The sequence below is a fragment of the Ptychodera flava genome, chromosome 20 (assembly GCF_041260155.1).
Source record: "Ptychodera flava strain L36383 chromosome 20, AS_Pfla_20210202, whole genome shotgun sequence".
Taxonomy (NCBI): Eukaryota; Metazoa; Hemichordata; class Enteropneusta; family Ptychoderidae; genus Ptychodera; species Ptychodera flava.
In genome coordinates, this window is record NC_091947.1 from 3,760,017 (window position 1) to 3,904,195 (window position 144,179).

Consider the following 144,179-nt stretch of genomic DNA (forward strand, 5'->3'; position numbering starts at 1 on the left):
CGACATACAGTTGAAAACGAGGTTGAATGTACATTTTTTCAACTGTAAGCGTATGTCTCGAAAATATTTACATTCAACCTCGTTTTCACTTTGCATACATACAGCTGTAAATTTTATATACACGTAATACCACTGCAAAACTTTATATACAGTCTCGTTAACGTTTTCACATAGATGGGACTCGGAATTTATTTTCACATAGATGGGACTCGGAAATTTACACGCTGGGAAGTTTTATACACAGACTCGGTGGAAAATTTTTACATACAGCTAGCTGGGAAGTTTTATACACAGACTCGGTGCGAAAATTTTACATACAGCTAGCTGGGAAGTTTTATACACAGACTCGGTGGGAAAATTTTACATACAGCCAGCTGGGAAGTTTTATACACAGACTCGGTGCGAAAATTTTACATACAGCTAGCTGGGAAGTTTTATACACAGACTCGGTTGGAAAATTTTACATACAGCCAGCTAGGAAGTTTTATACACAGACTCGGCGGGAAAATTTTACATACAGCTAGCTGGGAAGTTTTATACACAGACTCCGTGGGAAACTTTTACATACAGACTCGTCTTGGATTGAGTGTAATACCTGGTGATCATAAAGCGTGATTGAACTCTGCCCGGTATCGTACGCGGCTAGACCCTGGCAAGACGAAAGCCAATACACGCATAGTGCTGACGCTTGTGCTATTCACGTGCATTTGAACTTTCCGGTTTATTTTGATCTAGTAAGGTAGCCACAACAATGATCGTGGTATTGCTATCAGGTGAGATCACCACTGATCTGGGCTGCTCGCAGCCTAGCCCTGTGTACATGTCTGTGAGTTCCCGGCGTTATACGGCCGGGAACACACAGAGACCTGTACGCAGGGCTACTCGTCAACCATACAACGGCGTCAACCATACAAAGATCGTTCACTGAGACCGCTGAAGTCCGTCAGCTGTGCAACGAACTTTCGCGGTCTACACTAACACAGTTACGAGAATAAAATTCAAAAATTTAACACTGAAATCTTGGTGCAATAAACCCATGCACAATGATGGATGAAGATAATTTGAGTAAAAGACAGCAATGCTTGGTCTTGGACTTTCTTCGGGCTCGGGGCATTTGACACTGACAGAAGGAGCATGGGGCATGGAGCTAAGGGACTAGTCAGTTGCTTCAGCCAGAGGGGCGGTGGATTCATTGGGTCACCCTGTTTTGACTTTGGTGATGGGGGGCACCATGTTTTTGAAATGCCCAATAGGGGGGTCAGTGTGTTTTTCAAGTTCAACGAGGGCTCATAATTGCATAAAATGCATTGTGCCAGCCTCAAATTTCAGCATTGAGTTGCATTTTAGGGCGCCCTTCGGGCACGTTACTTTAACAATAATAAGACATATTTTTAGACCCCTGTCCTAGTGCAAAACTTTATTTGACATATATATATTTGAGATATCTGTATGTTTAAAATTTTTCGGCGCGCTCTTGGGCGCATTTCTGTAAAATATCAAACATATTTTTCAGCATGCCCTTCATATGAAAAGCATGGCAAGTTCCTGATACTTTCTGTTTTCTCTATAAGAAGCAAGATGCACTATTATTTCAATCACATTTTCCTTACAATAGTTTCTGGACATCTGCTTATGCATAAAGAGAGTTGGAATACATACAGCGCATTCAAAATACTGTACTCAAACTTTAGAATTGACACTTTTAAGTTCATATCTTACAACTGACATGACACCAATTTCATTAAAACACAGAATGACTGATTGTTGAAAATATACTCCCAAAATTACATATATATATATATATATATATATATATATATATATATATATATATATATATATATATATATATATATATATATATATATATACTGAATTATTCAATTTATATTCCACCTTTTGTTAACCTTTGTTTCACACAGGGGGTCACCCTGTTTTCGAAAGTTGGAATGGGGGGTTCAGCCACTTTTTGACGTTGGCAAAAAATAATCCACCGCCCCCTAGGCCAAAGACACTGACCAGTCCCTAATACATGGTTGTGTTAACGAGAATTAGCAATGATCAGACACTCAAAACACCAGTAAATCAGCGACGCTCAACCGACAGAGTATATGAGATTCATTGAAGACGGCATGGAGGTCGCAAGAGATCTCTTTCTACCTCCATGCCATGTTCAATGAATCTCATATACTCTATCGGCTGAGAGTCGCTGATTGACTGGTGAATTGGAATGTCTGATCATTTCTAATTCTTGTAAACACAACCAAGCACCATGCTCTGTGTACTGCCATTCTCCTTGCGTCGAATGCCCCGAGGAAAGTCCAAGAATTGCTGTCTTGTTGCACAAATTTGCCTTCATCCGTCATAGTGCATGGTTTATTGCACCAAAATTTCCGAATTAAATTTTTGTCTTTATTCTCTTAACTCTGTAGACCGCGAAAGTAGGTTGCACAGCCGACTGCAGTGACCTGCAGTGAACGAGCACTGTGTGGTCGACGTCTAGCGTATGTCCTTTCTTCTACCACGGTCCCGTGGAGGGACTGTGCTTCTACGAACAGCCAAGATCAGTGGTGATCTCTCGTGATAGCAAAACCACGGTCATTGTTGTCGCTAGCACAAAATAAACCGGAAAGTTCAAATGCACTTGAATAGCATAAGCGCTAGCACTATGCTAGCTCTTCATGGCAGGGCTGTGTGTTACCGCGTTATATACGGCCTCCCATGGTGGCTCTTGTGGTGGGAGGCCGTATAACGCCGGTAACACACAGCCCTGCCATGCAGAGCTAGCACTATGTATGTATCAGCTTTAGTCTTGCCAGGATCTAGCCGCAAAAAGGCAGCCCACAGCCGGCCGGGCTGTGCGCGGTCTTTTCCTAACGTGTTGCTGTGAAGCAGCAGCCGCTACAGACCAGCGCTGCAAAGGAAACAGGTCAGAAAAGCCAGCCCACGCGCACGGCATATGGGCTACAATAATTGCACCTAGCCTGGATCATAGCTCCATGGCCCTGCGTACGATACTGTGTTTTCCCAGTGCGAGAGGCCTACCGCCTCCCGTCCAGCACCTTCAACGCCGGGAACGCACAGCATCGTTTTGCGGTTGTATTAGTCAGCCAGAACAAGTTCATATATATAATTTTGCGGCTGTATCAGTAAGTTAGAGCGAGGTCCTATGTGTATAAAATTTTGCAGCTCTATCAGTAAGTCAGGACGAGGTTCTATGTATATAAAATTTTGCAGCTCTATCAGTAAGTCAGGACGAGGTTCTATGTATATAAAATTTTGCAGCTCTATCAGTAAGTCAGGACGAGGTTCTACGTATATAAAATTTTGCAGCTCTATCAGTAAGTCAGGACGAGGTTCTATGTATATAAAATTTTGCAGCTCTATCAGTAAGTCAGGACGAGGTCCTATGTGTATAAAATTTTGCAGCTCTATCAGTAAGTCAGGACGAGGTTCTATGTATATAAAATTTTGCAGCTCTATCAGTAAGTCAGGACGAGGTTCTATGTATATAAAATTTGCAGCTCTATCAGTAAGTCAGGACGAGGTTCTATGTATATAAAATTTTGCAGCTCTATCAGTAAGTCAGAACGAGGTTCTACGTATATAAAATTTTGCAGCTTTATCAGTAAGTCAGAACGAGGTTCTATGTATATAAAATTTTGCAGCTCTATAAGTAAGTCAGAACGAGGTTCTATGTATGTAAAATTTTGCAGCTGTATCAGTAAGTCAGAACGAGGTCCAGCTGTATCAGTAAGTCAGAACGAGGTTCTATGTATATAAATGTTTTCGCGTCGAGGCTCGACCCCTGTCCAGGCTCTATAGTCTGTGTATGTATGTATGTATGTATGTATGTATGTATGTATGTATGTATGTATGTATGTATGTATGTATGTATTCTACATGTATGAATGAATACGCTATATGCGTGCGCGTATTTTTTACTATGTATATGTATGCATACGCAAACGTGTGGGGCAATGTATCTGTATGTACGTATGTGTATACACACGCACACATATATATATATGTATATACATATATATATATATATATATATATATATAATATATATATATATATATATATATATATATATATATATTCCTCTCTATATATACATTTTCCATCTTTTCTATCTCTAAAAAAAGCTTGATTGTGTAAATTAATTTTTTTACATTTGGCGCCTGGTACCCCCCCCCCCCTTCGCAGTTTTCATATTTGATGTGCCCCCCCCCCCTGGATTTTGCTGGCCCACCCCCGGCCATAATAACTGAACGCTCCCTAAGACAGTGCATTGTTATTTCATACTTTCCTGAAACTAGGTTTCCTTTCCAAAACACAGAATACACACTGTGGGCAAAATGGCCTCTATATTGTTCACTCAAAGTGTGACAATTTTTTGCCGCACATACGCTGAAGGAGCGTAAAGAGAGCCAAATCAAGCTTCCGCGTAATGTTGAAAACTTCGCCGAATTTCCCAGCCGCACAGCTAAATATTCAGGAAAGAGATGCAGATTCCATTTCCTCATATGTTCCTCTGTCCATTATGATATTTCGGCAGTAATTTCATGAAGGAATTCTTAAAATACCGTAGCGAAAATACTCTATGCAAAAATAGGCGAAAACACGGCCAACAGCACAAACGATCGTAAACTCGTCATTTCATAAAAACAAGAGGGAAATTTAAAAAACTAAAACCATAGAGTTTTAGTTAACCTTCATGAGATGCTTAATCTCAAATATTGTGAGAAATAACAGCGAAATGAAAAATTTGGTCCGGCGGGTTTTTTCAGATGTCTTTTTCATTTTACGATGTGCCGAATAATTTCGATTCCCATAGAAAACAATGGCGTTTATGCGCGTCCGATCGACCGAACACATTGCAAACTTCTCGCCGGTTCAATTTTTTCAATTCTGAACTAATGATAATGAAAATTGGCACGGTGATCCTTTGACTTATAAGCAAAAATCGTATCGTTTTAGATTTTTGAATTTCTTCGTAAAATTTGTTTTATTGCCATTCTATTCATTCTGATCACTAAAATATACTGTTGCCGTCAACAATATGGCGATCTGACGGCGTTTACATGTGCAGAACAAGGGTCTGAAATTGACGCAAATCAATCAGCAAGTGTCTCCTAAATTGTACAGATCAAATACCTGTCAGGTTGTTGTCTTTTATACAAAATTTGGGTGAATATGAACCATGAACATCACATTAAATTGGTAAAATAACGCGAAACGGAAGCGAGCTGGTGTAGAGTCTCCACTGTGAACGTGTAGTGAACGTTATCGATCGATATTCTTTTGTTGCGAATTGATACAATGTTGTGTTGCATACCCGCGGATCGCATGGCGCCAAACTTGTCCAAAGAGCGCCAAAATATGCTGAGACATAAAAGTATCACCAAAACTACACAAATTGTCTTCGATTCAATTTGAGTTGAAGAAAACAACAGATACGTTGATTTTGTGGTACATAAGTCAATATATACGGGCTGCCATGGAAAAATTCATGACGTAACCTGAAAATACGAGCGACAGGCGAGCAGATTTCGATCGATATTTTATTGAAATGAAATTGATACAATGTTCGCTGTCGTCACTAGCAACCAGCCAAAAGCGTTGTCCGGCGGGGGCGCTGTACTGAACAATTTAGGGCCCTTTTTGCCCATAGTGACAATAGATTGAAAACACCATATGAAAACGGCGAGGTACCGAAAACGTTAGAGAAAGGAAGTGGAACAGACGCTAATAATTGCAAATAAGGAAGCGTCAAAATAGCTTGTCAACCAGTGATGCTACACAGAGTTTACAACCGACGACTTAGAACAAACAACAGAGAAACATTCAACCTTAAACGTACGATACAAAATATGTTGACGAGGACATATATCTATATTTCATTCTCGTAAATACAATACGAACACTACCTTGAACATAGTTGAACAAAATTAGACATCCTAGCATCCTAGTGAAGGAAAAAAGTGGGACAACATAGGAATACAGACAATTTGTCCATTTTTCCACACAATTTATCCACTGTAGATGAATTTGAGGCGATTAATCAAAAAAGTATGGCAAATTTTCGAAAAACAGCGTTAAAGACAGTCCTCCACTCTGGAGCAGAGACTGCACTGACACGCAGATTCCAGTAGTGTCTCGCCATGCCCAATCAGTTCTATACAAGAAACAGTAAAAATACACTTTCAAAATACACAAAACACACTAAATGCAAACAACTAAGATATGAACAATGTGTGGAGTTGCTTTCCTTTATTACATGGAAAAATATTTAAGGGCTAATTCTCAAATTACAATGACAAAATAGATTTATACATTCATGGTTGACAAATATTACATTTATGTTAATAACATTTATAGTTACCATTTATTACAATCATGGTTGGTGTTTTTATTACATTTACGGTAGATTTTTGTTACATTTATGGGTAATATTACATTTGTGGGTGCATTTTATTACAATTATAGTTGATGTTACATTTAAGGAGATTATAACATTTATGGGGGCTTCAGAAGTCCGTAAGGAAAGTGGTACCTGGGTTTGAGTTTTCTGACAGGCAAACATTCTTGTTTATCTGGATATTAAGGTGTGAAAGATACGTTATAAAATAGTTTTATGCTCCCACGGACGTTTACATTGCAGTAAAGAGTAAGCGTCAAAATGTGTTGTCCCTCTCCAGGAAGCAGTGTTGAGCACTTTGCCGCGTGCTGGCGCTCTTACCCTCCCCCCCCCCCCAAAAAAAAAATACCGCCGGAGCGCATAAATTTCCCAAAGTGGCCGAATTTTTTCGTGTTTTCTCTTGAAATTCAAATAAATAAATTTCTTTGCTGATTTAGCGTATATTTAGGCATATTAATATTATTTACCTTTTCTCAACATGTAGCCGCCTAACAGGTCAACTTTGGATGAAAGCATCCACTCGTAGGCAAAACTTACCCATAACGTATTCGACGTACGCCAGCGTATTCTCCAAGTTTTCCACACTTTGCATACGCTGGCTAAATCGTCAAGGTGTGACACGGCTATAAATATAGCCCTATCAGTTTTTATGGGATTGAAGTCTACCAACGTGTGGAGGTTTTTCATCGGAAGGTTGATGTATCGTCAGAAAAGGTCAATAATATGACTATGGGTAAGCTAAGTCTGCAAAATAAGTTCATTTATTTGAATTTTCCAAAAAAAGACTGAAAGATTCGACAGTAGGGTCGCTCTTGCTCTCCGGCGGCAGTTTGAGGTAAAGCGCCCTCACGGCCGGTTTCTTGAGTCAATGCCAAGGGAAATGGCAACTTCGTCGACACTTACTCGTCACCTCGTTCTACGCTTTCATCGGGGCATAAAACTGTTTTCTCACCTTTTCCTTCACATCTTAAGCTCAAGCTAAAAAAGCATGGCTGCAGGACGGAAAACTTCATTGGGGTGAACTATCGTAAAATATTCGGGGGGGGGGGGGCGCTTGGAAGATTCTAGAGCATTTTGCTTTGTTTCACCTGGAGATTATTTGCTTTCAACTTTGTTAATTTTGGCATTCCTTTTGTTCACTTCCCCTCTCAGAGAAATCTTTTTATCGCGTGGATATACTGGCGCGGAAATGCTAATATTTACTGTTCTTTTTTGAAGATGCTGTTCTGCGCATGATATGACAAAACTGAATAAGGAAAGAAATGTAATCATAAGTCATCGAGGTCTCAATCTGTACAAATGCATCACCCTCACTATTAGTGATTAAGTTTGTTCTGGGTAGTAGGTTAAAACCATGTGGCGCAAACAGACTAAGTATTTGTAAGACAGCAAATGCATAGAGTTAGTGGAATACTGGAATGATACGAATAATCCAATTACTTACGGTGATTAGGAGGGGCTGTGCCCCTCCCGATACAGACAATTTTGAATTTATATATCAAAATGATGTTATTTGACAGTCATTTAGAGTGTTTTAACAGAGTTTTCATGAAGACACAAAATACATTAGACACGAAATGATTTCCCATTATTACCTGTCAACAGAGACAAGTGAATATCCCAATAGGAAAATTTCTATTTTTCACAACGAAAGAAATACAGAGAAATGCAAAGAAATAAAAATGCAGCCCCTGCATATGTATAGCCTACAGAAGTGCTTGGAATTTCTACTGTTTCAAAAGTTAATGTGATACACTGGTTCAAATTCAGGTTATGGCTTTCATTTTGGAATTCAGCTTCCGTTTTGATATTAACAGGTGCATCCTATAACGTACTTTAAAGTAAAAGATAAATCATAAAGTTAGCATACTAAGACGTTTGAGTAATTATATTTTACGGCTTATTCTTGCACCCTTGTCTTATCCTTGTCATATTGCACTGGAAATGTTGGGCTTAAAGCTGTTTGGACACTGAAAGGGGGAGTTTTGGAAAGTTTCAACATTGGATTGGGCGCGAGTGGGAGAACCACTTTATACAGTACAACAATGCAGTCATGATAACCCTTGCACATCGTTTGTAAAGAACGACAATAGACACATGATTCCAGCGCAGCCTATGTGAACAAAGCTGAATTGAGTATTCAAGATTTTTTCGGTTGTAGAGTTAGAAACCGTAGCAGAAGCACGACAAATGAATAATGATACTTAATGTTTAAAATTGAAACATTTGGTAGGTATAAAACAACAGCAAAAGTGTGAGTTAAAATATTAATCAAATCAGGACAGTGGTGAAATGAAATGTAATTAATTCAGATGTTATGAAAATGTCATGAGTAGAGAGTGCGCCGAAAATAAAACATTCAATGAAAAAGGGCGCCGAAGAGGCCAACATTGATACATTGTGAAAATAATGTGTACGAAAGGCACGCAAAAATTAAAAGATGTTATAAAATGGGATGCCCGAGGGAGGCGCCGACAATGTAAAGTAAAGACTTGAAGTAACTGTCTGTGCACTATTTTTTACTTCATATCAGCTTGCAATCTTTTCTTATTTTGTCTGCCATCCTTGGCTTAATTTTTGTTTTTTCAAAAGCAACCGCTTGGAATTTTTTCTCAAGTCTTCCGAGCCGCCCTTACCCCGGATATCAAATGGTCCACCCCTTACGTGAACTATCTCCGTGGGTAACCAAATGACTGTGAACAAATCTAAAGAAATGTTCCACTGGCACCGGAAAAGTACGAAAAGGCAAAAAAAGAGAAGATAGCCCGGAATAAAAGTAGTACCTGATTTCGAATTAATATGATCACCTTTAGCCATGCTTGTTTAGCTTAAGATATGAAAGACGTTCGTAAGAAAACAGTTTTATTCTACGATGGAGGTGTTAGAGTAAGGTGACGAGTTAGCGTAAAAAATGTTGCCCCTTTCCCTGGTGTAGGACCCAGCCCTGTGAGGGCGTTCTTCGGCCAGTAGTTGTATGTAACTTTTAGTATTGTTTTCACAGTTTTGGTTTTTAATATCAATTTTAATTTTTGACCCTATTTCCTTAAGTGTATTCAAACACGTATTACGCTTAGCAACACATCGTCTACACATGTAAATTGCACTGTTTTACACATTTGAATTCTAGTCCGGACCAGATTCACACCTCAAAAATATCAACGCAGTCTACACATGCATAGGCTGAGTCGACTGAGTTAATGCTTTGTTAAGAAACTTGGAAAGTAGAACAAGAAACTTTAGTTTACAATGAACACAAAAGCAATGAACAAATCATCAAAGTCACAGCTAGTGACCCTTTAAGTAAGTAAAAAATTAATATTTGTAACTCCGTTACAACTTTGAACCAAAATACGTGTATCAAAATGTCCCATTTGCAGTAAAGAAAACCTTCGTTCGTCCATATTTCAATATTTTCAAAATTACACCTTATGAGGGCGCTGTAATAAAGAAACAGAATATTGCATCTCTTCCGAGTTCCTACCTTCAATGCTCCATGATAGCATCATCAACGGCAAAAATAACAAGTTTGCAACTTTGCAAGTCCCCCACACACGTTGAGATTTGTTTCTTTGGACATTTTTTTTAATGCAAGCATTCTTGTTTCCTCAGTTAACGGATTGGTGTAAATTTTGGGGGTTCTTTTTACGGAGGACTGACAATTGTACAAGATGCAAGACCTGAAGCTCCTTGCACAGATCACGTCAAGGGTCGTGTCAAAGGTCATTAAGAGGAAGTGGTTTACATCGACATCAATGAGATTCCGAGCAGATCAGTCTGACACCTGCCTCTTTTGCAGGTAAGGTGTTGACCACGTTATTGAAATTATATGCGTACTTTCTTTCAGCATCATGAACTCTGTTAATTTATTCGCATGGGTCTTGAAGAATGATGTACAATATTATGCCAGTTGTATGGGGGGCTGACCCGATGTTCCGCGGTTACAAGACAAATACAGACTCATGTATTGGATATATATGCCTGTTTTGGGATGTGTATAAGATGATAATTCTTCATTTTAGACTGGGCTTTGTTCTTATATTCTAGCTGTTCTTCTTTTCCACTTTGAATGCCCGAGGTCAAAATTTGGTAATCTAGTACCTGTTACTGTTTTGATGTTATAGCGCTGATCGCAAATGACGTCACTGTTCTCTCTCATTAATATGCATAAATAAACATTTGTCCGTATTTTCTGCATAAACGACGAAAATAAAACCTGCGAGTGTTAGAATGGATATTTAGCGTCACACATATTCGTATGAATTGATGACTGAGACTACAAGCTGCAACAACAGCCGCGCATACAACGATAAAATTTGTCCGAATTTCAGCATATTTGTCCGAAAGTCGCGCGCGTGCAGCTATATTTAGAAACAAACCCGAAATCGCGATCAACGCTATTATGGGATGTTGTTTATTCCTCTGTGGGTTTTGCAATTGATCTGATTAGTTTTTTTTCTCAATCTTCTCTCTAAAACTATGGAGGTAGCACTTAATATTTCTGTGCTGTTTTTAGTTCTCATCTCAGTCAGTTTTGTTTCTGTTTTAAGTTTACAGTACGTGCCTTTGAAAACGCCATATCAGTAATGTTGGACTTCATGAACTGTGCTGATAAATGCATTTCAGAAATCTAAAAACAGATCCACCCATTTTGATTAGCAGTCAGACCAAGGCATATGTATGCGTATACAACTTCTGACCATACGTATGTGGGCATTGGGGAATTCACACACTGACTTCTGTTTTTCTGCGCCATAGCATCTCTCAGTACTGATATTACCAATGATGGTTTGATGTTTAACATGCAATAGTTTAAATTTAATAATGGCAATTTCTTTACAAACACAACTCAAATATTCAAGGGGAAGCAGAGTAGCTGTACAAATGAGTTCCGCAATCCACAGCGTGAGCAGCAAAATATCTAAAATTAGGGTAACTGGCAACAAATGATATAGTCAGAAATCTGTGTTTTGATGTGATTATATTATCAGTACCACACACAGTGCCACACATACACAGTGCCTGTCATTGGTATTATCAACTAACCATCAGTCAGTGCTCAGTGTTTACCCATTGACCAATACAAAGCAGATATTTTCAGATTCAGTGACAGATTAACATATATGAACTACATCATTCCTACGGTGGCCATCTAAATCTTGCTATTTTACTTGGTAATGTCACTGACCCTCATTCATTTCTGCCATACTGTATGCCATAGGCATAATCCTTTACTGGAGCAGTGTTTGGTAGCATTGCCAGCAAAACTATTAATCCAAATGAGGGAATATGGGATACTTCTGCTAACCCTAAATGCCTGGAGTTTTGCACACTTCATGTATACAGAGGCCTTGTAGAAAGCTACAAAAGCACTTAAAGGTATACTGTCACCTGTGCCAATTTTGCCACAGTTACCATGGAAAGAGAAAATTTAACCAATCACAGTTTTTAAGCAGGTGGCCGCTTTTTAAAAACAGCGCCCTCACATGGGCATTTTGAATACCAAAGAACGCCCCTTTGACCATATATGGGCACATTTAGATTACAGGTGACTGTATACCTTTAAGCATGCAGTTGCCACTGTGGTTTAAGCAGAAATACATAACACTGCACATGAACTCCACAAACCTGTGTGGCAAACCATACAACTCACATAAACCATATTAAAACCGATAAAATTAACAGGATGACATGTTACTGTAAAATATTTGCCAATTTTTATTGCGGCGTTTCAAAAAAACTCTTTTGGACATTGATTATGTGTAAGAAGATATACATGATAACAGCGGCAACATAGTGACAGAGACTACTAGGTAGCCATGGAAACAAGTTGATGCAACAATATTATACAGCTGGAGAACACCATTCAAAATATAATCAGTCATTATTGGAGACATTATCATTGTGTTATCAATGACAACCCATACATGATTGGAGACAATATCATTGTGTTAATCAATGACAACCCATACATGATTGGCAGTGTACAGTTACTGGCTACATCATTATCTTGTGATTTGTTACATCTTAAGTACAAAGTAGCAATTTCTTTTTCTAAAGGTGAAAGTTCATTGGTCAATGAGATTTGGCAATATAAGTGCACATAGATTTAAGAAAGCATTGTTTGTAAACTGGATTCTTTTCAAGATCAGTTTTGGAGTTTTCATGGTTGTTTCTTCAGAACAGCACGGTTGTGCTCTTAAGGCACTTATATCTCAGAGGAGTTGCTGTTAAGATTTCAACAAAACGGAAAATAATTTGGACAACGAAAAAGGAAAATAAAAGGAGAATGCCCGATTTAAAGTCCCTTTAAGGTGCAACTAAAAATCAATATTGGAGAGAAACAATGAAAATAGTCAATTAGCAGTATAAAAAGGTAATGCTACAAAAACTGCTACAAATTGACCAATTATTGATTGAGGAAGCCATGTTGCATTCTATACAAATACCCTGTGCTCTATTGTTTCAGATCTGCGCTAGAAAGAAATATCACACAAAAAAGCAGAAAGATACTTCATATATTACATTTGACATATATCATTTAGGTATGCATATCTTCTGATTGTCTTCATAACAATAAATATTTATGCATGAGTTTGAAAAAAACAAGTGCAGCCACGTTCATGGGTAGTCATTGTATCGCTACAAGTATCAAGTTAAACGTCATTGCCCAATGGCCAATTTTATCTTCGATTATCAAACATAGAAAATCTTTTTTCCGATTTTTCTCAAAATTATTGATAAAAATGCTACATAATTTCTCTATAATATTGTATAATATTTAAAAAACTTTTCTATATATATACATGGATTTGTTGATAACTTGAAATGTCCTCAAGGGGAATCCCTTAGCAGTCTCAGGTGTTCACAGCAATATTTTACAACGTGGAGCTGAATCCGTATCTGTACAAGACAGTTTTTAAAGTTGGCACGTATGTATGAAGTCAATCTCTTGCGTTGTCTGTCTGTCTGTCCTCAGAAAAGGTGTGCAAACACATACAGTATCCAATAACAGTATGCAGCAGTGACTCAGACAACAGTGTTTTTGTCATTTGAGGTAGGGGAAGGGTTGACGTTGCTAGCAGTGGTGAACATGTAAATGCTGATGGTGTTGTACTTTGCTTGAACTACTGCAATTGCTGTTCAGTGTGTCTGACGCATACGACTGAGCCTGATACATTTTTTCTCTACTAGTCTGCATGACAACAGCGTTCACTTGCTGTTGCTGGTGCAACGCTAGAAACTGTTCCCTTTCTTGTTGAGACAGCATCCTCTGCTGTTGCTGCTGCTGTATGTAAATTGCCGCTGGTGCGTTTGAGAACGCCCTGCGTCGCTGTTGACAGCACCACACCATAACAACACACACTAATAGACTTATGCCAGCGGGTACTCCAACGATAACAGGTATTGGTATATTCGGCGATGACACTGAAACATTTTGTAAACTATTGGTTCCGTTGTATCCCGGTCTGTCTCTCTTTCTTGTGGGATCTGTAAAGAAATGAATGGAGAATGAATTGCCTTGTTTTCTCTTGTGTAAGTACTGGCTGCCCCCTAGAGAAAATTCAATTTTATCATGTACTTATAAATGCAATGAATAAGACAACTGATCAATGGTTTGGGCACACACTCTGGGCAGTGGCAACACTCTTAGAAGACTTAAATTACTGTTTAAGTTGAATATTTCCACTTAATACCAAGGTTGGATACTTTTGTATATAAATTTTGGACAAACTGTTTTGACGGATCATGATATATATTACACCAAGCTAAAGGATATTTGTTGCATCCTTTGATTCAGGTGCAAACATAGTCATCACAAACATACATGCAATTATCATGTGCTTTCAGTCTTGGGTTTGGTTTGTTTTTTTTACAAATATGTGGTCAGTCACACTTTGGCAATATTGGCAACGGTATAAGCTGCCACAGAGCACCATGCTACTGCCTGGAGTGTAGCGTGGACATAAACATATACACAGATGAAGGTTCACTACGATGAAAGAAACCCTGGTTGATATGTTCAAACAGAGTTCAGAATTACACATAATGCACTCTTTTAGTCCAAAACCAGCAGTTTTTTCACTTTGAAACACCAAATGAAAATATCGGTGGTCCTTTGGAGCACCACTGTTTACTGTGAAGGATTTGAAGGCCAAATGTAAGTATTGAGCCAAGTTCTTACATCACTGTAGCTGAACTGAAGAAAATTTTATAATGAGATTTTAGACAGCAATTTCACCAGTCAATGGTCTGTTCAAGCTTAACATTCACCTCACAGTGAACGCTAAATGCTAACCAGGACAAAGGCACACTGTTTTGAATAACAATACATCCACTACAATAATGTCATAAATCAGTATCATTGCAAAGTTATGACCACCATATTTTCCGATAGAGCACCACACTGAATTTTTAATTTATTGTGGTGTTCTAAACAAACCCAAATTTGTTAAAGTCTTCTGTATGTCTTGAAGTAACCTGACGTTTAAGGTTGCCTTGAAATGGAAAGTTTTAAGATTATGCAGAAATTGCCATTTTGGAAAATTTTAAACCATTGTATTGCATAATCAAGAATTAAAACTAGTGGTCACCATGCAAATTTTGAAATCAGAAAAACAAATTAACTTTGAAACTCAACACAGCCACCAGTCCCCACATTAACTTCATGACAAAAATTGACATTTTGAGTTTTTCTCACGAAGAAGACTGTGACACAGCAAGCTTTCAAGTAAGTCTACATGAGTTGCAGAACAACCAAGTAATGCAAAAATTTGAGTGTCTAAAAAAACTACCCCTAAGACAAATACTACCTTAACCCGATAGGCTATAAATCAACAAAATTCTCCAATGTTCTTGTTACTACCTTGTGTATAGTGTATGTGTTCAGGGGCTGGGATCTGGAGATTACAAAACACTGGAAGAGGTGTGAAAATGACCCTACGACAACTCAATGCGTCAAAGCGTTACACACTTGAATCCCTGGAAATGAAATCAAAAACTCACCTGAGAGAACATCAAGAAATGCTGTTCGGTAATTATACCCCATCGTATTTGCTCCCAGACATATGTACATTCCAGCGTCCTCCTCAGTGGCCCTCTGAATGACTAGCTTATTCAAATAAGCTCCATCGGGTCGGAACATGATCTCTCCTGCTGGCAGCACGATAAGTTTAGAACCATTGAAATCAATGGTTGTATTCAAGTCCTTCAGCTTCATATGCGGTTCAACTCGTTTTAACCACTGTATGTGAGGTTTGACATCACTTCTGACTTTGCACTGAAATGACGCAGTTTCCCCGTACTGGACAGTCGTGTTCAGCGGATGCTCACCGATGAGATCTGGTGATTTGGGTCCAAATCTCTCTGAAAGTACCACATTATAAGTTGTATTTTTAGCAATTACCAGTACAAGACAGCAATGGTTCTCTTTATCATACAATATTTTCCTCTCTGAAAGCTAAATCTCATTATTTAACCCTTTACACCTTTGGTGAAATCAATTTTTTGACTGCCTGTTTTTCAAAGCAATATAGTGAATTTATAAGCAGTACATACCAATTAAGTGACAAATGTCTCTCTGACCCTAATCCCTAAATACAAACCCCTCACATATCAACATTGAAATATGTGTCAATAGCTATATTGTACTTTCAACTTGCAAAACCATTCTTCAAATCAATTTTGTTTTCAACAAAATTTTTGTCCCTGTATATTGACAGTCAGATGAATGAATGGTTGAGATTGAAGATAGAAGATTTGATGAAAATTACAGATTGGCAGAGATTACAATACTCTACTGTCAACATTTCATTGCCATGACTCATGTGTACTGAAGAAAAAAGTTCCAAAACCTGATTTTTCAAAGGTCCTTTCTGAAGTTTGAACTTCTGTTAATATTACAAGACAGCAATATTTCAAGTTTTAAATTTCAAATAGCTTTCATATTTGTCACACAGAGAGTTTGTGATTTCTCTGATATATCATCTCATGCAGGGAAATGGAACTTCAAGGAGTCGAACTTGCCATTCACAAAGAAATTTGTCTTTAACTTGAAGGCCATAAAAGAGACAACAAACACAGTTGTATGTAGGATTACTGTTGTACACAGCAGATATTTGAAAGACAATCCTTATGTTGGAAATGGTAAAAAACTGTTTGTTTTTTTTCAAAAGTATCTTTCACATGACAGTTTTTTGAACAAGTTGGAAAAATAATGTGTATTAATGCATGCATACCAGGAACACAGGCCTTCTAAACCTGTACAAAATGCAGATGTTACTTTAATTCTGAACACAGAATTCTTTCTGATAGAAATGTTTTTCTTAGCCATAATCCTCTGTCAATCTTGTACTCATTGGAAGGCAGCCAGCCAATCAAACACAAGATACTCACCTATAACATCCAATGTATACGTTGCATTAATACTTCCAACAGTATTAAACACTATACAGGTGTATTTTCCACTGTCACTTGATCGCAAATTCCGTAATTTTAAAGTCCATTTGGCACGCCGACCTTCCCCCAACTGGGAATCTGTAAGTCTTTCTCCGTCTTTCTTCCATATAATGGTTGGTCTCGGATGACCTGTTGCCAACACATTTGAGACGCACAGAGCTGCCGACGGGCCTTGGGATTTCTCTGCGTGCCATTTTGCCTGGCTGTGAAAACCTCGGTTTAGCTGAAATGGAGAAATTCAGACAGTTGTTTAAACAGGGAGTACAAAAACACACTAAATTCAGATACTTTGTGTAATTTACGTGTGAAGTCTTATATACAGTTTACCCGGTATCAGGACAAATTCTTGCTCACACACAGATATCACAACAATGATGTTTAATTTCTTGTCATCAGCTCGTTTCTTGTTTCCGCGTATTTGATACCATCCAACATGTACATGTGTAACTCAATCTGGATAATGTCACAGAGTCTATGTGACATGACCCCACAAATTGGCCTGCATTTGATGTAATACTATCGGAAATACCCTCCCCACTTTTTTTCTGACTTTTATCAAATTGCTTCCCAATGCAGATCAAAATGGTAAACTCAATCTGGCTAAAAATACCTTTCTTGTAGTGGAGAGAGAATGAAGTTACAAAACAACATCGGCTCGATAAATTGCATCTATATTATGAAAAATCAATACACAGCCAGCAAACACACCATTGCTGGGAACATGGCTTGGAAAACTAGATCAGATCCTCACGATGTCTCCTTCATGTTATTTTGTAGATTCATATTCATTTCATCAAAAACATTTGGGTAGAGTTGACTTTTCAGATCCTCAGATTCAGATCCTCAGATCCTCAGATCTCAGACCTCAGATCCTATAACTTCAGACGCAGATTCGGAATTAAAATTTCACAATTTTCAAAGTTTGATGTAATATACTGATAAATAAAATATAATTTAGATTTGAAAAGGCTTTAGAAATTATTTTATTTCTATCTTGAATCTTGAACTTAAAAACTTCGATCTCAGAATCAGAACGTCATCAGTCAAAGACATGGTGCGCAATGATTCCACTTGTTATGTCATCACGTGAACGTTCCCTCATAGAGATAAACACATCCGCGATTGAACGATCAAGACCGCGACGATCATGTAAATGCTGGCTATCGACAGTGCGTATTTTACCATCGTTCGTAATATTGATGGCGAGGGAATATAACTAATCCATGTTGGAGGCCAGTTACCCCGGGCTAAATCAGAATTCAGGGGTCGGAAGAAGCAAATTAGCTAATCTGTAATTGTAGACCCATGTTCGTTGAAACTTGTTGAGCGAAAACGTTTACGTAGACTTGTTTTTTTTCATAACTGCCTTGTACATGTCATATTCAAATTATTAAATTTAATATTGCAATCATACTGTTAATACGGGTATTGTAAAAGGCTTGTAAATTCGAATCTGCATCTGAAGTTAAAGGATCTGAAATCTGAGATCTGAGGATCTGAATCTGAGGATCTGAGGATCTGAATCTGAGGATCTGAAAAGTCAACTCTACCAAAACATTTGCATTCAGCCCATTTTGTCTTCAGGGTCAGATAATTTCACAGTTACAGTTACACATTCTTGTCATTTCATTGTCAGATTCAAACTAATTTCACGATGACAGCTACACATTTCACCCGCATCATTTTTGAATACATGTTTATTTCACAGTGACATTTTCACAATCACGTCTCAACGACACAAGGCATATTGCAAGTCCTTGTTCAACAATGGCTTAGGTTTCACAAACACACTCATCCCAGACTTCCATGATGAATGAGCAGATAAAGCCATAAGAGACCCTGTACTGTGCCCCCGTTTTCTTTTTGGCTCTCACCGATCCTTAATAATCATGCCACAGATATAATTTCACTGGGGACTTTGTTTTCTATGAATTTTAATAGTTTCCACAGATTACCAATGATCCTTCTGTTGATTTGCATGCCTTAAATTTGATGGCGGAGCAATTGCTACCCAGCCATCAATGTGACATGCCAACCATATGACAAAGGCTACATACATACACACATAGGAATCATCCACGGTGTAAAATGAAAAATCTGTGCAATTTCATGATATATCCCACTTACAGCCCCAGGTTGTAACTGGGGTTAATAGCTTTTCATTCATGTGAAATATTAACTGCTGCAGTTTCTGGAATTGGCGGGTGAGTATGGATGGCAGTATTTACCTTTGTACTTGCTTTAATTACAACGCCTGTCACATATTGCCAGATTGCACCTAAACACAGCTATGGAAACATCAAACACTGCAACAAATTTCAGTCGTACTTGGATTTCTTTGTTATTAAGTATCTCTATAAAATTTTTGTATCATAGCAAATCCTTCTTAGTTCTCATTTTGCCGCCAATTTCATCATAAGACAAATATCAACATTTAGAGGAATACTAATATTTGAATAAAAACACAAGAAATATTCAATGATAATGTCAGTGCCATCTCACAAAGCCAAACATGATATTAATTTCAGTGAGATCTTGTTATGATTTAAAAACTCAATATAGATGGCTGTTTTCCAAAAGCTGATACCAGAAACACAAACAGGACAAGAATTATTTGTATCTACTCACTTCCTGGAGATTTGCCGCTGATGGTTTCGTATTCCTTGATAGGCGGCATCACTGGTTCCCGATAGTTTGGGTCTGGAGTTGGTCTGGGAGGTTTGGGTTTGGTAGCTATAATTCAAACACACCAGAGAACATGCATTAATTCAATGTCACTTCACACAGACACAAGTTCAAGTTTGTTGATGTTATCTTATAAACTTATTAGACCTGCATGTGATCTCCCAGGCACTGACTGATAGATAGATTGTTCTAAAGTAAACAATGTTTAACTTTATTTAGCAAATTAGTCCGCCCCACCTCCTTCACCATTGACAAATTCTATAGTGTGTAATTCATACATGAATGTTATTGCCAAAGTTAACAAATTACAAGCAGCGCAAGGAAGGATAGATGATATTTTTGTGTGATCCTGGTGCGTCACCAGGTTCTCATTATGCATTCCATGCAGTTTTATTTCTCTTTGATAGTTTTTGCTCTACAGATAAATTCTATTGATATAAAATGCACCCCCGACAATGATACATTTCCTATCACAAAGAATGAATGCTTTACTTCCCACCATGCAATGCTGTTTGAACCCACCGTGAGATGCCATTTATTTGCTGTATTTCCCACAATACTATGCTGTATACACACTGTATTTCCACAATGCATTGCAGAGTTCACACAGCTGTACTTGAAGGCAATCAATGCAGTTTCAATGCCATAGTGTACTAGGAGTGTCGTGTTAACCTGGCTGTCAACTACACTCCTTTAGTACATGATAGTCTGAGTAAAAACTCTGCCTGCAGTACCAGTAGTACAGAAAGAACAGCTAATGCAAAACAAGAACCTTGATTGGTTAAACTTCATGATATAAAAAAAGACAATAAATTAAGGATTTCCAAAGATAATCGCAGTTTTTCAATGCTACAGTTTGGTTCTAGCATTTAAAGCTCAATGTTGTCCCTGACAGACTGGTTAGATCCGTGTCCAGAACCAAGTTGAAAGGTTAAACATCAAACACGGTACACGTCTTTTTCAAGAAGTGAGACGAGAGAGCTTCACAGAGCACAAGTACAGGTCCTGTGCTGAGCATTGATGGCCTGTGAAGATCTGACCTCATGTCGCTATGCCATATCAATGCTACAATTCATGTGATAACCACTGCCAGTGGCTGTGGGAACTGGACACAGATTTAATCAGCTTGTTTGAGTTGTTTAATGGAATTCAGATTACTGAACCATTAGTAATGTCTCTACAGTACCTTAATCAAACCATATTTACCCTCATCAAAAAACCCGTGTTTGTTTTTACTTTTCTCATCACAAACTGTGCATCTCACAGACACTTGCTGTTCATTTAATAAGCAGAGAACAAATTCCTCGGCTTTCCAATCTGTTCTTGTAATTTGAGTCTTGAGAGACAACAAAAAGACAGAGAGAATTGTGGGAAGCCATAGAGAACAGAGTGCTTGTAAAAAATGCTCTCTACCAAAACACAACCATTACTATCCCTAAGATCTTGTATTGTTATCAGGCAGTAGACATTGAAACAATTAGATTCCATGGAAATCCTTTCATATTAAACTTGGGACAGTTGGTTTGGTGACCTTATCAAATCTGTAAATGTAGGAACAGTTGGGTTAACGTCCTGTGAACACATCCAATGACAGACTGGGGAAATGTATAAAACATGTACACAGGCCGAGCGGCGACCAAAAGCTTTGTGAACTGTCAGCACACACAAACCATGGCTTTCAACAAGTTCAAAATAAAGAGAGGGAGTGCAACTTGAAAACTGTGGGTGCGTTTTGTTCATCCCATTGGTGAAAGTCTGTTTTTGTTTGTGGAGACAGCGGCAAAAAGACACCGGCTTTTTATTCCTTAATGGAATGCACTGCTAAATGCACAAAATTCACTGTGCACATTACACGCACTTGAGTTGACGGCAGTAATTTGTACAAATACAGTCTGACATTCCCTTAGTTCATTTCTTCTAATCAAGCAGTGTTTTGCCTCAGGGTTAGACTTTCCAATGGCTCCACTAGGTTTTAATGGTATTCTCCTCTATGACATCTAAGCCATACTTCAGCACCATTGATCTCATTTCAGCCTCAGCATTCCTTAGCCAGTACATCAGCCTACATTGTATCTCTCTCTTTCTCAGCAATTCTTCCTGACTCAAAACTCAACCCTGTATGTACTGTAGCAATGAAAATGCTCCCAATTTGCAGAGTTCTAATCTTGAATCAAAAACATTTAGTTTGTGGGGTTTTTTTTAATTCACCGAAGGTGTTTTTCTCATTTGCCGAAATCACTGGTACTCTGGTGAATTTGGTCACATGAGCCCAAGATTCTAAGATAACATATTTTACTGAAAAAAAGCTACAGAAAAAGACCTGGTGAATTTAGATGTTTTCTAACACTGAGTAACACAATGGATGTAGCTAGACAAAAGATTGGTAAATAGTTTGAAGTACATGTATGCCTACTGCAACCATTGAAACAAGCTTAAAAGTGAATACAGGCTTAGCGGCGACCTTTGACCCCACAGAACCCTTCACGAGAGACAAAGTGACCAGTTGGTCTGTGTTTCTGGATGAGAACCTCTGAACTGAAGTCTGTGAATGGACTAAAAGCTTGAAATAACCAACAGTGGAGTGCAACCCGCCAATGTCGGGTACATAGTTGTGTACTGTACTGGTTTCCAAAACAACCAACTCCCCTCTTTGCCTGTTTACCTATAGAGCTTACATAACTTGCTTATTAGCAGCAGATAAATACTGCACTCACTTAATGACCTTGCTGTGAATTTCCAGAGAGATTACACGCTTAGCCAGTCAACAGATGCACAGTATCAGGACAGCCACGGCTCAATCAACAGCAGTCTTGTACAAATACACAGGCAATTTCCAGTATAGGTCAAAATATACCAAGACCCAATAAAACTCTAATTACACATTAAACACAAACTCGTAAAACTAACAGTTAGAGTAAAGAGTATACACACTCCAAGGTGGAGGCTGTACTCTATGGAAGTGTGCAGTGAAAGAATTGAAAACTGAAAGACTTGATTTGTATATTGCCTGGGGAGAGAGAGAGAGAGAGAGAGAGAGAGAGAGAGAGAGAGAGAGATTTTACCGTAGCATAGTAGCATTTTTTTACATGTATGAAATATCCATTCAATAGTGCATTGCAGTGCGTGGTTAGGTGAACACACATTTTTCATTCATTGCAAAATTTATCAGATGGTGAGTGCTGCAAGCAGCGGTATCGTTAAAACATTAATGATACAGTACATAACTACACTATAAACCAAAAGTCAAAAGTCGTTACACAATATGAAGTGTGGAATATGCAGATTTTTTTTCAGCAAATGTGAAGTTTGTCCTCACAGGCAGCTACAGGAAAGATCCAAAACGTACAGCATTTGTGTTGATTCTCATGTCCAGGTTGAAATGTAAACAAAATGAAATCTTCCTCTAGTTTTGCATTTGAATTTGACCAAGTCTGATGTTTTAAGATGTAAAGTATGACAATATTTGGGGAATCTTTTGCCTGTCCCTCAGGTATAGTTGGATACAACACCCTGTACTTTGCAGAAAACTGACAATTTTTAAGCCAACAGACCTATGCAATAAAAAGACATGGTACATGTAAAAGGGACAAGCCGACTACAAGTCACCAGACTAGGATGTGATCAGTCAGGCTTTGAAAATGAGAGCGAGTTGTGATTAAGCGATATTAGTAAAGGGGGCAAATGTTGTACCTTTTGATACTGGTAGTACTGGATTATTTTCCTCCAAGAGAACACACACATTCTCTGACCTTCTACTCCCTAAACGATGTTGAAATACGCAGTACTTGTCTTGCCAACACGATGCAGTAAGTACAATATGCAAACTTACAGTTGACAAATGGATAACGTGGAATAAGATTAAGTTGTCAACAAAAAAACCTGTATTTTAAAGACAGGACAAATACTAGAAAACACATCAAATGTTGGAGGTTAAAATTAAATGCAGAATGAAGCCTGTATTTTATGCTTGTCAAGATTCCGACCCTTTATGACTTCAACACACCACAGCATCAAGTATATCGTTACAACTAGTGTAAGCATCTCCTTAAATCGTCATAAAACCTCATTTTGAAGAATGAACATTCCTGCACATCGCAGATTTATAAACCAATCAATTAAAGATAATGATTCTACCCCTTTCTCTATTATGGACATTCAGAGTCCTTACGGGTTCAGGAACGACTTCAAGACCCAGGTGAAATATTTATTGTGTTTAGGTTTTACGATATGTAAATAATGATTTCTTATGGGCTGTTAAAAGTATTTCCCTGTGGATCAAAGAGTTTTATTTCAGCAGTCAGGGGTATAAGGAAAGATTATACTACAGAATTAGTTCCTTTTATGAAAACGAGAAACTGTTTAGTGGACAGTAGATGTAACTCATGACAATATTTTAATTATTTCTGTTTTAGAATATGTAGGTTTTATCCATCTTCCCAAATTACATATAAATACTAAGTATTAGTTTCGCATAAATAATGCACTGCACATGCATGCAAATCTATTACTTAAATGTAATTATTTTAAAAATAAATTTTACTCTGGTGAAAAATTCATTTATCAACAGTAACATTGAAACTTACACAAACATACATGTAGGCTGCACTGACAAGTTTAACACTGGTGCTTTAAAAAGGTTGGGAGAGTATAACGCAAGTCTTGTACAAAACTTTTTTTATCAGACTTTGACAACCATAAAGTGTGCTGTATACGACTCCATAATTCACATTGCATCATCCATGCATTCTTTTTCCCTGAAGCTGCTGGGGGAATTCCATTCCATACAGCTGGATATGACTGCCAGCTTAACAGGACAGCAAATCATACTAGCACCATGACAGATAACACGTGTTGTGTCCACTTTACATTTCATGTACACTGTACAAACATTTGTTATAAAATTCACCTCCACCACTTATTTCTTATTATTGTAAGTATATCAGAGTCTCTCGGTATATATGCCCACCAATTTCCATGGTTACCATACTGATAATCAGAGGTCATGGGTCACAGTTCAGACAAAACAAAAGCAACCAATTAACCTTTACACAAGTCCTTGAAAATAATTAAACTAGCAATTTTATTTAAAACCGAAAACTAATGTTCGCTATTAATTACAAGTGTTTGTTAAATCTAACTATAGCAGAGTAAAATAAACACACATAATTTTCATCACTGCATGTCTACATTCAGCGTAAATATACACTGTAATAAAAACTACACTGCAATCAAGAATTCTTTATTGACATAATAAAAATGAATTTCTGAATAAGCCATTGCAACAGGAAATGAATCCCTAGTTTGTGATTTGGATTAAATCATTCAGGCCAACTTTTCAATGCAGAGCTATTTTCCTTTATTAAAATAAATTGCTACTGCTTCCCTGCTAGTTAACACTGAATGCTCCTCAATAACTGGGCTATTTACTTTACGAGCTGAGCCATCATGACAAGCTGTTCAGCAGTCTTCCAACTCTTTGTTGGCATGTCCAACCTTCAATACAAAGCATTCAGCCACACGTACTCTCAGCTAGCACGCCAATTAAACAGATAGCTCCTTTCAGAATAATTTCCACAATCACCAATAAAATGTTGCTGTTATAATCACTGGCTGATGACAATGGATCTTTATACTTGTTTATCACATTCACCGGTGTTTTTCATTTTAAGCATTCCGCAGTGATGGCCAGACTTGTATGAGTGGGCAACCAGGTATGAAGATATCAACTACACCGTGAAAAAAATGGAAACACAGGTCTGTAATGGTCAACAGGTGAACAGAGAAATAAGGAGCATAAATACAGACACGCATCTGTGCAGATACAAGTCAATATATAACCACAACCTCTCACAGCCACATGAACCAGTTTGCTTGCTTGTAACAGCATTTGGCGCCTTAGAGAAAACATCTCTGTCCTTTTCAGATCTTGTATGATTGAGTAGAGTTCAAGCCATCGGGAAAAGATAATGTTCACACACACAAGGGCATGAAAACATGTGACCTATTTTCTTCCATGACATGTTAATAAACAACTTGTACGTGGTGATTTAGAGATGATGGCGACCACGGTGTCCGCATTTGTGTTGGCAATGTGTCAGTTCAAAATCATTGGCATCATGGGTGCAGAAATTTACAGCCAGCCAAGTCACATGCGGTGAAGTTACCACCCTAACTATGCCAGCAAAGATTAACTTTGGACATTCAGAGGAAATTTCAGGGCAGAGTGCTAGGTTTCACACTCTCCTATTGGATCCACTCATGTATTAAAATCAAACTTTTCCACTTGTATCCCTCCAAAACCTGACTGTCATTCCTTGCTATCACAGTCGCCTCTGTACACCAGTGTTTATTGAGAAGACTAAATAATGGAAATCAAAAACTAACTTAGATGTAAGACTGTACACTGTGAAATTCTGCACAAACTCACATCAATGTACAATGTACTTTGGTAGAATTATGATAATGTTAAATCTAATCCTACATGTACTGTGTATCCCTTGACAATAAGCATACTTTCCCCCATGACATTTTAACCATGTTCATGAATTCCAATACTGGTGACTTCAAAAACCACCGAAGCAGACTGAAATTAACCTGTCAAAGTAATCTATTCACACAACAATTGACAAAAGTTCAAATCTCAAGGCACTGTACCGGTCTCTCAGCAGGTTATGCAAATTTTTACCTTGTGTTCCAATAGGTAACTTTTACTCTGGATGAAAATGAATGAATGAAATGTACAAATTATAAATAATGGTTCCCTTCTTTTTGATTTTTAAAGATGAAAAAGTTGTACTGTTCCATATAGCACACCTCTTAATGCTAATACTTGCATAATTAGCATACAAGAGTGATGTCATTTATAAGATTCCTTAGACTGCAATACCACCGTAATGCCGCAATTTCAAACTATAAACTCCCAACAAAATTGGCAAAAGTTCTCAGAACAGATTGCAATCTGTGTCAAATCAAGCATTCCTTGCCAATAACTTCCCCTCCACTACCGAGATGATTGTCACAGGACTACATACGAAACTGATTTGAGTATGTGCTGGGATACTTTGTACAGTCATATTTCACCACAAAAACGTCAGAGATTGTGATAAGTAACAGATTACACTGGACTCACTATCTCAAAGCATATTGTAAAATATCACCACAGTGGACTTAATAATAACTACTTGTGCATTTGATGCCAGACACAGGACTCTGCCATGAAAGTCTCTCAGCTCTGCTACAAACTGGACAACTGGATATTTCTGGTAATTACCCTTCCACAATTAAAGCATGCACTACAGATAATTAGAAATAATAGTGGAAGAAAATTAGGATCATAAATGTTAATTGCTGGCTCAGTGCCAAGTCAGAGGGCTGTATTCCTGCCAATCACTAGACTGATAATTTTACCTTTTACCTACATGCTCCACATGAATACCCAACAGCAAACAAGAACAGCTCAGTCTCCCTTAATTAACTGCCCTAGAGAACATTCTTTGCATGCGACAAGCCTTTTCTAATTCAAGGTTTCTAGGCAAGCTATTAGCTCTGTAAAAATACTGTGCTTGCAATTCACCTCAAATTACTCTTAAATTGTTTTTCATCATATTTGTGATAGATAGCTGTCCCCTACAATCAGCATAGAAATTGAGTAGTACCATTCTGTGCTTGCAGTGTTTCCAATCACTCATACATGTAGATGATGTACTAGTTGATATGAATAAATATGTAGGTTTTCCCATAAAAATACTGCTGGCATCGATTGACGTTTTACCAAGTCATGAAAGTACCTACAAGGTCTACACCATATGTACACAGCGATATAGAACTTGAACACTGCCATTCTCAGTGTAGTATTCAAGGCCATTTTGAAATACCGGGGAAGGACGACAGCCTAAACTTTAAACCCTAATGCTTGTTGCAGTTGACCTGCTCTGCTAAACACTGCTACCACTGAGACCTGGACTTCAAAGCCGGGGATAAAACATGATAAACATTCTGCACCACTTCAAATTCCAATAACAAATCAATAGCAATGAATGATGATTTATTTTCTCTGAGATTATTTTTTTAAAAATGGTGAATAACTGGTATTTGCCTGGTCCACACTGTACAGCTCAGAATGAAAAAAATCCTTTTCAGTAATACTGCGCAGGTGACCCCTCAAAAATCGTAATTTATTACACTCAGAACTATACATTATAAATATGTTAACATACACACATGCAGCTTGGTTTTATAGGAATGATTTGTGAGAATTGGTTTCCATGTGCCCACTGTGTCAATACATGTACAGCCTGACTGACACAGTTTGTCTTCCATAATTACTGTACATATCACAGTACAAAGGCAAAAACACCACACCTATTTTTGGTTTACGTGCGACAAAGTTTGATCACGAAAATAAAACTCACAGATCCTCTATTTAGATTAAAATTCAGGACTACATTGTAGATTTTTTTTTAGCTAGATGTCAATAATGTTTCTCTAGTCTAGTGCATAGAAGGACCTACTAAGATTGCAGGTCATGATGGGGTCATCGGAAACCATGTTTGCACCAACTTATTCAGATTGATTCTTATCAGATACACAAGTAGAAAAATAAGCCATTCTTCAATTTTGAAGATATGAAGTATGTGAAATATTCTGCAGTTCAACACCTGTTTTATGTTAGAAGTCATATGGGTCTTTGTTAGTTGGCTTTACGACTGGAACTGAGAGAAGACAGCCATGTAGATTTTAACTTAAGCCTGTAATTGTACTTTGACCTAGCCCAAGCAAACTGATATCAAGTGAACTAATTCATCTTAGCCACTGCATTACAAATGTGTCTTTGCTTGCCCCCTCTCCTGTTGCCATGGAGATCTCACATAATAATTGTCATGGGGCAACATCGGGCAAAATAACGAATAGCTAGACCCGCTCTTTGCGAAATGTCAGGCCATTTTGCCCGGTGTTACTTAGGTACACTCAACACAAAGTGCTTACGGCGGTACATTGCCTGCAGTTTGAAATGTTCACTTTGTAAACGTTGTTGGTGTGTGAACATTTCTAGCGCACAGAAAATGTTCTTCCCACTACATTTACTTTGGACAGCAAAATTAAACAGAAATACATTTAATCAGAATAAGTGTTGGAGCGGTAGTCATCTAAACTGACAGTATTGAACACATCGATGTGTTGTCAAGCCGGTTTTCTAAAGCTGTTGAATGGAGACTGCATTCACAACTAGGTGAACTGCTGCTTTTCAAGTATTATTGTAATACCTTATAATGTGCTTGTAGCTGAGTCATTTCTAATGCAGTCTGATTCTCACGGATTTATCTGCAATCCCAGGAATTAGCCAGAAAAAAACATCCACTTCATAGAGAGGTTTGGCGCTTGAGGTCATTATCCATATAAATGTGTATGCACATACATAAGTTACCAGGCTTTGCAGTCAAAAATAGACATCCTAGTCATGGCATACCAAAATAGAATATCCACAAAAAAATGTTAATTTGTGCCAAATTGTATCGTCCAATGCTTATTTTACTCCCTACCAACACAATGTTCCATGATTAATTACTAATTATAAGCAATGGTGGTAAACAATTTTGAATTTTTTTAGCAATTTTGTTGATGAGCTTACCTTCTACAGTGAGTGTATAATTAACAGTGACAGTTCCAAAGCCATTTGTAACTTTGCAGATATAGTGACCGGAATCTTCCATCTGAACATCATCTATTTTTAATCCTTGACGTAAAACATGAAATCTTTTCCAACCACTGTGAATATTTTCTTTATCTTTTGTCCATGTTGATAGCAAAGGAGGGTCCCCTTCCACAGGACAGATTAACTTTATTCTTCTTCCAACTCGAACTCGCAGAAAACCATTCACTTTGTCTGATATTCTTGGAGGTCCTAGATAGAGGAAAATTAAAAATTGTTAATTAGTTCCTGAACTGAGTAACCATCAGCTGGAAATTAAACATCAGATGTAACATTCCCGGTTCAATGCCTGGTGTAGCCGGCCAACAATCTGACTAAAACCTCTTCTGGCATACAATCACTCACGCTTGTATTACCACTTTCCTCCAGCAACAATTTTGCTTGTTCTATTTGCATTCTCAGAGATGTAAGGAAAAACTAATTTATTGGAAAAAGTAATCACAGCATATTTTAATACAAGCCCATCTTCAGCTGACACCCTAAACCCTTGACATGCTCTGAAGTAGTGAAAAGGCAGGAGTAGATACTGGGGATACATTTCATGAAGAAAATCATACAAGCAACTAAAAACAATATCAGATGTCACATCAAATATTAGGAAGAAGTAATTGAAATGCCATAACACCAGAGTATTTACTATCGTCACTTTATTCTCCATTTCACAAAACCTACAAGTCAAACCGAAAACTTCCACTGCGGCAAAAAACAGCACAGTGGGAAGGTGAATGAAATGTGGATGAGTACACAGTCTGCATGGACTCTTTGATGATGTATATCTTCATGTATCTATTTCATGAGATTTTATTGAATATGAACATGGGATGTATTGATTTAAAGCTAACAATATGACCCCTAATATCAAATCACCATGGCAACGCTCAATCCCTCTACAGCAGCATAAGCTGCCTTCAAAAACGTGGAAATATAATTTATTAGAAATTACAAAATATATTGATTTGGATTTCAATCAGATACAGAAATTGTGATCAGCTCAAAGGTTAGGCTTTTAGTCCCATGATAAGAGAAATACAAGAACTCAAATGGAAGGGAGTCAGTTTGGAGTTAAAAAAATAGGGTTTTGGTAGTTGTATAGACAGCTGTTGTGTGTGCATAGCTGACATGGCCTCTACTCCATATCTGGAATCGCATTCGGCTCAACTATACTACCACACGCTGATACCTGAACTTTCGTATTTCAATCCCCCTATTTCACGCGATATCTGTACAGAAATCTGCAGTTCTCTGCGCTGACTCTGTAAGGGCATTAAATGCAAACCCCTAACCCTGCTACTTGTCAATCAATGTTGGTCTTTCTTCCAGTATGCATTATTGCATTTGGTTCACAGTCACCTGTTTCAACTCATTCATCTGCATTTCAATTTATCTGAGGGAAATCTTGCTCACTGTGTAGCCATGATCCCATGTTATATTGCGTTCATGTTGGCTACATATTGCAATCCTTACTGTATTGCTTCTGTGTCTATGATTTCAATATTAGCTGGTTGCAATGTGCCAACATAATCATCTCTATTTTCTGACAGTTCTTGTCAAGTTCACCGCACCCCATTTCCACTGCATGGTCTGTTGATCACTAGATTAAGTTTTCAATTCATCAACTGCAGTCTGCTGTCATCAAATTTCTCAGTTGTAAATATGCTCAAAAGTATATGTTTTCTTGAAATTTATTTGTTCACGCAGTTGTCACATGTCAGACGGACTAATAGAATTTATTATATAAATATGTATATTTTTGTATTATTTCAGCTCCTTGAAGGCTTGAGTTTGCCTCATAATATAAAACTCAATGACAGAACTGTACATTAAACGTTACTGCCGGTCTGAAAACTTACAATCACTGATGGAGAATTCAAAATCTGATTGTCTGTAGTGAATTTCTTATTCAAAGTCCTGCTGGTATTAAAGTGACACCTTCCACTGTTTCACAGCAGTCATCCACCTTTACCGCTGAGAATTCAATGGCTTTATCAAAGCATGATATCTTCAGGGAAATTGAAAACAAATACATGCTGTACATGTGAGTGGAGATGTCAACATCACCGTTTAATGTGGAAAAAAGCATCAAAGAACGATGTCACCGACAGCTAACATTCAAAGTCAAGATCAAAGTTCTGATTTACGACAGGTAGCAGGTTAGAGTCACATAAATTGACACATATCAACACAGAAAACTAACACAGTTAACATTTTATTGCTTTGTGACAATACAATGATTTAAGGCCTTGGAGCATTAACAGTTTATGAGCACAACTTAGATGCTATTATAGTTTACTATCACTTCCTCAGTGTCCAACCCTAGAGATAAGATTCAGATCTCATCAGTATTTTCACACACTTAACACATATTTTTTTCTATTGCAATCATTTTCACGGTAGTCCTGCCAGATAGGAGGCAGAGCTGGCTCAGGTCAAAGGGACAGTGTACAAACCGTAGTACAAACCAAGGAGGGCTGCCTAGGGCATGTGCTGTCTTCATGTTTAACACACAAAATTCTTTTGTTCACTGTATAGGATTTAACATCCAGATGACAAGAAATAGTAGACACAGAAATAATACAACATGTCCACAAATATTTAGTGTTGGTTACAGCTGATACTTTGGTCTTCCAGTGAGATTTGCTACCTGTCAATCAAAAGCATGCTACCATCACAACGCTGATCACAGGCTTGACACCCCTTTCCTTATTTCCCTTCTTGAGATTAGACCTTGCAACAGGAAATGATCGGGTCAGACTCAATTTTGACAGTGAAAATACTGAAAGTAATTGATCAAACAACAACAGCAAGCATTTAAAAGACTGAAAGTGTTGTGTCTCAGAAAATATAAATTCCAACACCGGGGTGAACTGAAATTGCTATATTTATTTTTATCAGTTATGAATATTCTCACTCAAGTTTACCTGAGTTTTACTGTCTCAGGAACAACCACTGTTCTAGTATTGGACAAAAATTATTTTCCAATGAAAGAGTACCTACAAATATTTTTTACAATGCCAGTTTTTTTTTGTATGAACATGGGAAGCATGAATTAGATATTAGCACAATATTTCAAGCTATTTTGAAAAACTTAATAAATTAGAAAACTCTCTGAAATAATCAAAATTTCAAAATTTGAATTGAAGTCAGGCGAGATATCATCCTGGTCAGCAAAGCTGGCAACAAAGCAGCTCTGATTCATAATTCTCATTATGTTCACAGGGAACTGATGTTGAAGTTGTCTGAAAGCCGTTCACTACTTCAAAAACAGACATACATTAATTTGTACACGGACTGATTTAATTTGGACGCAATAATAACAATGGTATGGAGGGAGTCCAAATAACATTCAATTACAATGCAGGGTTTTAATTGAATCATTAGTGCATTAAAATGTCGCATACAAAGACCATCACTTTAATGCTTCAAACTATAAAATAAATTATATTCGTTGGAAATATTTTATGACAAAGAGCCACACCGAATAAACCAATTAATTTGTGTTCCTAAAGTATAGCTGTCCCGCAAAAAATGGAATGGTCTGTCAACCAAATTTGAGACACAGACACTGACATACGCAAAAGAGAACCTCACTGCTCACATACGTGGCCTTCCATCAAGTTAAGAGTGGGGAAATACAAATTTGTCCACAGTTGCTATTATTGGAATTAAATTGGTCATTATTAATATGCGCTAGTGAATATTTTATGGTCACAGATGACTTGCAGTTCCATAGCAGTATTCATTCAACTGTGTATGCATTGCTGATTTTATTCATGAATTAATCATTATTTAACAACATATAATCCCAACCAAATGCTGCCAAAGTATACTGTAATCCCAAATATAGCCTGCAATTATAAAATGTACACTCCTACAACTACATAAAACAGAAATAAAATGTATTTCCCAGTGCTTCTCGAAGGGCAAATGTGTTTATATACGTCCCCTGTAGTTTGATAGCAGAGGACTGAACTAGCCTCACCTTTAATTACTTCCTATTTCCTGTGATGTGTATCTGCTTTTAAAGCGCAGTGGTCGTCGCGCTGCGCGTGCGTGATTTTTTGTTGATAAACATAAATTTTTGTAAACATAAGTCTTCTCAACTTCAATAGGAGTGAGATGGAGCAGTCCCCCACTTTGTTAAGGCCTTTGTAAGACTCAACATCATGCAATAGTAAAATATTAAGATCGGAAACGAACTTCAGTGGTGTATTTCTATCTATAAACTCGTGTAGAGCTACGAACATTGGGACACTACACTCAGCACATTATGTCGCTGAGTTCACTGTACGCAGACACAGTGAACAAAAAGGTTTGATCGCGCGCGATCACGCTGGTTGTACACAATGCTACGTACAGTACAGTGAAAATACATAACTAAAATGATCAACATTGCCTATATATGTAGACCAGCAACAAGCACAATGCCTACCACAAAAATTACACTCAAGACCATGATCGGCAAGCCAGAGCAGGATGTTGTTGGGAGACGGTCACCGCGTTGACGTACACGGATATAGAGAATCCGGTCCCACAATGTACCGGCCGGCCCGCGACGACTTGGCCCACAACCAACTGTTGATCACCATGTCTTACTTCTCCTAGTATTACGTGGTAAGAAATAGTAAAATGACAGGTAACAATCGACAAAACGAGCGGGTTTTCGCGGCATTTGGCTGGAAAATTGCACGGCTACACCGTGCATAGACGTATCGAGAGATCCTGTGCCCCGGTCCTGTGCACGGTCATGGCAGTGATCCAACCGCTAGCTGGTGTAGGCCTACCGGTGCTGGGCAAACTTCGTTGTTGTACCTCCTGATTGCCGGGTAGGTCTGAATCCTCTTTCAAGTGAGATAACCCCCACATAACAAGAAGACCTATGAAAGGTCCTTCGCTTGACTTGATACCTGTACTCAGAATTCTCGTTTGCACCCCAAAACGGGGTAAACTTTGTAGTTGAGTTGGATTCTCCACAGCCGAGTGTAGCGCGCCATATACCCGGTTTGACACTGACGTTCATACAGACCACGGAACGGAACAGATGCAGAGATGCTTCTTGCTGCAGCGGGCATTGCTCTGCGAGCTGTAGATTTCTGTAGTTTGAGTTGTTGTCTTTGTACAACTTGTTGTACTCCTGTCGGGCCTCTTGAAATGAAAGCTCTCGTCCTTGCTAGCGATGTCGAAAACTAGAGCCCGGTCGTTGATAGTCTGTTGGCGTATACATGCGTACATGCGTACGTCTAGCTCTATGGCTCCAGAGATAACAGTAGCCGAGCCCCATGCAACTGATTCAAGAAATCATGAGCAAATGTGATCTCAATCCAGCGTGCAATTATTGTTCAATATTCAGCAGATATTTAACTTAGATTAATTGACCTTTTATTGCGTGTTACATTTGGTTAGTTGGTATGCTTGTGACAGATCAGCCGCCATTTTAACAAGCGGCAATATCGCAAACATTACAATCAACCCGTAACATGTGCGGCGTTCTTGGATTTGTTTACAACAGAGGGGGACCCCTCAGGAGGATGCGCAGCGCGACGACCACTGCGCTTTAAATAAATTATCTGTAATCCAGCGAACACTGGATGCGTTCAAATTCTGCCCAATGGACAGGAAATTCAACCATGTCATCAGTGTCCTGATTACTATTTCGCCTCTAAACTTTCAGAGCGAACATGATCACTAATGCGAAAGGGTTGGACAGCAAACAGAGATGTGGGAATATGCATGAGGTGTGGGCTTGCCTATTGCCAGCCATTCCCACTCCTGTTTCTTGTCATTTCTTAATGTTGACAACTCTACCAAACACAAACATTTACAATGGATTGCTTTCCGCTCATTGGTCCAAGCTGGCATATTTTTTTCTTTCTCGGCATTCCGCCTTTAGACAGTTCCAACAGTTTCCCACAATTTTTCTCTCTTTAACTTGACATCTCTTTTTATCCAAACAAAATTAATGCTATCCACACATACTCAAGTTCTGAGCGGCCTTGATCCCCCCATCATCCTGGTTTCCTCTCACTACAAGTACAACCCTCCCAAGCTCATTTCTCAAGATCTCTGACACCTTCATTTTTCATCACGGTGACATTCAAGTTAGAGACCAGTGGGCTGAAAAACAGCATACCAGAGACCCTGTCTCTACACTAGAAAAACAACCATTAGTACTAAGATAACAATTCTAAGGTTTTTCACTGCCAGGTCATGATAACAGAGGAAACACTGACACACGCATGACCTTACAGCCATACCAAAATAAGCCCACATGTGTATTCCAGATTTTTTGGTGACAGGGGAACTTGCCAGCATTACCATATTGATTGGAATATTCCGGAGCACGGTGTTAAGACTGTTATAATACTAATTGTCCAGCCCTCCATTCTATTCTAGTCATAAGAGACACGAGCAAACACATGGTTTGGTACATGTCAAAGCTTTAATAGAAAATGTAGCAATTTGTCACTGTCAACTGTGTCCTGCCTTGACTCCAGAACAGCAACGCTGCCATGCAAATAAGTTTGCCTCATTTCAACTTTCACAATGTACTCGGCTCTTTGCCTTTTGCCCCCTCATGACAGCCCACTATAAATCTCCTGTCAGATGGCTACACTTTGACATATTTTATCCACACTGGGCTGCCCCTGGTAGTCGGCTGGTGTCACACCAGTTTCTACTTCAAAGATGTCTTTACAGCGACAATGGGTTGAAGCACAATGCAACCACCAGATCTGGTCACTTCAGTTATTCCCAACAACATTGCTGAAGTATTGTCTTTCCTTTGCTTTCAACTATAATGAATTTGCAACAGTGCTTGACAGCAGTTTTAATTTATGCTAGCCTGCACTTATCTCTGGGTTAAAGGTCAAATATCTCCTCCCTCCAAGGTCGAACTTCTTTCTTCCAAGCCAGGTTCTAATAATCTGGGGTTTTTATCCCTGTTCCTCTTAAAGTAAAACATCTTCCTGTCTACTGTAGGCAGTGTAGCTACACCTCAGTTTGAAAATGGCAGTCAACATCTTAAATTAAGGCTATGCAACGACTCTATCCCTTTTTAGCAATATAACTCCACAAAGTCGGTAAGCTCTAGTCTAGAATTTAGGTTGCATCTACTATTTCACTGCCTGACTCCAATTTCTTTCAGACATAAAGGACTTTGTTTGTGGGCGAGCAGCTCAAAGTATGTTTCTTTTATTCAAGGTTGTTGATGGATTACTGTCCAAGCCGTTAATGAAATGTGGCCATGGAGTACACACATCTTTGTGCAGATATACTTGGCTGCTACTGGAAGCTGTGAAATTTTCTGCTCCGTAATTAGTATTTTTAAAATCATCATGTTTCTTCTGTAGAATGAGTTAATCTGTCCTACTGGGCTTTCAACATCTCCTGAACATACACAATATATCATGTACAAATAAGAGAGCTGGCAGTGTTAGTGTTTTGCAGAAGCTGGCAAATAGTGATGTGTTTGCCCAGGCCTGTTTTATCTACAGTTGCAAATCATTGACATGCAGATGTCATATTTTAACCCACGTCCAAGTCAAGTTTATGTCTGAACAGTTTTTTTGAGAAACTCCCGCACTGTGCAACAGCAAATCAGTGGCCAGGGTGTATGGTTAACAACTGAACCTTGCCAAGCTAAAGCTCGCCCTATCATAAATTATGTATTATTTAGTGTAAAACACCAACACCAAATACATGTTAATATTCACAGTAAACACAATAAATTACATCGGGTCAACATCCCGGTCACGCTATCGGTAACTAGGTGGACTGTGAAAGATCAAAATGGCTGCCCTACTGAGCGTCTTCAGAAGGGAATTGAATACGTTTGACGAGATCGACTAGACAAAGAAGTTGTCTACAGTCTACAACAATTAAGCCAGAAATGTACTGTTGAGAAAAGTAACGAGCTTTTCAGTACAGCACACTACGGACCCAACTACAACTGAATTAGCCCCTAGGTGATAAATACCAGCTAATGAAAGGCCAGCCCCTCTCATCAAACATCCGCCATCAAATCTTTCATAAAAATCACCCAACAATGTGCAATGGCTCATTTTACAGCTGATTCCTCATTGACAACTACTACGTCCGTGTCGAATATAAACTGGCGCTCGACGGGTAGTACTTTTACGGCCTCCAATGGAAGTCCTAGGTTTACTTTAAGGTGTTACACAATGGAAGTATTCTACACTGTGAGCGAGAACATAAATCAATCGCTAATTAGACGAAATGGCGATCCGGGCCCAATTGAGAGGGGAAACGACCAGCTTGAATGTCTGGGGAATAGATCAGTCAACTGAGGACACGCTAAGTCGCACACAACACACCACACAGATATTGCAAGCCAGCAGCATCGGCATTATCTGGGAAACGGCTCCCACAGTACTTCAGAATAGCGGCGGTGCTAAGCGCTGAGAGCGCAACTGCTAGGCCGCCATTCCGAAGTCAAGCAAACCACAGCCTATACAACATACGAAACCACATTGCTCCACACACCGATCTACTCTACGTTTCTCATTGACTATTTTTAAAGTGTTATCTTACCCTGCTTGCTGAGAACAAATCCGACCGTTCGAAAGAAATACTAAGAGACCGTGTAACCTCGCCATCTTGGACTCCTCCACACAACAGCGTGGCTTCTTACTTGAGACCCTATGGGTAAGAAAACAACAAGACTAATGACGCTATTGTTGTACAAATCACGCCGAACAAAAGACAAAAACTGATAAACACTACATACATCTTTTAACACTGCGACTGTGAAGCACGTAAATGGACGCAAAACACTTAGGCGTTAAATTCATTTGAAGTGTGTTATGAAGTTTGACAGGCCATTGCCGGGGACATAAATAATTATAGTCGTGGAAAATTACATCTATAAAATCTAAGCTCTTTCTAATAGCTCGACAACTCCAATTCTTGACTTCTCGTGGAGTAGAATGCAAGCATGTGGACTCTGCAAGTAATAGTGCACTATTGCCCCGAAAATCATGAACTAAATGGAGCATTAGATTCGCATGAATGTAGTTATGTCCGCGCGTCAGTGTGTTTTTACACCACAGTGGAGTTTGCCTAGTAAAACCCACCGACACCTTGAAAATGTCCACACGCTACAGCTCTATTCGGCCAAGGCTCGTGATAAATATCCAGTAGAGTCAATCGATATAATTTCCTCAGTGTCACGTCAGTAGCTCCATGTCTCGTTGAACCATAAACACCACATTTCGATGTTGTCTCGAAGTAATCTGACGGTCAATTAGGGCCGCGTACTAGGTGTGTGTCCTAAGCTGGTCCGGATTTGCTACCGTGTGCTCTCTTTATTAACGATGTTGGTTGATGGCTGTTCAATGGATGGCCTGCACATCGAGTTCTCGCCGTATTGTGCACTCTTTACACTCCAACACTACATCTATGGACGCAAAAAACAACTATACAATAACACAGTGTCTCTTTGTTGCCAAGAATGGACGGCAATTCAAGTATTTCATGTCGGCAACAAAACCATGCGCTCCTTGAATAAGACTGGAGCAAGCCGCTGTACTGGTTCCACAGCAAATATAGACACAAATGTTGGACGCGGGGTTCCCTCGCTGCAGACGACGCCGAAGTCACACAAACTTCACTCCAGTTTGAACCGTGCTGACGAGTCTGGTATATTCCCGCTGTTAAAAATGTCTGACGATGTCCACTATTCAAATGTTAAAAAAGTGTGTAATTATGAGTTGCTTGGAAAAGAGAGGGTAGGCTAGACTCCACAAAACATGCAGCTATAAAGGAACATGGCACCACGCACGGATCAAAGGCCAAACGCAAAATACGAAAGAGCGTTTTGAGTCGATCGACTGTTGTCCCATCTGAGAACTGTAATGCTTGGTCTGCGACTACCGGTTCTGGTTTCGTCGGAAGGCTTTCAAACCTGCTTGTGCTTCAAGGGGCGCGAAACTCTGTACTAAACCCCGCCTTGCACGTTGGTCTCGCTGTACACAGAACAATGCAGGGGGAAGCCGAGATGATGGACCGATCAAAGGCTGCCTTTCTAGCAAAGTGCGTACGACCCAGTAGAGCAGAACGGTCATGTAAGCGTGTCGCGAAAGGAACGGGAAAATAGTATGTGCTAATTTTGTGCCCGGGCTCCGTTCACCTAATGCTAAAAAATATTGGAGTACAGGAAGTGTCACGGGAAACGCACAATTCAACCAATCACAAATGAGTATTACGAACTTCTACCAAATATACTCGCCCCTCCGGAAGATAATCCTTTCATTAAATCCTGACAGCTTGGCCAAATTACTTGCTCTCGTGTACAAACATATCGCATAAAAATTTGTCTCGGGCTAAACGGATTTGAACAAGTTTATTCTCCAAACTTAGTTTTCATAAATATTCAATTCTTAAAACATAACATCAAGCTGTGACCTCGCTTCAAGTTACCGTGATGAAAAATTCTGAAAAGTTTTATACTGAAGTAATTTATTACTTTCAGTGAAGTGACGTTAAATTTTACGTTGTTTTAGCGTATGATATGATGTTGTTTCACATGCTACCCAAACTAAGTGTATGGCAACCGTAGTCCTGCCTAACCCAAGAACATCCATAAAACGCCCTTTCATGAGAAAACTGCGTGCGTGAATTTTAATATCCACTCCAGTTCCTTCGTTCATCACTAGGCAGTATTTCAACACAATAACACGTCAGCGACATCAGTGTATGAACAAATAGCGTGCCACGCTGCTCATATATTTATATCGATCCAAAATGTTATTACAATCTGACATCAACAGTGCGTGTGTGGAATTTCCCCTACAACATTAGAAATCGATCATAATTGTTCTTATTGTTAACTTCAGAGCCAATGAGATCAAAACAGACTGGCAGGGTTCTAAATTCAAAAGATACCAACTCGCAAACGATCGAAAGTTAATTAACAATATCCTAAGCGTTGCTACACAAACGCCAGGCTAGGCGAAGTGATAGACTATTTAATTTCCGCCCCTCCTTTATCGCCACCTATGTGCACTAAGTCAATAGCGAAAAGTTGACATTATTGTCATTATTAATGAGAAGCCCACCCATCCAATCAGCTTTTTAGACACTATAATATCTGTGGACTGATAGGAATGAGGTGAAAGTTCTTGGTTGAGTTAATGTTTCAGTCATGTGGACTGCGTCCTACCTGAGAACACCTACTTGTACACAGTTTATTTGATTTCTGGTCGAGCGCCCTTTTTTATGACAGAATAAAAGTTTGTTTTAAAATTCAATGACGGCGTGCCAAGAAGGTAAATGTAAATAAATGCGCGTAAACGGGGATAAACTCGGTCGGCTGAAGACGGAATTGTCCGCCTCTGAGAAGAAACTAGAGACGCCACACACAGGTGGATGTCGTAATGAGCTGAGAACAAACGATGGCTAATGAGAGACACAATGCTTATTGCCTATAATTACATCCTATTTGTCGATTTGACAATAGTGCACTATTACGATTCCAATCTACTGTGCCATCGACCCAATCAACCACCATTCATTACAAACTTTCTTTTCTTTCAGGCTTTTCTTCTTTCCCTTGGACGCTAAGAAACTTTATTCCGTTCTCCGTGTACGCTGTGTCCCCAAAGCGTTTGGTTCTACTTGGGGCAGGTGCATGATTGCGTATGCTAATGGTGAGTGCCGGGCCCTCTTCTAAAATCTGTTCATACTTTAGGCAAACTGACAAACTAAATAAAGATAATCTTAAGTTCCATACACATACTCATGCCATTACTGGCTCCAGTAAATAAATAAAGAGTGCATAACAACTTTAGCTGTCGAAAATGTTTGTCAGTGAGGGCGACTCACAAGGGAATCCAAGCGGTATCTGGATTTGTGTTGTGCTGCGGGGGAAATCATTTGTAGCACGACTGTTGACAACAAGTCTGGCTTGTTCGGAATAAAATACGCCCGCCACCTCAATAGAAACGTATTTATCATCCTTAATGAGTCACATTTTAACATTAACAAATGTCATCACACTCGGCAAGGGTCATTTCTTTCTCTCTAGAATCCAAAAACGCATATTAACCGCCATGATTGATTTTTTCTTTGAGAAATCACTCACACGGTTCACTCTTTGACGTCCCACTAGGATTGGAAACAATTACTGGAGGTTTTTACTGGTTCAGAGTTCGTCAGTGATATCACATGCTTCAATGTCTTTGCCAAAATTGAGGAGAAAATACCCTGACCTAAAACGCGGTCTAAGCAAGTCTTCGAGTCACGCGGTCCGTATTAGACTCTACCCAGTTAAAAAGAAGGACGTCGACTCCAGGATTCCACCTCCAAACAAATCATTTTTTAAGATCCCATTCCATGCTTTTAGTATTCCTTTTTACTTGCTCTAAGTGTGTATATTAAGATTCCCGCAAACGCTATGAGACATGACTTGTTATTAGTGTGGCGGTGACCCTTATGGCTATCAAGTCACTTCTAGATCAGGTTTTGTAGTGTATTTTACTAGCGAGTAGTGCCTATAAAGTGTAACAAGCGGCTAATGTACCAAGCGGCTAATATACCGGTCTATGACGTAGTGGTGTGGTTGTCCATGCGTAACTTTTACGACATTACTGGACTAGTTAGTGGCGACTTTAATATCATGATATCATTTGAACGAAATCAATTGAGACGCAACAACGTGCAACGCTCTGTAAACACAGAACACCCATTATTATTTGATACACAGTCACTCGTCTTACCTGCGCCAAACGTCTAATCATACTCGTTCAAGATTAAATTATTTCAGATAGCTTTGAATATTCACTGTAATCAGTACTTGTAGTGGGACGTCAAATTTATTAAGCCATGTCGTGATTTTCATCACTACATGTAATTTATTTGGAAATCTAACCACACAACCACGCTTTGCAAGTCGTGTTGATGGTACGATGTATGATTGCGTCGTATATATATTTTCACAAGGGTTTTGTCGTCACGTGAATTGTTTGTTTACTAATTTGATCAATTAAATGATAAAATACACAAGAAACATGATGCAGTAAACTCACCGATATGATGGTCTGCCTAATCATTGAAAGTAGTCCGTGGATTGCCTGGTTTAAGCAATACGATCTTTAAGTATACAACACAAGTGGAACTCCTCAAAGTGCTCAGACGACTGGTAGTAAAAAACAACGATTGTTCGCCGCCAACAGTCGGAACAAATTGAACCTTTAGACTTCCTAAAAGGCGTCCTTTGTCCACGGTGGATTTTCAAAGACAAATTGAAGCGACCAGAGCGACTGGACGGATTCGGGTAGCATAAAATCCGAACACTGAAGATTTGTAGAGAGTCAGGTAAATCGTCCCTGCCAAGTTGAACAATGAACAACTGTGTTGACCCAATAGCTGACCAGCCTTCGATCAGAGCTATTCAAATTTGACGAGCTGTCTTCATTGCGAGATTTCCACTGAGAGCAAGCAGAATGGACTTTACACTTGAGCGGAGGGGAGGCAGCTCTTTCACCAGGGACCTATGGAAGTCATTTCTGTTAATGATTTAAAGTATACTTTGGTACATTGATAATTACTGCGCATGCGACTGCGGTTTCTCTTGGTTTTCCCTCCTCGTCTAGCCCCATTACCGTTTTACTGCAAGTTGTGTTGTGTTGTCTCCGTTATCGGACTTTATTATTGACTTCTTTTCAGAGTTGTTGCCCTCACAACTCCGAGGCGATTGCTATAACGCCAATACCAAGTTTATTACCTCAACCAACTTAAACTCAAAAAGGTGATGTTAACCTTCCTCGGAAAATACCAATTCTACAATATCTCAGAATATAACTACAGTCCCCGGTAGTCGTATTGGCCCTTTCTATAGCCTATAGATGGCAATGCCTTTATAGCAAACATAATGCTATATATTGTCTCAAAGAAAATGGCTGGAAGGGTTGGGGTGAAATATAAATAGTTACTTAGGACCAGTTTCTTTGGTCCTCACAAAGCTGTATCCAAGTCATAATGACTGCATTGAAATACCAGCCAACCAAGGCCCTCCATTTTCATCCGCATTGTAAACTTATACAAACATTTGTCTATTTAACACGGTCTTGCAAAATGCATACATCAGAAGTTCGATTTTTTTACCTCACACAAGGCGCATGAAAGTGAAAACATCAATAGGGAGAGAAAAGCAGTACAAGACACGAATGTTGAACCACAAAAGCAATAGAATTGCCATTTTCTTCACTACTCATTTCATGTGAACCTAAACACTAAACTCAAATATATGTTTATTATTCTCAGAATTGCTTCTTTACCTTTTGGAACACTGTTAGATAATACGCAGAAAATTACAAATTTTTCATGCTTTTTTCGACATGAAGAAATAGGGATTCTATTCATCTCCTAAGAGCGATATTAAATATAAAAATGTGTTGCGATCGATAGTCTTGCGACAAGTGAAACAGCGCTGTTGATGAGCTATAACGAGGCACAAAATTGCGAGCTGAGAGACTTACCTAGCGCTCGGCAATGGAAACCACACACCGCTTGAACAAATTTAGAATGAATGATCTATAAGATAGCACTTCAAAAACCCATGATTGGTAACAATTATTGAAACTGAATATGTTTCATGGCAGAATGTATACTGTGAAAATATTCGGCGGCGTGGGTAATCTAACACTTTCACACGGCCGATTTATCCTCTTCTTTAGACGGAGAGTTTTTCGGATTGCACTGTGGAAAATTAGTCACTCCCTCCTTTGTTTCAGAACTGTAACAACCACGTGCACTCCAACAAACATTTGCTTGTTCTTGAGTTGTCACGTGAAAGTAATTCTGTGTATCACATCTCGGAATTTCAAGATTAAACTTTATTCCTATCATCTCAGGGTTGAATTCCAACCATCAACTGACACTGACAACTTGATCGACAAACTTATCTATAAATAAATTTATCTATATAATATACATTCATTCATTTATTTATTTATTAATCCATTCATTCATTTATTCATTCATTCACTCACTTATTCACTCTTTCACAAGAGGCCTGGAGGAAATTAGTAAGGCCTTACCAACCAAATATTAAGTTAATAGCCCACGAGAGCAATATATCCATTTATTTGGATGGTATCGTATTCGACGACAGGTATACCTTTATCCGCTGTCCGGTATCTTTTACGCGAAAACAGTCATACTGATTTTGTGTCGATAAGATTTTTAAAAACTTATACTCGAAGTAACGGGTATGAGATAACTTCTGTTAACTCTATGGAAGTACTTTTAAATATTATAAATACGATACACAGTCCCTCCACCCTCCTGATCATCATCACAATCATCGTCATCATCGTCATCGTCGCCGTTGTTGTCGTCGTCGCCATCCATTCATCCATCCATTGATCCTTTCAGTTTCTAGCAAAGCCAATAAATAATAACATCGCAAGGAAGAAGGTAGTACAGTGATATTGGATCCAATAATAACAAGCACACAAAGGTTATAATCTCTGCGGTTAATTATAAAATACGAAAACAGCAAGAAGGATATTCCCACTCCTTTTCTCAGCCTTATAATTGCCAGTTACTCTGTAGAACCTTTAGTCGGTCACTATTCCTGCGACAAAATAGAAACCTAAAGAGCCACTCACGATTGTGTGGCAGCGCTTTTGTGTCCATGGCAAACCATTCAGCCTAGCCAGTAATGACGTCAATTCTCTTTATCTAGGTAAAACGGAACACATTTTGCCGGTTAAGATATAAACTGACCAATCCCTCTCTCAATTGTTGGCGGCGAGATCAGAAGAACTGTGCGATGGTTGAAACAACACTACAAATCTATCGGGAAATCCACTCCATCAATTCATTCAAGTACGCAGATTTAGAGTTAGTCCTAGCGTTTGTTGATCATGCCCCAGCATTTTTCCAATTTCCTTTGATCATCGTAAATACATACATACATACATACATACATACATACATACATACATACATACATACATACATACATACATACATACATGCTTATGATATATACGTTCACAAGTGTAAACACATAACTCTCTTTATATATGTAATGATAAAGATAAGTTTATATATATAAATACATACATACATTCTTATATATACATACAAGTAAGTACGCCTTTTACATTGCCTGCCGCTGAATTTACATCTCGATCTGAAAAATATCTTACTCAAAGGCCAAATAATTTTCATACATCATAATTCTAAACGTTTGAACTGGCTCTTGAGTTTTGAAGTTGTTCACAAACAAATAAAATAAAAAAAGAGCTTAATTATGAGTATTTTCGTTATAGGGGCTCTGCAAAGTTTGTAACGTGGCCGAGTCTTTATCAAATTGTGGCTAGGTCTTATTATTTGTATTGAATGTTCTTCAAAGTGATCGGTTGGATCCATTTCCTTGAGAATGGACTCAATAAATCTTTTCCCGAAAAGTTTTACTCAGTGAAAGACTTTATGCTGATGAGGTTCGGTATGCCCATGTCAGCTGTCTGAGCTAAAACCAAGAAAAGAACAACGGCACGATTGAGGAATTCCAAAAAGCATGACACTATAAGCGAAGCTGTACAAAATCTAACAGTGAAATAGACAAATACACGCATACAATCCGATGAAGGGGATCGTTTACGTCTTCGGACGGCCCTGTAAGCCAGCATCGGCAAAAGAGGTCAGACATGATGATGGTATCCATCAAATGTGGTCCCGACTTGTCTTGTTGATACAAATCACTGCAACTGAGTCAGATTTCTAAGTCCTAGAGTATGTGAAATATCTGAAACTTACATAGCTTACTCCTGCTTTTAAACACCGACCACTCTATTAATAATCTTTTGGTATCCCTTCTACCATGTGAATTCTTTTCTTTAAAAGGTTTTTGAATGCCTGGCTCTCAGCGTTCACATCGCTCTAAGAGTTCCGGTCCCAAGTCTAGCATGAAATTTCTCTATTCTCTGACGTGTACAGCCAAGAAGCTGTGGATTCAAAGGCCAATAGCAAATTCCAACACTTTTCGCAAGAAGCGGATTGTGCCCACACATCGAGAGTTTGTCAAGGTGCACAGATGGCCACAGTGAAAAGAAAAAAAGGAGAACGAAGGCCAATCAAAATATAACATAATAGGACAAAAATGAACTATCCTGCATTCTTTGAATGTTTATGTGCTATGTTTATTTCATTTTTCAGATTTGTGTTATGCATTTTCGATGAAACGTATCTAACAGGCCAATGTCACAACACTCTACTTCATAACAGTGGTTATCCATTCACAATTCTTTACAATTGGCAGAAATTCTGTCGTCTACCCGACTAAAGTTACATCGCCATTCCAAACCGTATTCTAAATTCTTGACTTCGCTTTTGTGTTAAACTAACGCACGGAGTATGTCAATATTAGAGTATTTCACAAAGCTGGGCGTATGTTATTGACCAGAGAGCCCAACGAAAAAGGAAACAAGTGCTATCGGCTATGGCAAGACGAATGGCCTGGTCAGCGACAAGGAAGGACCAAGGACCCGGCCTTCGAGTGAAATTCAAAATACCCAGTTTCATTCGGTTGGCTTCTTGCATTTTGAAAAATAATGATTTATTGTATTAATATTTATCTGTTCATGTCACTTCTATCCGTTCCTTCAAGACACTACTGTATTTAATGGATAAATTAAACTTTGCCTCGAGGATCGTTGTTTGATCTCTGCGCCAATGCCACGATGGGAAAACAAACAAGGTTTCCCTTTTTTGTCAAAAATGTAAAGTGTCGAGGTAAACAGAATACAATGCATAACTGAGCCTCGATAATGTAAACTATGTATAAAGGGTAAATTTTTCTTTCTCAATGTCCAGTTTTAAGATATGTTGACCATGTGGAAAGGACGACCACCAGCAACGTCCCATGACGAATGACTCTCAATTATTTTGGCGCGCGATATCAGATGCCTCGATCTCTATTCGATTCACAGTCCAACTTTGCTAGGAGCCTGACGTGTTCCATGCCGAAAGTGACGGGCGGGCCACCTTAAACGACAAATACTTTAACACTGAATTTACAATGAAACACACCGAAAAAGAGCCAGGAAAACGTCGACGGAACCACATCAAATTAAGAAACTCTCTATAGTAAATTTAATGTCATTAGTTGGACCATTTTTTTGAGACAAACAGCCTTGAAACTCGCTCTGACTGAACTATCAAAACTGGATTTGGTCATTTCAAATATCCCAGAAATAAAACGGAGTCCGTCACACTTAGAGAATTGTGATTGTGTGTACAATATATCGAGTGTTGTAGTGACATGTAAAGCATGCTATCCCAATGAAGGCCGCGGAACACGTGAATGCATTCAAACTATACCGGGTACTTGTTGAAGTTTACTGAACTTTATCTTTTAATGTATGTTGGCGGCAACATTCAAACTGAAGTAGTCATCTGATAAAGGCGGCACTTATCATGGTATTCACAAACTGAACTTTTTTTCTTTCAGAGTCCAAAGCCGACCGAACTTGAACAGACTAAAACGATTTGTCGGAATAATTTCGTTTGTCGGAATAATGTTGTTAGGTTCTGATCAACAGCGAAGGGTCAAAGTTCGACTAGGAACCGGCAAAGTCATAAAAAGGTGGTGTGCACATGACCGCCTTTGTAGATTTTTCGAAATAATTTAACCACTTAATGGTAAATTACACGTCCTCACCAACACAGAAACTCTTTAACTATCAAAAATCAATTTAACGGGAAGACAGCTAAGTATTTTGATAAAATAATTACAATTTTAGTTCTACTGAACAAGTATACTTTCTCACTCTACTTCTAAAAGTAAGTTAACTTGAAATACGAAGTAGGCCTATTAGGCTTGCAAAAATGTCCATTGTTTTAAGTAACAGGTGACATTTGGTCCGGACTTATAACATAGTCAATCATATAGACTGTGTTTGGACAAAGGTATAATTTTGGAATTTAGCAGTGAAATATGGAAACCGTGTTTTACCAATTTAAGGCTATTATGATCCTTTAACACTATAACCATAAAGTATGAAACCTGATGTGACTTTCAGCATCCAGGTATGGCGTATCGATAGAAAAACCTTTGATGTTTCCTTTTTTTGCCGGAATATTTACTATAATCAACATAGAAGTTACAAATGCCAATCTTGACAAAATGTTAGTCTTGAAAAAGATCTGGCAAAACATGTACAGTAAAACTGCATCTGCGGATTACAGAGGTTGTGAAGCGTTGTCTCTGATTGGTATTATTGGTATTATTTATACACTGGTCCAATTGTGAAATTGAAAGCATGTGGTTGAAGCAAAGTCATGGATATTATTGTCTGCTTTGGAGACACGCGCGAAATCGGTATTTCTAATATTATGATACAGTTTTCAAAGCGACGTTTGAAATCCCTTCGCGATTGCTAATATAAAACCCACGTGGTTTGTTCTTAAAAATTACTTTCTCTGGTTTGTTTACCACTAGCAATCCGGAATGATGTCACTTCTCCTTCCGTTAATACAGTCCATATGGCAAAGGGTTAGCACTTATGCCGAGTAACGCACAAATGTGAGACTGAACGGACATCTGTTTAACAATCAACACCAACAACCCACATCTGTTGTGTGGTCAAACCGTATTTCTCCAGGCTTCATAACGTCGACATCTATATTCTCAAGCTAGCTCATATCCGGTGTAGTTTGCTTTTATTTAAAAAGTTGGAGATATTGATCCAGTCCATGGCAGGTAATAGAAGCGACAGGAATGGTTGACGTAACACAACAGATTTGATCGACTTGGCATAATTTGGTTGATGTGTAATATGTGTAATTACATGTTGCGATAATTTTACCGAAATCGCAGTCAATAAGCAACGTTTTCATTTAAAGAGACGGAAACATTTTGTATAATTCAGATAATACATCCTGATAGTAAGCCTTCGCACCCCCAATTTCCTATACATGGTTACGACCACTCCTTTGTAAACAAAGGGTTTTAAACAAGTTTGTGGTGCGAAAGGAAAGGAAGGAGTAAATAGGAAGGCGCCGAGTAGGGATGCTATCTGTAAACTTTATCAAAATAGCCCAAGGGGGCACTTTGCAGCAACCGGCGATGGACAGAAAACGCCCTTGCTGTATTAACCCTTGAAAGTGGCGGGTGTCAAGTGACCCAAAGTACCTAAACCCACCCGGATACTGCAGGCCTGCCGATGGGGTTAAAGGTCAGCGATATACTTAATGCACCACCTCCATCATATTGCTGTCAGGAGTGACCCGGAAAGCACTCTGACGTTATCCAACACTGGGCATAAAATATCTCAAGGCATCTCGTCCCATCTTCCACTAATTCTTAGTTTTGAAAATGATAAAGAGTAGCCTGCAATCTAGCTGGTCCGAGTCTACATGCTTTCATCTATACCCATCTCTGATTTTACAAAAATCATCCATGATAGTGGCTAAAAGCGTATTACGTTGCTCAAAGAGTATTAACATGCTTACATAAATTCTTATTGCCATGTGCCTATGCTAGATTGTCTGCATTTAAAGTAACATAACATATCTGCTGTGAAGAAAAACCATGGCCAAGAAATCTTACTGTCCTTTTATAATAATTTGTATTAAGTATTTTCAATACACCATGTTTTAAAACCGTACAACAGAGATAATATTTGCGCATTTAGTTGTCGTGTGAACGTCTCCTAGCCTCTTTGTCGTTATTACATGCCATGGTTTGTTAGTTTTATCTCGACTTTTATGTCGCTTGCGTGATTACACCTGCTTCGAGATCTGGAGCGTCAGCGATGTCGTAAAAAGGAATCTGATGTCTGGTGACCGTTACTAGTTGCATACCTGACGATCCACACGTTAACATGCTACGCCCTTACAGACTAAATTTCAACCTTTCGCGTCATCGAATTTCGCCGTGGTAAATAGCAATTGAGATGATACCGTCACAAATTAAGTTGAAAACCTTTGAAACTGAAAAATGGTGGTGGACATGCTCTGTATAATCACTTCATGGATACAACATCGTCAATTTTCATGAATATATGGTAGATACTTCGCAATTATGCAGGCGTAAAAACATTGAGTAAATGTTGCCGGTAGTTCAAAAAATCGGAAAAATCTGATGTCTGGTGACCGATCTTCGTGCCTACATCAGCATGTTTGAATGAATAGATATTTTTCCCGCAATTGAAAAATAAATGAAATCAATATTATGAACGAGACCAAGGTCAAAATATAATAACTATGTGCACTGACGAGTACAGGAGATATGGTGGTATTTATTCACAGTCAATCTGTACGCTTCAATCGCGCTGTACGCTGTGCACATCAGGTGCCCCCAACTGGTAAATTTCATCAATTTCGCAAAATCATCACAAAACATGTTTTGAAGGCTGATATACCGATTTTACTTATTTTGATCTTGACCTAAAATTTGGAGGGGAAAATAGAGCTGCTCGTAACTGCCCTCCCACTGGCTTATACGGAAAATATGCCGTCCCACTGAATTTTAATGCCCACTGCCCTCCATGTATCTATGGTCTGCCCGCTCCCCACTTCCCACAACGATTCAAGCTCCCCACTGCCCTCTCCCAACTACTGGAATTCCCAATCGCCCAAGTGCCCACTAGGCAACCCAGATCAACGCAAAACTATGCGAGCAGTATAGCTTGGAATATTGCTTCCCTCCAAGTTAGGCGCTTAATTTCCCCTCAAGTTCTACCAACCACGGCATTCCCCTCCCTCTACGTATTTTCCGGTACACACTGTCAAAAATTTTCTCTCCGCCCGCTGAAAAAGATGACATTCTTCCCCGCCCACAGTTAATATCGATTGTTTTTCTCCCCGGTGATAAGTTTTTAAATTTGCCCGCTGAAAAACCGCGCACGAACACCTTCTCACACGAACAGCTTAGTTGGCGGCGGCACCTGGAAGATCACCGTCAGACTTGCGCAAACCCCGGTATTATCTAGTCGTTCGGTGTCTCTGGCCTAAAATATTACTTTTCGCGTTGAGACTCTTGCGTGATAATAGAGATGATCATCAAAAGCAAAGCAAATGCTCAAAAAACCGATAAAGTCTGTCAATATGGTGTTTGGCAGATTGGGGTAGGAGGGGCAGATAGCGGAAAGCGGTTGGTTATCCGGGTAAGTAGCTACTTCCGACCAGTGGTTAAAAGTGGACGCTCCCAGGGGGAGCACTCCGACAAAAGTAACAGCCACGTCAGATTCAGAATCATTGAACTACATCATTAAGATGATATTTAATGGGATCTATTTCTGTTGAGATACATAATTTCACTCTATCTGACAGTCATATGTTATTAAATAGCCATAAAGATAAAGGTGATATAATATTTCCCATCTGTCTTATATCCTGTTCTTCTGCAATAAATCCCAACGCTAATGTGTGAATGGCTTTACCATGTGTTGGGTTTCATCTATTAATACATGATCTACACAATTGGGCACTGCTTTTCAAAGAGTATACATTTTGATTTGAGTTTATTTTCTCACTTTCTGTCTGATAAAACACCTGCCTGTCCATCAATGTCGATGTATGTTCCCTTTAATAAATGTACATATTGGTTTTGCTTGCTACATAATGGCTGCTTGTTTTCTTTGGGGCACATTGACTGGAATTTGCACTGAAAAAGACAGTGAAGCTATTTATGATACAACATCAGTCTTTTGGATTGTTTGATTGATTGTTTGTTTGTTTCTTTGTGTGTGTGTGTGTGTGTGTGTGTGTGTGTGTGAGAGAGAGAGAGAGAGAGAGAGAGAGAGAGAGAGAGAGCGAGAGAGAAAAGACAGAACTAGAATTTACCCACAAATTCCTTGATTTATATTATCGCAGATTAGATTTCTGCTCTTCATTTTAATTTGAAGATGAAACCCGACAGTAATCATTTTCATAATATCTAGTATAAGTATTTATAGACACTGGAGTGAATGCATCAAAATTTACTAATGGACATAAATATCGTATGGTAAATTTTACTAGGTTTCCCCAGTTACATCGCATTACACCAAGGGACAACAGAAACAGTAGCAGGGTTTCCACACCATTTACAGTTGTATCAATCTTCCAAAACCTTAGCATAAACACTCCAGCTGAAACTAGTTGCCTATTCTGTAAAGGTAAGCATATAATATTTGGAAATTGTTACAAAATTGCCGTCTTCTCACAATTAAGCATGATTTTTCAAACAATTGAAAATGTGAAATGAGAAAAACATCATGCATTAAAGTATGTTTTTAGTATTTCGCCTGAAAAGTCTAGGTTCTATGAAGGTGGGAAATATGCCAAACTTTATCCCGGACACTCTAATGGTAAAATCTTATTGAATTATAGGTTAGAGTGTTTAATGTGTAGGGAAATATGACCTCTGTGTTCAATTATTATCATTGAAAAGGGTAAAGCTATTTCACAGTTTAGATTACAACTTAAATGTAGAGTGGGGTTTAGATATCAATGGTAAACCATGGAAGAAGTTTGGGTTATTTTTGACTGCTAGGCTATATCATTGTGGAAGGATGTGTCAGTGTGGTGTACTGCTATATTCCATTCTTTACAAACATTGATAAATCAGTCATAATCCCTGCAATGCTTTTAGTCAAGACTCTACATCACTCTTGCCCATCTGCTGGCTTCAATGGAAGCACAGACTGTGGCTGTATTATGTTTTCCGGATGGTGTCATGACCCTGAGAGCCACCCCGGATGGCATTTGCATCATTTGCAAGCATACCTGAGGAACCAATAACACTGGGAACCTCTAATTTGAATCATTGAGAGCAGTTCATCAAGGAAAGAGAGAGAGAAGAAAAAAGACTGGTGTACCCTGAACTACTCAAAGTGCGGTTGTATGTCTTTGATTAGGCTTTGGACCATACATCACACATGCTGCTTGCAAAACAATCTCTGACAAGTTGAGGGTACAGCTTGGTTGTGTAAGTAGCTCTGTAAGCATCCTGCTAAGGAACTAGAGCTTGCCCTCAAAAACATTGACATTTCATGCTGATAGCTGTGTTTTATCATCAAGCATTTCATGGGAACAGAGAGGAAATATCCACATTGCTTCCTATCAGTCTTCATATAAATTGTACACCTGCTGGTCAACCAATGAAAACAACTCTTACAACTTGTCTGCAGAGTTGTGGATTATGACACATCCACAAAATACAATGGTTACTTTCAAGATTTTCAACATCTGTAGATGGCAGTTTCTGGAATTCATGTATATTTATAGGTGCTCCACAGGAGATTATGATCCCTAATTAATTTGCAAAATTTTCGTTCAACTCACTTCAGTAATTGGTTGAATCAGCCTCATCCGGCTAAAAATAAACCCCTTGACTTTTATGTTGTATTCTTAAAGTAGAATGTGCCTCAGGGACAGATATTCGGACTCTCAAACTTTTACAATTCTTTTCTAATCTACCAATTGTGGGGGCTCATTTTGAAACCCTTTGAATAAGAAAATCTTTCAAAGTCTCAGATTTTGAAAATCAAAACTCGTATTTTGCTCCATAGAGTTAACAAAGGGATGGCAGCCTTTTTGAATTTCAAATATTGGTAAATCTGGAGTAATTTGTTTCTCTAGTACCAAAATCTCCCAGTTTTTATTCTCGATTTTGAAAGTGAATGGTTGAAAGATTCCTTGAGGAAAATTTGAGTAAAAGTTTAAGTCTTTTACTTTCTAGGCACATACTACCTTAAGTTCCGATGGTTCATTTTAAAGTGGTATCTGACAAAACTGACAACAGATCTAAATCAAGCCCAATATAGCAAAATGCAATAAGCTTTGGTGAGACTTCAAAATTTAGGGCTGAATTAGGACACCAGTCAACAAAGCCAAAGAACTTAAGCAACTCTGGATTTAAATGAAGTTACATGAAAATGTAAAAACAACTTAGGATGGAATGTCAAAATTGAATTAGTCATGTTTTGTGAAATGCTTAATGTAAAAATGTAATGATATCTCACACTTATGAAAAATTAATTCCATTATATTTACTGTGGAAATAAGGAACACTTCACGGCTTGACAAAAAATGATCAATGTGATACTCCATATAACACTTCATGTGTGATGACATTAATCTCTGCTAAAAATATGATGGAAATCAAATAACAGTACATATCACATTACACTAAATAATTCACTCAGTATCGAAGAGAAAAATGCAAGAAGAAATCTATCCTCTTTAGAGTATGAAATAATGATACTACACAACGTTGATAATGATATGTCCACTTGAGCTAAGCCATTTGACAAAATATGTAGAGACAGAAATGTGGCAAGTGAATTGAAATCATTTTTGTGTTGTCGCTTTATCAAAGATTTCCTTTGCGTAGAGTTGTAGTTGAAGAGGCTACTTTGCAATTCTGGAAAAATCTTGTCTTTATCGTGACTAATTTTGAACTGGAGAGTTTCTCATACATTATTCTGAACTTATTACAGGGAATGTCATCAGTATTCTGCTTTTATTAAAAGTAATTCTTGTTTTCACTGCAAGTAGAGTGTGAAAATGCCATTGATCCAAACTTTAACTTCTCACTGTTTGTACATAAGTATGGTTAGATGTCCTTGTACAAGAACAGGGCCCAAATTAAGATGTCACAATGCTTGGCTGGCTGCTGGTCTGGCATATCAGACTGTCTCAGAAAACGGAGCAGCCATTCAACTATGGCAAAAATTAAGATAACACCATCAAAATATTTTGCTCTAATGGTTTGAAAATTTTGGCATTTCAACTCTAGTATCATGGATCTTTAATCAATATCTTTTTGACGTGGAATACAAATGTGATATTATTTTGCAGGTATACACACATGAACAGGACTTCTTACTCTATAGGATACCTGCATCTCGTTAAAACGCTAAAACATACTTGCTCGTTGAAAAAGTTATCAGTCTTTTGATATTGTCATTTCATTTTTCCCTCTACAGCCTGAGTAAAATATCTAGCAGACTTGAGAGTCACATGATATTCACAGTTATCAAGTTATCAAGATAAAGTAAATGTGGCACTGACATTGATCAATGCAACACTGTTACATGTCAAATGTGACCAAATTGACAGAGACACCCGTCACATGCAAACAAATGAATCACGAACAGGTTTTCTGTTCTGCTGTTGGCCTTGAACTTTCTACTTTCGCAGCATTACTAACTGCAGCTTTTGGTTACACAGTGAAAATGCACACCTTACTGTGGAAATATTGTGTAAACAAACACACAGAAAAGAGACATAAACAGTCCCATACATACTGAATCAAAATGGCTTGAGGAATACATACTGAAAGTGTGACTGCGATTCATTATATTTACTTCCAGTGAGACTTTTGGGAGCATGAAACGTGAACTGTTGATGGATATTTCACCACACAGATGCTTTGGATTTTTCCTGCTTTGCATTCATGAAAAACATACAAAATTGGGTAAAAGCACACAGAACTCCCTTTCCATCTGCTAAAATGAGTGTCTCTTCCAAACAGATATGCAATAAGATGATCTCTTGGGAAAGAAATTGAAGTTGAAACTTGTGAAGGCAGAACAAATCACCGTTGTTAATTAGTTGGCATGAAACAGTAACTGCACCTGCTATCCTGACTCTGTCATTGGTTCACAAAAATACTCACAAGTTATATTCACCAGGCAATACTGGTATGTCTGCCTTCTGGCAAATATAGACATACTTCACAAATTCTGCCTCTGTCACAAGGCACACTGACTAACGACTTTTGAAAAGTGAGATGGGAAATTGCGTTCTAAGGCTAACTTTTCTTGGATGGTTTTCATGATTTTATTTCAACATTTTCTTCTTTGCAATGTTTATGAAGGTTAGCAGCATCAATTTCTTGAGATGCAAATACATTATTTTGCTTTAAAAAAATCGCCATTTTTTTTAATTTGTTAAAAGACAGATTGCTTCACAAATTCAGAATATATTGGAAAAGACGGAACAATTTCAACACAAAGTATCTGCTAACACGTGCAAAAAAAGTTGACAGACAGCCCACATACCGGTACGTTGGTGTCAGTCCGCTGTCATTATTTACATTTCAGTTGAGTCTCACAGAGTAAACACTTGACACTTTGCATAGAGTCTGAGTAGGGGATCTGGATTATTTTGCTAATTCCATGGTAACACTGTTACACAGGTAAAACATCTACTTGAATGTCAATTATTAGAGACAATGTTTCATTGTGTCTATCACTTCATCAACTGATGCCTTACAAAACTCCACTATAACTAGCACTGTACAAAAAGTACTCCTCTAAAAATTCCGATTCACAGATATATTTTACACCTCTTATTCAAAGATGCATTTTTTTCTAAAAAATGACTCTTTGGTTTGAAATCAGACTTTCATCACTAAAATTACATAACTTTAGTAATGTAAATTATATAACTATGACTTACCAGAGTGATGTTCACAGCTCCCGCGGATAAATGCAAACGGACCAGACACAAATCTGCTTCAAATAAGCATATGCCAAATTAAGCTGTAAAGACAGCCAATCACAGCAAGCAATGATGATGACATCATGTCTACCAAAATCATTACTTGAAAGAATGACTTTCATAAAATTAAAAGTCAGAAAGGACAAAAAAGTAGGTGGAAATTATTTCTCTACTAGGAGTCGATGGAGTTGATTTGCATAGTCTATTGCATCATTCACACCCTCACAGCAAGTCTTCCAACTCTCAGGTACACTCTCCATCCCATAATATGCACCGGCGATAGCTCCTGCCATGGTTGCTATGGTATCAGTATCACCACCCAATGAGATTGCATACACGATGGTTCTAACAAGTCCATTGTTGGGAGTTGAAGGTATTGGTTTTAAACTACGCACAAATGAATAAATGGCCGTGGGTACTGATTCATGCGCTGAAATATCATGTCCTGCAGAGAGAGAAAAAATGCAATATGTCAATATGGCACAAACTCTATAATTAAATTATGGAACTCAACCACTGTAGATTCATTTTAAAAGCTAAAAGCAATACTGTGCCAGATATCCTATATTATCCCAATTGTCAATGCCCGATGACAGAGTGTATCTTACAATTCACCAATATTACAAAGTTTGTCAGCTGAATAACACAAAGCATTGATATGTAGTCTCTTTAGTTGATGTATTATTGCGTCTGTCAATTGCAGCTTACAAGGACCATATATATGACATCTATTAAACTACATCTAATCTTTCCCCACAGCAAGAATTGAAGGAATTCCAAAAAAAAACTAGGAAATGCCATCTAACACTGACAAAAAGTCTTGTTTCAAATTGATCAAAAACTCAATTACTACCGTACCTGTCATCATTTTAAAAACATAAACAAGACAGATTTCTCTACTTAACATTTTTGAGAGAATTTCTCGACATATTTTGATTAAAATTTCATCGGGAGCACATTTTTCTCTGCTCTTCAAGGTCATTAATACGATTAGTTCACTTCTTTCTTAAAAATATGCCATAATATCATAAACACAAAAACGTTAGAGTGAGGAGGAATGCTGGAACAAAAAATTCAAAAAATTCCTCTGTATATGTAAATTTTATAACATAAATATCATTAAGATGTACTTTGCAAAATCAACATGACTTGAACATTGGTGTTTTCTCATTTTATATCAAAATGCAATTTTTTTTAATGCTGGTGATCACAACTTATTTATTACATGCAAATGAGTACAAAACAAAACTATACATATAAAATGTTGTTGAATTTTCTCTGGTAGGTGAGCTTACCAACATTTCCTCTCAATAGTATTTCAACTCATAGTATTCTATGGTGATTTTCGATCTAGTACCCTAAACCTTCGAATGCCATAACTTTTCCCACCAAAATTTTAGTTCAAAATTCTACACATTTTTATGCATTTTTATTTCTCAAAATGTTTTAATAGTTTTGGACTAAATTGACATGATTTCCCATTGGGTACAGACTCTTATCAAAATTTCTGAAAAAATGTGAAAAAAATTGTCTGGCTTTATAAATGATGACAAAACAATTAACTTTGGCACTCAAAGGCTTAACCTTAAAAAAACTTGATTTTTTTACTCTAAAAATACCACATACACACTAGTATCTTCACCAAAACAGTCAACTTTCATCATAGAATTCTACCATGTCTCAAATACTGTCAACAGACTTTTGGATTGTACATCTGTCGGGCTGGCAACGTGTCTGTTTGCTTCTATTTGACATCATACGATGGTGCTTTGAATACACACAACACAGAGATGTGCTTTGCATGTAAAATAATCTACAGCCTAGCAGAAATTATCTTCATTATCAATTCTTTGAAGTTTATGTATGCTTACATGCCAGCTGTGTTTTATAGAGCAAAGTACACCCGTGCATGTTTAAACAATACTTCATTTTTGTATCTTTCTCAATTATTAATTTATTTTACTTTAAGTTTGAATTCCTTGTAAAAATTCATTTAGTTTTACCAAAATGCAAAACCAAATAGGGATTTCTTCAAATCTTTATCTGATTTTTACTGATGGGTTATATATTTCCTGTCAATTTGGTCGCTTTCTAAGGTCACCCCATACCATCAGTAAACTAAGATTGTATAAAACTTAGACTATTACAGGGATAAAAGAATCATTGTACACAGAGGTTGAAAATAATTAGATTGGAAAGCAATCACAAAGTACATGTATCAGAAGAAAAAATCTTTCCAACTCATTCATATGGAGTTTTCATCATTTGAACTTTGACAACAATTATTTTTTTTGTATGATCCAGTTATCATCATAACGTTGGATTTACAAAGGATTTTCCAATTATCATGCCATGATTTTCATCTGACCTTAATCACAAATTAATTAGTTCATCAATTCACTAATTTATTCACACATTTAGCCATTTTTATTTATTTATCTATTTTATTTATTTATTTATTTATTTATTTATTTATTTATTTATCATTATCCAAGTCTTCACAGAATCTGCATGACTGACAGAGGTCTTTTCCTATACTTGAACTTGACTGGTTTTATCTTTACACTCTTACCCAGTTAAAAGAAGCAGCTACCTTTGATCTCTCTACACACCTTGAACATTGAAATGCTAGTCTTGTTTTACCTTGACACTCTTCAAAGTGATCGACAGTACTACGCTTCATACTGTAATGTCGATTTGGTTCAACTCCACACTCTGATAGTCACATAAAACAAGTTTGCACTTTGATTCAGGGGAACACTGGCTTGAATTGAATTGAATTGAATTACATTTCGTTTGGCAACTAGTTTCCAAACAGCACTGTGAGATTGACTATAAAGTGAATTCTTCAAAAGGCAGTTGAAGTGCTTTTGGCTGTGACTTTCGATGTATTTCACACTATTCTTGTTTAGTTTTGAAGAAAACAACTCTCTGTTGTACTCCCAAAGTATGTCAAAATACCTCCCATTCAACTTGTCAACTCAGCCTGTATAGGTGTAACATCAAATATTACTGTTGACAAGATAATTGTAGTTTGTACCAGAATTTATTTGTCAACAATAATACTGAGTTGGCAAGGCAAACACTTTTGATTTCAACAAAGTTTGGAAGAAGGAAACAGACAATGAATGGTAAAAAAGATTGTTTTTAATTTCTCACCAAGACAGTCTACAACATCTATAGTTGAAGTGTCTTCATTTTCCAGCAGTTCTTTAATTTTCTTTAATTTTTCACAGTATGGTTTACGGACGCTTCCTTCTGATTCTTCAGAAGCTTGATCGCCAGTTTCCCTGGAAGGGAAAAGAGAATGTTTGGTTGTGAATCTTAGGATGTCAGAGCAGAATTGTCAAAGGCACGGCTGACCTGCAAGACACAGACATGACTGCCATTGGCTACGGATTCACTTGTTCATCACATTATCCATGCCCTGTGCAGCCATACTTTGGTCTAACCACATCATTATGTAAGGTGTAAATGACCCTTTGTACACAGTAACAGTAGTGACACATGCTAAACCGTTGTATTCACTGAACCATACAAACATTATGTGACCTCTAGAAATACTAAACTTGAAATGGCATTGCACCTTCATAGCTGAGCAAGATGTGCATAAACAGTGATATATATGAAAGACGAGGATACCTTAATGATAGATAGGATTTCTTCATTGCAGCTAAAAAGTATCTGTTCCCCACAGCACTGATCATGGCTCAATGGCAAATCACATAAATTAAGTGTTCCCCGATGGCTTAATGATAGGACAGACAGACACACAGCTTTGTCCATAGGGCTTCACTCACAACACAAAACATATTCTCTAAGTTTTAAACTTGAGATCAGACAGACGATGATGTCCGTCATTGTAAAACAGTAGCATTGCTGCAGGGCAACTTGTTTTCCTGCATTTTCAATTTGTGTGAAATATCTTACTTTGCAAAAACAAGAATTTTCTGAAAACAACGTCACAAAGTATTGACACTCATACATATTTCAGGAGAGATGGCATTTGTGGTGAACACACGGTGAAATTATGTTGTCTTTTATCAAACTATTTTTTCTATGAGGAGTTTCAAATATCCATTCATTTGCGAACAGTAACTCATTGAAATATGCAGGGGACGCAGCAGTTAAATAAAAATTGAATTTACTGGTACAAACAGTTGAAATCTCCACACAACATTCTTTATGTTTTGAGTGGAAAAAATGACAAAACAACAGGTATTGCAAGGTTGCATTTAACAGCAAGATTATTAAACAACAACAAAGTAATGTTTGAAATGTTATTACATGTGTTTTTGGATGCATAAGGCATTATCAAGATGCTGCTGTATTGAAACAACGGTTATGAGAGGATACTGTGACATTGGTTCTATATGCATGTTATTGTCAGATAATACCATATCACTTTTCAGGATAGAGTCTAATATTAGAGGGAGGGTGGGTGGTATATATCCATCATGTTGTATGTCCTAACTTTTGTTAGACTCTAGAGAAGTTTGATGATGTTATCGATTTTGTCTGATACTATCTGATAAAAAGATGGGTATCTGCCACTATCTTATTCTCCTAATATTAGACGTTAACTTCTAAGTATAAGTCTACAAGTAGAAGGGGTTGGTGGTACATGCCTAACATGCTGTTTTATCAGATAACGTTAAATAAAAATATATAATATTGTCTATAACTTCTGGCTTAGAGTCTAACATTAGTAAGGGAGATGGTGGTATATGCCAAATGCGGTGTTCTATCAGATATTATATCATACCAGTGTATTGATGGTGCAAATACAGCGATATGATTGGTTGATACGTGAAAAGAACCATGCTATATTCATGATACTAGTATAGCACAGTTGTCATATGCTTGAGTTCTTGGCAAGAGCAAAAATCATTTTTTGATGTTCCGTTGGGTGTTGCTTATTGCTTAAATATCCAATATGACTGTGTTAGAATGCTTGAGTCGAATGCTCCTTCCACTCTGACTCAGCCTCAACTTGGAAGAAGTCAGCTGATAACAATAAAGTGCCAATGTCATTCCAATGGACCAATGTAAAGACTATATCCATTGGATGATTTCTATCAAAGGTACACTTTTGATCGATTGACTTGTGTACCATTCTCTAGCATCACAGTCCCTCCACCTACATTGCGGGGACTGTGCTAGCATCACAGTCCCTCCACCTACATTGAGGGGACTGTGCTAGCATCACAGTCCCTCCACCTACATTGCGGGGACTGTGCTAGCATCACAGTCCCTCCACCTACATTGCGGGGACTGTGCTAGCATCACAGTCCCTCCACCTACATTGCGGGGACTGTGCTAGCACCACAGTCCCTCCACCTACATTGAGGGGACTGTGCTAGCATCACAGTCCCTCCACCTACATTGAGGGGACTGTGCTAGCATCACAGTCCCTCCACCTACATTGAGGGGACTGTGCTAGCATCACAGTCCCTCCACCTACATTGAGGGGACTGTGCTAGCATCACAGTCCCTCCACCTACATTGAGGGGACTGTGCTAGCATCACAGTCCCTCCACCTACATTGAGGGGACTGTGCTAGCATCACAGTCCCTCCATCTACATTGAGGGGACTGTGCTAGCATCACAGTCCCTCCACCTACATTGAGGGGACTGTGCTAGCATCACAGTCCCTCCACATACATTGAGGGGACTGTGTTAGCATCACAGTCCCTCCACCTACATTGCGGGGACTGTGCTAGCATCACAGTCCCTCCATCTACATTGAGGGGACTGTGCTAGCATCACAGTCCCTCCACCTACATTGAGGGGACTGTGCTAGCATCACAGTCCCTCCACCTACATTGAGGGGACTGTGCTAGCATCACAGTCCCTCCACCTACATTGAGGGGACTGTGCTAGCATCACAGTCCCTCCACCTACATTGAGGGGACTGTGCTAGCATCACAGTCCCTCCACCTACATTGAGGGGACTGTGCTAGCATCACAGTCCCTCCACCTACATAGCGGGGACTGTGCTAGCATCACAGTCCCTCCACCTACATTGAGGGGACTGTGCTAGCATCACAGTCCCTCCACCTACATTGAGGGGACTGTGCTAGCATCACAGTCCCTCCATCTACATTGAGGGGACTGTGCTAGCATCACAGTCCCTCCACCTACATTGAGGGGACTGTGCTAGCATCACAGTCCCTCCACCTACATTGAGGGGACTGTGCTAGCATCACAGTCCCTCCACCTACATTGAGGGGACTGTGCTAGCATGACAGTCCCTCTACCTACATTGAGGGGACTGTGCTAGCATCACAGTCCCTCCATCTACATTGAGGGGACTGTGCTAGCATCACAGTCCCTCCATCTACATTGAGGGGACTGTGCTAGCATCACAGTCCCTCCACCTACATTGAGGGGACTGTGCTAGCATGACAGTCCCTCCACCTACATTGAAGGGACTGTGCTAGCATCACAGTCCCTCCACCTACATTGAGGGGACTGTGCTAGCATCACAGTCCCTCCATCTACATTGAGGGGACTGTGCTAGCATCACAGTCCCTCCATCTACATTGAGGGGACTGTGCTAGCATCACAGTCCCTCCACCTACATTGAGGGGACTGTGCTAGCATCACAGTCCCTCCATCTACATTGAGGGGACTGTGCTAGCATCACAGTCCCTCCACCTACATTGAGGGGACTGTGCTAGCATCACAGTCCCTCCACATACATTGAGGGGACTGTGCTAGCATCACAGTCCCTCCATCTACATTGAGGGGACTGTGCTAGCATCACAGTCCCTCCACCTACATTGAGGGGACTGTGCTGCTCCACCTACATTGAGGGGACTGTGCTAGCATCACAGTCCCTCCACCTACATTGAGGGGACTGTGCTAGCATCACAGTCCCTCCACCTACATTGAGGGGACTGTGCTAGCATCACAGTCCCTCCACCTACATTGAGGGGACTGTGCTAGCATCACAGTCCCTCCACCTACATTGAGGGGACTGTGCTAGCATCACAGTCCCTCTACCTACATTGAGGGGACTCTGCTGGCATCACAGTCCCTCCACCTACATTGAGGGGACTGTGCATCCATGAAAACCACAAACAATGCAGTGTGTTGGGCAATGACCCCAACAATACAGTGATCAATTTACATAGCAGTTGAGTTCATTGTCTTCCCTTCAAAATGAGCAATTAGTGGCTGTCAAGAACGCCAATCACTAACAAAAACATCTACAAAATGCTGTGAGGTGATTACAAAATAGCCTAAGGGCAACAACCTAGGCCCTCATTTCCCTTTTCACACTAGTCTAATCCCAATGTCAATAGGCTACAAACATTACCTATTGTCTAATTTTGAAGCTCAACTTTCAATTACTGATGTCTTGTTATGCTGTGCCAAATATCTTATGCTGGTCATTGCCACCACAGCATTTGATTGTCATTACATCTAGCTGTCTATTCAAAAAAGTTTTCATCAACAGTTGCATTGACAGTTTCCTGAAAGTTTCAGATTTTCAAATATTCAGATTCATCGAGTACTAAAACTGACATAAAACATCTTTCTCCAAAATAAAAACAAAAGAAACACACAAGTTTCATAAGTTTCCATTCATTGATGAATCAGATAGGTTACTATGGTATCAAGTGAACCTGACACACATCACAACCCTGTCTAGTATTGTTAGCTTCTATCAGTTGAGTGTCCACGGAACAAATATGGACCAGGCACCACAGCTGTCAATAGAAATCAGAAATCTGGTCACCAGTGAGCCATCTTACATTTAAGATTTCTGAATTCTTCAACTAAGAAATCTCTAGAAATTTCCTTGTGTACCAGTAGCTTCTATGCCATGTTAGTATAAGTATCATAAAAAATTGTTTAAGTCAGAAAGGACATTTTTCAACAAGAGGCAAATCAAATTGGCTTAGAGTTAGAGGGCTCATTCTTGATCACCTCAATTGTTTCGAACAATTTTACTTATCATAAAGTTTGGAGGAAAACATTGTAAATTCTTCACCTACAGAGAAAGCCTAAACTTCTTTGTGCAATTGGGAGAACAAGTAACACTCTGTACTGATATTTAAATAAAGACAGAATATGTACATGTATGTACTTGGTATGGTGAGTTTTGAAGCAACAAACCAACAACACTGTTGATTCACTGTTCTTGGTCAATTAGTAGTCATAGCGCCATGCACACTGTCCCCTATTGTAGAATCTACCAGTTCAGACTTGCAATTATTTGCACCATGTGATAGATGTAGTGTGTTTGCACAGTACAAAGACGGACTAGTGTGTTTGTAGGCAGCGATGGGGGCCGGTGTGTTTGTACGGTGCCATGGGGGACTGGTGTGTTTGCACCATGTGATAGAGTGATTGTGTTTGTTCATGTTCAAAGGCTTTTGGAATGTACCTCCTCATTGAAACAGACATTTGATTTGCTTTCAGTTCATTTGCCATCTGACCATTCTCAAGTTCAAGGATCTCTTGAACTCTGAGTCACAGATATGATCTGACCTGTGAAGTCTTGATTAGACAGCTGTGTTAAATGTATCTCTATTTTTTGTCTTTCCTGCAAGCAAAGTACAAATCACAGGTCCATTCTGACCCTAAATTGTCCATAGATGACAAAGTTTGTATTAAAATATTTTAAGATATCCCCATGGATCTACTGCAGATTATGCTATCCCATAATTCATAGTCGGTGCCTAGCCTGATACCAATCAATTAACATGACCACACTCTACCAATATCAGTTCATATAAAAGTTCAGTTCAACTAACCTACTGGGCTGTAGTCATGACAACACATAATCCATTGGATTGATTGGCAATACCAAGAACAAACCCATTTGTTGATTGTTTGTCAAAATACCGGTAACACAACATATGGTCCAACTGGATGGATGGGTCTATCAACAATATCAGAAACCTACTGGGTTGATAACGATGAAAACACGATTCACTGGGTCGATAACCATGACAGCACAACCGAAATGCGTTGATCACCATGACAACATATCCTTCTGGGTTGACACCCACGAAAGCACAAGCCATTGGGTTTATTACCATGACAACCACCAACAAACATCAATGGTCTGCAACTCAGCACCACATGGATGGCACCAAACCTCTGCCATTGATTATTATACTCCAATACATTGGGTTAGTTAGGTATTAGGTCTATGCCAAGATATGCCAACACAGAATATACCAACAGATGCCAATACACAATGAACTGATATCACAGTCACTGTACCTCTTACAATCTTCAGACTTGATATGAAGAATCATATTTTGATGATGGAAATAAAACACTGACAATAGACAGTCTGTGCCATTTAATAACATGTTGTGCTATGAATCTAATACTACACATACTGTACCTAAACTGAAGACATTGGTTTCAACATGTTTAAAAATGTTTAAACTGCTGCTCAGTGTAGCTGAAAAGTAATGTTTGCTTTCATCTTCTTTCACATTAATCTACAAATACTTTGGCAAAGTGGAAGACAGGATAAGCAGAACTATATGCAAGGTGAGCGTATTTGAACCCATCATGACAGTTGACCATGTTGTGCAGCTGTTAACTACTTAACAACGCACAGCTTACAGCGACATGAAAGTCTTTTCTTTAAGAGTGAAAATACTCACATCCACACTTGAACTTATCTTTACTATCAACTGAATGTTGCCACCAGTATATTCTGCAGCCAAATTTTTGTCTATGATTCAACTATCCATATTTGGAGTTTTCAAATCTACAGACCAATGTGCTTGATTTGCTAAGGGGTGTTCTTTCCTGTAATTAGCAGAAAAAAGCACTACTTTTTCTTTAGAGAAACTGCAGCCGGAAAGTCTCTGGTGCTAAAGAGATTTGGAGTACACATTATTATGTTAAACCAAGGCCCTAACATTTGTCAAGCAGCCTTGCCTCAAGCAATTTTGTGCCACACACACAACTGTTTATAAGAAGCAGGTAGGTTTCAAAAATTTGATGTCTGTAACACTTTTTGTACTTTGTCTTTTCTAACTTGAAGAGGAATTTCCTGGCATTCTTGTGGAAAAACACACCTTTATGTGAACATGGGAGGTGGATACAGGTGTGATTATCAATGGACAATAATAAACTTTTACCTCATTATCACCAAGTTTGTTGTAAAGTAGTACACTTTCAACAGTATGCATGCATCCACATGTAGAAAGGGAGACGGTGGACCTCAAGATTGACAACTTGGAATTTGGAAAAATTTTCCAACACAGAAACTTTTGATTTCTTCATTAGAAGATCACCAAAAACCATAAAAACAGATGAAGTAGAGAATATAACATGGCATAAAATGAGACATAGAAATAGGCCCTGTATCACAATTATATAATATCTGTTCAACTTTAATTAACTATCCATCAGTAGGACTTAACAAAATTTACAAGTGCCTCTGAAGAGCCAAAACTACTGTTATCTCCATTGGCAAACCAAACAGAGTAATTTGGCAACTTAACTTTACAAAATTTCAAACTACATTTGATAAACATTGGGACCTTGAAAGTCTTTGAACTGAGTGCTTGGATGGAAAGGAAACAATCTATGTTTGCATGACAAAAGCCTTCCTACCACAACTGCATTTACCTACAACCTAAGGCATTGTTTTTCATTTGAATTAAAAGTTACTGTTTTTGTAAGATCAGAAATCGACATCCTTGGTTAAAAGCATCAGTAGCTCTTCCTGCCCAGGAAATCTTTCACTCAGCTATTTCTTAATTTATCTAGAATATTTCACAACATGAGAGCAGCGCCTCATTAAGACATACTTGTTCCACAATGGCAGCCATTTTTATTTACAGTACCGCTTTAAGGTAAACACTGAGTCCCTGAAAGGAAAGTTCTTTGATTAGAAAAACACCGACGCAAATAAAGCTCTATAACCTTCTTAACCCCTTCCCCTCATCACTGTGGTCTGACCCACTTGTGCACAGTAATGAGGTTTGGTAGTAATGAGGTTGGGACACTACAATAACTATAGGGGTGAGCGCAAGGTAATGACCTGATCAAATTGGTTATAATTTGGTGAGACTCACATTTGTTGAGTTTTGCAAAGGACTTGCCGAGTGACAGCGACACGGAATCAGAGTTTCAACTTTCCTTGATGCAATCTTTTTATGGTGGAAAGAATGAGTCTTTGGATTCTGCCCTTGTTGCCAGGTTGCTGAAGCCCTAATACAAACAACTACAGTACCCAGACCCTGAGTTGTAATGCAGGGATTAATGTAGAACTGGTTGGCAATGCTAATCCTGGTTTCAGGCGGTCAGTTCACCGGCGTTCTTCAACAAACTAAATGATCCCTAGAAGGTTGCGCTGAAAGCAATGTTCCTCATGCTAAACCGGCACAGCAATAGAATGGGTGTGGAAGGAATGTGATAGACAGGTACAGAGGGAAGAATTTAGCAAGAAATGGCAATGTATACCATGGGCAGAATCTGTCAAACTTCAGAATTCCTTGGAAGAAAAGCAGATGTTTAGCAAGGATGCTCATTGAAGCAAGTGACAGCTCTTTCAATCAGAAAGATTTCCACTAGGTAATATCACAACATGTTTACCAGTAAGGCTTGTCTGATATTGGCCCTACATAATTTCCCTATTGTGTTGTTAGGGCTAAATTGAGAATTACAATTTGTCTTTAAAACAGATATATGTCTCCGATCGATATGATTAAAGAACATCTCCTTTTAAAAAGGAAATTTAATATAAAGATTTGCTTATGATATTTGAATTACTGAAAATAAATATCAGTACATCCTGGTCCTCTTGGTAAAAAGTTTGTGTTGGAAATAGCGCCCTCTATGGTAGTGTTAGGATTACAATAGAAGGACAATGACTGAGGCCATTTTTTGTCAAGAGGACCTTGCTGTTAGATAATTTCAGCTAAATCAACAGAAAAGAATAGTTGTAACAACAGTCAACATCAAACTTAACTCTAGGAAGATTGCTTACTTAAGAATTAATTTACATTTTCAGACCCACTGCCCAGTACTAGCACACTGGTCAAACATTTCCTTTCTAAACATTGAGAGGCTGATCAAAGTACCAAAGGTTACGGGTAGAGTAGGTTTAGTTGTAATAAAGGCTGTACCGTAAATTCATTACAACTGAGCTAAAGTTGTATATCAACTGGGGAGAGCATCCAAGCTAGGTTTCCTTTTCATAAATGGAAGTCGATTCTTACTTTTTGCTTGGACTCTGACTTCTTGTGACTCTATATTCTTCAAGTTCAACATCATTCATAATTTCTATCAGTTCATCTATATATTTTTGTGCATCCAATGGAGCTGGGCTATGCAATGCTCTGTGAACTGCAGCACATTCTAGGATAGCACCGTTGTAACCAAGGCGATGGGAATGTGTCAGAAGGGTACTTTCTTTTGCAATCTGAAACAAAAAAAATGGACAAATATTTACAGTTGCATAGGCTCAGTGATACTTGATTGGATTTTTAGAACTTTGATGTTGTATGACCTAATATGTATGATGGGATGGTTACTTGATTGAAAACAGAGTTGTTGTTGTTAGCAGTGTTTACTTGGTCCTATGTCACCACGACAACATAATAGTACCTGTCTACATGTCAGATTATGGTGCACGACAAACAATGGCTATATTCTCCATCAAGTTGTCTGATGCAATTTTTGAACACCCGCACTCAAATTGTAAATTGTTTCCTTAGAAAAAAAGTACAGCAAGAGAAATACTGAAAATGGGAAGCTGACCTGAAAAAGGACCAATGTTTCAATGATGTACAATTGGTAAAGATGACAGTGTTATGATATCCCTGGATTGGGATTTTCCGGATATTCTTTGCATGTGTTATGTCTTCTGTGATGTTGAGCAAAATAGTAAATTACAGGGGGTTGTTGTGTCAATCAATAAATTATTGGTACATGGCAGAGACTTCAACAAAAAAAGGAAGAAAAATGAAAAATAATGAGTCAACATTATTATTAACCAGCATTTTTCCCTTACCAGGGACAACGTCAAAATAATCTTTTTAAAATTTTTGATGATAAATTGTTGTTCATCTAGTGAATTCAATTTCCTTTTACTGAGCTATGTACTGTATGCCATGTGCAAAAACTGTGAGAAGTGGATTTTTAAAGAATTATGTGTGTGATTTTCTGTGAAGACAAAAACTCCAGTCTCTAAGAGTGTAACCAGTCTAAACATGTAAGCAATTCATTATACTAAGTGGGTGAGATGTCATACTGTGCTTGTTCACACTCCATACTTTGGATATAAAACACAAAATACCAATCATGTGTACGCTTTGCTATGAAAACCATCAAACAAATGGAATCAGCTCAGCCAAAGGTGAAATTCTTTTCTGTGTTAAGTATTAAGGGTCCATGGAAACGTATATTATTGATTTGAGCTGTGTATTGACAATTATACCATAGTTTGATGGTCATTAGTCACCCTGTTCCAAAGACAGACAATAGCAAGCCCTATCAATCAAAACCTCTTAAAACAATTATTAGCAGAAAATAAACAATATGCTAACGACAGAGACATGCTGCAAGTGTGGTGAATGAATTTATTCATAGCTGACCTCATATCTAGCATTGCTAGGATAGCATGGACCCTTGTTCCAGGGTCCGCAGCTAATATCTCATCGTTCTATTATTTATCCAGTTGCCAAATACACCATATCGTATCATTTGGAGAACAAATACCTGTCTGAGACTGAATTCTTGTGATTGTTCATAAAAGGAAAGCACTTGTGTGATGTCATGGGATTAAATGAAATGACATCCACAGCAGGCAGTAATCTTCAAGTATCTGTCTTGGATGACAATCTCTCCCACATTTTATTTTTGCAAACTTTCAGCAGAGCAGACAAGCACTGTCTGGCCAGTTACAAATACTGGTATCGGTTTTTTTTAAATTCTGTTTTTTGTCAGGGAGAGGACTGCCAATAGGTAGTGCAGAGTCAGTCAATTTCATTGATTTGCATGTCAAAATGCAAGAAGAAATAATATTGCTATTTTCTTGAAACTTTCACAAGAGGCTTGGCGCAAGAAACTATTTTGAAAAATTCATTCAAAGAGTGGTGCCACCATGCTAAACTTCAAGAAATAATATTGCTATTTTCTTGAAACTTTCACAAGAGGCTTGGCGCAAGAAACTATTTTGAAAAATTCATTCAAAGAGTGGTGCCACCATGCTAAACTTCAAGATCAAATAGTAGGAGGCACAGGAATTTGTGAAAAAAATGCAAAATCAGCTGATTTTCTTGGTGTTCTGATAAAATATATCATTAAACATCTTCACTGCTTGGTCAGCAACTGACTCGTTTCTCTTTATAATCTAGAAGTCATTTCTCAAAGAAAAATTTTAGAAATTTACCGTAATTTGAAAGGAAATGGAAATGCTTCAGTATTTATCAGCTTGCTACATCTTTGAGAGCTAAAATTTGTCATTATTCAACATTACTACATGAAATGAAAGGTTGTGAAGCAGTTCTATATGATCTACCTTGAAATGGAAGATTGTGAAGACCAACTTTCTCATTAGATTTCTTGTCTACTCACTGTTACCTACGACATTTGAAATTGTAAAGAAAATTACAATGTTTACTTTTTCTGGAATAACGCAGCTATTTTTAACCTAACATTCTCTTTACTGAATCTAGTTATACTTTGAAAACACAGCAGAAAAGAAATTGTCAATACATACACCACCAATTTTACACTTTCTGATTTTACACACTAGATGATGGTAACTACAATTTCTGTGAGGTAGACAAAGGTAATTTCATTCACTAACCAATTTATCAGCACAGTCAATAATACTTTTAATTCCTCGTTAATATATTCATGCTTATCATTAATGATTGTGGACCCGTTTACTGAAAATTAGGGATGTCATCTTTCCCCAAATCCAGAAAATCTTACAGGTCAAATGCTGACAACATGACACGTTGATATAAAGGGTCAGTAATGCTAACTTTTGATGATTTTTTCACAATTTTTGTCTCTAATGTCAATCATAATTTCTTGTTCTACTCCCCAGTGCATGTTGATATACACAATATTCAGCTTGTCAACTCGGCCTGTGCATGTGTAAAGTTTGTTATTGTTGACAAGTGAATTCTGGTATGAACTAGAATTCAAATGTAAGCCATAACAGTGCATTTCACACATATAGACGCTATGTTGACAAGCTAAATAGTGGGCATTTCAAAATTCTTTTGGGAGTTGAATAAGAACTTGCAATTGGCATTCAAAATAAAAATATTGAAAAACTCATCAAAAGTTAGAATTACTTGCCTTTTAACAAAACCATCGCTCACTACAATTTTATTTTGGTCAGCTTTCAGACCCATAGACTGTCAACAGTCCAACTGCCTTTTTCTGTCTATTATTGATAGTCTCTTTTATATACATGGGATTCACAAGTGCCGACGGTGCGAGCTGGGAAAGCACGAGGAACTGTGCTCATCCACTGCGCCCTCAATGTCAACAACAGGGAAAACCCTGTTGTACCTGACATAGAAGAAATGATTGACAAGTGAAGTGGGCTGTGCGTCAGCCAATCATGGCATGGCCAGCTGGAAAAAGATCACAAACACAACATGGCAACGGCAATGGAACTTGACTACTGACTACGGCAAAGCCTTGGAGGAAATCAGATATTTGCGCTGCAAAGACTTTCAGAGACAAGTTATTGACTATTATGCTGCCTCTGCCCTATTCTCTATGTCATATCTCATGAATAATTAATAGCCAGCCAAGTCCTGCAAATGAGGACAGTCATCGTGCCTGCAGAATTCCCAGCCACTGCCTTCGACGCTAGACTTAAGCAAATGCCCCTATACATCAACAATAGACGGTTGACAGTCTATTAGACCCACACCCTACATCAACTTGTTTGGCTTTACATCTTTAAATTTACATGCTTGCATATGCACCTGGCACATGTATGATTTTTCAATGGATCTGTCAGTCACTTACTCTCTTCATTTCATCAATGTTATCATATGTAAACAATGCGACGGGTGCTATGCGCATTGCACCACCATTTCCATAGGAACCACTTCCATTGAACTGGTCTCGTGCTGGTTTGTAGACATCAGTGAGAGACGGATCTAACAACTTGTCAAAGACAGTGACAACATTGGCACCGTAACCACGGAATGGCTCCTTCTTGAATTCTGTTGCAAACCTAGGGAGTCAACAGCAAGTCATATTTTTACACATGTTATAATAAAAGATTATCCTAGAAATCATCATTGTGGAATAACATTTATCTATTTCATCAAAATGGATACAAACTCTGGCTAGTTTATCAAAATTACGACGATGACTTATAAAACCTAGTTGGATTCTGTAAATATTCCTTGTCATTTTCTTCAACATTCCTCGGAATCACAGATCTCTTGTACCGCAGCACATAGCGGAGATTCCGTCTTTTACAATCTCTGATGATAACATTTACTGTAAAACATGCCTTTAAGCTGGCTAATTTAACTAAAGTTTGGGGTTTACTAATTTAAGATGCAGCTAATTCAAACATTTTCCAACATAAACCCTGTTCAAAGTGTCTTAATTTTTACATGACAGCTTTTTGCCATACAAATTTCTGCGAGAGCTTCTGCCAGCTTAATGAGTTAGTGGGTGTGTGTCAATATGTACAGACTGACAACAAATGAATTTTAAATTTGGCGCCTGCACCAAGCATGGCTAGTGAATGGTCAGAAACGCCGTTCCACTTATCACGAACACCCCAAAAGTGTAACATTTTCTTTATCGGGTCCTAAACGCTATGTTTAGTACAAGTTCAGACGTGAGCTGAGCACAATCACCTAAGTTTTTTAGACAAAGCATAAGGAAAATTTTCGCTGGCGGTTTACACAGTGTCGCATGTGCTTTCTCAAAGAAGCAGGTCTTTAGTCAAGATTTTAAAACTTCAGTACTGGTTGCTGAACGAATATGACTAGAAAGTCTATTCCATAAGGAAGCAGCAGCATTCATCTTTGCAGTCGAAGCTGTCGTTTTTCCCAGTCGAATTTGGATTGCAACGGGAAAACTCCAAGTCGTGCGACAGAAAAAGACTTTTTCCGTCGCAACGTACGAGAGCTATGGCTGCTGCTACAGCGACATATGAGAAAGAATGATCATCATAATTTGAGTCTTGTTGGTTGAGTTTTAAGAGAAACTTCATCACATGAACGGATCTGAGATCTGAATTCTGGTTTATGAAATCAAAAACTTTAGTGTATACATAGTCCTTCATAACATGACTAGTTGGCAATAGTGTAATACTGTCAGTAAAATTGTACTCGGGTTCAGTGGAGGAGAATGGAGAAAATTGAGACATGATTCTTGAAGTTGGCCGGCAATGTTATCCATGAGCTGCGTACAGCCTCTGTGCGTTCCCGGCGTTACACGGGCTAGCCGGCATGTTAGCATTTTTTCTGTTTATCTGTGAATAAGTCAGCATATCAAAATTAGACTTCGATATATCAAAATTGGACGACTGACCATACACTAGGCTTACATAAAGGATAAAAACCGCCTGCTATTAGTGCTAAGTACAAAGCTGGGATCGAGGTACAGGCCTGGGTACGGGCGGAGCGAATCCTTGTCCCCGGGAGCACTTACAAACAGGCAAAGTTGGTCAGTTTTCGTTTTAGTGTTATGTCCCCTAGGCCGAAATGTTCTGCACCTGTGAATGCCGGACCCTTGTCCATAACAACGGAGAAAACATCAGTTTTGTAGTCATTCAAGTCACTTGAACTGGACCATTGATACTTGTCATGCCGTCGTACCGATCGACACGATCGCAAGCGTAACACTCGTCACTGACGTGTAATGCATACCCACAATGTCAGCTTAGAGCATACGGACATATAAGCTTATGGCCGTGGTTTGAGGGACTCGACTATGGGGCTTAAATACTCGATTTAACGTGTATCGCAACGCATTTCTTTTAATTTTCGACCAAAAATGGTAACTTTGGTACTTTTACAACATTACATGCACTTTTAATAGTTTGCTAGTATCCATTTCAACTCAATGGACAATGGAAACATCGTTTCGGGTGTCGCCGTTCTCAACTACCGAAAATCCAGTCGTTGTGGACTGACCAGGTGGGAGCGCAGAGAAATACTTAGAAGAGCCAAGTGTAGAATTTGGGATAGAGTGAGGATAATTTGTTTGCGTTCCTGTCAGCCTTATCTGAAGCATTCTTTGTAGTTTTATCGCCCTCGTTGCATAGACGTGGCAGCTATCCGGTTCTTGGGGCCTAGGGCGGATAGTGCCCACATCAAAATTTGTATGGCCAAAAGCTTGAGTATAGCTTATTTGATTGAATTACAATTCAGCTAAACAGCATGCAGCTAATTCCACACATTTTACAGAAGTTTAACAAATGACATTTCTTGTTAAATGACTGTCGTTCACGCTCTTCTTTCATGCATTTTCTAATTGTGTTTCAAAAAGACAGAATGTCACAAAGCTGTGCTTAGCATCCAGTTGAAAATTTAAAATGATATGTCTCTCTCTGTTATCTGTATACCTGTTGGCCATGTCTTTTGCTATGTATCCTTTGTTTTCAATGAGAGAAGCTGCAACTGATCTGGCCATAGCTGTATCATCTGTAAACTCTTCTGGTGTTTTAACTGCAAGATGAAGCAAATCATAAAAAGAATCCAATCAATATAAGACTTTATAGAGCAATAAAATCTACAGCTACCAGATAATGTTTAATGGCACTCAACGTAAGGCTGAAGTGAAATGAAAAACAAAACATCATGAATATTAACAAGCTCATTTATATATATTGTTTTTTTGATGCTCTTTATCAACACAAGATATTGGATATGTTTAACATTACAGACTGTTGTATCATAGAAGAGCTGCATAAAGATATGTAAGTTGCCTACGGTTTTGCAAAATTTGTGTATAAAGCATTTCAAACAAAGTACAGGTACTTTCATCAGTAGCAAACAGGGTAAAAAGTCGATACCCTCCATGAAAATATGAACCACACCTTGTACCCCTTATCCTGGCATATACACGGAGTTCCGCCCATCCCATTGGAAACAATTGGGATATACCACTTTGGGCAGGGGAGGGTTAACAAAGAAGGGAGGTAAAACAGTTGGGATGTTGTTTTAGCTAAATTAAATGCCTACTGATTGAAACACACTGTTCATGGTTACAGGTTTGTTACTAAATGTAGCTGTACATGAGCGACATCAGACACTGAAGCTTGGAATGCAGACAAATTTTATAAAAATTGCATGCATGGCTGATTTTTGCAGTTTGTACTCTGAATGTCCACTGAATATGAATATGTCTTTTAATATTCATTGCTACACAAGCAGTCGCCTACTAAGAAGTATTTTCATCATTCTTGCTTGCATAATTTTCAAAAGTGTAATCTAAAAAATGTAGACAAATATTTATTTTTGCATATTAATGAGAAAACCATGACATTATTTGTGAACAGGCCTATTAAAATACGAAAATGCTGAGAAAGCTTGCTGTTAATACAAATTAGTGTATCACAGTATGTCTTCATATTGTGTCTGGCACGTCACTGTAGATTCAGTTTCAACATTTTCAAAGAGAGAAGTCTGTTAGTATTTGTCTTACATCAGAGGATGATGCTCATTCAGTTTTTAGTAGGTTGTATCTTTCAGGTGTGAACATTCTCACTGGCAGTAGCAGCAAAAGCTGTAACCACAAATGAAATGTAGATTAATGTGTTATGTTATGTCTAACAGTCTTTGCATGATCTTTTACAGATAGCATTGCTGCTGTTGTTGTTTGCTGACCACTAACTCTCCTGACCATGGTGTATCTACATGAAATGTAGATTAATGTGTTACGTTAGATCTAACAGTCTTTGCGATCCTTTACAGAAAGCATTGCTGCTGTTGTTGTTTGCTGACCACTAACTCTCCTAACAATGGTATATCTTGGGAAAAGTTTAAATTAAGGGCATCTTCAATTAGCGAATTAAAGATTTAACTAAACTCGCTAAAAGGGATATGTTTTACAGTATACAACGATATGCACAGGACTTTGGGCAAACACTGATGTACCTAGAGGTTCCATGAATATTGTGAAAGCAGTCTGTCTAAAACACTAGAACACTAACAGTGGATACAAGTCTCAATCATAAGGCAGCCTGATAAGGCACCATAAACCCTTGACTTGAGTAAAACTTTCTCAAGGGTCTGTACCTGGGAAAACCATGACAGGTCGATATGTGGACCTCCAATACTATAGCTGCTGGATGACAACCCATTAAACCGTTCACAACAGGATGATAGTGTAAGTACAGTTGCTTGTGGTTTGATGGTTGGGTGGACAGCTCCTGTGACCTAGACATGCTTGGGCTGTCCGCCATGTACCCATGATGGAGGTACATGGTGTAACATACCATGGAGATTCTCACTTGTACCTCCATGGTGTAACCAAAAGTTCAATGGTGTAACCAAAAGTAACTGTGATTGCTAACTGTACAGGAACAGTGATTACATACAGGAACATAATTTCCAGAGATTAAGTTTCACAATTACAAAAAGGAAAGTTTGAACTTATTTTTTATCACACTTTTATTGCCACAAATGTGATGTAAATCCTATATTTACAAGCAAGCAATACAATATTATCATTCATTACAGTACGTCGTTTCAGATACCGTACATATATGTATGTGATGCTGTTTATTATGCCTTTTGTTTATGTTATTTTTATTGTTTGTGTTTACACTGTTCTGATGTACTCATTTGTTTGTACATTAACTAATTGCCGTTTTCATAGTCTGTGTGATTTTTAAGGTTAATTACTGAACACTGACATAACTATGGCTCATTGGATGTACAATGGCATGACGAAACTGATCGAGGCTGAAGTCGTCGTGTGACTGTGTCGTGTGAAGTCGTGTGCATCAATCTTAAATAAACAAACATGGATTTATTGCAGTTTGGGCACTGCAAGACAGGAATGCAAAGATTGACAATAACATTGCTACAGTAACCCGGAAGTTAAGTGTCACTTAAGGTACTTTTCTAACTTAACTACTTGCCCATGCGATTCAACAATCTGGAGAATGTGAAATTCCTGCACTAACTTACCATTGTCAGGGTTTTTGCTGTGTTTCTCAACATGTTCAACAACGTCGCCGAGCAATACTGCTGACAAACCTTCGTATTTAGAGCCCAGAACGTCGCCAGCTACCGCAGCTGCCAAGCACCCACAGAACCTCGACAGTAAGCTTGGCATGGCTGTCGCCATTTTGAACATACCAACAGGTTTTGTCTAGATCCCTTAGAGGGCGTACTTCATGGATATCGTAAAGTCAGCAGCGTCAGAGGGCAGCGTCACGAAGATTAATCTCTCGTATGTTTAAAACCCACTTTGCAACCCGTTTATGGTACTTGGCGAATGGGAGGGGCGTTTTTTTATAGATCGACAGTTATTTAGGTGGACGTATGTGGAACGTTTTTCTTTTTTATTTCCTGTTATCAGGCCACTCTTTTCAGTTTAATTCTTCTGTTTATTTTTTTAGGCCTTAGCCTAATTACTAAATGCCATGAATTTTCTTTCTTGTTGATGGCGGATATGCCAGACATTTTAAAGAACCAGATACAGCTGTACTATTATAAGTTTTCTTTTTTCAAGCAAGTGCTATCTAGTCAAAAGCACTTAACAAGTAGCAAACTTACGATCAACAAAAATAGTGAAAGTCTAACGAACTCTGTTCGCTAACAATCGGTCACAATCACAAAACTCCCATGCATTGCGTGTAATATAGCTGAAGCCAATCTACGTATGGAAGCTTTAAAGGTTTTAAAAAGGAAACTTCTGTGTATGTGCAACATTCTTAATCCGTAAGATTTGCTGAGTTCTGTTTGAGTGTAACTGAATGTCAAATGAAGCATACTTTCGAATTTATTCCATTGGTTTTAGAGTTATGGTAATCAATGGACTTTGTGCCAACTTGGAAGAGATACATTTGTGACTCTCCGGGAAGAATGAAAAACAATATTGATCATTATGTTCACATCACTTTTATTTCATTTTTGCATTTAGGACCTACAGAAAAATCGAAGTAAAAACCTACCTTTTGCAGTCCACACAGTTTCTTTTTACTTTCTGTACCTTACCTGGTTTTCCTTGTAAAGTTAGTAATGTATACTATATGAATTCTCACATAACACCTGTACAGGATATCAAACAGCACAACCTGGCCGGAGACTGCGAGGACGGTGACAATTGCTACCCGATGAAGCCGATTCGGTGAGCGGCAAGCACCAAAGTCGTTAATTCACAACGCAAATCAGAAAGTACGGACCGCTAGTAGTCTTGGACATTTTGCATCACTCGGTTGCCACACAGATATAATTATCGCAAAATAAATCAACAAGCTCGGTTCTCAATTGAACGAATCTTTATTGAAATACTTTATTTCAAGTACAAATAAGCTTCGCAAGTATTTACAAAACAAAATGCAATCTCTCATTTTTTTCATTTTCTTTATATATCTCGAATCCAAAGCTTATTCTGTAAAAATATTTTTTTCCACCCAAAACACTTAAAATAAAATTCTCCAATGAAAGCTACAGTGAGATGATTATAGACAAATGTTGGCAGAAAATCTAATTTATCAATGCCCTAATTTACGCTTAATGCTTACACTGTTTCACGCAATGCCTAGAGGAATGCCTGTCTAATTTATTTATTTTAAGACCAACAGTCTTACACAATGACTAAGAACTGCAGATTCAAATGCTGCGGCTGTCTGCATGTAAACGTCTGTATGTGACGTACATGATGTATGTATATGTATGTATGTATGTATATGTATGTATGTATGTATGTATGTATGTATGTATGTATGTATGTATGTATGTATGTATGTATGTATGTATGTATGTATGTATGTATGTATGTATGTATGTATGTATATGTATGTATGTATGTATGTATGTATGTATGTATGTATGTATGTATGTATGTATGTATGTGTGTATGTATGTATATATGTATGTATGTATGTATGTATGTATGTATGTATGTGTGTGTGTGTATGTATGTATGTATGTACGTGCGTACGCTTGCATACATGCATCCATCTACTAGTATCTATGAATGTATCCATGTATGCACGTACCTGTATGTCTGTGTATGGTGTTATAGCTGTTGAGGTTATTTTATTTAGTGAGACTAATGATTTACGAGATAAGTCATGGTTGATGTGCACGCCATAAATCTGTCCTGTTTTAATTTCAAACAGCCGTGCGTGTTTGCAAACCGACAAATTAACACAGTCGCTGATATTCTAGTTGTGTTGGTTTACTAAAATCTTGTCTGATAACGGAGGGACATACCATGCAATTATGACGAACTTTCTGACTGTTTTTCTGCAGCTAAAGATTCGATTCTTTCAAAACTGTTAGATGAAAACATACCTTCATTTTCCCATAATATTACTGACTGTATACATTGGCCCCGAAGTTTTGACTGTAAGACGAATTTGAAGCTTAAGGAATGCTCAAAGTACAGTTTTATCGACATGGTACTTTATGTGTAATGGAGCTTTGAGCTGAGTCGTGCAGTAACGGATGATATGCATCAACATCAATCATAATTATTCGTGCAAGAAAAAATGTAAATAAATATATCCGGTGGGGACAAATAACACCTCCGATAAAATGATTGACGTATGTGTAAATGACAAAGACGCGGCAAGAAATACGTTGGTGAAAGTTCATTGAGGTAGACGGGAAATTTTGCAGCTTGTAGACTTTTACGGAATATCACCGAGTTGCTATTCATCTTCAAAGAGACGTGAAATAAAATAAACGCCTTCAAAGTAAATGACAAATATAATTTCATTTTAAAAAATGATAATACTGTATAGTAAAGTAACTTAAACGTTACTTAAAGGCTGCCTGCTGAATGTTCTGAAGCGGAGTCAGGATTCATCGGATCTTGTTCCGAATGTGAATCCGAAGTTACAGATTCTTCTTCAGCGCAGTCTGCCTCCCTTTCTGAGGGCGTGGCATCGGTGTCCTGGTGATGCCGCCCTCTTTCGTCCGTTTTACTGGAAATTACCTTTTCTTTTTTACAGTCGCTACTAGAATCTTCCTTTAATGCTTTGTTTGCATTTGCTAAGTCCACGTTTGTTTCTTGAACTTCATCATCTGGCATGGTGCTGACTTTTTCATATTTCATTTCGATATTTTCTTGCTTCTGTTGTGTCTTCTCTTTCTGTTTTTCTTCCATCGACTTCCCTTCACCGACACCATTCGACTTCACGAATTTCTTGTCGCCTGATCTTTTACGTCGGCAAATGCAGCAGCTGACAATGATGATAACGGCAAGGGTGATGACAATTCCTGCAACTGATCCAATAATAATGAAATTCGACATTTCCTTTTCCCTCTTTGTTTTGGGCGACTCTTGCGTCATTTCCGGTTCCATCGTCGTGTCTGATAACACTCCTTGAGTGATTGGTATTGTTGGTTCTGGAGTGTTTGGTATTGTTGGTCCTGAAATTGAATGAATAATGAAAGAGTTATACAATGGTAGAATTGATGAATTTGATATCCAATAGGCGTTAAAATCAGAACTAGTTTGCATAATTGCATGTTGTAGTTTGTTAAGAATTGTTTTTGACGAGAAAAGTAAGCTTGATTTGCACCAAGCTTCAATTTTGTGCGAACACCACATTCCTGCGATGATAAAAGAAAACACCAGAATGTACCATTGTGACCTTGCATAGCCACATTGTTACATGACCTTGCATAGCCACATTGTTACATGACCTTGCATAGCCACATTGTTACATGACCTTGCATAGCCACATTGTTACATGGCAAGAATTATTTAGTCTTTATATTCATATTTACCTTCTCTTATGTATCGAATTTTATGGACTCTTATTAGCTATAGTAATAAGTCAGTCACCTTGGACTTGAACGGACTTCAGTATGAATAGAGTTCAAGGAGTATCGGTGACAGTAGCTACCGATCACGCTGTGCAACCATGTGATTCAGCAAACTTTAATCTTACAAGAGATATCTTGCTTTAAATAGAAAGTATATCTAAAGGAACAATCGAGGACTGTTCCAAACCGGCTTGATTAAATACGAACCAATTTATATTCGATGTAATTGAAACCTTAACATTTGTATGGAAATATATTTCAATCTGTGGCCAGTGGACGACCATTTTAGTAAATCAGCACAATTAGATTGTAATTTCCCTCTTTTAAGGGAGAATTTTATGAGAAAGAGTAGAACACGATCCTGCTGGGCACGTTACTGTATGGTGAAATCAAGCCAATAAACCCTCCTCATACCAGTCTAACTCCTTGTGAGCCTCTGCTTTGTTGATCGCAAAGTACTCCACCGCATCATTTCCCCAAGTAGACGTAAGTATCAATATAATTACCCCAAAATAGTTTTACATGTTTTCGGTGCAAATGACTTCAAAACACCATATTAGATCTTAACAAACGCCATATTTGAACTTCACTAAGTGCAGGTGATGCCTGTGTATAATAGTTTACCCACCGTGAACTATTTGCAGCCATGCACTTTGATGGACGCTAAGATGACTACCATTGACAACCAAACAAGTGTACATTCCAGAGTCATCATCGCTGACGTCTTCTAAATACAGCTTTTCTTTGTCAGTTGGCATGTCAACACCGTCGACAGTTGCCTGCGAAGATTACCACAACACAAGCTAAGCATACAATATCTTTCTAAGTGGGCAAACTCTCTGTCTGGAGTAAAATGTAAGTACTTGGCAATTTCAAGTATTCAAAAATAGATAATAATGATATAACAGGTATTATACCATCAGAAAGCCCATGTAACCATCCATCGACCCTTTTAAAACATCGATGTCTTGCAGGCGAAAAATTAATCAAACTCAACAGAACCAACGAAATCACAGAGCCGCCAGTCTTCCTCTTTTCTCTTAATTTGTCCTTTCTTAAAGAGGACAGACGGGCTAAAAATTGAGCTCTACATCAACCTTGAAAAGGGTAAAACTAAGTAGAAAGATGGTTTACTATTTCCGTACAATAATTTAATCGAATGCACACTTTGTAATTTATTTGCAATTTTTCCGTTCGGAACAAAAGTATTGAAAAATGCATTTCAAGGAATTGCATAAGCTTGTCACTGTGATTGTTGACTTTCAAGGAAGAATTTGTGAAAACTACTTTCTATGACTTGCTGTAAGAATCGTAAGGACGACGTTGTAAGCTGGTTCAAAATCCAGAGACACGTTCGGTATAAACAACGTAGAGAGTTTGTGGGAATAATAATCTGACATCCCGGCGGGTCTTGGCAGACCAATAATTGGAAATTATTTCCAGATCTGGAAGGTCACTGTAGAATTTCACCCGCTGTGTCATATATTTATCTGACCAAGGCAGGCAGGCGAGAAGACAGTCAGTTCGTCTCCAAATGAAAGCCGGTAAAAGCTACCGATGTTCTAGTCGTTATACAAAGATTTCCCTCGGTATGGGGATTATATCCCTGCACAGAACAAGGAAAAATGCTTTCTCTTTATTGCTAGTGATAACAGTGATATGGAGGAGTGACGTCATGTTACATCAGTTCGCTTTAGTTGCATAACATCTTTACAAGGGAGCGAAAATTTTTATTACGTGGCCATGGGTATTTCAAGATGAAATATTGGTTACCTGTTCGATACACACTACCGGTGGAGACAGAGGAAACACCGTCCCTATGATAAGGTCACAGGTCAACTCAGGGTTGTTCAACCACTTATCCTGTATCAATATACAACATGATAGATTTTAAAGTTTTCATTATTTCATGACGTGCATTTGGTAGCAAGTTGATGATTGTAGACGATTTATGATGCCTGACTAACTGAATACGCATGAATAATCGAAGAAATCGTCATGTTTGACGCATCAATCTTAGATGTAATGAAAATTGATTATACTTGCCATAGGCATGTTCTTAAAAACTGATTGAATGGAAAGCTGTATCAATTTTAGGGACAATGTCACTACCCTTTCGTATTACATCGCCTGTTTTTGGTTTATTTTGTTACTGAAACATGTTAAACTATCAATCATCAGAGCTCCATTCAAACCTTGCGTACACACAAAACATACCGATAAGCTGATGTGATATCATTTCTGGTATGTACCATGAATTATATCATCAAAGATTTTTATACCAAGAAGCTGTGGGAGGTAGAAAGATGACTAACAATTTAGAATGTTTCATTAAGCAGAACAACATCACATGAAACAAAAATAACAGATACAATTTGAAATTATATCGACTTTATCCCATTTAATATTGTCTGCTTCATTCGAAAAAGGGACAATCAATTTTCTTCTGATTGTAAAGAAAACAGAAATGTCTCTGAAATATTCACGTGAAAATATATAAATATTTTTCACGGCAAGCCAAACAATAAGATAAATACACTGTGTAACACAGACAACACCGATAATATATTTATCACCGACTGAATAACCTCTTCGATGCGGCTGAACTAGAGTTGGCGGGACAATGAAATTATTTTTCAATCACTTGACGATGTAACAGTTTATAATGACCTCGACAAATTCACAACATTAAAGGGAGGCCGTGGTCGGAACTGCGCGTGTGCGACTTTCATGTTTACAAACAATGTATTTCATGCACTCTATACAGATGCATCATGTCAACATAGCTGCAACATTTAAATTGTACGATATTCATTGTTAACAACCATGTTTTAACTTTCGTCAGTCGCCAAAGTACTCCAGATACAGTGTTTACATCGGTCGTAGGGGTCCCTGGCAACCTTTGAGCAGAGTTCCTACGACCGCCTCCTTTTAATTATATTGTGCGACCGACGTGCCAAGTGGCTCCGTACAATTAGTATCAAACTGGTTACCTTTATTTTTTGAATGACCTCATCTTTGTCCATATTGCTGTCAGTCTCGATGTGTTTGAACCATTGAATTCTCGGTTGCAAGTTAGTTGCAATTACGTCACATTTGAAAGATACCGATGAACCAATCACAACTGTCTTATTCTTGGGAAAGCCAGGTTTAAGGATCACGGGTGCTGAAATGAGTGTTACATATGCACCATATAAAAATCAGAGAAATAAAAAATATAGTTTATTCAGCGTTGAGAATACTTGGAGCTATGTCATATTGATGTGAATTAATGAGTATTATACTCATTTCAAAATTGCTAATCCAGAGTGATCGTTTATAAATCATGTTCAGTCACACTTTTCCTGCTAAAATACCTTTGTTATTACAGACAAAATAAACACGTCGAACATAATCAATCACAAATAGGAATTGCGCCCTCCTTCCAAAGTGATTATTATGTCGACACTGAGTAATTCTCTGAGTATTTATGACTTGCAGAAGGTAAATAATCCTTTACGTAAGACTGTCATTGTCATATGTCAGTTGCAATTTAACATTTTCTCGGTGGTTTGGCTCACCAAGAAATGAGAAAGCAAGGTTGGTATAATCTTGATCGATGCGCATCGATAGTGAAAGACTTCACATTTGCTCAAACTTTCCTCGAGAACTTTCAACCATTCTCTTTCATAATCAAGATTAAATATTAAGGGTAATGCAAATGTTGATACCAGAGAAACGGAGCAATTTACCGATATTTGAAATTCATAATGACCGCCAACCCGTTGTTAACTCTAAGGAAAACATTTAAATTTTCGAGTTTCTAAAATAAGATCGTGAAAACTTTGTCTACTCCGAGAACTTCAAAATGAGCAATATAAATAGTAGATCAGAAAAGTAGTGTAAAAGTTTGAGAGTCCGAAAATGTGTCCTCCAGGCGTATTCTATCTAAATCATCGTCATTTGCTCTGAAATAACTGTATGTTATTGACTAACAAACTTTCAGTCGAAAAACTAACTGAACATTCAAGTGACAAACAGCATCTTTAACATTATTGATGGGATGACATCATATTCTCTTTATTCATGATTACAATAAACTTATCCTGAGATATTTGACATTTACAGCGTTATGCAAAATCGTTTTCGAAATGTACAACCTGAATAAAAAAGATATAAGCAGCTTTATTCCCTGTAAGTTTCATTCCTTACAACTCCCACAACTGTTGTACTTTTATCACTGCCATTCAGGTTTTGAACTTAATTTATTGATAACAATATACATGCTGTTACGCGTATTGTGCACTATATGCGCATGCCTATAAGTCCTTCAACGTTTCGTTTTATTTCCAGCTATGCAGGTCAAATTGATTCGACGGGACAAAGTCTTCTCTGAAAGCATCGGTCTCTCCCAAAAGCAAGCTGCGACAAGTAATACTGCTTAGCTGCGTGCTTTCATGCAAAGCGTTTGGACAACTTACGTTGAACTTGAAGCCGGTACGTGTAGTTGACCTGTCCATACGGATTACTCACTATGCATGTATACACGCCCTCGTCAGATTGTTTGATGTTTTCCAGGGCAAGGATCCCTTTTTTGTGACGTGTCTGTGAAAGTAAATGTAAACAACTAGGATAAGTTGGCAAAAAGATGACGCTTGAAATGTTGTCTTAAAGTAGAACGCACCTCGGGGACAGACATTCGGACTCTCAAACTTTTACAATTCTCTTCTGATATACCACATGTGGGGGTTCATTTTAAAGCTCTTGGTAAAAGAAAACTTTTTACCGGCTTAGTTTTTCAAAATTCGACAATTTTTACTTTTCTCTATAGAGTTACCACAGGGATGGCGGCCATTTTGAATTTCTAATATCGGTAAATCTTGGGTAATTTGTTTCTCTAGTACCAAAATTTGCACGGTGACCCCTTATTTTTATTCTTGATTTTGAAAGAGAATGATTGAAAGATTCATTGAGGAAAGTTAGAGCAAAAGTTTAAGTCTTTCACTTTCGAGGTGCATACTACCTTAATGCCTTGAATTAACAATAATGATAGACATTTAAAAAGTTTACGATGCCAAAACGACCATTCATTGAAAATCTTCAAAACACTTTGAACAGCACACTTCATTTAATCTGACTATTTATTGTAAACGTAACATATTTAAGTGTTTAAACTGACCTGGTCGGATATCATTTTCTCAGCGATGATTTCTTCATCATTTTTAAGCCATTTGACATCAGGTGTTGGACTTCCGTGTGCATTGCAACGAAACCTGACAGAACTGCCCATTGTTTTGCTAATATTCGGTGACATTTTTTCCGTGGCAGTGAAGGACGGTGGTTCAGGGTCAATTATTTCAAATTTGTCCGCTTGACCTCTGTCTATAGGAGAACAAAGAATGAAAGTACCTCTATGTGAACAAAGACCATTATTGAATTCAAGCAAAAATCAGCAAACTAATAAGAGTTTTTCTTGGAGTTCAACATTTTCTTCAATAATATGTACTTGTCATGGTATATAATTATTTAATTCCACAGCATATCTCGTAGTATCTAGAAGTGTAGGGAATATCTTCCAAGCATATCTTCATGACGTGTTCTCAAAGGTATTCGGTCACCTGTTTTTTAAAAATCAATCACAGATTTTACGCGGGTGGCCGCTTTTTAAAAAAGGGCGCCCCCACACGACTAGCCATGGTTTACTTATCATCGTCGTCTGCATGTTCTTTGACGTATCAAATATGGAGGCCCGACAGCTACAGGTGTTACGGGGTAGTACGCTAAGCCCCGCCCCCTTTATCATATATGGAATATGCAAGTTTACGGTGACCGTGTACCTTTAATACAAACGAAACTCGTACGTATTATCACTTTCAGTGACTGGAGACTGGGGACATCTCATTCTCTCGTCATAAAATCGGGAATTTTAAGTATTTATCAACTGTTTACAGCACATTCAAGCTACAGCTATCAATTTTTGTGCAAAATGTAGTGAACAAAAAACTGCGTCGTTAATTTCACGATTTTTACACTCCAATCGGTCATCAATACAACACCAGAAAGCAATTTATACATGATCTTGGTATTTCAAAGATAATACATATGCCAGGACAGTTTACCATCAAGTTTACAGGTGCAAAGCTATGCCATAACATTCCGCAAAATATCAGAAAATTGATAGCTTGTAGAAGCCACTTAAAACGGGGTTCAAAGCTGTATTTATAGAAATAAAATATTTGAATGTACACAAACTGTTTATTTGCAAGGAGAATTAGCCCTTTTTGTATGACTTTTCAATGTCTAGTCATGAGTGTAGAAGTCGGACTAGTAGTTGTTTTCAAATAATTATTTTCCAGCTCCATTTTTATCATGTAATGTAACCTTTGTTTATACGGAAATCATTATTATCATTCATCAAATTGCTACTAAAGAGCGTTATCTCATTGATCACAATTTGATTAGCATCTTGTACATGTATATGCGATGTCCCTCGATTTCGTTCCTCCGTCTCAGTCTGTGATCCATCAGGACCAGTGGGCAGATAAACTGAAGAAATGGTTTCTAGGAATATAGGAGCTTACATGATCTCGGCATTGCATATGGAAAAATATTCTAATAGCAGGTTCAAAAGTCTGGTGAAATTAAGCAAAACACAAATATAAATATGCGAGGACGGCATTCTTTCAAAGCATGAAGTAAAATTGAACTTTACCGTATACAGTGAGGGTAAAATTTCCTTGTATTTGACCGTGTTCATTGGACACCGTACATGTGTATGTTCCATTGTCTGTATGTTTTGCATTCAGTATTCTTAAACCCTGTCTGGTTGGTAGGTACTGATTGTTGTTCATGATTGGTTTTCCGTCTTTAAGCCAGGCGATACTGGGCCGTGGGCTTCCTTTGACTGGACATTTGACACGAACGTCTTCGCCGACGGTAGCCGAGATGTTCCGTTGTAATTCCTCCGTAAAGAGAGGGGCAACTACACGTAAATATAGTATACATGTTAATGGATTTAATTCTGAGTTCCATATCAGAGGCGCTGTAACGTTTAAAGGGACAAAGTCGGCCATTTTTCATGAATTTTGTTTGATGCGAGATACTACTTATATTGTTTGACATGCCGAAAGATACTTAATGAATGGGTGACCATGAATAAGCTTATATTCGACTCCGGTTTTAGACACGATAAACGAAACCATCACGAGAATAAATTAATGGTCATGACCATTAATTCATATAATATATTCATAACTTAATATATTCATAACTTCAGTCGTAACAATGGTCTGCAATGACTTGCTTGACCGTTTTACGATACAAATCAGTGGTTAAAACGAAGGGAAATGTAATCAAACATTTCAGCGTACAATAGCCAAAAGAATTATCAAGTAAGTTTTAGAATGTGGTCAGAATTACTCACTAAGCATGTCGCCGAAATAAGGGAGTATGCGTCTCAAATTGAAATACTTTAACTTTTGCTCGAATTTACCTCAATGAAACTTCCGGTCATTAGCTTTCAAAATAAGAAAACGAATGGGGCTCACCTTGCACATTTTGGTACTATGGAAAAAATACCTTAAATTTAGCAATATTTGAAATTCAAATTCGACAACATCCATGTATTAACTCTATTCGTCTAAACAAACTTTCGATTGTCATAAAAATGAGACTCTTTAACATGGAACCCACAAGTGGTAGATCAGGGCAGGATTGTAAAAAATCACAGTTCAAAAGTCCGTCTCCGAGCTACCTCAAGGAACACTTACGTGGTACTTTCTTAACTTTAAGCGTTGCACTTTGGTAAGCAATGCCGATAGCGTTGCCTGCCAAACAAGTATATTTTCCACTATCCTCTACAGATACGTTGAACAGTACAAGTCTTTCGCGACCGTACAACCTATTTTCATCTTCGGTGAAGTCAAGCTGTAAATGATAACACAGAAATGTAGGATTACATTTACAAACTTAGTCCCAAGAAGGAAATACCGTATGTTTACAACTCTATTTCTCATCTGGTCTTATGGCGTCACAATTTTCGATCTGTCTAATGGCATGTTTCACATAAACTCATTCATTGACCTTTGCATATGGCTGCATTTCTACTTCATATCCTTTTAGTCATAAACAATTCGCTCCAAAAAACTTGCTGAATGTAAAATCACGTGCATAAATGTCTGTTTTCTATCACACAACACTTAACGTTTTGATTAAATATATTATTATTAGGACGATACCTCAATACATTCGAAAGGTGGTTTTTCAAAGATACGTTTAACCATCAAATCACAGGGTAACTCTGGATGCAAGGGCCACTCCGCCTGAAAATAAAGATAAATAGCAGATATTGATAGGTAATAATTCTTTGAAATTTTCCTTTTTCATGAAAAGAAGCACTGAAAATTTACTGAAATGCTCGATGGACAACATCCCGTAATATTACAAAGTACTTGTAGCATTGTGACGTCAGTGAGACATGGAATGACAGATACATTAAGGTTCTATTAGCTGTAGTTTTTGACGTACTGTTCTCTTTGTATCATTGTTTTTGTTGTAGTCTCAAAATCATTAAAAATGCCTAAAATAAATATTTTTCAAAACAGCCTGCAGTGTGTAGAGTGTTCGGTTTCATTGTTGACAATTGGATTTCAGTCCCGACAGGAATTCGAATTGTCAACGATAACCATGCATGTCATACGCGTCAGTGCATTGTCTTTGCAAAGCCACTTCAACATAATTAGGCAGGAGATAAAAGAGAAACTGTTTTTGTTTTCTGGAACAAAAACAGTGAAAAAATCATCATAAATTAAAATCATTTGTAATTACTTCACTCAATGCATGACGGAACTTTATTTTTATGTATATTTCTTTATCTCAATACCGCTTTGAGATTTTTGTCGTCACTGTATTCGATTAGCAGACATGTCATCATGCTTCACACACCTTTACCGTCTCAAACGGATCGTCCACGATGGAAAAGTGTTCCTTAGTAACTTGTCTGACCCACTGCAAGTGAGGTACCAAATCGTTGCGAGTCACTACCACTTGACACCTCATAATGACGTCACTTCCGACATATACTGTTTTGTCTTGGGGGAATCCGGCGTTAAGTTTAGGGGGATCAAGTTTCCTTGCTGTAGGCCACAGATGATAGAAAATAATTAAAGGAAAATTCAACTCAAATCCATACAGGGTTTATCCCCGTTTCGCTTAAGGTACAATGCGCCTCGGGGACAGATATTCTGACTCTGAAATTTCTACAATTATTTTCTGATCTAACACTTATGGGGGCACATTTTAAAGATCTTGGTTTAGTTTTTCGAAAATCCAAAATTGTACTCCCCCCATAGAATTAACAAAGGCATGGCGGTCATTTTGAATTTCAAATGTCGCAAAATGTTGGTTTGTTTCGCTAGTTCCAAACTTTGCAGGTGACCCCTGATTTTTATTGTTAATTTGGTAAGAGAATGGTTGAAAGTTTTCATTTAGGAAAGTTTGAGCAAAAGTTAAGTATTTCACTTTCGAGGCGCATACTACCTTAAGAGCAACATGTATGAATATGAAGAGATGGCGACATTTGTTTATTTTTTGCTGTTCTCGTAAGCAAGGCGACTATCAGCTAACCAGAACATAACAACAAAGAACAATCGAAGATGGAAATGTGGCTATCTCTACTCCTAATTTTAATAAGATAAAAAAAATAGACATACACAAACAAACAAAAGTTATTCTACAGTGACAAAATGACAAGCTTGCGATATACCGCAATAAAAGGAAGACCATTTTATGGAATAAATCAGAATAAAGCTGTCACATAGCAGCTGATGACGTATCATGGCGGTAAATTCAGATTCAACTCACAGACAGGAGAAATCAAAGATGTAATCAGTCATTGATCGATTTGAAAATTTCGGGCTTTAAAGAGGCACTCCCACTTTGTAACATTTTTAAAACACTTTTTATAATGCCAACGGTCGATATTTGACGTGGCGACTCTGCGCGGATCGCGAGATATCGATAAAAACATGTCATTTCCCGAGCGTATTTTTCACATCCCGAAGTTTTACGATCGTTTCTGGTTATAACCCGAAATCCCCCGAAAGTGTGTTTTTGTGCTGATTGACGATATTCTAAGGAGTCCAAAAACGTTCGAATGACGCAATTAATTTACCTCCTACTGCGATGACTTTATATACATCATTATCAATGCCTTTACCTCTGGTAATTATTTTTTAAAACTTCTCCTTAGTTTTTGTCGTTTTCATTATTCTCAATCAGTTGTATTAAATTTTTAAACAATACCACATAGATATCAGTTTTTACGAGTAAAATATTAGTTGCCTCTGATGACTACATTTTGTCGTCTGCCACACAGTTACGCGTGGTTCGATACATAGCGGCCGCCGCGTGTGGTATGTGCTCATACCACGCGGCGGCCACTATGCATACTATGTATCAACCGCACCTATCTATGCTAGTCACCTATCGAATTCTGGTGGAATCAGCAAACTTTGTTTTTCGGGTTTTTTTGCCGAGTCAGTAGGACTCGGCTTTCTCCCATGGGACATGACCGCTCACCGACGCGAGTGGTACTGCTGTGGCGTACAGCAGCGTCAGCGTAGACTCGTACTCCATAGCTTAGTTGACAATGGCCCCAGTGCCGAACGTTCTATGTTCGGAAGCTGAATTCAGGTGGGCCACCAGAATTCAAACTTTAACTTTTTTAAGGACATGTTTTTATCGATATCTCGCGATCCGCGCGCAGTCGTCATGTCAAATATCGACCGTTGGCATTAAAAAAATGTGTTTTAAAAATGTTACCAAGTGGGAGTGCCACTTTAAAACATATAGCGATGAACACGTCACAAAATACATCCATGAAAATTGATCCGTGGGCCATAGTTATAACTTTCCGTATATGCAGTTTTTTATTTCATAATCTAGTCTGTGATTTATTAGCCTTCCTACAGTATTTTGGAAGTATTTGCCATGCCATCATAACATTTTAATTGTTCATACTATGCAACGTCATGATTGACAACTGAATTTTTGTCAAGACTAAATATATATGTACATTCTGTATCGACAAACTTAAGAATAGGCTTTCCAACATGAGTTAGCGAGTAGGACAGCAAGCACATTACATATACAACAAAATACTGGAAAGTGATGACAATTTACGGCAATGGAGCTTTGAACTTATGCTCCATAGCCTCTCTCTGAGATACTCACGGATTACGTCAAGTTCGTAGGTTGCATTGATTGAGCCGTGACTATTTGCAATGACGCATGTGTAGAAACCTTTGTCCGATTCTGTCAAATCTTGTAAGATAAGAGTCCATCGTTTCATTTTTACCTAATAAAAATGATCGATTAGAAAGAGAATTCGATTACTTCAAGAGTTGACAGTACAGCCCGCCATCTACGGCCATTGTCCTATCGCAACCTGCCAACCACCTGTTGATGTACATCTCATATCAACCTTAGACATTAGAGAAACTGTCTATGTATCAACAAACAAACGTTACTGTTTTTTGTAGATCTCAATGTAAATTAAGTATTGATCGTACAGTTGATGGTTTATAGAATCGTATTTGTTTAATTAGAAGTTTGGTCTAAATAATATTTACCGAGGGAGAACTGAAGGACTTAACAAGAAGAGAGAGATGGTTAAGATCTTACTATCAGTAGTTGTCATTGCATGACATCGACTCACAAGAAGGGTCAAATAACATCAACGGTTGAATTAACCGTCGTTTTATGTCCTTCTTTCAACTGGAGACATTTTGTTTTCACACTGAGCTAGGTTTGAAGATACAAAACTGAGGTGTCAATTCGGTTAACGAACCGCAGAAACATTAATAGGGGTCAGTTTTGGATCGATCTGACAGCAAACAGGTCTCTGACCGATAAGCATAAAAATCATCATGTTGTGCTCAGAAACATATGATATTCTACATTCAGACACTTTTTATTTCATGACAGCTAGTAAAGGTCTTTCCGCTGTAGATCCATTTTAATGGTCGTACTTATTAATTCTGAAGTTCTCGAGGAGATGCATGCAAACACGAGGAGACACAATTACTGCGGTAAAATAGACAAACCAAAAATGAGCTCATTTAAAATGCGCCACCGTCGGTGAAACTTGCCATGAATATTTCATCGACGTTTCTCTAAGCATACGTTGAATATGAAGAGTATAAATGCCGTGAAGCATTGCAAGATTTCCCGTCAAATATTCAAAGTGAGAAAGCTATCGCTAGTTTCTTACTAAGAGGATTATTTCTTATTTTGTTTTATTCTATTTATTATTTCTAATCTTTATTTTGTTCTTGTTTGTTATTTCCATTGATCACGCGTCATTTAGAATTTCACACACGTCTTGTACGCAAGAGCTAGATGTTTCATTTACATGCAGACCGTCATATTAACGAGAAGCAGTGCCCTAATGCAGAACATACCAGTTACATTCCTTCCATGCTGTCTTACCTTATTGTAATTGACATTCCTGCTGTCCAGCGGTCTCTTGTTTTTCAACCATTCTATGTCAGGAGTTGGTGACCCCGCAGCATGACAATGAAACCGAACTGAGGTATTTTCACCGGCCGGCTCTGCTACGAACCGTCTCAGCATCTTTTGCGGAGATGTGAAATATGGTTTCCCTTCTGAAATACAGAAAACGGAGATTTTACGCCTTAAAATACTTACCATAGATAAAATCACTCTAATCGAGCTTTATAATGCGACAGTGGCGACATTCTGACGATATGATCATTCTGTAGTCATCTTATATGTACATAATATGACACTCCAGAGAATACGAGAGTCGAATGACTGATCTTGAAGTAGCACTCGATAATTTGAATTTTTCGATTGTTTCATTTCATACCAATTTGACCAAAATACCTGAAAGAGTATGTCATTCCGAAAAAAGAAACAATATCACAGGTAAAAAATCTCCTTCGCATTAATAAGCTTAAGTCATTCATATAAATAATTGTGCACTCTCGTTCTTTCGGCTTCCATTATTAGTCTGAACACTTTTAGTCACGGTATTTTGAAAAAAAGCGTTTTGCAAAGACTTAAATCGAAAAGACGTCCAATGTTCTTTGCAAGGCTTGCAGACCTTCAAGGTTGAATTAGGCCAAGAAAATAAAATGTGTTTCCGGTAACCCGACCTCCCCTTGATCAAACACCCGACCCTAAACATTTTTCTCCCTTTGAAAGTAAGTCCAGTGCGATTATGAAAACTTGAAAATCAGCAGCAATTGCAATCATATCGCCCAATCGCTATTCCGAAAACCTGTGTTCATATGTTTGAGCATGGATGTGCGTTGGAAGGACTGAAGTTGATGAGAATATTTGACACCCTTCCGTCATTGTAATCATTTCATCTGACTTATTTGATCTTATCATGTCTAAATTTCAACCTGTGCGTAATGTGGTCTACTAATATATTGTATCTTGGCGTTCAGGACACTGTATTTTTTTTTATACCAGTGCATATTGCCATTTCAAACTAGAAAATGGCAACCCAATGTAGAAATACGCAGAATACGATCTTGTGGCGTCCCTTCCGGATCAGTCACTGACCTTAATTTTGCAATGATTATGGAAAAGGCCAGCGGGGTAAACGTAAGTGGCACTGCCTTCGCCACAATGACTATCTGTAATTCCCCTGAAGGGAACGCCACTAAGTAGTATTTCTCCTTGGAGAGTGTTTCCTCGTAGTGTGAAAATCAAACGTGAGCTACTAGAAGGTAGATTCGGTATGACCTTGACTCGAGTCTATGTAGGCTTGGCGTAACGTGGCCACTACATGCTGATGTTTGGATTTCGGAAACTTTGAATGATCTACTAGTCGTATCATATTGTATCAGTTGTCCGAAAACTCATGCATTTCTTGAAACCAAATCTTACTCTTGTTTTATATCAAAGATACAATGAAATAATAGAACATCGAAGATCAATGTGAAACGTTAAGTTACAATCTAAATGCATTGATAAATAAGAGGTTTTGTCAAAAAAAGAATAAAAATAAAAAAACTAATTTAGTTTGCTCAAACAATACACGACTTGACAACTTCTGTGAAGTCATGATGAAGAACTTTGGACCATTGGCTGTTGTTGCACCCTGAACGGATACAAGTTGGAAAATACATCATCTCTTTAGAGAGATGCAACAGTTTAGTCTGGTCTGATTCAAGGATAGAAGACTTCAAAAAGAAAATCGGAACGAATGTGTATGACTGACACTGTGACGATCTAAACTATGACAGAGAGTATACAGACACACTTTGGAAATCAGTACGTAAAGAAACCGTGAGGAAAACACAACTAAGCAAAACAAAACAAAACAACACAAAAATTGTTTTGAGCCATATCTGTGGCTGGTCATGATAAACTGCAAGTGCGCAACAAATGATACTTTCCAATATTGGAACAAAGCATATCAGGTGGCGAATTTTACTCATTTCTTTTTTTTTTCAAAATGAAAAATGGTAAAAAAGTAAACAATTCCTACCTATCTATCCTATACCAGAAGAGCATGTTACCGGGAAGACACGTATTATTATGTTGGCCTTCCACATATGGCTTGTATTGCCAGTGACGGAGACCGAGGTAATAAAATTGAACATGAATTACTGAATATATGAATTATTAAAAGTATTACATCATGTTACGCATTCGCTGTTTGTGCGACGTCAGTCTGTTTTTGAAAGCCATCTTTTATCTCCGACATTAAAGATGATTCCATAAAATCATTGGAGGTCTGATACATACGATGGGTTCTTTGACATCACAAATGTTGTGGCATTGAAATTATAAATGATAATCAAAAACATGCGTAAGGGGTTACTTTGTTGTTAGGACAATCTGAAGGCTAGTTGATGATCAGCATTGAGTGGGTGTCCTATTTCAGATGGGATAAATTCACATACCTTTCTTCTCACCGACGTCTCTCTTTGAAGGAGCACTGAGGCAGTCATAGGTTAGCATTAGTACGGTTCCTAATAGAATGAAAGTAGTGCCTTTGCAAGTCTTCATTGTCTCTCACAGGCGGGGCGTCTCGTGTCACTGATTGAAACAATTTCTGAGATCCAATCTGATGGGCATGCTAGACGATAGAAATAATTATAACATAATGAATTTGTTGCGCAACAAAATTTAAATATGAAATTATATGCCATATGGCATGATGTGTGAATTTTGCCACTACAATGCACAGCATGCAGAATGTAGGTTTCAGGGCGATTATTGTATGGAAGGCCATGGTACTGTGCGTTGATAACAATGTAACTCGATGCGTGGGAGGGGGGGGTGTGAATGCTCACTGCCAATAACTGTGTACCTAAACAATGTCAGGTCAAGTGTTCAAATGCAATCGATATCTCATGAGGAGAGGGGGCTTGGTCATTAAGATAACTTGGCCGTTAGACTTCATATCACGTGAAATAGTACTAGTGCATTGATTGAGTTACTGATAGAACGAGTGCCTTACTGAGTGTACTAACCGGTATTTGGGTCGAGTGTAACTTGGCCATTAAACAGATACTAGTATGTCCAGGGTATTGTCTGGTTACCTGGTCTGTTCCCGGATCGCTCATTTTACCCTTGCCCTGATAAACTTGAGTGAACTTTTGAGTTCACTCAACGAGCTGGTGTAGAAACCCGCTGCCTCAATAAACAGAATATTTCTCTCACCTTCCGCGCACGTTTTCTGCACTTGTTTGCTGAGGTCTGTGCTTGCATACAGGTGAAAGTGTATTCCGACTGTAATAGAGTGTGAATGCCCTGCGGGGCTTTTCCCAGACCTAGTGGCAAGCCCAAACGACCTCAACGCATGACACGCCAGCAGTTTGTCATTCAGGTTAAAACGTCGCGGGAAAGGTTCAACTTGGAGTAATATAAATGATGTGCTTTTACAACACGCTCCCGCAACGGACTGGAATGTTCTCAGCTCTCCGATAATGGCGCAGTGACATCAAGAACTTATCCGTATACCAACAAGATCATTTCTCATGTACTTTCCAGCGATCATACACAATGGGGACAAATAACCTCTTTGTAACTCGTTGCAACGGTATTGCAATTGTTTGCAGCAAAAATGTATTGTTGTCTCAGGTGCGTTGATAGCCTGTCATCACTGGTAGGTTTGGGGGCGGATGAATGACAGGATTTGACCCAAACGGGTTGGAAAGATTCCCTTTGTGAAGACTAGTTTATCGTTGGAGAAAGTTGGCTCGTTACACTGCTTCGACGCGTCGACTAGATCCCTGAATCATCAGTATATTTTACTCTGAAATTCCATAATACCATTATAGAGCCTGGTATTATAAAAGATATATACGATTCTACCCTGCATGTCAACGAGCTTCTGTTCATATTTCCACGAGGTAACGATGCATCTGTCAGTGACGTATAGTATAAAGAGCCACGCCAAACAGGGGTCCATTTATCAAAATAAGTGAAAGCGAACTGCTAAAGTCTTTTGCTTTTATGCTAACCACATACTTGGACAATTACTAATGTCGTGAACGTGTTGTATTCTTGGCGGTCTATTCTTTAGAAACCTGAAGCTTGTGAGGGATATAGCCTGTTACCTATGTGTTTAACAGTCTTGAAAATATTTCTCCATTTCACGGCGTATAATTCTATTAACTTTGTAACGAATAATCGATAGACTGCGTCCATCCTTCAACGTTGGCGGTCGGTGTGCCAGGACTTAAATGTGTGAAGTCCGATAATATCCATTGTGCTGTAGACAATAATAATTACTTTTGTAAAGGGTACACACTTAGTGAAACGTTTGTCTTTTCGCCAGAATAAATATCGACCATCATAGACTCGGAGTTACTGAAGTGAATGAAGAGGTTTATTGATTTGATTTGTGGCTGGGGAGGTAGGCCTAAAGAAGATATCCTGAGAGACTCGAGTTTCGCTCGTCTACCCGTGCTACAGGGGAAAAATATAAGTACTTTGTGGAGGTATGTATTGCTGTGATGGTGACGCAAAAAAATACTTCTTTAGTTTGATTGAATCGGTGAAGATTCAGTATTTGCCTCCAGCGAACCAACTCGACTTGTATGTGCTGTCAGGTGATGCACAATGAGGGCGCTGGCCTGCCTGGTCCCCAGCGACGCGTTAAATGGGTTATAATAGCAAAATTTCGAGAACGGACACGCCGCAGCGCTGACATTAGCATCGTCAAGTGAAATCAACAAGAGTAAAAACAATAGGCGTCGTAGAATGATGACGTCATGCATCGAGCAAACTAAGGAACTGAGAATTTGCAACAGTGAATCGAACTTCCACAGGTGAACGACTTGTAAACCACGTAAGAATAACTTACAGAAATTCTAGTGGTGAGAACCTCTCGAGATCTGCACTGTGTAACTGTCCAACACCTAGAAATTAATGATCCTTATCGCTGGCTAACAGTGAATTCAAGGATTAACACACACAACCATTGCAAATACCAGTAAAATACAGACACCAATCTTTGGAAAAGCTTACGTAGTTTCCCAAAATAGCAACGCTTTATGACTGGCAACTCATTGCCGACACTTACTTGAGGTGAGTCGCTACAATGACCGCAAGACGGCAGTCTCCGTTTCGTGTTCTGCCTTACACTGAATTCAAGGACACTCGAAAATCAACTCCGCTTGTATGCAAAGTCCAGTTTACAGTCACATGACTAGCCACGGTAGCCAGGGTTAGACTTTTTAGATTGTTGACGACAGCTAGCTCCACTTATGAATCGAAGCGACGAGAGGAAGCCATTCTCAGATGTTGTGAGTTGAGGCCAGTCTGTATACTCTCATTTATACTATGACTGTTATCCTAGCCGCCAGGCATTCCCACTGTTTTTTTCTGCTATTATCTCCATTGTTGTCCATATACGTAGACCCAGGTCGTCTCTCACAAGTTTACCTTGCTCTGCCTAGCAATCGAAAACTCGCTTATTCATCCATCGACCGATTTAATTGCACCCCAGTCCACAGATACATGTTGGCAACAAAAGGAGCTAGGAAAATAGGAAGGTGAAACAGTCTCTGGTCGCACTGTCAACGGTTGTAGATACCAACCACCGGTACAAAATAAACGTTCAGCTATTGTCTTCAACGTCTTGAGACGTCTTAAATGACATTTGCGACCGATCTTTCAACCCTCTAAATGTCTTGCAAACTAAAAATAGTTTGTGACTAGAGTCACATACCAACAACTTTTCACGTACGAACATGCCCTATTTGCTTAACAAAACTTTAACAACCACCTAGAAATGAATTATAAATTTAAATTCACAAGTTAGAAAAGGGATAAAGCCGCTGCCGTTACAGCGGGAATAATTATTCTCAAACGATTCTGAACAGCCCCTCATACTTAGACCGTTGTCCCAACATGGTCAGTCTGGCTCATTTGCCGCACTACTTACCATCAAATACGATGCTGCAAAGGAAACGCCAATAACAGTCTACATATCATGTATACAATTACTACGAAAACAATTCTGTAGACAACACTCGAGATACGAGCGATAACACTGTTAAACTTTAAGAGAGGGGGGAGAATCAAACAATGCCATCTTACCGTCAGAACTTTGGTTGTGACAGGCGTGTTGACATTGGGGAAGTTGAACAAGAAATAATCTGAAAGTGCTCTACGTGCAACTTGCAAAGTACAGTATAACGTTTTCATTGGCCCGTTTGGAACAACAGCAATGGCAGCAGACTTGTTGAATGGCCAGTTTGTTGTGCAAATTGTATGGATATTATCATGGCTATGTTTTTTATCTCTGCGGTATCACGTGTGTTTTGAACGGAGAAGGCAGCTGCACGGCCGATGGTTTTTTTTTGCTGCATAGTAAATACCTGCATTGATGCAACAAACCCGTTGTCTTCCTTCGCTATGCATTACGTCACCAGTACTACTTAGGGTTTTCCTATCACAGACTGCATATCAAGGGAGTGAGGGACTCCGCTCACGCAACAGGAGAACAACGGTACGACGTTTGCAAAGTGCAAGAGGTGATACCACTATTTCATTATCTAACTGATGAAGGTTGATGAATTGCCAGGACAGGCGGTCCGCTTTCAGCTGTTGTGGGCAGTCCTTTTTCTACTGAGTGGTTACCAGTACTTTGTATTGTTCACAGCAATCGTATAATTTCACACACAAGTTCAAAAATAGCTCCAGGAATACACTTAAACTTCCACTGATCCATAATCCAATACTCAGTTTATTTTCTGCTCCAAATCAGTGTCTATTCAGTTGCAGTACAAAGGCGTGACTGTTGTGTAACTGTCATAAGACACAATGAACAGACATTGGGTGTGATTATGGCCAAAATCAAATATTTCATGTCAACTGTAACCTGTTGATACCTAACAAATATATTTCTTAAAATTTTGCATTTTTCGAAATAAAATAAAATACCACATTCCTGAATTAGAAGCTTTAAAAGTCGTCATAGTTTTGTTTGGTTATCATAAAATTTCTGATGAAATTCAAACAACTTGAACGAAACAGGATAGTACACTTCAGTTTTTGGCTTTTGCAGCCAGGAGAAAAACTAAGATTTGTGAAATTCTATATTCTCTTTATAAATTATCCATGTCATGGAAATTAAGTTGAAACAATACAGCGATTGAAAACGGGTGAACGAGCTTTTTGAACTCCTTGAAACCACGTGACTAAAAGTGACACATTGGAGATTCGAAACAAACATTCTAACAAGAAGACTGACAAGCTTCCCAACATCTAAAGTCGTTAGCATCCTCCAATTCGAAATTCTTTGTTAGAAAAAGTCAAGTTTTGTCATGCATGCAAACTGACCTTGCACAGTAAATTTGACAATCACTAATTAAATTTTGATTAGATTATGGTCTTCCACGTTTCTGTGTCGATGCATTCTACATGAACTCCTCAAATCACTTAGAAGACAGGAGAACACATACACGGCACATGTCTGCCACGCGCTACAGGATCATCGTAAAAGTTAGCACACGTGTCGTGCGTACTACTTTCATTTGGAGTCAATTCAACAGCTATTGCTAATATTGGACAATCGTATCTCTGGACAAACGTCAAAGTCGAGCATGTTCAGTCCTGTCAGGGCTTCATCCCTTCAAAAGAGTCCTAATGGCTTCGCCCCTGCAGTATTTGCAGACTATGTAGCAGATCGTTGACAAACATGGGCACTGACCGATTTACTCGAACTGGCGTACTTTCGTGCACTTTTTAAAACTGCGATCCACGGCATGAATTAACTAAAGAGGTGGTTCAGCCGAGATTAGCCGACGTAATTTTGTCTGGATGACGAGAGAAGAATGGTAATCATAAAAATGCAAGGGTGGTCCAAATCTGTGTACCCCGTATCGATGGAACGGTTAAATCCTATTCAAATGTTAACAATAGATTGTTTCCACAAAGAAATGAAAAAATGCGAAGCTTGAATTCCAAGGCTTCTAAACGCTATTGTCATACATTGTATTGTAGAATATTCCATTAACTGACAGGGGAGTACCACGCTTTTATGTACAGTCTTGTATATTTTCAGTCAATCGTAACTTGCTCGCTCCCCATTCAGTATGTTGGCATGTATAGCAACCGCTGAAAAAGTTGTCGTATTTTACGTTGGTCATACAAAATGAACTCACCGCGTATCGTAATAGCGCAACTACAAAACGTGCAACACAAATATTGAACGTTCTTGTGAAAGTGTGATAAATGTTTATGAGCTTTCACTTACCTCAATCAAAGCATTAATATGAGTAGAACGGGTTTTCGCCGAAATCTAACGAGGGAAAGCGAGAAGAGACGAGAGGGGCGTAAAGCAGAGACTGCGAACCTGCGATAAGGTATTGTCTATTTTAATGCCATTTCAATGGCTTGATTATTCATAAGTCCGACGTGTATAGACAACCAAACGGGCGTGTGTAGGCCGAGATTCACTCAACAAAGGATAATACAAACATTACAATGCAAGTTTAGCGGCGTGAGTCAAAGACGGCCGAACCCTCTGGATGATACAACCGCCTCTGTAGATCTCGTAAGGCAAAACCGCGTCGGTAAAGTGTGTGCAAGAAAGCTGTCCTCTGTAAGAAAATATTTACAGAGGTTTGCAAATATATCAAGTATCCAAACAATTACTCAATGTTTAAAATTACGTAATTAAACAATATTGATAAAAATCGACATGGAATTCTTAGATAGGCCCCCTCGCGAGAATTCGGTCTGTTTTCACAGTCATGTATGATCGATTTGAGAATAATATAAGTAGCGGAAATTAGAAATATTAAAGATCTTTGAATTTCATAAAACAGCTTCCATTTGTTACTGTTCCGCATTTCAATGTTTATTTTTGTTATTGTATTTTGTTTTGTTTTGCTTTATTATCTACTTTAAATGAACTATGAATTATTCTTATCATTACTCATCTTGTCTCTGACATATTCTGAAGACATTCCTGCTTTCCGTTAATGAGCAAAAACATCCAATATTTAGCTTTTGGAAAATGCGCAATTTGTAGTAAAATCAGATTTGCAGATGACGAGTACTTCCACTATTTTATCGATAGACCCCTGGCGGCAATTTGGCACGATCCTTTGAATGACGTAACTCAAACGAAATGTTTTAAGTCTTCAAAACGGTTGCGTGGGCGAGAGAGTGAAAGCGATTTCAGTTTTTGTGAAATCCATAGACATTCTTCAGTTGTTAATCAATATTCATCTTGCAGTGTCAAAATTACCGCACAGTCTTCACTTGTAAAACAAGGCAGTCTTGCTGTTTCTATGGGAACACTGACGATGGAATAAATATTGGGAAATGGTATTCGGATAATGGCAGGCGTTCTTGCTAAGTATTTGCCGGTCACTGTTTACCAAACACTTTGGCGGGAAACAACAAAAAACACAATCTGGAAAGATTAACTCGCTGGGCAGTATAATGTTGTGCACACGCATTGCGAAGTAATGAAATACCCTTTGTGTTAGTGTTTGGGAGAACAATTGTTGAAATCTCTAAAGCAGCAATGATTCTGACCGGAGGCTGGGGCTGGAAGCACAATTCAACGTTTCCATCAACTACGGCAGGGCAATTTCACGGAACCTGTCATTCTGATTGCTTTGCTGTAGTGACGAAAGATTATAACGAGCATTGTAGACAATCTAAAATGCCGATTTCTACTATTGGAACAGGATTTGAGACATTACGTTGTCCATTATATGATTTTTTTCCTGTATGACTTTACCATTTAACCTTGTACTCTGCACCTATGTGTCAACATCGTGCAAACTCTTCTGACATGAAGTATGGTCGTTATTACACCTTCTTGACTTCGTATATTTTCTTTGTCTTTATTGAGCACCTCCTACATTTTCTTATTATCCTCTTGGTCATACACTGCAGTGGTTCTATAATCTACAGCGATCAGGGTGTGATGGTGCATCATCATGCGTGGTGGAATGCCGGTTTGATTTTTTGACGATAACAAACGCGAAATCTACAGTAGGAAAGTTGAAGAGGAACAAAACGCCTCTGTTTTGTGTAGGTGTCACCACAGACCCTCGTTTTTCTCGAGGGTCGATGGTGTCACCTAGTCATACGTACAATATATTACAAAAACCAACACATTCAATTGAGCGATGTAGGATGTACCACCGCTACGGTGGACGAATTCAGTTGGAGTGATTGTTTTGTCTTCGATGTATCATAAGATCACGGTAATAAAAGTACATTTCGCCCTACGTATGCATGAGACTCTGTGTGTCATTTTAAAGTCTCCCCTGCCATTACAATTGATTTATCTTGTCTTTATCTCTAACTATCTATCTCTTTCCATTATGGGAACACAGTGCCGTGTAACAATGCACGTAGACGTTAGGGCTGTCTTGACCCGTTGTAAATGCAGTACTGCAATAATGCGGTTACGGAACGCTTCTGCTCTCCCCAGAGCTTGAATATCGCTGGAATAGAAAGTGATTCCTCATATCACAGTTTAATGATTTACGGTTTTAATTTCAAGAGTAGTAGGAAAACAAGGAATGTCATGGAAAAGCTTAAATATTATCAATAAAACTACAGACCTACACATCTGTGTGCATATTTTTGATCTCTTTTTTACACCTTTGTTGATCAGAGATCCCGCCAGCATATCTGATGAGTGTCATCGATTTACCTCGCAAAGAAATTATTTATACGATGGGGGGGGGGGGGTAAATCACGTGTCTCGAAGACCATCTCTCCATATCTCTGTGATGGATGGAATGTACGAACGTTGATAAAATACAAATGCAGCCTAATCAAGGTTGACTGGTACGTCCGATCTCATTAGATTGACAAAATCATGAACAGTGAGCGACTGGATTATCCCTAAGAATCCTTGATAACTGAACTGCGAAGGCTTCAAGATCAAAAGAAACAACGGCAGTCAAGAACTCTGTCCGTGACAAACGCTGTGAGCGGTTTCTCAGCGGATATCGGTGGCCCTTTTTTCTGTATTAACGAGTAGGCAATAGGCGAGTGAGCAAAATTTTCCGCAAGAGTGGCTGGAACGTTCGGGCAGACAACTTACCAACCAGTCGGTCGTTTTTTTGTCGTGTGAAGGGAAATTTCAATTTACTTCTGAGCAGGCAACTTGAAAGAGACCTGATAGACAGGGAGGATGTATGATCCCGTTGTTGTCGGAAAAAAGGGAAAGCGTGTGGCAAAGGTATCGCAAAGGGAGGTTTTTCAGTTTTGAGAGAGAGAGAGAGAGAGAGAGAGAGAGAGAGAGAGAGAGAGAGAGAGCAGTTATTGGTGTATTTGGGGAGTAGGGAGATTAGCTTGCGGGAAGTAGGGGAAACGTCCGAGTCCTTACGGAGACGATAAATTTCAAATCGACACAGAAGGATAGTTACAAAAATCTATATTGTTTTCCTCCAAAATTGTGCTTATTTTATTAAAAATACCGTAGTATATTTACATCTAAAAACATCCGAGGTTCATCAAAATTGGCCAGGCTGGTTGTCTGGCAGCACCTGGAGAAAAGAGAGAGAAAGATGACGGGAACATCAGCAGATAGGTACGTTCATCCAGGACCTCTCAGTTGGTAGTTTCAGCGTGTTCAATACAAACAACGACACTCTTTCACTAACTAATACCTAAAGCGGATCTCTGGAGAAAACTGAAGGTTCTAATCCCGGCTTAGTATGGTAAGAAAATTAAGACTTTTGTAACTGTGAAGGTGCAGTGTCAATGCAAGTAGCGTCGAGGGAAAAGACAATACAAAGCGGTGAAGTATAGACTGGGCAAAACAGTATTACAATGATGCATGCAACTAATGATAATGGACATAGATGGAATTTCACGGGTTCTTTGTTTTCACAATAAGAATAGTAACAGAAACACTAGTTGGTCGTAAACCCAGACGAATAGTACACTTGCGTAAATTGAATAGTCATTAATTTGAAAAAAGAACGGCCAAAAATAGGAATGAGACAAAGACGTCCGAGTGTCAGTAAAACTATGGTACGTCTGGGGGTTGATGCCATACCCCTAAAATAAAAGAGTGAGGTGGGGGGGGGTGAAGTCGTCTTGCATCCTGGAGTACATCATCATGCAAGAAAGGAAGTAACTCATAATGTATGAGATACAGATCAATCTATAACGGACAGATTGGAACTCAAAGCCATTTCATAAAACTTGCCTGCCACAGTATCTGAGTCAGTAAAGATAAAAGGCAAGCTTTATATGGGGTACCATTGAACGGATCTCTCTCTCTCTCTCTCTCTCTCTCTCTCTCTCTCTCTCTCTCTCTCTCTCAATATTCGTACATACAGTACTTTTACTCATAGCAGCTGTTCTCCCTTGAACGATTATATGCTGTTGTAATGATATGTGGCACACGGTGACAATACTTTTCATAGAACATTTATTCATTCAAAGTCTATAAGAATGACATGATTGCATGCACAATAATTGGAAGATGGCGCCTCAATCGTTTCATCAAACGAAGATAGATAACGGCAATGGAGTGACGTTGTTACTGGGCAAGTTGTTTGCCACGAAAACCGATTCTTCTCCTGTTGCTATGTTACAACATCGACGTAGGAAGGGACAGTACAATTTCAAAGTAGACCCGTACTTCGCCTCGTATCTCTGACTTGAAATGTGTTAACAAGCTGCAGCCACACATCGGATGCATCATCGCAATCAAGCAAGAAACGCCAGTTCATATAGTGTACAGATTCTATGAAAAGCGCGTCGTATTAAAAGAAGACTTTAATTAATTGGACATAAAAATGCCATGAACGGCTATTTACATTCCGGTACAAGAGATACCTGAATTGAGATGGAGGTCTATTAGGATAAGGTAAATCAATAAACATGTTTTTTTCTGGTAAACTTTGTTCTGGTGGTTATGAAGAATCAGTCGATGGTTTGAACTGCGTGTCTGTTTGTGCAATTAATCTACGAAATCAAATAGTTGTCATGGGCCTACAGGAATGTCAACAAGGACCAATGAGTGTATCGGCAGAATATTTGCTAACGTGGACACACAGCATGAAGCGAGTGAAAAACATTTCATGGGGAGTAACTGTTCTCTATAGTAGCTTTGCTTTTGAACGGGAAATCAACCATTCAGCCCTATTGACAAAAACTCTTATGGTGGTCAGTATCCAATTCTGAGAATTAGTATCGATGGTGATCCCCACACTAATCAGAGAACAAAAAGCTGAACCCTGTGAAGTTCACCACATTTCCTATGAAATATTCATGACTGAACAGAAAGGCAAAAACAAACAAACAAACACTAGCCTCAAACGTCCTCAAACGTGTTCTGGTTAGAATCTTACTACAGAGGTGACGATTCTTCTCATTTGCTCCACCAGAGACCATTATTAAAACAATGGTGTTAGTTGGAAATACGCTCTACATTCCAATGTCATTCGACCATTTTCCAATGAACAAAAGCATCTAAAACACTTCGAGGACACTCTTCAACTTTCACCGTTCCCCATATCAGTCTGGTAAAATTTCTAAAGATTAACTCCGTTCCCCATATCAGTCTGGTAAAATTTCTAAAGATTAACTCATGTAAGACGGTTTACATTCGTTCATTTCGAAAAGCAACATCTTGCCTTTCTATAAAGTACATGGTAAAACGTAAGCGACACGGATGCTGCTTTTCAGACCATGGTGAGAAATGATACCATGATGAGAAATGAGACTCTGGTGAGAAATGAGACCCTGGTGGGAAATGAGACCATGGAAGGAAATGAGACCATGATGAGAAATGAGACCATGGTGGGAAATGAGACCATGATGAGAAATGAGACCATGGTGGGAAATGAGACCATGGTGGGAAATGAGACCATGATGAGAAATGAGACCATGGTGAGAAATGAGACCATGGTGGGAAATGAGACTATGGTGAGAAATGAGACCATGATGAGAAATGAGACCATGGTGAGAAATGAGACCCTGGTGGGAAATGAGACCATGGAGGTAAATGAGATCACTGAGGGAAATGATCCTCACAGGATACACATTTGTGCATTGATTGCATATTAAGCAATCAATATTTGATAGTAAACTAAGTGCTTTCATGGTGAAAAACATCAGAATTACTTCATATTTTATGATTCTATTTACGAAGTAAAGTTGTATCATAATTTTGCAATCAATGAAAGGGGCATCTGTGCTTAATTGTTAACTTGTACAAGAAACGGAATGACAATGTAAAATGTTTGAGAAGTTGTGAAGTTGTTCGGGAGGAACTAAAATATGGCTGTCATTGTAAAGCGTCACTGAAATAAGGTCATGATTTACACGTACTGAGGGAGGGTTAAGTTATTATGGCCGGGGGTAGGCCGGCAGATTCTTCATGTGCATCGGTCAAAATAAGTGAACCCCTCCGATTCTACCCATGGTACCAAAAATTGATGACCCCCTTTTAAGATGACAAAAATTTCGTGACCCCCCTCCACATTGCTTGAATAAAGCTGCATTGACAAACACCTCTGGAGGGGCCATAGAATCGAAAAATGAGTTATCAGATTTTTTTTAAATGACCCCCTAACAAATTAACGATGCATTCAAATCTCCCCTTCTGACTTGCTATAATTTTGAAATCCCCCTCAAAGGGATTGTCAGAAATTACAGGTGAGTCGCAATTGTTTTGCACAAGCACTTTTGAAGGGTCATGAAATTTCACACATGCCTTTTGGGGAGGGTCACCATTTTTTGCCCAACTATAAGAAGGCAAAATATGGCCGATATAGTGCTTCGTCCTACAATATCAAATCACATTACATGGGAGTCTTTTGGGTAAACTATTAACATTTTCGCATAAAAACAAGCTTTATTTGTACATTTAAATATGTTTGCTTGAAGTGGCAGATAAAAAGTGCATGTGTGTACTAAAAACATTGAATTTTGGATTTCATTGATAATGTTCATATTGTCATGTAGGTCATTTACCCCACACTCATCATGACCTGAGTTCAATTAGTCTAGAACATTCTCAAGGTCACTGCCCTGATGACCTCACAACCTTGAATTCAATTAGTCATGTTTGGAATGTTCTGGAAAGTTGATTAGTTGTGTAAGGGAGATAATTTTAGAACAGTAATTAGCATGTCAATAAAAGTTCTAGATTGTTCTTATATGCCTTTATAAAAGGGACGTGCACAGCTCCCAGTCAGACTTTTGGGATTGTGTCTCTTGTGTGTTACTAAACTCCAGCAGTAGTCATTCTCAAGACTTTTCAAGACCTTCACTGTCAACGCTGGATTTATACTGTGGTCTTTGTGCAGCTTCAAGCCTGCAAGCCAAAGGCCTGTTCATTCATCCAACTGACTGTTACAACTCTGAGACTGGAGCTTTGCCGTCCCAGCTGAGATAAGTAGTCTGTACACTTTTAAAGCTTGTACTCTGTCCCTAACTTAGCAATTAGTTTTGTTTTCGTAATAAATTTTGTTTAAACGGAAACTGCTGAGTTCACCCTTTTGTTCGTTTTCTCTGCACGTAACAAATTGGGGGCTTGTCCGGGATACGAATATTTTGAGCCGTTTGACAACATTTTGCCTGCCTTTTTTAAAAACTACAGTATTCTGTGAACTCAGCGAAATTTAATCATGGCGGAATTTAAACCAGAGGAAATGGATGACCTTGATCAGGACACATTTGATTCCCTCAGAAAAGACGACCTCATAACACTGGCCAATTTCCTTAAAGTAGAAGTCAAAAGATCTATGCGCAAGAGGGAAATACAGTACCGTATTGCCAAACATCTAGTTGATTTAGGCCAATTTGAGGAATCCACCCTGAAAGATTATGAGCCCGAGTCTACCTCTGAACTCAGAAAATTAGAATTAGAAATGCAGACAAATTTGGAGATCAAGAAACTAGAATTACAAATGGAAAAAGAGAGACAGGCATTAGAAAAAGAAAAAATACAAATGCAATTAGAAATGGAAGAAAGACAGAGAGAGAAAGATAGGCAGGAAAGATTAGAAATGAAACGTTTGGAGCTTGGACAGTCAGGAAAATTCTTCCCTTCAGACAAGTTTGACATCACTAAGCATTTCAGGTTAGTTCCCCCTTTCCAAGAAAAGGATGTTGATAAATATTTCCTTCATTTTGAGAAAATTGCTCAGAGTCTGAGTTGGCCTAAGGAGTCCTGGTCTATGCTTTTGCAGAGTGCTTTGGTGGGTAAAGCCAGAGAAATTTACATTCAGTTGTCAGTAGAGCAGGCTTCAGATTACGATTCTGTGAAGGAGTTAATTCTCAAGGGTTATGAGTTGGTGCCGAAGCTTACCGTCAGAAATTTAGGGATTGTGAGAAGGTGAAGGATCAAACTTATGTTGAATTTGCTCGAACAAAAGAACAACTGTTTGATCGTTGGTGTTCTTCGAAAAAGGTCAGTCAGAATTATGACAAATTACGACAGCTTGTTTTGATTGAGGAACTTGTTTTGATTGAGGAATTTAAAAGGTGCATCCGGAGTGACATCAAGACGTTTATCAATGAACAAAAGGCAGATACATTAGAGGTTGCTGCACGTTTGGCCGATGATTATTCATTGACCCACAAATCTTCATTTCTCAGCAAACCATCCCAGTCCTTTTCCTACAGAAACAATGCAGGTAAATTTAACTCGTCCTTTTCATCCAAGAATTTTTCAAAGGACAGTAGAAAATCAAATGACAACAGTTCACAGAGTTCAAGTAACACTTCCACATCATCAAATCCCAAGTCTCAATCTCCTTCTGACAAACAGTTCGGTACACTTTCTTGTAATTATTGTAAGAAAGACGGCCATTTAATGTCAGAGTGTTTCAAATTGAAAAGAAAACGTGAAGGTCAAAGTGGTCAAAGTGGATCTAAGCCAACCGGCTTTATTTCTTCATCAACTCAATTAGAGTCTAATAATGTGTGCAACACATTTTCTGAGGTTAAACCCCTCTTATCCCCAATTAATGAGGTCAAGGTCAATTCTTCTCAAGATAGCATTATGGGTATTTTCGAGCCATTTATTCATAATGGTTTTATATCACTTTCTAGTGATTTTTCTTCCGCTACCCCTGTCAAAATTTAAGAGATACCGGGGCTTCCCAGTCTCTTTTGTTGGCAGATACCCTGCCGTTTTCTGAAAAGTCATTTTCAGGTTCTAAAGTTCTTATTAAGGGGGTAGATTGTAATGACTACATTCCTGTTCCTCTCCATAATGTCTATTTGTCTTCGGACTTTGTTTCTGGACCTGTGGCTTTAGGTATTAGGCCTTTTTTGCCTTTTGAAGGGATTCACCTTCTTCTTGGAAACGACCTTGCTGGGGACAAGGTCATTACTAATCCACTTGTGACTGATAATCCTAGTTTAGATCAGGATCCAGAGCCAATTGAACAAGAGATACCCGGTTTATTTCCTTCATGTGCCATTACTCGAGCCATGTCAAAGAAAACTTCCGAGAATCAAAATACTCTCAAAAATAATGTCACAGATGTTGACTTAAATGACACCTTTCTCATCAGGTGTTTGACACGGATCATTCCGTTATCCCTCGTGGATTTGAAACTTCCAGTAAAACTTCTGCTGACCAAAGTCAGACATTTTCTAGATCAAATCTCATTGCAGAACAACACAAAGACCCAGATATTTTGTCTTTGTTTGACAGGGTAGATGATGAAGGTAAAACTTCAGATAGCTCTGTTTCCTATTATACAAAGTCTGGTATTCTCATGCGTAAATGGAGACCTCCAGATGTTTTGGTTGATGACGATTGGGCTATAAACATCAAATAGTGGTTCCAAAGCCCTACCGTGCTGAAATATTGCGCCTGGCCCATGAAACCCCCTGGGCTGGTCACTTAGGAGTCAGGAAAACTTATCATAAAATTCTCAGTCACTTTTATTGGCCTAATCTCAGGCAGGATGTAGCACATTTCTGTAAAACTTGTCACACATGTCAAATGGTAGGAAAGCCGAATCAGACCATTCCAAAGGCCCCTTTACAGCCAATTCCTGCATTTCAAGAACCATTTAGTAGGATACTAATAGACTGTGTTGGGCCCCTACCAAAAACAAGATCAGGAAATGAGTATATGTTGACAATTATGTGTACATCAACCCGGTTCCCAGAAGCCATACCACTGAGAAACATAAAGACAAAGACTATAGTGAGAGCTTTAGTCAAATTTTTCACTTTATTTGGCCTCCCTAAATGTGTCCAGTCCGATCAAGGCTCCAACTTTATGTCTGGAATTTTTCAACAAGTAATGGATCAGCTAGGCATTAAACAGTATAGGTCATCCGCCTATCATCCAGAAAGTCAGGGTGCTCTTGAGCGATTTCATCAAACTTTGAAAACATGATTAGGACCTACTGTTTTGACACAGAGAAGCAGTGGGATGAAGGAATTCATTTTTTGCTCTTTGCTGTTAGAGAGTCAATTCAGGAGTCTCTTGGTTTTAGCCCATTTGAGCTTGTATTTGGACATACAGTCCGTGGCCCACTTAAGCTCGTTAAAGAGAAATTCCTATCAGACGATGATGATTGTCTGAATATTTTGCAATATGTGTCAGATTTTCGTACAAAACTCTCTAAAGCATGTGAATTAGCCAGAGAAAATCTTGAGTCATCTCAGCAGTCAATGAAAATCAAATACGATAAAAGCACCTCAAAAAGGAAGTTTGAACCAGGTCAAAAAGTTCTTGTTCTACTTCCAATTCCTGGCAAACCACTCCATGCTCGTTACTTTGGGCCATACCTAATTGATAAGAAATTGAGTGATTTAAATTACATCATAATAACACCTGACAGGCGAAAACAAAAACAGCTATGTCACATAAATATGCTTAAGCCATATTTGGATAGGGATAATCCTACTATAACTCAGCCTGTCAGTGCAGTCAGTTCAAACCATTATGAAGATAGTGATACTGAAACTGACTTGAGTGAAAATACTCTAAACTCAAAGCTGGGCTCGGTCAAGCTTCAAAACTCAGAAATCCTGGAGAAGCTGGAGTCTACAAAGTTGGCACACCTCCAGCCAGAACAACAACAACAGGTGAAAGAACTGCTCCACGAATATAAACACCTATTTCAAGATGTTCCAACGAGGACAAACGTCATCTATCACGACGTTGATGTTGGGGACAGTAAGCCTGTAAAACAACATCCATACAGACTGAATCCAACAAAAGCGAAATATCTCCAGGAAGAAGTCAAATACCTGCTGGACAATGACTTTATTGAACCCAGTAAAAGTAACTGGAGTTCGCCGTGCATACTTGTTCCCAAATCAGACCACAGTTATCGTATGTGCACGGACTTTAGGAAGGTCAACACTTTAACAAAGACAGACACTTTCCCAATCCCGAGGATTGATGACTGCATCGACCGAGTGGGAAAAGCCAAGTATGTGACAAAATTTGACCTACTGAAGGGATTTTGGCAAGTCCCTCTGACGGATCGTGCTCGTGAAATATCCGCCTTTGTTACACCAGACGGATTGTTCCAGTACAAGGTGATGCCATTCGGAATGAAGAACTCTCCGGCAACGTTCCAACGGATGATCAACGACGTCATATCCGGGCTAGATGGGTGTGCAGCCTACGTTGACGACGTCGTCCTGTATAGTGACACCTGGGAGGAACACATCAAGCTCATGCGAAAGTTCTTTGAGAGACTGAGCAAAGCAATGTTGACTGTCAACCTTGCCAAATCTGAGTTTGGTTGGGCAAGGGTAACTTACCTCGGACATACTGTAGGACAGGGTGAGGTAAAACCTGTTGATGCCAAAATCAGTGCCATTTCAAGTTTTCCCATACCAAACTGCAAACGACAACTGATGCGCTTTCTCGGTATGGCTGGTTACTACAGAAAATTCTGTCCAAATTTCTCCACAATTACTGAGCCTTTGACTAACTTACTTAAAGAAAGTAAAGTTTGTTTGGTCAGAGCAATGCCAACAGGCATTTGATACACTTAAAGCCATACTGCAAAGTGCTCCAGTGTTGTCTGCACCAGATTTCACTTTGCCATTCAAATTAGCTGTAGATGCTAGTGATACGGCTGCTGGTGCTGTTTTATTGCAAGAGGATAGTCATGGGGTAGATCATCCTGTTTGCTATTTTTCACGCAAATTAACAAATCCCAGAGAAACTACTCTACAATTGAAAAAGAGTGTTTATCTTTGATATTAGCTTTACAGCATTTTGAAGTTTATGTTACTTCTTCAAATCAGCCAATAGTGGTTTATATTGATCACAACCCTCTTGTTTTTCTGCAGAAATTTAAAGGCAAAAATCAGAGATTGCTAAGATGGAGTTTAATGTTACAGGAGTTTAATCTTGACATTAGACATATCAAAGGCAGAGACAATTTAATTGCAGACTGTCTCTCTCGTATTTAGAGTTTATTGTTGTTCACTTTCAAGAAACTTTACTTTAGAGTAAAACAAAATTTGAGTACTTAAATCCTTTTCAAGATTACATTTGTAAAAGAAAGATTTTTCTTTGAAAAATTTTCTTTTTTGAAGAGGGGGTGTGTCATGTAGGTCATTTACCCCACACTCATCATGACCTGAGTTCAATTAGTCTAGAACATTCTCAAGGTCACTGCCCTTGATGACCTCACAACCTTGAATTCAATTAGTCATGTTTGGAATGTTCTGGAAAGTTGATTAGTTGTGTAAGGGAGATAATTTTAGAACAGTAATTAGCATGTCAATAAAAGTTCTAGATTGTTCTTATATGCCTTTATAAAAGGGACGTGCACAGCTCCCAGTCAGACTTTTGGGATCGTGTCTCTTGTGTGTTACTAAACTCCAGCAGTAGTCATTCTCAAGACTTTTCAAGACCTTCACTGTCAACGCTGGATTTATACTGTGGTCTTTGTGCAGCTTCAAGCCTGCAAGCCAAAGGACTGTTCATTCATCCAACTGACTGTTACAACTCTGAGACTGGAGCTTTGCCGTCCCAGCTGAGATAAGTAGTCTGTACACTTTTAAAGCTTGTACTCTGTCCCTAACTTAGCAATTAGTTTTGTTTTCGTAATAAATTTTGTTTAAACGGAAACTGCTGAGTTCACCCTTTTGTTCGTTTTCTCTGCACGTAACAATATCCATGCCTTTATAGATGTTTGATAATTGACATAAATGTACTTAATTGGAAGAGGGCCGTTTCACTTCGTATGTGTACAAAAAAAATGATTTTGGAATTTCACAGAAAATGTTCATCCACTATACCTGAGAGTCTATGACAAAACTGAATAATTTGTTTCCAATGTAAAACTTGTTATACTTGGGCATATATAGACGTTGGATAATTGACATAAGCTTAATTGTACTGGATTAGAATAGGATGGTTAAGTGTGCATATGTGTTCAAGAAATTTGATTTTGGAATTTCACTGAAAATGTGGATCCACTATGCATGGTAGTCTATGAGAAAACTTTGAATGATACTTTTTCAATACAAAACTATATCTATGCAAATATAGATGTTTGATAATTAATATGAATGTACTTAATTGGAATAGAATGGTTACAACTTGTATGTGTACAAAAAAAATGATTTGAAATTTCACCGAAATGTTCATCCATTAAGCTTATACATGGGAGTATGTGACAAAACTGTGAATAAATTTTTTTCCAATGTAAAACTTGCTATACTTGTGCATATATAGACGTTGGATAATTGACACAATTGTATTAGAATAGAATGGTTACATGTGCATATGTGTTCAAGAAATTTGCTTTTCCAATTTCACCAAAAATGTTGATTCACTTTACATTGGAGTCTATGAGAAAACTATGGATATTCTTTTTTTACAATACTAAACTAAATCTGTGCTTTTATAAGTGTTTGACAATTGATACAAATGTACTTGATTCAAGTACGGTATTTGAAGTGTGGATAACAATTATGATTTTGGAATTTCACCTAAAAGTATTATTTAACTTCTCATGGTAGTCTACAGGTAAACTTTTAAATACTTTCCTTGAAAAAACGTGCTATATCTCTAATATGTAAGTAATAGGAATTGTTCATTACCCTCAGTGCAGTGAGCTTGATTTACAATAAGACAAGCCTCAGAGTTACTAAGGCAAGATGCTCATATGACAGATAATTATACTTTTGTTCAGATGTACAGGTAAATGACTCAAGAGAATGAAATCATGCAGGGAATCATATTTTCATTTCCCAGAGAATAATTCAGAACATTGAAACTGCTTTTTGACAGGATGGATACTTTATATGAAAATCAAGTGACCCCCTCTCTGTGTTGTTTGAATTTGCTGGATTTTGCTGGCCCATCCCAGGCTGTAATAACTGATTGCTCGCTAAGTAAAAACAACCCTATATGAAGTTGTTCCATCTGTTTTCATTGACAAACTCCATAGTGAAAGTACATTATTTTCAGGAGCTATTACGCTATTTTCAGATGTTATACAAGAAATACATGATAGCTATGATAAGGAAATCTAAGAATGGCTGTTAAACCATAGACCCTAGAATGGTTAATCATTGGATTTGCCAAACTGAACAACACTGGCAGGTCCCTTGAAAGAGAATAGTGTAAAAAGTGTTGATCACAGTCCCAGGGACTGAGCATTGATAAAGCATGGACAGATTGATATACTGATAGTGAGATATATTTAATGGCATTTCATGAGCCCATAGGGATATGGTATCATGATAAGGTAAACCTTTTTTGCCCTGTTTACTCCCATCAAGACAACGTAATGAATACTTTTACTCTTTTCACAGAGTGAATATCACTGATTATGTGTCAACCTTTAGCAGCTTGCACATTTTCAGTTATCCACTGTACTAGCAATCAAGTGAGTTGTTTACTAGTACAAGCTAATTGACAAGTATGTGGAAACATCAGCAAATTGAGTTTGATAAAGTAGACTTCAGCAAATTGAGATCGATAAAGTAAACATAAGGTTTACAATTTGCGGTTGACATAATCAACATAGTCCACCAATGGTGTCCATGTAATCTACTATCATGGACAAGTTGATAGCCTGTATAGTCGATAAGCAACTGACAATCAACAAAATGTGAAGTTGTTGCTAAGTAAAATTTAAATGTTTTCCAGAAAAATGATATGGAGATACCTTTATTTACATATAAAAAGAAGAAAGAGCAAAACTTTAGGCATATATTGTGTAACGCTGGCTTTTCTCTGTGATTAAACATAACACACAAACTAGGACTTCAAGTCTTCAGTAACGAAGCGTACTTTTGAGGTCAGGAGGAAATATCGTTTTGAGAAATCTTTGCAGAAAATACAAACAGGTGAATGTATGGTACCAGAATGTCAAATGTTATCACTGACATGATGGCCGGAACAAGTTATGAATGAAGATGATAAACTACATCACTTGAAGGATTGGTATTGGCGGGAATTTTATCAATGGCATCGTGAAAAATGAATAACTTATAACTTGTATAACTTGATTAGGGGACGCTATGATTCTATCGCACCTTAGAGACACTTGACATTTTGGCACTGCCTTCCACCATGCAGGTAATAGCACATCTAGAGGTTATATTCGGTCAGTTAGGCTTTGTTTGCAATAGAATACAAGTTGTTTGTGTTGTCCTCACCGCTCAGGTCACTGACCTGGTCCCTGGATGGCACATGTCATGATTTGCCTCGACCTGTTATTTGAAGCAGCATTCCTGACCTTCAAATTTTGTTCAATATCGATGTGTTTTGAATATCTAGTATCTTGAGTGTATCTAACTGCCGTGACATAATCCTTGCTATGAAAACTACTCACTGCATCCAAGCACAATATACACCTACCGGTACACTTCAAAAGCGATATCAAAGGTCTGCCATGTCTCCTTTTGACTTTCAAGAATGGCAGAAAGACAGAGTTTTGCCTCATGCAAAATGAGAAACTAGTACTCTTTGAGAAATCATACAGAAAGCAAATCATCTTTAATATAGATTATTTGATAATCAGTAGCATGCTGTAAAACAGTCTTTTAGCTAGCATGCCATTCTAGTCAATTTAGCCAGAGTCAAGGCTTTGCTAATCTAAAATGTTGTTAATTTCAGGAATCTCTACAGTAACAGTGGTCAGAGTGGCTTAGAGGCTACATTGAGAACCACGGATTTAACTTACCTTCCTACTTCACTGAAAGAACATTCAGCCATGGTCCCTCTACACATGGAGGGACTGTGATTTTATCTAATTCAAAATGTTTTACAGTCATGCACATCATGATCTGGTTATCTTTAATCTTTTCAGCAATCTCAATTACATATGTGAAAAGCTGGTACAGTGCCATGGAAATTTGGTACATGGACTTTCATTAATTGTATTTGACTTTTGGACCAAGAGTCAGCCTTTCAAAGTATATTTCACTATGAAGTAATTCTGTGAGTGTCAATAAATAAATGAGTGTGAATAAATATGCATGAGGGTAAGCAAATTAACCCATGCAAAGCTAGTGGATCTCACTGAGATCAAAACCCAAGCCATTGTTTTTACCACAGGAAATTAGTATTTTGGTTGTTGTTGTTGTTGTTGTTGTTTTTATTTGAAAATGAAATCAAGTAACACTCCACTGCTGTTGTTTTTGTGTCAATCATAAATTGATACCTCTGCAAAAACACACTGGAAAACATTAATCGTCTTTCTCCCGATGACCGTCTACTATAAGTTACCAAATCTGACTTGGTTGCAACATGTCATGGGTTGCCCAGTTGGTATGCTTGACATAGTAAAGCAAAGTAGTTGCCCCCTGCACTGTTTACTATGTTTGATAGCATTTTATAGTATTGGGTTACTACTAAAAAGGACTTGGGATATAAGAGTAACTGGTGCCTGGGCAATTAATGTTCACTTTTAACTAGATGTAGATAATGCTTGGTAAGTTCATGGCAGCTTACAACTAATTCCCACCTGGGAAAAAAGAGGGTTAATAATCAATGATATTCCACAATGGCAATATACCAGTAGAAGTTATGGGAAGTTACACTCCTTCCTATAGTCACACAGTGGCTGTGTTCTTCAATTACACTGTGATTAAATGTTTGCCCAAACATTAAATGGCAGCCCCATTCGGAAAGGCAAAAACCGTGGATACTGTGCATATCTGCACTGAAAACTTCACATAAACAGCACAGAGTAGTCCAATGTAATACATAGGGGTGAATGTTTTCAACTGTGACATTGCATGTTCTGTTTCCTTTGTAATGTTGGCAAATCAAAATGACTGTTAAAATTTGAATTGTCATATGTTTCACAAAGGAATGGTTTCATAATACAGTTAAAGCCCATATCCCTTCAGAGGGTAGAATTCAGAGAAAACCAGGAGAAAATAGGAAGATATTTTGAGTTTCACAAATTTCAAGAGTGACAGCTAGTAGGGCTTTAAGAGCCCCTGAATCTAAGTCCTAGGAGGCCTGTATTTAATAAGATTTATAGTATTTTGATTGAATAAACTCTGTATTGGCACTATGATCACTCCAGTAATTACTGTGATCACTGCCATTGAGAGAGAATAATTTATTACATTACTGGTATTCTCTGTAAATATGAAGAATCCGGTTTTCTTGGCATGCGCCCTCAGTGTCAGATATTGATATACCGGTATTATATTGTAATACCTTGCATACATGAATAACAGTTTGACATGTTAGAGCCAAACCAGTCACTATGGTCTGTTGTCATGTGCTGTTGAAAATAAAGGAATTGATTGGTTCCTTGTAAGAATAGAAATAATTGAGCAATATTTAGCCTGAGCCTCTGGAGATGACCAGAAATCTCCTTGCCTTGCAGATTCTGAGCTATAATCAATGACTAGCAAGTAGCCAAAACAGTCAGTCTAACAGTATGCGTGAAACAAAAAGGAAAGGAGATTCAGAGATGTGAATGCAAACAAAAAGAAGTGGCTGAACCTGGATTATGAATTAAAAATGGTGAACAAAATTATGTGATTTTGAACAGAAAAATTCCATGCCACACATTGCTGTGTTCATCATGGCAGACTACCAATCCTGTTAATTTTCACCATTCAGTGATAATTGATACAGCCACACTCTCATCAACATCTGGTATTGAGTGATCTACCAACATTGGCTTATCACATATTTAGAAGAAAGATGTTTAAAGTTTGATTGGTAACACAAAATCAATCAAACAAAGCATGTATTGATGTATATTGTCCAGTGGCAGGACACCTATCTCTTTCATGTGATGTCAATTTTAGCATCTTTGTGACAAGTCTGTTCTGATATGGAAAGTTACTCAGTATAGCACCTGGTATTCAAGCTTTCTGTGATTACATTTTCTTGACAAAAGTCATCCTGTAATCCTTAATTATTACTTTCCATCATCAGGCTTGCCAATCATTCCCCTTATTATGTATGGGTCTCAGTAATACGAGGGGAGGGGGTGCAATATTGAATTGTGAAATCAGCAATTTGCAAAAATTGACATGTTTTCAATGAATTGGATAATAAACTAAATACCAAGAAGGTAACATTCAAGAAGTGATATGGCTGCAACTTGATGATTTCATACCTGCCATTGACAAAACACAATGGCTCTCTGGTGGCAGCACTTGCTGCAGTTTGATCCTTTACCATCTCTTGAATTTTGCCATTAAAAATCTGATTTCACAACAAAGAAATTCTTTAGTGTAAAGGAAGCCAACCTTTACATGAAATGTATTAGAATAATATTAACTACTAATATCACAGTTTTTTTCCTGTACAATATTTAGAATCTTTAAGAATAAGTTATCATAAAGTATGAGAGATGCGATTAATTTTTAGAGATTTTTAATACCAACTTTGCTATGAACTAACTTTGACAGATCTCTTTGCATTGTTATTGAGATCAGAAAATTAGAGAAAGAGTCAAGTTCATGTTGAAGATTAGGATGAGTAATATAAATCAGCATTAAAATAAAAATAAATACACCAGACTTTCACCAAGAAGGACATCAAAGTTTGGATGACAAGTTTTACAAATATTTACAGTTAGGCATTAGAATATGGTACAAACAGTTTGAAATTTCAGTGAACATCTTTTAAATAGCATTTAAAATTGTCGAAAATTTATCTGAAATCCCAAATCTAATCTATTGTATCAATCTGTACAATCTTTCTATGATCTTAGCAGCAATTATTTCCTATCTTTGAGTAATTTTTCATTCAGTTGACACAATTGTCGAAGAAATCCATCATTTGGTCCGATTTCACGTTTTGCACGAACTGTCCTTGTTGCTTCCTGTGCTGTCATTCCATGGTACATCATAAGATAGGCAATCACTGTACTTGATGACCGGCTGTATCCTTGGAAACAGTGAACCAGCACTTTTGATCCTACCATACAATATGAGAAGAAAATTACCCATGCATGACAAACTGAAAGTCAAATACCTAACTGATGAGGTAGCCTCTTTATGCCCTCTGACTTTAAGGTTTTTGAATTTTCGAACCAAATTTCCCAAAATTTACTGAGTTAAACCCTTTACCAATTTTAGGTTATAAATGGCATGCAAGAGTATTTGGCAGCATAAACAAGACTCTTTGTTCATTTTGTTGGAAATAGTTCCTAAGCAGAACGCAGCAGTGCTTGAAATTACCCATAATTCTCCTTCATTTGTACCCTTGAAGGTTGCAAGTCTATAAGCTTTTCCATTTGACATACAATTAATCATGTGAAGCATCCCAATAATTATTTAATAAAAGTCCATTTAGATATTTTATCATATACCTAGATTTATGTGCCTGTGTAAAGATATGGGAAAAAGGGCCCTCACATCTGTGTCTGCCCGTATTTGGATGTACACATCCAATTCTGGATCACTTTGTGTTCAGAAAGTTTTACTGTAAACAACAGTACGTGAGATTCAAAAGAGGTCGTCAGGCACACTGTGTCCAAAGTAAGATATGTATTTTTATATGGGATGTATAGATTCCTGAATAATAAATAAATATGAGCATTGGCATGTTTTTCTGAACTACCTTCATGCTGGTTATTACCCATGATGCTATCGGCAAATGTTCTATTCATAGACAAAGCAGACATTAGAAAACATCTCATTCTGATCCTTGTGGTAACAGTGAAGCTGTAATGGTGACGTTGGTTTATATTTCTAAATTCTAGTGAAATTGCAGTGTATACTAAGTGTGTTATTGATAGTCTCTGTTTTCTTTAAATATGAGAAAGCAAACTGAAAGAATCTAATCAAATTGAGTTAGCTCATGCTATGCGACATGAGCCAAGCCATCAACCAGCTTTCACAAATCTTTAAGTTTCATGGTGAAATGGTGACAAACTTTACCTTCACTTCAGGTATACTAATTTTTTCAATGGAATTTTTTTCTGATGATGAGATCTCCCTTCCTGCTCAATGCAAACTATGATAAATTTACATCACGCTGGTGTCCTTCTTAATCCTCAATTTCTGCCTCACTCTTTGTTTGTCACGTATATTCTAGAATTCGGCGGGTAAACAAATGATTTCATTATGTATGTCAAGCTGCGATGGGATGTAGCCTTCAGATTAATGGTGCAGAATTTTTGTATCACAAGCATTTTTATCTCTAAACCTATGCTGAATATTACTTTAATTACATATCATTCCGTAAGGTATTATAAAATTTTTATGGCCCTGATATGGGTTTTATGGACCTAAGTTCACAGTGTACAGCGTACAGGCTCTCGTACACTCGGGCACTAATCCAGCATACAACCTCACTCTGCAAAACCCGTATCACAGCCATAAGATTAGCAGTAAAAATTTCAAACTCATCTTTATCTAGCCAAGCAGGTGATACTATACAAATGCCAGGTACTATACAAATGCCATGCTTTTGGAAAGCAATTTACATCAAACTGAAGTGGTCATTCTCAAAGGAAAGTTAATGTTTAAATTTCTTTTGTCAAATCCATTGAAAAAATATCACCACAATATTTTTATAAATTATATGACACAACAGGTGAAACTAGTCTCCTTACTTGACTTGACTTTATTCTGTATGGCCAAGGACACAGTGTTTGAAAATTTCACAAAAATGCTATCTTCTCTCAATCAAGGATAATTTTCTAAATCATTTAAAATGAGAACTCAGACAAGAAGGTGTCCTTAAAAGTATGTTTTCAAAATTTGTAATACTAGTTTGCATTTGTCTACACATGGGAGACATGGTAGACTTCATTGAGGAATCTCTGATGGTATAAATCATGATGAATTATGGGATAATTCACTGGTGCTGTCTCGTGATTTATTCCAAACATGCTGATTTTTCCCCAAAGGTCTCATATCTGCGACCAAAATATCCAAGTAGACTTTTTCATATCTCACTATATCATGACAAAATATGGTAAAAGTTACAGTTGCCATTTCAATCATGGTGACAAGCACACGTAATACAAGTTCAGTAAATAAGAGTTGCATGTACTCCTAAATGCAAGCACCCTCAGTCTCTGTGTATTCACAGACAGTGACATATAATATCCCTATATCATGTGGAATATGCACACTCTCTCAGTCCCTGGGTATTCACAGACGGTGATGTTGTACTATGGCTATACCCCGTGGAAAATATGATCCGGTGAATCTTACCTTCTTGACTGAGAGCTGAATCTATAAACTCTCCCGTTTCTTCCCAAAATGGAAGTATTTTAAAGTTGGCAACATCTGTGGCTGGAATTCCCTTGAAGATGATTCCAGATGCCTGAAAAAAATTATCAAAGAGGTAATTTTGATATTTCAATGAAACAGCAAATGTAGGTGATTCATAGTTTAATGATATCAATCAGATTACATCTTCAACTGTAAAAGCCTGCAGGCTTTGGAGAACAGGGGTTGTTGTTGGTATGCAGTAGTCAACACTGAGTGAATCATTACTTTGGTAATTTGCCAAACTTTTGAGATACAAAATCAGCAATGTGACACAGCTAATCAATATTCTATGACATAAACGTTAAAAGTATGTTGCTAATAGATTAACCCCAGAATTCTAAGAGACCATTGTACAAACAAACTAACATGTGCAAAGGCGCATGGAAATATATGTGTATTTTTAGAAACCCTTGTACACATAGGTTTGTTCATAACACCATAACGTGATCTTTTGGGCGAATGGAGACTGTAGAATACAGTGCGTCATTTCTATTCTGGAATAAAATCATTTACCAAATTGTGAGTTATTTAATGAAGGGTATTAGACAAACAACACTTTTAAAAAGAAACAACTTAAAATTTAGTATGGCTTTTTTTCCTGTGGTTGAGAAAGTCTTGAGTTTTCTCTAGACCAACATGTAGGTTTACAATCCTGGTGTATTATTTAACATTCAGAGTCCAGAGCCTTGTACTTCAGAAAATCACTCCTGATTTAGCCAATCAGACAAGCAGTACTTTCTACCAATCAGACAACCTGTAATTTCTACCAATCAGACAAGCACTATAAATGAATGTCTACTGAATAACTAGGAAGATTCAGAAACAAACAAAGACACCTTTATTTGGCAACAGTTGCAAACTCCAAATCTACACCTAAAGTACCATTTCAATTTGGCATCTGGTATTTGGCTACATTCTGTTTTAAGTGTTATAATACATTGTAAAACCATGGCTGTAAAAAGGTTTTATTTACTCTGAAATCCATTATCAATGAGTCTATCATGACTATGAATGAAAACACTTAAAGTTTATTTTAATTTACACATGGTCAAACTTCTCTCTGAATATCATTGATAAAGATTATTGTCCAATCAAGGATACCTTGTAATAATCTTGATTTGTATCGACATGTGCAAACTTTTTCCCTTGAGAAGTGTTCAGTACATGGGTTATCCTAAGGTTCTTCAACCCAGCAATGTTTTTGGCAATCGCTCTGAAACAAAGAAGAATTGTTTACAAAATTTTGGGGTATAGTCAAATAGTGTTTAACTTTTATTCACAGTCAAGTATTGACACTGCCAGTTGAAATGTAATATCGATAGAAATGCTTAGCAAAATCTGTTGACTCACACTGCATTCTAAGTTGACAGAAAATATTTCATATTTCAGAATGTAAAACTCAGGAGCTAAAATTGCAACATTAACAACACAACCACAAGTAGTGCTACTTAGCAAGTGCAATATCAAATATTATTTTGTCTTGTTTATCATTTGATTATTGTGATTTGCTTAAACTTAGTCAGGTGACATATTGAAAACAGTGATGAAACATGGTCAGGAGACTCGACCGGTTGTGAATTTGACCACTGCAGATGTACCTGAGTTAAGTATGTATCTTTTCTGCAATTCCAGTGTAATTAGACGACATTATATTACAATTAGAGCGTAAGTATATAGGACTACATATGTAACAATGCTGTGTCCATTTTTAGAAGTGATTTGAAAGCACTTTTAGGTCTGGCAATTGAAAAATGGAGACACTCACAGCAGCAATTCTTTGTTTATGACTGTGTTCTATGCTAGTGGCTACTATTTCTACACAATAATTTGGACAGATATGAGATATTTTTTGGTATTGAAATTAATAACACATGATAGTAAGGGCAAGATTACAATTTGTTGCTTACCCTAGTGCTGGCGTTCATGAGAGTAACATTGATGGTATTGTCACCTGTGACTCATGCATCATTAGTAGAACCGTCATGAGCACCACAAGCATCCCTACTTACCGCTGCAATCATTTGTTGTTATTTAATTGCTATTCACAACAAGGGCAGTATTGATTTGCTATGCACAGCATGGATAACATTAAATATTACTATTCACAGTAAGGTCAATATCAAATGCTGCTATTCACTGCGAGGTCAATATCATATACTTCTATTCACACTCAGGGGAATATCAAATATTATAGTTACACCTCACCTATAGTACTGATCTCGTCATTGGCTACTCTCCGCCCCATAACATTCAAAAACATTCAATGTGCTAGCCGTTTGAATGCAAGTTCAGTGCAAGCACATGCATCATAGTAAACAGGCACCAGGAAATCAAAAATCTGTGTATCATTTCAACCTGTCATTTGATGCGTACAGTACAAATGCTAGATTTATTGATGATTTCAAATGTTTGCTGTAATAAAATTAACCCTTTTCCTGCCAAGTCATTATTTCACCACCAGGTCAAGATAGTTAAAATGAAACACAACATATTCCATACGATGTATTTTAACATAATTCTGTACATTTGAAAGCTGTTGAAAACATAAATACTGTAAACTTGATTTTTTTTGGACTAAAGATGCTATAACAGACCAAGCCAAGTGGGTGAAAATACGTCATGTTTTGGCTCAATACCACTTTTTACTGACTTGGCTGATGGGGAAGTGATACTGTCTGGCAGGAAAAGGGTTCATTAACACATAAAGATCGGGCAATATCAAGATTTGTGGCCTGCCAAAGGGATGGTGATCCTTACTGAAATATTGATGATGCTCGAGCCACACTGTCATGTGTTATCAATAAACTGCTCTTCACTGTTCGAGGGAAACATGAAATACCACTCTTTACAGTAGTGGCTGTATCAAAAGCTGCTATTCATGGCATGGGCAGTATCAAATGCTGCTATTCACAGTAAGGGTAATATAAAATGCTGCTATTCACAGCAAGGGCAATATAAAATGCTGCTATTCACAGCATGGCAGTATTAAATGCTGCTATTCAAAGTAAGGGCAATATCAAATGCTGCTATTCAAAGTAAGGGCAATATCAAATGCTGCTATTCACAGCAAGGGCAATATCAAATGCTGCTATTCACAACAAGGGCAATATTAAATGCTGCTATTCACAGCAAGGGCAATATTAAATGCTGCTATTCAAAGTAAGGGCAATATCAAATGCTGCTATTCAAAGTAAGGGCAATATCAAATGCTGCTATTCAAAGTAAGGGCAATATCAAATGCTGCTATTCACAGTAAGGGCAATATTAAATGCTGCTATTCACAGCAAAGGCAATATTAAATGCTGCTATTCACAGTAAGGGCAATATCAAATGCTGCTATTCACAGTAAGGGCAATATCAAATGCTGCTATTCACAGTAAGGGCAATATTAAATGCTGCTGTGCGGAGCAAGGACAATATAAAATACTTACCCATTGCCAACATAGAGTCTTGGCCAAACTTCATCACAATTATTCTGGGGAAACATGAGTATACCATTCGATGAGGGCGCTCTCAGTATTAGACTCAACTCTGCAACTGTACATGCTGGCCTTGTCTCTGGAGAATCAGAACTTGTTGCCATGGCTTCTGATATCAACATGAAATGAAATATCGATGGTATTACTCTCGTTGTATGCTAAAACAATGCAGAATGATCATTTTGTTGTCGTAAAGTTTGTGATATGAGTCAGCATGAGGAAGAAGATAGTCAAACTTTGGAGAAGTTGGAGCTGGCAGAAGATTGGGTAGCTGCTGTGATATGATAATCAAACCCAAAATGAATCACAACATTGCTCTCTACTTTGATAGAGTGTGCAGTATATCTTAAAGGTATACAGTCACCTGTGATCTAAATATGCCCAAATATGGTCAAAGGGGCGTTCCTTGGTATTCAAAATGCCCATGTGAGGGCCCTGTTTTTAAAAAGCGGCCACCCGCTTAAAATCTGTGATTGGTTAGATTTTCTTTTCCATGGTAACTGTGGCAAAATTGGAACAGGTGACAGTATACCTTTAAATGACATCACTATCAGTAGATATGTATGGTCTGCCTAAAAAATAAAAATTTGGTACATCTAAGATGATGTCACAACTACATGGATTGAACATATCATGATCCGAAATGAACCAAGCACTGAAAGAAACCAAAGTTTCACAGCTGGAATAGAGTGACTGGAATGTGTTTTCCTGCACATATTGTGGTCCTCTATATGCAACCACTGTCTTCATCACTGCAGATGTAAATGTACAGATATATAAAAACAAGCTTCCCAGGTATCATCATTAACTTGACAACTGGGAGTGTCATTTATGCATAGAGCTAGAATTAATTGATCAATCTTTATTATAGTCAACTCACACTAGCTGAGGGTGTGGTATGGTACATTCCAAAAATTGGACAAAGTACAAAACTGAACACTTTCAAAAGGACAATAAAGTATCCAAGTTGTACAATAAACACAGTTTAACATTGGGAAGTCTACTGTAGGGTCAGCACAAATCAGTTTTTTCCAAGAATATAGCAAGATCTAGATAATTATACTTAGTAACTCCATAACCCTTTTAAGGGCTATTTCCTTTTGTGTGACACTGGAAGAAGTGGAGTAATCTATTCCACTTTCCTGGAACAATAAAACTTGTTCAGTGATAAACTTTTTACATGAGAATAATAAATGAAACTCATCATTTGTTTCATTGCTATTACATTTGAGACAAAGTCTATCTTGCAAAGGTAATTTTAGCTTACTTTTCCTACCCAATTCAATATGATCACTCAATCTAAATTTCAAAAAAGCTCTATGAAGTATAAAACTTGACATATCATTTAGGTATTTTTCAAAATCTATTCTTGAAAATTCTGCATGTACGCAATTTGTTACCACTTCCATCTTTCATTGCATCATTTGACGTATTCTCTCTCCAACTATTCAAACACTCACTTGATATCTCCCTTTTTAATTTCTTAACTTGGCATATGATGTCACTCTTAAGAATTTTAAGTTAAAAGCATTCATACGATTGTCTCACATTAAAATGAATAAAATTAGCCAAAGAGGACTTCATATCTCTCCTTTCTCGAAGTGCCTTTTTTCAGCATATGATCTCCTGGCAAACTATTTAACCTATACAGAAATATTAAATGACAGACACATAAAGCTCGACCTTTAATGGGAATCTGCCCAATTCTGCTATTTATCCCTTCCAGTGAAACTTGAATTTTTCAGTATTAGAATGACAACAAATAAGCTTAGTCTGACATTTGTTATGATTTAACACATATCCCTGGAATGCATTGGAGAGTTTTGTTTTGTAAAATGAAAAACAGTAGGAAATTCTCTGCCATACTATGCTAAAAGGATAGTACTATACTGCAACGCATTATTTTTCACCTGTATTTATTTTTTCGATTTCCTCCTGTGGATGAAACCAAAGGACACAATAGAACTGACTGAAAAAAAGACTTTAGATTCTAATGTTCACAAGCAAAATTAGTGAATCTAAATGCAAATTAAAATTTTGTAAACATAACCTTACCGAATAGTGAATTAAATGAAAGTGAAAATTTAAACTGATTCTGTAATATTAGAAATTAAAGTCTGCCTTTTTGGTAAAGTTCAGTGAATGCTTTATAGCCATAGGCTAACATATATATGCTATTTAGAATGGAGATAATTTATGCAAAGAAATTAATTAAGAAATTTGACAAGTGTGGTTTGTTAGTATGTATGTATATGTGTAAGACATGATAGGTGTAATGGGTGCACACTCTTTCTTTCATTCCAGCAGACAATGTGTTGTGCTTTATAGCCATAGGCTAGCATAAGGAGTCTAATAGAATGGATATAATTTATGCAAAGAAATTAATTAAGAAATGAGATAAGTGTAGTTAGTTAGTATGGATGTATATGTGTAAGACATGCTAGGTGAAATGGATGCACACTCTTTCTTTCATTCAAGCAGACAATGCATTGTGCTTTATAGCCATAGGCTAGCTGGGATACCAGGTGCTAATTAGAATGGAGATAATTTATGCAAAGAAATCAATTAGTAAATGATGTGTTTGTATTGATACATGTACAAAGAACCTTGTACGTTTGATTGATGTTCACATGACATCAAAATATAGGAGGAAAGTGGCTTGCAAGTTTTGGCTGCTAGCTTCCACACCATAGTTTTGGCTGCTAGGTTTTGGCTGCTAGCCTCAGCCGAGTGCGTTGCAAGCAGTGCCGAATCTGATAAAAATCCGATGTAGAGTACGGCAACGTCTATACTTTATGCGGTATCCTCTTGCTGTCGCCTCTGGAGAGGCGACAGCAAGAGAATACCAGATAAGACGTCGCCGTACTCTACATCGGATTTTAATCAGAATTCAGATTGAAGCAGTGCCATGCCTGTGAATGCGACTCTTACCGAAATGCTTAAGCTATCAGTATTACTTGCCAGTGACTTGTCAATCAACCAAGGAAGGCATCAGCGGATTGAATTGTATGTACCGTACAGCAATATGGAAGTACTAAGTTGACGCCGGATCAGCTGAACGACAATGATTACATCACAATGTGAAATGACACTTCCTGTTCAGGTCATAGGTCAGGCACCCCAACTCATTGAAACTTTCAATGTCTGCTACTAAACTATCTTCAGAGAAATATTATATGTGTGAGCATTTTGTCCTCAGATTATGTCGATGATTCCATGCAAGTATTTTCACAGGTTTCACCTGTGGTACTGTACAGGTATAAAAGAAACACAAAAAGACGAAAAACAAATCACTCTTTATGTATTATTGTTTGAGGGCGCTTGGTCAAATGTTATAGTTCTATAGGACGCTGTACGTAGACCTTCTGAATTGAGTTGTTCTCAATTTAACAAAATTACATCACATTCGACAGTTTTTCGTATAACTTTTTGGATTAAGAATAAATGGAAACGGCGCTTTTTATCTCAAACCTTTAAGAGAGAAAGACAGTTTTGAGGCTGAGTCAACTTTTTTTTAGACCAGGGGCCGTCGATAATCATGCCTAAGGGAGCATTCGTTATTTACGGGGAGGGGGGGGGTTGGTGGAATTTGAGCGACAAATGAAACGTAAAAAGCGACCCCCCCTCCAAATCAAATTTCTAAAATTTGACCCCCCCTCAATTCATCAATTGTAAAATGTGACCCCCCCCCCCCCCCATGAAAAAAAAATTTCATCGGATTTGATTCATTAACCCTTTGCACCCTGTGGCCCCGGGCTGAAAAAGTTTCCTCACATACTAGAGAATCAACATTTTTGGTGAAATGCCAAAATCAAATTTTTGCACACACATGAACTTGTAATCGCTCTAGTCTAATCAAGTACACTAATATCAATAATCAAGAGTTGATAAATATACAGATTTGCCTAGTTTTATATTGGAAAAAAATTATTCATAGTTTCCATATAGACAAGATAGTGAATCAACATTTCGGTGACATTCCAAAATCAAATTTCTTGCACAAACATCCACTTGTTACCACCCTAGTCTAATCAAGTAAATTAATATCAATAATCAAGCGTACATAAATACACAGATTTAACTAGTTTTATATTGGAAAAAAATATTCATAGTTTCCTCTGACAAGATAGTGAATTAACAATTCGGTGAAATTCCAAAATCAAATTTCTTGCCCACACATGCACTGGTAACTACCCTAGTCTTATCAAGTAAATTAATATCAATAATCAAGAGTCTATAAATACACAGATTTAGCTAATTTTGTATTTAAAAGAAATTATTCATAGCTTCTCATAGATTATGTATGGAGGACCTGTGTATTTTCTATTTTGCCCGGGAGTTCTTGTGTGTTATCACTGTATACCTAGGGAGTCCAAGACGGGAACTTTTCAGAGAGTGTTTTACGTTGCATGCTGCACTGGCACTGGAATGTTTGAGTGTCAGCGTGTGCTTTTTTAAGTCAGATATTTCTCTATTTTGAGTCTTACTCAAGTCAGCAGATATGTAAAGAAACCGGTGAGTGGCAGAGATCGAATTTTATGCGGATCGGACTGTTTATTTAAACCCTACGCCATCCTCTACTTTAGTCGATGGAACGAACATTGCTCACACAAGTGAAAGCCGTGCCGTATATTTGCAATATACGCACTGCACGCTAAGATGATAATATCACCACAAGTTGAAAGCTGATCTTTCTGCAGCAAATTGTGTGTTAACCGTGAACTTTATTCCGTTTATGAGTTCAGTCAGATGTCTGAGATTGTCATGATAACATTATTTATGATCGTTCCACTGAACTTTTGTCGATGCGCGGAGTTAGCAGAGGAAGACTTCAGATTAGTTCGGCATGTCCCGACCGGAAGTGTAAACAAAGATCTAACTTCTAAGATGGCTGCTCCCGTGGTAGCTGAACTGGACGCTGCTTAGCAGTGAATTGCGTGTGTTGTCGCCGACTTTCATGTGCAGACATTACACGGGACTTACAATTGTGCTCATCATCGAACATAGTTAAAGTCGCGTGTGAACTATTTGTGTTTCCCAGCCGCGTGGTCAAGTCTGAGGTACTCTGCGGTAACGTTAAGTTTTCCATAGAAATTTAATTGTTAAGCATTAGAAAGGGTTTGAACAGAGTTTTTGTTCTGAAAGTGTGACTCCTGCCGTCGGAGGTCGATCAGTACGGTTACTGTTACCATGGAGTAATATTTATAGTTTTGAAGTACGGTTTTACTATTTTATATGTAGACCCTGATATTTGACACAATATAGTAATATACAGAAGTTGTTTGTTACATTATGACTGTGTGTTGGTTCCTCATTTCATGCCCCATGCTGTGTAGCCCTGCGTACAGGTGTGTGCACGTGTGTTCCCAGCATTATATGGCCTCTACCAAAGCCCTGCAATGGTCTTTGAACAGACTTGAGGTCTCTGCGGCCTGGATCTGGACCGCAATGAAGACTAAAGGGTCTTTTTGGCCGAAATTCTGCTCTATTGGGGCAAAATCCTTTCCCTGCCTACCTTTACCTCCTAAACAATCCCAGAAAAGATGCGATTGACTTCTCCTAACGTCCAAAAACCACTCATTTTCTGAAACATAACATACTCTACAAGTTGTTTACCCATGGAGATCCCCATTTGAATCTCGCTGCAGAGACCCCAGTTATCTCCACAGACCGTTGCAGGGCTGTGGTGGAGGCCGTATACGCCAGGAACACACAGACCTGTACTCAGGACTACATGCTTTGTTGCTGCTCTAGAGAGGTTAACGCCAGTCTCGGACTTGTTGGCCCTGCTAGAGAAATAAATTTGGCTGAGCTTCGGTCGGTTATTATTCTGCCGTCTCGAAACATCGGTTACACAAGCAACATTTCGGTGAAATTCCAAAGTCAATTTTGTTCTCCATAATCAATACAAACCTTTGTAAAATTTGACCCCCCCTTCAATCATTGATTGTAAAATTTGACCCCCCCTAAAAAGCGGTTTTGTAAAAGTCAACCCCCCCCTGATTTCCACCAACCCCCCTCCCCGTAAATAACGAATGCTCCCTAAAAGCTGACGCACGAAAAATCAATGACGTCCGCGTGATGCCTTTACTCACACTCCCACACGCTCCTGCAGTTCCATTTTCTAGATGTGATCGCAGGTGTAGTTCATGTGTGTGTGTGTGTGTGTGTGTGTGTGTGTGTGTGTGTGTGTGTATCAGACACTCCCCTAGCAATAATCAGACACTGCCCAGCCCCCGTCCATTGATCATTTCAAAAACATGGTGACCCCATCAACAAATTAACAAAAAACAGGGTGACCATCCGTGTATCCATCATCGCCATGCAGGCTTAAGAAACCAGTATTAACGAAGGAGCAAGACGAATTTACCCACCCTACATCGGTAACAAATGAACACTCCCGTACTGGAACTCTGTCAATGATACACCACAAAAGATGAGTAGTTCATCGATCTCACTGCATCGTTGTGTGTGCCAACCAAATTTTACAGTTAACAAGTTGACTTGTCCATTGCAAATTCTTCATAGTGTTGAGCAGGTTATCATTCTTCAAACTTGTATAGAACTCAAACTTATATAGAACTCATACAGGTATAGAACTCATAAATTAATCTGTGTGACTCAGTATCGGTCACAAATGAACATGGCTGTGACGCAATAAATATTGTTTCTTAATGGTAGGAACTGAACTAAATATCCGAGATAGAAAGATATCTTTAGGTCTACAAATTACTTAAATTCTTAAATTACTTAAAGTCTTAAATTTCAGTCCATTGACCTTTAATCCAGTGATAATTTCGTAGACTGTAGTTTATCTGTGGATAGGTGGTCAGATTGGCTCAGAATTTATTTAGCAAGTTTTGAAAGAGAGAGATTCGCTAAACTAATTTAGTTATTGCAATAAAATTTTCTTTGTTCAAGTCAAAATTGGCCTCCTCTTGTGTGTGCGTGCTCCATTCGGACAAATATTCATCGGCACAGAAAACAATATAAAGACTGAACAGTCAAAGATCGTGAGTATGGTTAAAATGAATTCCAGTTTCAGTTCAACAGTTTTAGTTGGTAAGTACCGCGATGACTAAAACACGGCGTTTTGTCGTCCGGTATTTGCCAAGTTAGCCTAGAATCTATTCGTCCACTTGCGGAGGTACGGAGGCAAGCGGACGAATAGATTCTAGGCTATTGCCAAGTCATCGTACCTCCAGAGTGACGCTGAAGGCAGGGTCGAGGGTCAAACTATTCTTATACGACCATTACAATAGCTGTAAAGGTTATCGAGGACGTTGTGGCTATGGACACGATGATCGTGTCGGTAAGCAAGAATGAAAAGCAAGTTAGCGACACGATCATGATAACTTGCGATCAAATGCAAATTGTACAATTATGTCACCATTTTGCTTTATCAAGTGGTCTCAAATGTACGGCTTTCGAGTTGAATTAAAGTTTCCCCGTGTGACAAAAAGTGGTAAGTTCTGAATATTTTGCTCAGACGATTTGCTATTGGTGATGCATACTTTTAGGACTCTGATGAAAATTAGTTTGTTAATCAAATTACCCTTCTTAGATAGTGCGTAAATAAAATAAAATAAAATGATAACTACTTATGTATAATTTTTTGTTACAGTAGATAACTTGTTAGGCAAAGACTTACTTAGTTGCAACTTCAATCGTCGATCAACAGCCATAAGGAATACATTAACAGGGCAGAATATTTGTTTCATTTTAATGACGCAAACCCATGACATTTCATAAACTCAATCTTCATACCTAAATTAGTAAGAAAGTAAAACCATGATGGCCTTTGATGGAGATTCACAACTTTAAAATTACAAATCACCGTGCCTTAGGCTGTAAGGACGACAATTGCGCCGATACACATTGAAAAAATACATTTGCTTGCCCGATGAGGCATTAACATTACGGCTATTTGCTGTGTTTGATGATCGTAAAAAAAAACAAAGCCTCAAGATCGTGTCGATTATAAGATTTTGCCGCTTATTTGCGCGATGATCGTGCAAATAAGCGGAAAACGCTTCTAATAGACACGATCATCGTGTAAATAAGTAAGAAAACTGCGTATTTGCACGATCATCGTGCAAATAAGCGGAAAATGCGTCTTATAGACACGATCATCGTGCAAATAAGTAAGAAAGCTGTGTATTTGCACGATCATCGTGCAAATAAGCGGAAGCTGCGTCTTATAGACACGATCATCGTGTCAATAAGTAAAAAGGACACGCTTATTGACACGACCATCGTGTGGATAGGTAAGAAAAACCACGTTATTCACACGATCATCGTGTCGGTAGGCATTTTTTTTGTCTATACAAACGATGATCGTGTCGATAGGCGCTACCTATCGAGGAACGACCTTCGACTTCGAATTCCTTAAAGTCCCCAACACCTTTTTCCTGTAATATTTATGACGGCCAAGAGTGTCATAGGCCCTAGGGTCTAGAAGGAATTTATAAGGGGTGTGCTTTTTAAAAGCTTGATGCATGAAATATCGTGATTGCTTGCACAAGAATAAGGAAGACCGGTCACGACATGCGCAGGTCGTGACCGGTCTTCCATACTAGAAAGACATGTTTTGAGTTCAGCGTTTGTAAAGTCACCGGAGTATGGCCTCTTCCAAAGATCATCAAAATAAAAATATGACGTTTTCACCCATTTCAACCGGCTGGAGCTTTCTGGTTTGCAAGTCATCTTGTTTGCAGGTACGGTGACTGCATTAAGCCGTCGTACGTGACTGTACCCAGCTGTCGATGAATCGCATGAAACTGTACTGCCTCCAGGCACCACCGTCGCGTCGGGTCACTGAGTCTGACTTCAAAGGTCAGTGGCAGAACTATGCCCAAGTTTTGCAATTACTAGGTAGCCTGGTCTTTTCCGACTCCGGAAAATTTGTGTTACACTTTGATTAATAGTTTAACACAAAATGTGTGAGCAGTTTATCGTAACTACATCAAATACTCTCTGTGTAGCATTCAACCCAAAGTCGACTGCCCCGAGAAAAATCTTTGTATCGCAAAAAACTTTTTGCCTTTTAGAATAGAATACCATTCTTCAAACAAATATAGACTTTATACTGAGGTTCAATGCAAATCTTTATCAACATGATCAGAAGAACAATACATTTATCTGCAACTCTATAATCTAAGTAACGACATATTGTATATGTGTACTTCCATAGACGTGATCATATTTTGAACATTTAACAAAACTTATGAGCTATGTCGTATATTCTGCAGCAGTCCATATACAAACACGGGTACGAAGACATCCAAACCAGTTGAACGTACATGTGTGTACATGAAAATATGAATAGTGCATACAATATGGTGACATTCATATTTATCTGACTTGTGCGACGCTTTAGGTCTCATCTTGTGACCGAAGAATTAAAAGAGAAAGGTCATCGATACGACTGCCGCTTTACCAAAGATGTGTACCTCTTAAGTTTGATAATTTCATCGTGTGGTAGGAATATCAATAAAGTAAGAATGATAAAACACTAAATACACAATGCCTATGCAAATCCCTTTTCTCCCCCTGTTATACTGTCAAACCTGTATTGATAACCAAAGATACACAGCAAAGTATACGAATTCCTACAAAGATTATTGATAGGGAATGTTCACATCTATGCTTCTCACTTTATCCCCTATGATTGAATCGAATCGTTCACTCTGTGCTACTGTAAAATGATTCTTTCAATCGCCTACAACCCCTTTTCGCACGAACGGATTTTCGCCGTTTGGTACCATATCCTCATCCACAACCAACATTTTGAACATGTTTTTTCGCATTGCATCGACGGTTGTAGTTCTGACAACCCTGTCGATGTCTTCTTCGGTCAACGGACGCTGGAGAAAATCCGCTATTTTTCTCACAGTTCCAGGCAGATCTCGTTTCATTTCTTCATAAGTGACATGAAGAACGTTATCTTCAATGCCTTTCTGAAACCAGTCTCCCACATGACGCACCCAAGGTGTGTACTGTAGTCTATCCTCAAGAAAGCTCTGCACAGTTTCTTCCCAATCCCCCGTGGAGCACGAACCAAGAAGAAATGATTTCCAGAAATAATATGTAGATACCACGATATCCTTTGGATTCCGGGATATGTAAATCATCTTAACACCTTTGTCTTTCAATACATGGCAAGGAAACAAAGTGGCTGGTAGGTTTGTCCTCATTAGACGTGGTGACGGTAGATCCTCGCATTTGATTGACTCAAGAAGCTTTTGACGTTTTTTGCCAAAGTAACTGCTATAGGCAGTTCGTTCTTCCAAGCCCCTTCGAACATCTCAAGTCCCCAGTCATTGTACATGGCTTTCACAACTTCAAGCAGCCATGTATTGCCTGACTTCGGAAACCCATTGATTATCACGTCATTTCCTCTGAAGTCAAAGTTATCAACCGTTCTAGATTCCAGTTTTGCCTTGTCATAGTGAGGTAAAAACATATACCCATCTACTACAGGATAGTCTTCAGTGTGTGCCATGCTTAATCTCAATCGTGAATTCGACGTTGTAACTGAGTCAGACGGATTTGCGTACGATCGAAGTTTTGCATCCACTGCGAACAGTCACAAGGAGTATACTGTAGAAGTATAAGATGTCTAAAGTTCATATAGAACTTTCAGAGACAGAACATTTGCTTGAGGTGGGTTGATGCAAGAGAAAACTAAAGAGAAAACTAAACATGTTTTACCGCCATGCTTTAGTATCAAAGTTTCGTAAATCCTTTAATTTTCGAAAATGTATTATATTTATATTGTTTTTGTCGAGATTTCCCCCACAAACCTCATGATCATGATCTCAAAATTACATCTGTGGAGAAAGGCTGAATTACCACCCCTTAGAACGAACTGTATGTAGAACAGTCCTTCTCTGTGTGTAGCAGGCTTCTCGTTGAATGTGGGGCATACCATGAAAAGAACAAAGGGTCACTAATCAATAGAAAAACATCGGTCACTCGAAATCTGGGTCATCCAGTCAAGGACATCAGGTAATGAGGCAAGACATTATTAGTCCGGAGCAGACTCCCTTAAGTGTAAAATCTGGAAACAAAACATTTTGGATAGGAGAGAGAGGGGGGATTGTCTTCGGCATTTCCGACACCATCAGTTTGTGACCTTACAACCTTGTCTGTACTCCAGCAAATCATAAAGAAGACAAATAAGTGAATCAAGCCATTTTAGGTTAGATGACACTACTCACAGCCGTCAGTGTCAGTCCCGGGCAACAGTGCCTGCAGGTCACCATGTCTATCGAAGATATCTTATTAGAACTTGTCAATTAAAAGTTTTGCTTGGCTAATCTGTTAGGCTCAATAGATGACATGCTCTACGGGCGTTTATTTAAAATTTTATTGAAGAAAGAGGCCCATAAAATGTGAGCAGCTCATCGATCAAGCTCCATCAGGTACGGTATTATATATCAACCACAGTCTCCAGACAGAATTCGTTTGTTCAAGAATTTTGCTTCGCAAACTGCACTCTTTTAACCGTGTAGCAAACGGCCGTTCTCGACTGGTGAAGAATTCACATGGACGTTTAGCCCATGCCCCGACAATCAGCAGAAGAATGTGTCTGTCGCTCTGCGATACAAATAGCAAAATGTTGTAATATGTGTTTACTGGTAAACTTGTCGTCCAATTTATCAGAGTTATTAACAGTAAACAAGTTTTCACATATCCGTCATCACTCTCTGTACATACAAAGTAGCACACACCCCTACACGTGCATGTCTACATGAAAATGTGGACATTAAGTTACGGTTTTGAGAATATAACCTAATGACTATCGACAAATAATACCATGACAAATATGTTGCTCTGGCCTTTGCAACGCATATAATGGAGTCACTTGTAACTCCCGCAAGTTTTTGACCCGGTTTTAGCTTTTGACCATTACCTCAGCCAGGAAGATTACAATTATTTTTATTACAATTATTTTTCCTTCATAGGTTTGAAAGAAAAATAAGCATATAGCTATTACGCCAGCAAGTTCTATGTTATCCGATGTTTGTGATGTCAAAAGAGACAAATATTTGAACAGGACTTTGTTGGATTGATTTGTTGGAGTTTTGGATTAAAATTCAAGTCCTTATTCACGTACTTTATCGTAACGGTTTTACCAGGATGTGATAATGTGCTTGTTTTTAAAATATACAATGGTTTATATTATTGCTGTTTATCCTTTTGCTTGTTTCATTTGACCTGCATTCGCACTACACAAAAATACTGTAATGAAGCAGTGTTCATTTTTCTAACCTGATACGCACAATTTCATGACAGGACGACTTCATGATTATACTAATACGTAAAATTACTCTTCATTTATACAACAGCCTAATATTTGCATCAGAGGCAGTCTAGTTTATGATTTATTATTCCTTTTGAATTGTCTTTGTTTGTGTTTATTGTTCTAGATAGTTTTTCTTGGTCCTTTCGCTTTTGATTAATTTTTTGTTTCCTTTAGTATGTGAACACATCAGTGACGTTCGCTGGTGCATTGGGACGATCTCTTAAGTGTTTTGTTAGTGCAAGATGTATAGCGTACAAATTGCCAAGAAAGTCGTCCTCCCCGTCCAATTCTTCACTTGAGTCTATGAAAAATAAGAAAAAGGCCCGATAAAGAATTTTAGCCAATGTATATAGGTTTCTGTCAGGTGTTTACATAATTCAGTAAATTTTCGATCGGATTCGAACTCACAGCGTTAAGGTACCTAGTCACCCATTGAAGGCATCACAGTCAAAACCGTTCAGCCAATTCCCCACCCAAAAAGAGTTGTTCAATAACCGAGCTAAATTGTTACAATTCTTCTGACTGCGACCCCTCAAAGCGCCGTATAATTCATGTAGCACTAGCACTCACACTCACATACTCGCTATCACACATCGCGCACAAACTTTATCAGAGCAATGAATACATCGCTGTACTGGGCGAAAATCCCCTCGGGGACAATTCTGTCCACCAGCAGATACATGTCAGTATCACTAGTACAGAAATTTGCGAGAAATTTACGAGAAATGGACACTTTCTCGCTTTTTGCGAGAAGTAAGCGAGAATACATAACTTTCTCGCAATAACTTAGCGAGAATTTAATTTTCTCGCAAACATCTGGCGAGACCTGTGTTTTCTCGCTCCGCATCTGCGAGAAACTGAATTCTCGCAATCAGTCAGCGAGAAATTTGTTTTCTCGCTTTGCATCTGCGAGAAATTGTATTCTTCTGTGTAAGCATTTCACACATATTTCACAATTTCTCGCAGATGCAGAGCGAGAAAACATAGTTCTCGCTGATTGATTGCGAGAATTCAGTTTCTCGCAGATGCATGCGAGAAAGCACAGTTCTCGCTTACTTCTCGCAATACAGCGAGAAAGTGTCCATTTCTCGCAAATTTCTCGCAAATTTCTGTACTATAGTGTATAATACATGTTTGTACCAACCCAGGGTAGAAAATTCAGTACACTGCGAATTAACCAACCTTCGTACCTTTCAAGGTGACCTGTACCAATTTGCTAACCTAGTGATGACCATTATTATTTGAAAGCTGCGAACTTCGGACCTTTAAGAGGATAACGATGTGAGCCAATTCGCGAACTCACTCACTAACTTCCAAGTTTCAAGGCTGTGTTGGAAGTTTTTCGAACATGCTTTGTTTCAACCTTTCAAAGGACTAAGTTGGTCGAGGCTTGAGCTTACTTGGCGACATACTTATTTCCAACCTTTCAAAGGCCTGTTCTTGCTTTCTTACTCATTTTCTTATTTTTAAGATCTAACGAGATGATGGTTTTGCCAAATTGACAACGATGCTTGTCAATGAATGAATGGGCAAAAATCATAACCCATCCATGAATTTAAGCTTCCTATTTCTCAAGATAGGAAGGTAGATTAGTTTGCAAGTTGGTAAAAGCCTGACTTTTGGAAAGTTTGAAGTAATGACGATGAAATTCGTACAGACCAGGGCTCGACGTAAGGTCAAATCATCCACTAGCCCGAAGGACTAGTAGCAGTTCATTTTTAGTAGTCCTAAATGAAATCTACTAGTCCTGCTCAAGCAAAGCCAAATGTTGCTCTCATGTTGGAAAGAGGTGTATATGACCATTCTCATATTTTTTGTCGTAAAGGTTTTTAAACCCAATAATTAACTTTCATGCAAGACTAGCACATTTGCTTACTGCAAAATGTTTAACTTTGAATCATATATAAACCACAAAAATAACCTGAATGAAATGTCCTGTGTAGGAGGAGAGGTCATGAAAATAGCCTATTACCATCAAGAATAAAATCAGAGGTAGGGATGAATTTGTTGGAAAATCCTTCATAGCTCAGGTAGTGCGCCATTAATTTGCAAAGAACATGTTTGTTCATGGTGGGGACAGATTTGTTTCTCCAGAACTGAAATTCATACAGCCATTCACAAATGTTCCAGTGGAGTGCCTTCATATTTTTGACATATATCACATTTTAAAATTGACCAGCTGTGGGGAGGACCTCTCATTTGTAATAATGGTTTGTGAAAAATTTTGTTTTTAATAGTAAAAATGTTGCATTTTACCATTTCATGTGCTTGTGTCTTTTATGAGTTTTTGCCAGTTACTGGTAACAAAATGTGATTAGCACAAAAATAACCAATGACTCCCAGAAGTGATTGGATACAACAGTCTGATACACCCATTTCATACGTTGTTTTTTCACTACTGTTTTAAGGTTCACTTCACTGTTATTGCCCCAATAATTTACACTTTTCCACTAAAATGGCAAAACAATAAGTTGCTGGCACCAAGTTATTATCTGTGAGGAATTCCCTCACCTGTACAAGCAGTAGCAACTTGCCATAGCACTGTTTTGGCAAGCTAGATGGCTCTTTTTAAGATCAGCTTCAATCAAGCTAGGGGGTCTTGACTATATATGGAGGTCAGCATGTGGAGGCATTCTAAAGCAGGGTCAAGCTGGCTACGAACTATCGGAGGTGTTGTTTGGGAATGCCCCTGAAGAAATCTTGAAAAAAATCTTCTTTGAAAGGCAAGGATACAGTGTTTGAACGAAATTCTGGGGTTGCTCATGTTTTTAGGCGAAGTGATGAGCTTCAAGCAAACCAAAATACACGACGTGCAGACAATTCCGTTTGATGCTCAGCGTTGAGCCATGTTTCCCGGGGCCACGTTACTATGGCGTGTACAGTACAATTTGATTCTCCGTAGCAGGTAAACTGTTTCATTTTAAGTTGGTGATCAATAAAGTTTGCTTCACTGTTTCACTGTCCAATTTGTTTGGGTAAAATTTAGTTTATTTTTGTATAAAATGACCGAGGCTTGGTTCATTCTTATCGAATGAGTGAGTGGCCCGGCGTCCCATTAGTTTTGTAGCGATAAACTTTCCTGGACAACTACGGAACTTGAAAATTGCACTAGTCCGCAGGACTACCTCCGAAGACATTTTTACTAGTCCTCTTGAAAATTTACTAGCCTCGGGCTAGTGGGCTAGCGCTTATGTCGAGCCCTGCAGACCCGAAAAATGTAGATTAGGTACAGAACTTGGCGTGACACAAGAATATGATTGATGGAAACCTTGGGCAACGACTGAAGGTTGGCCGAGTACACCTGAAACTTATGTATTCTGCATATCTTTGGCAAATAATGGTCGGCCTCTGCTACTTGGACCTTCTATACCCAGTGCTTGTCTACAATTGTGTCACTCAACACGGACTAAATGTGTCTGGGATAAGTAACAGTACTGTGTCCATTTGCAAAGAATTTGTGATTTGTTTGGCTGCAAGGTGACGGGTATCAGGAGTATGGTTTGAACTTTGATCATTGTGTACCACAAAATGTGAGCAGTTCATCTCAACTATATCAGATGACCTCAACGATTATTTCAACAAAATTGTACAGCCACCCTTTGTACACAAATCTTTGCATCACCTGTTACAACTCTTTGAGGTCTTGAATAGTGGGCTACTCTTCAGACGCATGTCACATCTTATAGATCATGGTATAATATACATGTCTGTACCATCACAAAATAATTAGTCTCTCTCTCCACAATATCATTCAGTCACCCGTTAAAACCACCATCAGGCTCCTCATATTCATCAGTGCTACCAGACTCGATCACCATGGATTTGTCGGAAGCATGTTTACCAATTTAGTAGCTTACAGATTTTATTTCAGCTTCAATATATAACGGATTATTATTATTATTATTATTATTATTATTATTATTATTATTATTACATCAGCAGTGATTTTTTTTCTTTGATGAGTTTTACCATCTTTAACACTGTTCTGTTCTATTCTCTGCGGAATCGTTACTTTTTCTGTCTACCACTTCTGATGATGTCTTTGCTGAACTCTATCATCACTACTCTTAAGTCAAATTCGCAAAGTCTCGGACCTTCCATGGTTATAACCGTCAGATCGTTTCTAACATCTTCACTCAGACAACTACGTTTCGATGTTTTAATCCTTTCTGGGTACTGAACCCATGTTCACGCGGGACAGATGAGACTGAAATCACGGCTGCAATTATGGCCAACTTTGCAATATTTGGAAAGAGCTCATATGTATACTCGTTGTAAATAAGGCTGCGTTCAAAAAAATGGTGAGGGGGCTGAAGGAATCGCCATTGAAATCTTATTTTTTTCAGATCCCCCCAATACCCTAAAAAATTTTCAAGTCCCCCGTCGATATGATCAAAAATGTTTAAGTCCCAAAAATTACCATATAGCCGTATATTTATTAGGAGTGCACGAGGAATAAAAATAAACGTATTGCATAGTTCTGCACGCAGATGTTCAACACTACCTTTTATCAGCAGGTTGTAGAGCCATATCCCTAGGGCAAGTTCTTAAATTGATTCAATTTTAAATGCATCAG

The 144,179-nt window shown here is 38.2% G+C and overlaps 4 protein-coding genes and 1 pseudogene across 15 annotated transcripts; all 5 read right to left on the reverse strand.

Moving 5' to 3' along the window:
- Window positions 1-12,118: 12,118 nt before the first annotated feature.
- Window positions 12,119-37,929, reverse strand: LOC139119786 (fibroblast growth factor receptor-like 1). Its single transcript, XM_070683680.1, is given in 8 exon segments — window positions 12,119-13,915; window positions 15,431-15,790; window positions 16,820-17,018; window positions 17,020-17,105; window positions 19,511-19,615; window positions 29,196-29,468; window positions 37,824-37,851; window positions 37,853-37,929. Coding segments are annotated over 8 exon segments (1,500 nt in total). The 5' UTR covers window positions 37,889-37,929; the 3' UTR covers window positions 12,119-13,502.
- A 16,323-nt stretch (window positions 37,930-54,252) lies between these two features.
- On the reverse strand, window positions 54,253-78,049 carry LOC139119788 (ADP-ribosylhydrolase ARH3-like). Its single transcript, XM_070683681.1, has 6 exons — window positions 77,864-78,049; window positions 75,292-75,394; window positions 72,726-72,936; window positions 68,945-69,147; window positions 59,895-60,025; window positions 54,253-57,180 (listed from the first exon to the last, which is right to left on the reverse strand). The coding sequence occupies exons 1-6, from the start codon at window positions 78,030-78,032 to the stop codon at window positions 56,897-56,899; spliced, it is 1,101 nt and encodes a 366-aa protein (XP_070539782.1). The 5' UTR covers window positions 78,033-78,049; the 3' UTR covers window positions 54,253-56,896.
- A 1,112-nt stretch (window positions 78,050-79,161) lies between these two features.
- LOC139119785 (fibroblast growth factor receptor-like) lies at window positions 79,162-102,540 on the reverse strand. Of its 7 annotated transcripts, none has more exons than XM_070683673.1 (14): window positions 102,414-102,540; window positions 96,604-96,779; window positions 94,151-94,326; window positions 92,894-93,017; window positions 90,605-90,795; window positions 89,899-89,982; window positions 89,431-89,587; window positions 88,374-88,643; window positions 86,841-87,043; window positions 86,143-86,266; window positions 84,676-84,848; window positions 83,456-83,545; window positions 82,311-82,461; window positions 79,162-81,283 (listed from the first exon to the last, which is right to left on the reverse strand). In XM_070683673.1, the coding sequence occupies exons 2-14, from the start codon at window positions 96,707-96,709 to the stop codon at window positions 80,673-80,675; spliced, it is 2,460 nt and encodes an 819-aa protein (XP_070539774.1). In that variant the 5' UTR covers window positions 96,710-96,779; window positions 102,414-102,540; the 3' UTR covers window positions 79,162-80,672. The 7 variants fall into 7 exon arrangements, with proteins under 7 accessions (XP_070539774.1, XP_070539775.1, XP_070539779.1 ...); XM_070683674.1 differs by lacking the exon at window positions 102,414-102,540 and adding an exon at window positions 100,534-100,637; XM_070683678.1 differs by lacking the exon at window positions 102,414-102,540 and adding an exon at window positions 100,253-100,418.
- Window positions 102,541-120,942: 18,402 nt separating this feature from the next.
- LOC139119789 (dual specificity protein phosphatase 3-like) lies at window positions 120,943-130,375 on the reverse strand. 6 transcript variants are annotated; one of them, XM_070683683.1, is made up of 5 exons: window positions 130,255-130,375; window positions 127,246-127,402; window positions 124,916-125,027; window positions 123,755-123,866; window positions 120,943-121,505 (listed from the first exon to the last, which is right to left on the reverse strand). In XM_070683683.1, exons 2-5 carry the CDS (start codon window positions 127,395-127,397, stop codon window positions 121,306-121,308), a joined length of 576 nt encoding a protein of 191 aa, XP_070539784.1. In that variant the 5' UTR covers window positions 127,398-127,402; window positions 130,255-130,375; the 3' UTR covers window positions 120,943-121,305. The 6 variants fall into 6 exon arrangements, with proteins under 6 accessions (XP_070539784.1, XP_070539783.1, XP_070539786.1 ...); XM_070683682.1 differs by having other exon boundaries at window positions 130,225-130,374; XM_070683685.1 differs by having other exon boundaries at window positions 127,246-127,399; window positions 130,225-130,370.
- A 6,631-nt stretch (window positions 130,376-137,006) lies between these two features.
- LOC139120556 (sulfotransferase 1B1 pseudogene) lies at window positions 137,007-137,426 on the reverse strand (annotated as a pseudogene).
- Window positions 137,427-144,179: the final 6,753 nt, after the last annotated feature.

What these genes read in the sequence shown, in the direction of transcription:
- LOC139119788 (XM_070683681.1), bottom strand. Translation starts at nt 78,032, where the DNA reads ATGTTCAAAATGGCGACAGCCATGCCAAGCTTACTGTCGAGGTTCTGT. An exon ending in GCAAAAGACATGGCCAACAG is followed by an intron (nt 72,937 to 75,291) that starts GTATACAGATAA and finishes TTGACTCCCTAG; the next exon opens with GTTTGCAACAGAATTCAAGA. An exon ending in AGTCAGAGTCCAAGCAAAAA is followed by an intron (nt 60,026 to 68,944) that starts GTAAGAATCGAC and finishes TTTCCCTTCCAG; the next exon opens with GGAAACTGGCGATCAAGCTT.
- LOC139119785 (XM_070683673.1), bottom strand. Translation starts at nt 96,709, where the DNA reads ATGAAGACTTGCAAAGGCACTACTTTCATTCTATTAGGAACCGTACTA. An exon ending in GTACCGGCTTCAAGTTCAAC is followed by an intron (nt 84,849 to 86,142) that starts GTAAGTTGTCCA and finishes CACTCATTTCAG; the next exon opens with CACCCGTGATCCTTAAACCT. An exon ending in ATGGCTGCAAATAGTTCACG is followed by an intron (nt 81,284 to 82,310) that starts GTGGGTAAACTA and finishes ATTCAATTTCAG; the next exon opens with GACCAACAATACCAAACACT.
- LOC139119789 (XM_070683683.1), bottom strand. Translation starts at nt 127,397, where the DNA reads ATGGCAACAAGTTCTGATTCTCCAGAGACAAGGCCAGCATGTACAGTT. An exon ending in CAAATCAAGATTATTACAAG is followed by an intron (nt 123,867 to 124,915) that starts GTATCCTTGATT and finishes AATTTTTTTCAG; the next exon opens with GCATCTGGAATCATCTTCAA. An exon ending in TTCAGCTCTCAGTCAAGAAG is followed by an intron (nt 121,506 to 123,754) that starts GTAAGATTCACC and finishes ATTGTATGGTAG; the next exon opens with GATCAAAAGTGCTGGTTCAC.